The following is a 121,896-nucleotide window of genomic DNA, read 5'->3' on the forward strand; positions in this document are numbered from 1 at the left end:
GACAGAGACAGAGAGAAAAACTGAGAAGCATAAAATCACAACCCTGGAACTGAAAGGTCCTGTAGAGATCACCCATATCATGACTGCCTAATCTGAGAAAACTGAGATTTGGGGTACATAGACAGGGCCAGAAACCAGGGTGGTGTGTGCGGGGGTTGCTCCCTAAACATCTCTCTGTTCCGTTCTTTCCTTGCGTCTTCCCCCACTCCAGTCCATGGGGAGACCACAATACCTACTAGCTGATCTCTCAACCCAGAGAAGGCCCTGTGAGCTAAGTTGAAACATTTGGACTTCATTTTGGGGCAGTGAGAAACCGTGGAAGGATTTTAGACAGGAGACCAATGGGGTCAGACCTGAATTTCAGTTGGTAGTGTTTGTTTTTAAATTTTAGTTACCACCAAGAATGTGTGGTAGTAGTATTGTGAGTTTCATTTGCATTTCCCCAATAATTAATAATACAGTACATCTTTCCACTTTCTTATTGGCTATTCATATAAACTAGAAAACAATTTTAGCCAGATTACAGGCACAGTCCTGTAATCCCAGCGGCTCGGGAGGCTAGGCAGGAGAATCACAAGTTCAAAGCCATCCTCAGCAACTTAAGTGAGACCCTGTCTCTAAATAAAAAATACAAAAAAAAGGGCTGGGGATGTGGTTCAGTGGTTAGGTGCCCCTGGGTTCAGTCCCCAGTACCAAGAAAACAAAAAACAAAACCCCCCAAACCAAAACTAGACATAGTTTTAAGGCAATCCTTTCTGCTGTTTGAAATTTCTAAGATGTTTATTGGTTCATTCAGTTTAAAAATATTCCATGATCCCTTACTCTGTGTCAATCACTGTGAGATCTGATGTACTTAAGACGATGAAGAGCCAGCCCTGGCCTTGATTTGTCTGCAGTATAGTTGCAGGTGATGGATACTTAAAAGAGAAAATTTTCTCTCTCAAGGAGTTGGTGCTCAATAGAACTAAGCTCAAGGTACAGAGAGAAATAAGGAAGAGCACCCTCCCCAGCAGGGTGACAGTAGCTGGTGGAGGTTTGGGAGTGTTCAGAGCCACCTGGCTCTGACTGCGACATCACGGAGATGTGGGCATGTGGTCCCTCATTCTTCACACACTCACTGAGCTCTTTCTGTGGACCAGACACGTGCTGACCTGGAGGGCGACCATGAACCCACATGGGAACCCTTGTCCCTGTCTAAAGGACATTATTGAAGGCTACAAGTTCACTTCCTTGCCTCATGGTAACTTGTGTTTTAAAAAAAAAAAAAATCTACATATCAAATAATGGCTAAGTGATTAGAGACCATCAAAACAGATTTATGCTAATTGTAATTTTCCATTTATGCTTGGTTATGATGCCTTCATTTGACACATATGTATTTACTGTGCATTCCATTCTTCTTTCAAAATATTTCTAGTTGTGGGTGGACACAATAACTTTATTTTTCTTTTTATGTGGTGCTGAGGATCGAACCCAGTGCCTCACACAGACTAGGCGAGCACTCTACCACTGAGCCACAATCCCAGCCCCAATTCTTTATGCAGTGGTTACCTCATTAGTCCCCACGATCTGTGAGAGTGGTCAGGCTTGCTACTGTCTTTAAAAGCAGAATCAGCTTAAAGGAAATTTTTGAACTAGAAAACTGGCCCAAAACAGTTTAACAGTAGAACCAGTCTTTGAATCTCTATCTTGGGACTCTACTTTGAATAGAATTTGAGTACCATTGGCATATTTTAGTATAATTTAAGATTAAAGTACTAACTATAATCAGTTAAATTAAGGTCCCGGGGATTTATGGTTTGCAGTATTTTCTAGGCTTTTCCAAATATTTTCCCAAATCCCTCATTCAGCCTTGGAGGCTATCCTGAGGCCAGTGGGATGGGTTGCACAGTGAGGCAGAACCCAGTCCAGGTTTCCGGCCTTGGCACTGTTGCTTGGTGAGAATGCTGCCTCTGGGTGCTCACTGACTTGCTCGATCATTCCCTGTCCACCTGTTTAGTCCACAAACATTTGGTATGGTGAGTACTGTTGTAGGCAAAGGTGTGAGGGATTCTGGGAGGTGACACTCAAGAGCTCCAATCTCAGCTTGCCTCTTCCCAACTGAATGACTTGGGCAAGCAGCTTAAACACTTCAAGTGTCAGTTTCCTCATCTGTGAAATGGAGCTAATGACAGCATTGACATTGTAAAATGGTTGGAAGCATGGAAGAACAAATGCATGGAAAACCCACCCTCCAGCTCTGGATTTTGCTATTTATTTTTCTATTTTTATTTTTATTTATTAATTTTTTAACAGACTGCATTTTGATTCATTGTACACAAATGGGGTACAACTTTTCATTTCTATGGTTGTACACAATGTAGATTCACACCATTCGTGTAATCATACATGTACATAGGTAGTACTGTCTGTCTCAGTCCACTATCTTTCCTTCCCCCATCCCCTCCCACTCCATTTCCCTCCACACAATCCAAATTTCCTCCATTCTTCTCTTACCCCGCCCCCGCCCTGCTATTTATTGAATAAAGGAAGGAATGTAAACACTTAGTTCCCTGCTGGGGCTCATAATAGCACCGGACAAATTATACAATGACCAGTTTTTCTATTTAATAATTGCACTTAAATTATTTTTATGAATATCAATTAAAGGAAATTTTGGTAGAGAACATTTTCTCTAAAATCTGAACTCAAATACTGTCTTCACCTCTTTATTCCCATTTGGAAATTGCATGAAGATGATTCCTTATTAAGAGCTGAAGCAACTTTAATTTACCTAAAGGTAAATTCTTTTATAAAGTTCATCACTCAAACACACTGATAGTTTTCATTTCTTCACAATGCTTTGCAACATTTATCCAGACTTTTTACACTGTTGGAATCAGAATGACTCTTTTCCTGTTACTTTTTTTTTTTTTTTTTTTTTTTTTTTTTTTGGTACTGGGGATAGACCTGAGGGATACTTTTATCACTGAGCTACATCTCCAGCCCTTTTGACTTTTTATTTCGAGACAGTGTCTTGCTAAGTTGCTTAGAGCCCCACTAAGTTACTGAGGCTGGCCTCAAATTTGTAATCCTCATGCCTCAGCCTCCCTAGTCCCAGGTATTACAAGCAGGTGCCACTATGCCCAACTTGTGTTACTCTTTTTAAAAAAAAAAAATTAAGTTTACTTTAATTATTTAGTAAATTAAGTTGCTGCATTAACACTATGCTTGTGATTTATAATGGTGCCTAAGATTCTACTTAGTGAAATCCATCAGTAACATGGGAACTTAACTCAAGAAGGGAATCATGACACATTATCATCCATCCCTCAGTATGCTCAGGCTATTGGTTCCGGGGCCCATTGAGGATATCAAAATCAAGGATGCTCATATCTTTTTATAAAATGGCATCGTATTTGCACATAACCTAGGCACATCTTCTCATATACTTTAATTCACATCTTGATTACTTACTATACTCAGTACAATGTTAAACCTATGTAAGTGTTGTCGTACTGTATGGTCAAGGGAACAATAACAAGAAAAAAAGTCTGTATGTGTTCAGCACAGGCACAATTTTTCCTCTGAATATTTCCTGACTATTTTCAATCCATGTTTGGTTAAATCCCTGGAAGTTTGAATCTGGGAATGGGGAACCTGTGGATATAGAACCTGTAGATACCGAGGTCTAGCTTTAGCTTATATAATCCACAAATCACTAAATGTTTACTATATTGCCTTTGAGAAACACTATAATCCTATAAGGTAAGGACTAAAATTATCCTGTTTTACAGATGAAGCAACAGGGGCTCAAATTACTCTATTGACTTGCCAAAATTCATACAGCCAGTGCTTTAGTGCTTTTTCTATAGTCATTGGCCCCTGAAACAGTGACTTAAAGCTTCAACGACCACTGACTTCTTCATGATTCTGCAATTTGGACAGACTTGGTGGAGCTGGCTTGTCTCTGCTGCTGTGGTTCCAACCTGGATACTTGTAAGGTGGCTGGAGAATCCAAGACGGGCTCCCTCGGATGCCTGGTGCCTCAGCAGAGGAGGCTGAAATGGCTAGGGGCTGGCTGGGTGTCTGTGCCTGTGGTTTCTCATCTTCCAGGGCTTCTTTTTCTCCTTCCACGTGCTCTGTACAGCAGATTAGCTGGATTTCTTTCCATGGTGGCTGACTTCCTAGAGAGCAAAATCAGAAGCTCCCAGGAATCCTAAAAACCATCCCAAGAGTTGGCCCAACACCTTTTCTGCTTATCCTCTTGGTCAAAGCAAGTCACAAAGCCAGGTCCAGAGGGAAACAGACCTTACCCTTGGTGCCTGGAGGAGCAGCATGCAGGAGGATGGACGGGACTGGAGGCTGCCACCTTTCCAGTGGCAGAACAGGCTTCCCACACCTGCTCGACTCCCGGCTCCAAACTCAGTCCTCATGCCTGCTCCACCTCAGTAAACATTTTTGCCTAGCTAGCTTTTTTCTCTTACTTTCACTAATTTTTTAGGGTGAATTCCTAAGAACAGGGAGACTTGGCCAAGGGACAGGGACACTGTTGGGCTGATGCTGAGATAAGGCCAATTCTGCAGAGCAAAATCTCTTAAGTACTGTGTTACTTATGTCTTTTTTTTCACCTCCTCCTTTCTCTTTACAAAGGAGACCTAGGTTTTAATTTTATTCATTCTATTGGTGCATCTGCTTTAGTGGAGGAGATCTTGGCTCCTGCTATGAAAAGCCTCCTCACGGCTTCTGGGCAACAATAAAGTCAGCAAAAAGGCGTGATGTTCAGCTGCTCCAGGGCTGTGCAGGACAGTGTTCCCTGTGGATCAGGGGCACGTGGGGAAAGTAATTTGCTGAACTTGACTTTTTACAGAACTCAGGAGGTAATGGAAGGAACACAGTGGCTTAGACTTACCAGTGTTCAGTCCTCCCTCTTGAGCATAAGCATATGTCTTTGCTTGTTGTCCCTGTTTATCTTGTCAGCCCATGTCTTATCCAGTTAGAATTTGTACAGAGCAAAATCCTCCCCATGTAGATAATAATTACTGATCTGCCTCCTTGTCACTGGCACTTGGGACAAGTTATTTCTCCTAGAGTCTCAGTTTCCTCATCTGTACAATGGACCTGGCTATCTGTTTCACAGCGATGTGGATGACTCTTCTTTAACAGCATCTTCAATGAGGCAGGAACTGTCTTGTCTTACAAATAAATAACCAAGATAATTTGAGAGATTTAATTTATATCAGGTTGTCAGGGATGGTCTCTATGAAATGAGGTTTAAAAAAGGCATAGGATGAAAGCAGGTTAGAGGGGAGTGAGGGAAGAGCATTTGAGGTCAAGGGAACAGCAGGTGCAAAGGCCATGAGGCAGCAGAAAATTCACTGTAGGAAAAAGAATGGAGTTTATGAATAGGGTCATGCTCTTTAACAGTGAAGAAACCAGCCCAATGGTAATTATCCTACTAGAGGATTTTAAAATGCTTGCACGTCCTTTACCTTAAATGATACTCCAAATAATTGCAGAAAGATTGGGGACATAGAGCAAATAAGTATATTAATCTGCTTATGGAACAAAAAAAAAAAAAATTTTTTTTTTTTTTTTTGGTACCCAGAATTGAACCCAGGGATACTCACCACTGAGCAAAATCCCCAGCCCTTTTCTTATTTTATTTAGAGACAGAGTCTCACTAAATTGCTTAGGGCCTTGCTAAGTTGCTAAGACTGGCTTGAACTAGAGATCCTCCTGCCTCAGCCTCCCAAGCCACTGGGATTACAGGCATGTGTCACGATGCCTGGCTAGAACAAAAAATCTTATGAATTGTCTATGCATATTTTTTTCAAATGGTCCCACTATACTTTATACTTAAATTTAATTTGATATATCTCCATGTATCTTTTATTGCATTTGGTGATTGGACTCTCTTGGGAACCAGAGACATCTTTATATATATCTTCTATTATGATATTTATGCTGCGGTTAAGTTCTCATGTGTATTGCTTTTGGATTCATATTTGAAGATATATTGGTTTATAGTTCTTTTCTCTTTTTTTGTCTAGTTTTGATAACAGAATAATACTGCCTTCAGAGGACAAGGTAGAGAATAAGGTAGCAAGTGTTCCCTTGTTTTCTATTTTTGGATGAGGTTGTAAAGAGTTGGTATTAATCCTGTGAATGTTTGATGGAATTCCCAGTTGGAGTCATCTGGGTCTGGGTTTTTCTTTGTGGTAGTGTTCTGATTACTAGTTCAAGCTCTTGTTTAAGGCCTATTGAGAGGTTCCATCTCTATTTGAATGAGTTATAATAGTTTGTATTTTTCTAAGAATTTGTTCATTTTTTCTGGATTTTCTAGATTATTGCTATGAACCTTTCTATTTCAGTAAGATCGGGAGTAATGTCCCCTCTCCTATTTCTTATTCTTTCTTCTTCATTGAGGTTTTGTTTATGGTGCTGAAGATTGAACCCAGGAGAATTTTACTAGTAAGCTATATCCCCAGCCTTTAAAAATATTTTTGTTTTTTAAATTTTGATATAGGGTCTTGCTAAGTTGCGTAGGGCCTTGCCAAATTGCTGAGCTGGCCTCCAACTTGCCAACCTCTTGCCTCTGCCTCCCAAGTTGCTGGAATTATAGGTATGTGCCACCAACCCCCCATGCTGACTAAGTTTTATTAATCTGGTTAATCTGTTCAAAGGAGCAATTATTGGTTAATGTCGGCTCAAATTTTATTATTTCCTTCCTTGCTTTAGTTTGAGTTTGTTCTCTTTTTTTTTCTTTTCTAGTGTCCTAAGATGGAGGGTTACATTATGAACCTGAAATCTTTCTTTTTTTTAATAAAGCATTCAGGCTATAAATTTTCTTCTATCATGTATACTTTTAGAGTAGGGGGTATCTTACTATACCCTCTCCATTCTCCCTGAAAAGGTTGGAGTAAAACAGCCAGGTCCAGACACAGGGAGCCTTGTTTGGTCCTGGTACTGCTACTTGCTGAATGGCCTCTGGTGAGTCTCAGCCCCCTTCAGTCGTAGTTGTGTCTTATCTATAGAATGAACAGGCTGTACTGCAGCATCTCCAGGAGGTTTGCAGTCAAGATGGTTTGGAGGGAACTCCTGTCCAGCTCATCTCTATCTTTGGATGGGACATCTGCTGTTTCTTCCTCCCTCTCTGGCAAAGGCACCTGCTTTCTCTTTGGGAGGACACCCTCTCCTATATTATATTCAAACTTTTTTTTTTTTTGCCCTCTGATTCTTCTGGTTAATTTATTTTTTATTTGTTCTTTTTAGTTATACATGAAGTAGAGTGTATTTTGACATATCATACATACATGGAGTATAACTTCCTACTGTTTGAGGTTGTACATAATGTGGAGTTACACTGGTCGTGTATTCCTATATGAACATAGGAAAGTTATGTCCAATTTATTCTACTATCTTCCCTTCTTGTAGTTTATGAGAATCTATGGACGCTCTTTAGATCGATTTTTTTTTTCTTTTTGGTACTGGGGATTGAACTCAGGGGCACTGAGCCACATCCCCAGTCCTATTTTGTATTTTGTTTAGAGACAGGGTCTCAGTGAGTTGCTTAGCACCTCGCTTTTGCTGAGCCTGGCTTTGAACTCGTGATCCTGCCTCAGTCTCCCTAGTTGCTGCGATTATAGGCGTACACCACCGTGCTCAGCTAGATTGATGTTTTTAAAGGTATAATATATATGCATGGGGTCTAAATCATTAGCTATCAATTCTTAGTCATCAATCATAAGAAAAACATTTGTGTTTTAAAATGTATGTAATTCTTTACTAACACATTAAATAACAGGATCTAGTTGGTCTAACGATGCAAATGATATTTTGACATGTCTGTACAACAACTGCAATGCAATATGAAATATCTGTGATTTCTATTGATGACAAAGTTAGATGTACTTTTAGGCTTCTTTCTTTGGTGTTAGGGATCAAACTCAGGGCCTTGCATGTGTTAAGCACACACTCAAATACTGAGTTATATCCCAGACCACAGATTTTTAATACTATTGTAACTTTTGACTACATTCTATTATAACTTATATTTTTAATGCTTTTGAACTTGTTGACTACATTCATAACAGAAGGAAATGCAAGTTTAAGTCAGAGATTAGTAAAAAAGAGATTAACTTTTTTGTCTCATCCAAATTAATGGTACTTTAAGAGACCCTGGCTTAAGGGATGTACAGGAAACTGTTCCACTCCTGCATTCTGAAGTAGGCACATAACCCAATATTAGCCAATCAGAGCACAAACTGGCCAAGGGATGGGCATATGTACCAAATGGATGCAGAGTGAACTGAGACTTTGCTGGACATCCTTGTGGGTTCTTGCGGAGAGGGTTGGCGTGGGTCGGGAACACATCACCTTGCCATCACCAGGGAGAGAATCTCTGCCTCCTGATGAAAGCTGGCACAGAGGACAGCAGAGCTGGGAAATGAGCATCCACATTTTCCTGACAACACTCCTCCCTTTTCATGTGTTCACTATGGGAGCCAATATGTTATCTGTGAGAGCCAGTTTGAGCAGAGGTTTCTGTTTATGCAATCAAAAGAGTCGCAATTAATATAGTCCCACAAAACTCAGCAGAGTGCCTGGCACAAAGTAGGCTGCTCATGAAGGAATGATGAATGAATTTCAAACAAGGCAACAACATGATTATGTTCTTCACTGAACACGTACATGCAGATCTGGCTTTGTTGTGTATTATAAGCTGAAGACTCAAAGCAAGTTTTTCCAAAGACTTTTGGTGGCTGAATGAACAAAGAAGTCCATCCATTGTCACTATTTTCTAAATAAAATCTGCATATTTTTCTTTTTTTCACATAATTATCTCTCAATTTGTCCTTCTTAGATATACATGACAGTAGAGTATATGTTTGACATATTATATATACATGAAGTATAACTTATTCTGATTAGGATCCCAGGTTGTGGTTGTACATGATGTGGAGATTCACTGTGGTGTACTCTTTCCTACATGAACATAGGAAAGTTATGTCTGACTCATTCCACTGTCTTTCCTATTCCATCTGCTCCCTTCCCTTCATTCAGCTTTAAAAAAAATTTTTTTTATAGTTGTAGATGGACACAATACCTTTATTTTATTTATTTTTCTGTGGTGCTGAGGATCGAACCCAGTGCCTCACATGTGCCAGGCAGGTGCTCTACCACTGAGCCACAACCCCAGCCCTGTTTCATTTCCCTTTGTCTAATCCACTGAACTTCTATTCTTCCCTGCCCCTGTGCATATTTTTCACTGATGTAACCAGGACCTCATGGCCATCTAGAGAATGCAAGTCTAGAATCATGATGGACCCACAGTTACAAAGCAAGTCCATGCTACACTCACATGGGGGAAATAGCAGCAGTCATTTAAAGGACAAAATACAAGAAACTAAGAGTAGATTTCTGAAAGTTTCATCTAGAGAAATGATAAGGTATGTTTAGCCTGATCTGAACATTACACAATGTAATCATGTATTGAAACATCATGAGGTGCTCCATTAATATGTATCTTTTTTTTTTTTTTTGTAACCCACAGGTGCTGAACCACTGAGCCACAGGTGCTGAACCACTGAGCCACATCCCTAACCCTTTTATTTTGAGACAGGGTTCCACTAAATTGCTGAGGCTGGCCTAGAACTTGCATTCCTCCTGCCTCTCCCTCCTGAGTCGCTGGGATACGGGCATGCACAACCATACCTATCTAATATGTAAAATTTTTATGTTTTAGTACCAGTTAAAAATAATGTAAGTTAAAATAAAGAAAGAAATAAGGTAGATCTGTATATGCTAAATGGAAAGACTTCTAAAACACACTATGAAGGAAATTTCAAGATACTAATTACTGTAAGATTCCATTTTTGTAAAAACAAAACTTTGAGTGTTCTCTATAAACATGAATGAGTCTAAATTGAAGAAAAAGGTCTAGAAGGCCACTTGTGAAACATTAATAGTAGGCATCTCTTATGAGAGAGTGGTCATAGACACTTAAGCTTTCTCTGTTTCTAATATGAGGATAATATATTGTGTCACCTGCATAATTTAAAATAATTTGTAATCTTAAAATGAAATAATAAAACAACTCTGACAAAGTGGAATAGTCTCTCTCAACTTTTTTTTGTTTGTTCATTGGTTTGGTACTGGGGATGGAACCCAGGGCCTCATGCAGGCTAGAAGCACCCTACCACTGAGCTACACCCCGACCCTCCACTTGTTTTTTTTTCCTGAAGTGTGCCATCAGGATTTCTGGGGAAGCTGTTGAGAGCAGGACTGAACCCATGATGCTCCACTCCACCCTTGATCTGACCTGCTTGTTGGTGATGCTGTGCCCATGATGTTATGCCATGCCTGTAAGGCCACGCCCTTTTCTCTGGATTCTGCAGTCCTCCTGACTGCTCTAAGAGCTGAGGCGATTACTCCCCATGTAAAAAAACTCCTGGAGTGGCCTAGTGACCTGGATTCTCCTCTCAGTATCCTGACTCCAACCGCCTCTGCTGCCAAACTACACATGGTCCAGATGACTTTCCTGCAAATGAGAGAGGGAATCAGAACATCTCACAGTCCAGGCAGAGACCCAGGGGAGATGTGCACCTGCAGCAGGTTTGGGATGGGCTGATTCGGTTCAAACCCATTGTTGTATAAAGGGAGAATATGAGTCTCAGAGTGGAACAGAGATTTGTCCTTCACCCTCTCCAGTTCTGGTCCCCCAACTTTCTCCATTGCACCCTACCAAACTGCACAGCAACTCTCCTCTCCTCTGTACATTGTGGAGACCAGAGCTGAGCTACATGAGAAGAAAGACTGCATCATGCTCACTGTGAGCATGGTGCCTGGTACCCCAGAATTAAAAGTGTTTGTTGAATCAAAGTATGTATACACATCATGCTTTCCCATGTCTGAACTGAACTCTTAAGAAACACTCCCCCAAAGGAGCATTGTTGATGCTTTAGAATAATGAATATCAAGTTCCAAAGACTTATGTAAAGTGAACTTGATCACACAAAATTCTGGGTCAGGGTAAAACAGATAAGATGATTTTCCCCAAGAAGAGTTTTTTTCCAAAGATCCCAAAGCCATAAATGACAATGAACTAAGGTATTAGTTCCATCTACTTGTCTTATTTGATAGGTCTACTAAATTTTATCTAGTAGAAACTACATGTTATTTTGTTGTCCTTTAATATTAAGTGATTGTCTTTTTAAAATGTTGCCATTCTGGGTTTACATATATGTCATATATCATTCTAATAACAGATATAGGGAAGGCAGTATATGTTCAACAACAAACTGGTGGAATTTGTCTCTCTATTAGAAAAAAAATACATCTCTGGGTCTCTTCTCTCCATTTATTTAATGAGTGTGAGAAGAGCCTATTTAGGATTTGTTTTTGCCCTGTAAGAGATAAGAAAAAAGTGGATGTTTTTCTTCTCCTGACTGACATGTCCCATGCTTTGTGCAGTCACCTAGAGGCTGAGGAGGGTAAATTAGGGAACGTCCTTACAGAACTCGAAACAGTCCTGGCTGACTCAAGATCACTTGTGCCCCTCACCCTGTGGATTTGGAAACCCTTTAATCATTTGTAGCATGTGATAGAGAAAGCGAGCAGTTAAATGTTTCCCCAAATTTATTGTGAATTCAAAGATTACCCCTATAGGAAGAAGAAAGGCATACCTTATTTATGATAGGCTTTCAAGAGTTTCCTAACTGTGAAACCCTTACATGACCTACCTAGGTGATATCTTTCCAAAGGATCATCCCTGAAAGAGAAATTTGTCCTATGGAAGCTGCCTGAGCACTACACATATAATCTGGAGTCCTGGCTTCCAGTTTTTTTTTTTCTTTCTCAGGGGTGCTTGACCACTGAGCCAACATTCCCAGCCCTATTTTGTATTTTATTAGAGACAGGGTTTTACTGATTTGCTTAGCACCTTGCTTTTGCTGAAGCTGGGCTTTGAACTCGCGATCCTTCTGCTCAGCCTCCTGAGCCACTGGAATTATAGACATGCACATCGTGCCCCGCATGGAAGCCTGTCTTGTTCTGTCACTGAGGGTCCATGTGGCTGGGTCACCTTCCTCTACCTTTATGGTGAAGCAGGCAGATAGCATGCTTTCCGTTGCTCTTTGACAGTTCCCAAGTTTCTGTCACTCAATGGAAGGTTGGAGATGGCTTTCAGAGTGAACAATGAAAAGTAGGTGCCCTTTTAGTTTCTCTTGACCAGAGTCCCTGCCTCATGGACAGAAGTTGGGAAATGAATGAATGCCTGACAATCTGGCCTGGGCCACAGAATCACAGAGTCATGGGTCACTGGCAGGAAACCTCAGTGACTATCAAGACCCATGTCTTCGCTTTCCTCATTTAACAAAGTTTACTAAGTAGTTATGTTGAATAGAAACACAGGAAGGGATGGTGGCTGTTGAGTTATTTATCTGTGACACCTAGTGCTGTGGCTGGCACATAGCTGGTGCTCATTAAAATCCATTGAACGATGGGTATCTTCTGCAAAAGAGTCATCTAGGGGAGCCTGTTAAGTCCTGAATTAGAATCTCTGGTAACAGGGTCCAGGAAACTGTCATGCCCTCCAGAGTTTGAGAACCACAGCCATAGTATCTGAATAAAGCATCTTTCTATTATCAGAAGGTAGAAAATGGTGATGTTTTCACATTTGAGCATTTGTTGGTAGAGACTAAAATAGTCCAGTCCAAACACTGTAGGTTGATTTTCCCCTAGCCATTGCTGTGGAACTGGAGAGCTCTGGGCTTGTGCAGAGTGTGCTCAGGGCTCACTTCACTACTCTCCCGGGAGGCAAGGCCAATAAAAAGGCAGAGAAGGTAGAAGTGGAGCCACACAAAGTCCAAGTTTGGCATTAATATGCCCTTCACTTGGAAGTCATAAAATAAGAAATGTGCCACCGTTCCAGTCTCCCTGGGGCAGTTAGCTGCACAGATCTCAGTTCAAATCTCAGCTGCGTCTCTAGCTGCGTGCACTGGAGCTAATCACTTTAACCCGTTTAAAAGCTTTTGTTTCCTCAGTCATAAACTGGACATCATGATTCACCTTGCTGAGGGATGTTGAAAGGATTAGAGAAATAGTGAGCTCAGGTGTCTGCACACACTCAGTTCGGAAGGGCTGCAAAGATCTGGCTGTAAACTGCCAGCACATCTGGACTGGGAGGTCTGCAGAGTCTCCTGCAGCCTAGCTCTTTCATTTCCCAGGAAGAACAGTCCAGCGAGGGCAGAGCACAGGCCAAACGGCTCAAGATTGTAGTACCTGAGGTTTCTTGAGGGTCTTTTCTTTTGCGGTGCTGGGGATCGAACCCAGGGCCTTATGCTTACAAGGCAAGCACTCTACCAACTGAGCTATCTCCCCAGCCCTCTTGAGGGTCGTGAATCTCAAAGAAGAACTTCGGATTCCTGCATGGACTGGAGAAGTGACTGGCTGAGACTGAGGGTGGCCTGGGAGGAAGGAATTCCTGGAACAAGATGCTTTTGAAAGGGAAGCTGGATAGCTCAGGTGAGGTACTTTCTCCCTTAAGTTTCTTGCCAGTCAGAAGCCTGTTCCAAGGATGCAGAGACTGTGAGAAAATTCCAGACGCTGGGCATTTTGTGACTTTTCTGTCAACACTGCTGTTTAAAAACAAAACAAAAGCCTCTGGGCAAAGTGGTGTTGAGGGCCTTCCCTGGCGAGGCTCTGAAGAGTGCAGCAGCTCTGCAAGGCTGTGACTGGAGATGTGCCTGGGCCTGCGGGACTCTCCAAGTTTGGTCTTCTGGATTATAAAGGCACAACACCCATCAAGAGCCAGCTGAATAGGGATGCCTCTGGAGACTGTCCTCACGGGACTCGGATTCTGGTGTCCAGCAGCAAGAGCAAAAGAGGGCTTGGGAGAGTTCAAGTCCTTGGTGCTCATGGTGATGATGATGATAGTGATGATGGGCACTTCTTATCTGCCAGATGCAAGGCCAAGCAATTTAGTTGACACGCATTGTTTCATTCAATCTTTTCATTTTTTAAAATTTTTTTGCTTTTTAGTTATACATGATAGTAGAATGTATTTTGACATATTATACATACATGGCATAACTTTCCAATCTTGTGGTGGTACATCATGTGGAGTTACACTGGTCCGCCTATTCATATAGGTTTCAGTCAATGTTTACAAGATCCCTAAGGGGAGCAACACCATTGCTGGAATTTCTCACTAATCTCTGTGTCCTTGGGACAGGCTTCTGGCTGGCAAGGAACTTAGGTGAGAAGGCACCTCACCTGACTTATCCAATTTCCTTTACAAAAGATCCTTGTACCAGGGATTCCTTCCTCATGGGCCACCAGAGTAACCATTTTACAGATGAGGAAATTCAGACTCTGAGAGATTAAGTAAATGACACTTTTAGTTTTATGTGAAAGAATAACTTCTACTAGTTCACACCAAGATTCAAGTCCAAGATAAGTCAGCAGGCTCTAAGCTCTGGGAGAAAGGCAAGCAAGTAACATCAGTGGTGCCTTCAAGGGATTATATTTATCCCCATTTTTACAGATGAGGAAACAAGACCAGAGAGCTTAGCATTTTTCCTCCTAGATCAGTCACTGTGCCAAGCACTTTACATATATTATCTCGTTGATCATCATAACATCTCTATGAAGTAAGTATTTTATGATCCCCATTGTATAAAATGAGGAAACCAACGTCTGAGACCAAATGACTCGTTGGGGTTCAAAACCAGGCAATTTGACTCCATTGCTTATGCACTTAACTTCCTGAGTGACCAATACTGCAAACAAGATGTGGCGGGGACTGGGGAGTGTTGGACCAGAAACCCAGGACTCCTGACTCCCAGTCCAGTGCTCCTAGGCTAGATGTAGGCTTTCAGTTGGCATGCATTGTTCCTTAAAAGCATGCTGGCCGGAAGCCCAAAGAGTGAAATCACACCCTGCAGTTCTGGGAACCTCAGCCTGGAGAAGGAAGCTCTGGCTCTGCTGTTCAAGTCTGAGCAGTTGTGCTGGGTGGACTGTGTGTTTCTCCTCGGGCTGGACAAGGAGGCCTTGCTAGCTGGGCAAGGTGGAGCAGTCCTTATGAGTATAGGGCGGGAGTAGGGCAGGAGGCAGGCGGCCCAATAAACAGGCCTCCATCATTCCCGCCTTCACAGGTGGTACCTTACCTTCTGCCTGGCAGACTGCAGATTTGATGACAGAGCTCCAGGCTGGAGTGAGGAGGCCTGAGTTCTGGATCTGGCTCAGGTACTCACCCACCGTAAACCCGCCACTGTCGTTTCCTCTTCCGTGTGCATGGTGGTGGGAACATCAGTGTCCTCCAGCTTTTTCAGAGCACACATTATTTATAAACACCACTATGAAGAACACCAAACTGCTATGGAGATATACCAAATGCAGAAGCAGACTTGAGGCCTGCTTTCTTGGGTCTCAGAGTCTAGTAAGGAGAAACTCAAGATCCGATATTTTCACTGAAACAAACCGAAAAGTGGAAACTGACCAGTATTCAAGGAAAGGCCTCTAGAGCTAAGGGAGCCCATGATGATGGGAGTGGGAGGAGAGAGTTTGGTTTGATAGTCTGAAGGGTGGCAGGGAAAGATGCCCTGAAGATGCCTTACTAGGTGAATGACTGCTGGGTGTAGAGGCCCATTGTGAGAGGTTTCATCCAGGAACTGGAAGGTCAATGGGTCTGGGGAAGTTGGTGGGAGTCCAATCAATTCAAGACATTGTTGGCTATAGTAAGACAAGTCATCAATTTTTTGTTTGTTTGTTTTTTGGTGGTGGTGGGGAAGGGTGGTCATTGAGTGACACTGGAAGAGAGAGATATGATCTGGTTTAGCAGACTACGGGTCAATGCATTCTTCAAAAGATAAAAATGCCACCTCCTCCGCGGAGCCTTCTCTGATTTCTCTGCCTTTGACTTGTGGTATCTCCTTCCCCCTCTGGCCTTGCAGCCTGGGTAGAGAATCTCCACGTCTCCGGAGCTTCCCCCCGACCCTGAGATTGAAGCACATTGTGGTTTCAAAGAAGATTCTACGCCTCCTTGAGCCTCAGTTTCCCCCAGCTGTGCAGAAGCAGGTTGTCTCTCAGTGCCCGCCCAGCGCTAACGCAACGTGATTCGCTCTGGCAGGAGTGGGGGGCTGCCCGCATTGCTGCGCAGGCATCCGGCTGCTGGCTGGGGCACCGCCACCTGGCTGCGGGTGCTTTCCTCCCTGCTGGGGGCTGCGGGACCAGGTCGTGGCGCCAGACCGCTGCGCAGGAAAGTCGGGGTGCGACCCCTGGCTCGCGCGGCCGCGGTGCGGCCCCGCCCCCGCAGCTAAAGGCCCTGCGGCAGTCGGGACCCGAGCTCCGCCCTCCGCCTCCCGCCGGCCTCGCTGCCTCCTCCCTCGCTCGCTCGCTCCCTCCCCCCGGGCCGGCTCGGCGCTGACCTCCGCCGCACGCTGCAGCCGCGGCTGGAAGATGGCGGGGAACGACTGCGGCGCGCTGCTGGACGAAGAGCTCTCCTCCTTCTTCCTCAACTATCTCGCCGACACGCAGGTACGGGCGGCCAGGGCCGCAAGCCGGGGCCGGAGTGCTGAGCTGCAGGGGCTGCAGCCGCAGCGGTGGAGGCCGGCATGCAGCGGTGGGTGCACTGGGGAGATCGGGGGTTCCAGGCTGCAGAGCCCCCCTTCTACGGTCTTGCGATGCGCACCGTTACTGGGGTAGGGAACTGGAAGTCTCCCGGCGCGTGCTGGAGCACTGGGGGCGCTCGACTGCTGAGAGGGTCTAGCCTGGGCCACCTGGAGTCTGCCCCCCCACCCGGGGCAGACTTGGGGGCACCGCGCTTCCTTGGGGAGGTGGAGCCGCGCCAAGGTGTGGGGGACCCTCAGGCTGGCGCCGGGTGCCGTAGGCGCGCCCTCAGCGCCGGCACTTGCTGCCGTACTTTCACGTGGACTTGTGGCCCCGGCACAGGCGCTTACCCCTCACCCCCGGAGACTCCTTGTCTACCAGCCACCGGTCCCTAAGTGCTGCTCTTGGACCCCCATAGCTCCCCACCCGCGCCAGCAGCTCGGAGTTTTTCTGCCAGTTGCCGGCTAAGGGCTTAGGGGGTCTGCGGGGCACGTGGACATGCGGGCGGAGATAGCGCCTTCCTGGTTTCGCTATCCCGCGGAGCCCCCCGGGGGCAAAGCAGGCAGGATGGGGAGGAAGGACTGTCTGGGGGCGCCTGGGTTCCCCCTGCGGCGCGCGGCCCCGGCGCGCGCTCCACGATGCAGGGGGAAGGGAATTCGAGGCGGCGTCCGGGCTTTGGGTGAGCCCGGGAGCCCCACTGGCGACACGCGCGTGACAGGAGAGGTGCTCTGTTGTGCCGGGGGAGGGCGAGTAAGCTGGTGTTTTGGAGACCCGGGGGAGGGTACTGCTGGACAAGCAGTTACCGAAAATATCTGCATGAGGCGTGCGCGCCCCTCACCCTTTCCCCCCTTTTCCCCACTCCATGCCTGTTGCAAGCATAAAGTTTGGCTCCAGAGTTGGGGCTTTTTCTGCGGGCGCCCGACTGCGGGTCACCGGGAGTCTGGAGATGCTGTGGATCCTTGGAGGAGACCCCGGATGCGGGGACACGCCTGGGAGCGGCGAGGGGCTGCCCGGCGGAACCGGGCGCGGCTTGCGGGGGCTGGTTTGGTACCTGGAGTGGGAACGCTGGTGCCGGCCCGTTTTGCATAACACGGGAAGGGAGGGGGAAGACGGAGGGGGGCCGGGAGGTGGGAGGAGAGAGGGAAACTTTGCTTCTTGTTATAATCTGCCAGTCTTTGGGCGGTAGCAGCTGTCATGGGACCGGGTGGGCGGGGGAGAGGCTTGCAAGCTGACTCCTTGCGGTGAGACGGGACTTGGAGGGGAGACGCAGTCGCGGAGACGTTCAGCTCCCGGTAGACTCCGGGTGGCGACTTCGGGCTGGTGGCTAGGATGGCGCGGCGTCGCGGGGTGTAGCGGAGAAGAAGCCCGCCACGCGCGGGAAAAGGCCGGTCTTGGCCCTCTGCGGACACCGCTGCGTCCGGGATCTGCGGGGCCGTGTGGTCGGTGGCAGGCGCTATCGGTTGGGTTCTTGGCAGAGGCCGAAGGGGCTGGTGGCGTGTGATCGCGCTTGTCCAGGTCGGGGGCAGTGTTTGATGAGCGGGCTGTGCGCGCGGGTGTGTGTGTGTGTGTGCACACGCTGCGCGCGCCAGGCGCGTACCTTTACCTCTGACGAAACTGCGGTGGAGCTCCCGCCGCCGTCGCCCGGCTCCGTCACACGCCCCGCGCCGGTGTCTGCTCTGAAGGCGGGTCCCAGCCTTCGGACCTCCGGAGATGTTAGTCTGGGACCATAAGGACTGGTTTGGGGACGGTGACGGTGGGGAATGGCTCCTGGGAAAATGCCGTCCCCAGATCTCGCACTTGCGTGGGGTCGTTTCCAAACCTCTACATTAAGACGCGGGTGAGGGAGGCCTGAAATAGACCGAGAAGACAGGTTCTGGGATTCGCCGCAAGAATTGCCCGCTCTGGACCGTGGGTTTTAACTCCATCCTCATTGGCTCACCAATAATTAATTATTTGCCCTTTTAGCTGCCAGTTAGACTGCCCCGCAGGGCTATTTCACCCGAGGAAACTAGAAAATTGGGTGATTAGTTGTCAGCAGAAGCAGTGCAGTGAAAGTTAATCTGGGACGTTTGCTTTTTTTTTTTTTTTCAAACCACGTGACAGGCCGAGGATCTTATGATGATCTTTGCCGGCCCAACTTGGGAATGTAATTGATAGGACGAGCTTTGCTATCACCCCTAGAAGGCTCAGAGAGCCCTGCCGGAAGAGGACCTGGGCGGACCATCGGGGCCTCCTCATTTTACAGTTGGGGAAAGAGGCTGTGGGGAGTGAGCGGTTTGTACAGGACCACTCAGCCAGCGGGTGACAGAGCCACCCAGGACTCCTGACTCCAGGTCCTGTGTGTTACCTCGAAATAGCACTGGACCTTGGAGTCAGAAGGCCTGAGTGGAGTCACCTTCCCCACTCTCTGGCTGGGTGACCCCCGGAGCAAGCCATTGTAAACTCTCGGAGCCTCCGTTCCTCCCTCTGTCAAATGGGGCTGGTGGTGCCTGCAAGAGAATCCAATGGCTGGTGGTGGGGGTGAGCAATGTCTGTATGTGGGATGTCTGGTTGTTGCTGTTGTCCCCTCTTCCCCTAACCCTTCTCAAACCTTTCCTTTCTTGTCTCTTGCCTTGGGAGGGTTGGGGAAAGTGCATAAAAGGTAAATTCATTCATTGTCCTGTCCAAAAGATTTTTGTTGTCTTTGGTGTCTAATCTAGGGCTACATTAGAGGGAGAACTTGTTTAGGAGACTCAACTTTTACCCATTGAGGCCAAAGCACAGAAATTTAGCAGAACAAGGATTGTGAAAGTTTCTTGGAAAAGTTTTAAAAACGTATCTCAAAGAACTTTGGACTGGTTTCACCTTTGTTCAGGCTATGCCCCTTGCCCACCTACCCTGCATGGCCTTCTCCTCTAGTGGGCCTTCCCTGCCCTGCTTTCTCGCCTGGTTTTTATAATCTGTTTTTACAACCAAGTTCTTTATTGTATGAGTTCTGTGTCCAGTAAGTTATAGATGGCTAGAATTAGGCCCTTTTATTTCTTTGTGCAGGCATGACACCTGTCAGCATGCTGAGCCCTGTTCTTTGCTCAGCTCTTGGCTAGGCACATGGATTACACACAGAGGCACAGCTGGGCCTTGCCAAAAAGAAGCTCCCAGGCTGGGCAGGGGAGACAGCTGGGCAGTGAGTGTAGGGAGAAGGAATGCAGAGGACTGCAGCTGTGGGCAAAAGCCTACACTAAATATAGGTTGTTGAAGTCACTTGGGGATCAGTCATGGAAGCCCAAAACGTCAGAGATGGCAAGGACTTTATAAATCATCTAGTCCAACACCTTATTTAAAAATAATTATGGAATTGGTTAGAAAATTTTACTGCCAAGGATATAAGAAAAAAATAGAAATATGTAATCACTGTTAGTTTTCATTATATTTCCGGACTTTTTTCTTTCTTACGCATATTGACCACTTTTTTTTTTTGAAGTCATTCATTCTGTGTATACCAATTTGTAACTTGGACTCACACTGTATTATAACTTGCTTTTTTCTCCTTTAAATAGTGTGCTTGAACATTTGTCCAATAAATATTTTACTTAATATCTTAATATTTTAATGGCTATATGGTATTTCATTGATTTTGTTGAGGGTTGAACCAAAATATATCAACTAATCCTTTATTTTTGCTTATTTTAAGTTGTTTGCAATTTTAGTTTATTTTTTGCTATTGTAAGCGATGCTATATGAGTATCTTTGTGTGTATGCCTTCTTTCCTTTGTCTAAATTCCTAGAAGTGAAATTACTACATCAAGGGAACTATGCAGGCATTTGGTAAACACAATCTGATTGCCTTCTAGAGAGTGTACTAATTTACACACTCCCCATCAGTGTGTGGGAATGCTGTTTATCCATACCCAGATAAATCTGGTATTTGTATTTTTACCAGTCTGGTTCATCAAATAAATTGGCATCCTTCTTGTTTTAATGTGTGTTTTCTTGGATACTTTGTGATACTGAGCTTTCCCCCATAGGATCATGGGACACTTGTGTTCTGTCACATGCAAAGCTGTGTTTGTGAACTTGGTGCATTTTGCAATTGGTATTTGTCCCTGAGTTCTAAAGCTGGAACTGAACACTCAGAAGGGGCCCTTGCCTCTTGAAGACTTGGGAAAACGACTTGATGTCCTAGTGCCTCCTTGCCAGATCTGGAATATCACTGCCTCCACGGCCCTTGAAGCCAGGGGCCAAGCTGCCAGGTCAGAGTCTCTTGCCATGTATAGCAGCAGGTTGAAGTGTAGCCCTGGCTGGCTGCCTTCGCCAAACCCTTCGTCTGCATGAGACCAGAGGAAGTAATTTCTTCACCTGAGCTCAGCTAGGAACACATTCCCCAGAGACCTCCGCTCTACTTTCACTGGGCTCCCAGGCTGGTGCTAATGATCAGGGTGCCTAAGAAACCCAGGAAAGGCAAAGGCCCAGCAGCTGGGCCTAGGGGGCTCATATTTCCTCTTCACCTTGGGGCCTTCCTCTCTCCAGCTGGTGCAGGCCAGCCCTGAGCTCCACTAGGCCATGGTATGAGTCACCTTTTTTCTTCCCCCTCTGAAATAATAGAAGGAATACTGACTTGAGTCAGAAGCAGCCTTGCCATTGGGCCTTGGGCTTGGAAGTGAGGTCGTGACAAGAACATTGCAGCATTCACGGCTGTCTTCTTCATCCTCATCATCATCGACAGCTGAGCTCCTCGAGATCACTGCATTCTGCTGAGCCTTTTGTTTGCACTATTATATTTAATTCTCACAAAGATGCTGTCTAGTGTAGGTGCTTCTTTACAGTTTTACAAGATTTCACAGTTTGCAAGACTCACTGAGTTGCTGAAGAGTACCCGCCAACACTGCCTTGGAGTAAGTCGAAGAGCTAAGATTAGTGGGTGATGACCCTACTTGACCCCAGATTCCCAGAAGACAGGGATTGCTCTCTGCTTTTTTTTTTTTTTTTTTTTTTTTAATCATTGTTTTTCTAGCACTTGGGCAAATAAAGGCACATTTTATTAGAGAAGAAGGCAGAACTCTGAAGTCCCTCTGCTTCTCTAGGCCTCAGTTTTGTAATCTATGGAATGGGTATAATAGGCCTTTGCTCTCAGGGCTGGGAATAAAATACTATAATGTATATAAATGAGCATTGACCCTGTTGCCTTTAAAACTTGGAATTCTCTCTTTGAAACACTTTAGAAGGACTACTATGCCTGCAATCTTTTTTTTTTTTTTTTTTTTAATAAATGTAAATGAGAAAATTTTTTTAATTTGTAAGAGCAATGGAACCCAAATAAAGTTACTTGGAAGAGAATGTACAGGGTCAGTTTTGTCTGTTTTTCCTCCAGGGTAGTCGAATGGATGCTTCAGATCCATCCCTTGGACATTCGATTGATGTAGAATTATTAGGATTGGATTGATCTTTCTGTTCTCTCCCCTTCTTATGGTCTAGGTCCTGTCCCATTCATAAGTGAATTCTTATAATTACTATTAGACAGATCTTTGCTATATTAGACTTTGCCTTCTCCCATCTGTCTTTGGACCTGATAGCAGATCAGTCCTCTTAGAGTACATGACTAATGTCACTATTTAAAAAAAAAAAAAAAAAAAAAAAAAAAAGTTAAAATTTTTAAATTAAATTTTATTTTGGTACTGGGGAATGAACCCAAGGTGCTTAACCACTGAGCCACATCCCCAGCCCTTTTATTTTGAGACAGGGTCTTGCTGAGTTGCTTAGGGCCTCACTAAGTTGCTGAGACTGAACTCCTTTGATCTTCCTGCCTCAGCCTCCTGAGCTGCTGGGATTACAGGTGTGTGCCACTGTGTCCAGCATTATTATTGTCTTTTTGTTGTTGTTGTTTTTTTTGTTTTTTTTTTTAAAGAGAAGCTTTAAAATTGAGAGGAAGGTACAGAGATTTCTCATATATCCCTGCCCACAGCACACAGTCCACTTCCCCCACCAGAGCTGGCCACTTGTTACGGTTAATGACCCTATGTGGACACATTGTTATCATCCAGAGCCCACGGTTTCTGGTTGTGTTCACTCTTGGCGTGCATTCTGTGGGTTTGGACAGGTGTATCAGGACCCATATCCCTCACTGTAGTAACACACACAGTGGTTTCACTGCCCTAAAAATCCTCTGGGCTCCACCTGTTCCTACTTCCCTTCATTCCTGGCAACCACGGATCTTTTTTACTCTCTCTATGGTTTTGCCTTTTCCGGAATGTCATATAGTTGGAATTGTCCAATATGGAGCCTTTCAGATTGACTTTTTTTCTTACTAATTTGCATGAAACCTTCTTCATGTCTTTTCATGGCTTGATAGCTTAGCTCTCCAGTACTTTTAAATTGAAGCCCAAACTTTTAAACCTGGTTTTCAAGGGCCTTCAGGTTGAAAAGTATCCTTTAATCCTGAGTTGTCTAATTTCCTTACGTTTTAAATCAGGACTTTACCACTTACTAGCAGTGTGACTTTGAGCAAGTGACTTAACTCCTCTGATCCAGTTGGTTTATATACAAAACTGGAGATAACAACAGCATATTCTTTGAGGCCCACCCCAGAATAGGCCCTGGATTTTCCTCCAGGGAGCAGGGGGATTGACTCACACTGTTCTTTGTTGCCTCCTGTGTCTGCATTTCCACACTTTTGCACTCATCCTGTAAGACCCAGCTGCCCCGCGCTGAGGGGTTCCTTCTCTCGCTCCACCCCAGCTGCTCTGGCCCAGCACAGCAGTGCGCAGGCTGGTGGAGTGCTCTGGAGCCACCTGATGTGGTTGAGTCTTGCTTTTGCACCTTGCTGGCTGTGAGCCTTCAGTGGATCAGCTTCCTTGTCCTCATCTGGGAAGATAATGAGAAAACAGTGCTTGTTGGATGAGGTTGTTGGGAGGAGTGGGTGAAAATCAAGTGACACCCTGCGTCTCAGGTCACCTCACACATATCTGACATACACGACACAGCTCGTGTGCATCCCGTTGTGTCCTTTAGGAAACCTCTCCAGAATATTGAACTCTGACGGATTTTGTGGGATGCGTCCACCATTTGCCCACATTGAGCAGGCAAGTTCCTGAACACAGCAAGCGTAGAATATGTCCTCCCCAAGTGAGCGAATGTGCTAGATGGAGCCTCTTCAAGGCACACAGTCCTTCTCACATCTTCAGTCTAAGTGCCTGCGGAGAGATGGACTGATAAGTGCCAGGAAGTGAACTGGAATTTCCTCTGGCCTCCGCCCTCCTGTCACGTTAATGCATTCAGATCCTACCTGAACTTTAAGCCCGGCTTGAAAGCTTGTCCTCTGAGATGCCCTTCCAGCCAACAGTCCTGGTCTCTCATCCATCCACCACGCTGTGCCTCTCCCTGCCCTGTGGCTTCTGGACCAGCACTCAACCAAGGCTCTGGAGGGTGAGAAACAAGTGTTTCCATTCCAGATCCACATGGTGGTTGCCCATTGAATAGATGAGTTTTAGCGGCAGAGGAGCATTGTATGTTTAGGCATCATGTTGCTCTGAAAAGAACTTTTTCTTGTATACATTCACCTTGGAGAATGTCACCTGTCCCAGAGTAAACATGGTGAGACAGCATAGTGCACCCCCAGGCCCTGCCATTGAACTCTGACCATTACAGACTCTTGGCCACGCTGATTTCAGCTGCCCACATGTCAAGTCTCATCCCTGAGAGTGCCGTATATCTATAGACTTCTTTTTTTTTTAAGTATTGAGGATTGAACCTAGGGGAACTTAAAAATTGAGCCACATCCCAAGCCTTTTTCATATTTTGTTTAGAGACTGGGTTTTCTCTGAGTTGCTTAGTGCCTCGCTAACTTGCTGAGACTGACTTTGAACTCCAGAATCCTCCTGCCTCAGCCTCTTGAGCCTCTGGGATCACAGGTGTGTACCACTGGTGCCCGGCTATAAAGAGACTTTTTAAAATTTAATTGTTTGTTCTATTTAGTTATACATGAGAGCAGGGATGCATTTTGATTCATTGTTCACAAATGGAGTACAACTTTCATTCCTCTGGTTGTACCGATGTAGAGTCACACCATTCGGGTAATCATACATGTACATAGGGTAATGATGTCTGTGTCATTCCACCATCTTTCCTTCCCACTCCTTCTCCTCCCCTCATTTCCCTCTACACACCCATTCTTCCTCCATTCTTTCCTTAACCCTCACCCGCCCAAGTTACATATCAGCATCCACTTATCAGAGAAAACATTCGGCCTTTGGTTTTTTTGGGATTGGCTTATTCACTTAGCATGATATTCTCCAGCTCCATTCATTTACCTGCAAATGCATAATTTGTAAAAAGACTTTTGATGCTGTGTCATGGGCTTCCCCCAGTAACCCCAGAAGGTTGGTTTTTTCCCCATTTTGTGAGTGATGAAATCGAGATACAAAGAGGTTGGATCAGTTGCACTGGGTCTCATAACTGGTGAGTGGTTGACCTGGACTTGAAGCCCCTCTCTGGCTTGGGAGGGCCCTTGAACAGCAACAGATTCAGCTTGCCTTTCTCAGCAGAGGGGGCACCGAGGTGCCCAGGGAGGCCCCAAGCCTCTGACTCCCCAGCCAGTTTCCTGCTCAGCGTCAGGACATGGCTTTGAGGGAGGGGCAAAGGTGGGCTAGCCCTGTGAGAGACACTGGGTGGCCACTGGGATAAGGTCCACTAGCATCCCTGGACAGGCCACATTCCTCTTGCTCTTATTGTTACTGAATCCCAAAGGCCCCACCTGCACCTCTTGCAGGTGACTGGATTGTCTCTTTAGATGCTCAGGACTACTCAGTAAAAGAAGCAGGACCCAGGAAGGGGGCAGGGTGGTCAACAGACTGGTTCACAGAGCTCAGAGAGGAAGGGCCTGTCCTAAGGCCACACAGCTGGGCTGGGCATAGTTTGCAGGGTCATCGTGGCAGCTAGACTCCCCACGTTGCTCTTTTCTAGGACAGAGACTGAGATGCCACCTGGTCTAGAGTAGACTGTAGAGACTTACAAATGGGAGGAAAAAATCATTGATTAAATATCCCCAAAGCCTTAATTACTGCTCTGTGTTTAAGGTAAGAAAAACAAGCATTTGGCCTAATCATTTAGGTGACGGAGAGGGCTTTGAGTTCTAGAGTCGGGCTTTGTTTAGGCTAAGTCAGTCCTGTGGCCTTGGCACAGGATTTCTTTGTGTCTTAGTGTTCTCATCTAAAAAATGGGGCTGATATTATTTATTTATTTGGTGCTGGATTTGAACCCAGGGCCTTGTGCCTGCAAGGCAAGCTGTCTACCAACTGAGCTATCTCCCCAGCCCTGGGGCTGATATTTTATAGTACACATTTTAAAGGATTTTGGTGAAGACTAATTGAGTCAGTGCCTGTGTAAGGTATTTAGAGATGTTCAAACAACAGTAGCCCGTAGTATCGAATGAAGGAGATGAATATAATATGGACCCTGCTATTTATGTATTTGTGGGACTAGGGTTTTGAACCCAGGGCTGCTCTGCCACTAAACTACAACCTCAGCCCTTTTCTTTTTTTTTTTTTTTTATTTTTATTTTGAGACAGGGTCTTGCTAAGTTGCCAAGGCTAGCCTCAAATTTGTGATCCTCCTATCTCAGCCTCCCAAGAAGCTGGGATTATAGGCGAAGACTACTTCACCTGGATGATAAATATATTTCTTTCATTCGTCTTCTTCTTCTTCTTTTTTTTTTTTTTTGGTGCTGGGAGTCAAACTCAGGGCCTTGCACATGCTGGGCAAGCACTCTGTCTCTGAGCTGCATTCCCAATCCTACTACTTGTTTTTTTGACTTTGAACTCTAGGTCCTTGATCCTGTTGAGGCTCTGAGGTTCCTGTAGAGTATTTTATTTTCTTCCCCTGTACTTTTAGGGGAACTGAAAAGGAGTCCCATCTCGCCTTAGCAAATTTTGCAATACTGACTTCTAGGAAACTGAATCTAGTTAGATGCCACTTGAAGAGGTGAAGAAATACAGGTAGTGGTGAAGAATTCTGAACTTTGGAGTTTGCCTAAGTTTTCTCAATCAGGGCTGTTCCACTTCCTAGCTGTGTGACTTTAAGCAAATGTCTTAATCTCTCTGACCCTGTTGCTTCATGTACACAATTGGGGATAATAATAGTGTGCTTTTCTTAGGATCACCTTTTATTTTGGTTTTGTATTGCTTTTTGGTATTGGGGATTTAACCCAGGGGTGCTTAACCATTCAGCTACATCTCCAGGCTTTTATTTTTTAATTTTTTTTATTTTGAGACAGGGTCTCACTAAGTTGCTTAGGGATTTTGCTAAGTTGCTGAGGCTGGCTTTGAACTTGCAATGCTCCTGCCTTCAGCTCTTGACTTGCTGGGATTACAGGCTTCTTAGGATAATTTAAAGTAATTGCAGAGGGCACAGAAAGGTCACAGCACTGCCTGACATATAGTAAGCACTCAATAAATGAAGATGACAGTGACAATGACTTATAAAATATGAAATACACAAACGTCAACTTGAGCTTTCGGGGAATTGAAAGTGCCTTAGAGACCATCTTGCTTATGTTCTTACCTTTAAGTGAGCATGCAGACTGGAGACAGATGAGGGGATGCCTCCAGGGCCCCCGTCAGAGGCAGAATATGACCCCCTGCTGCTGTCTGTGGGCCAGGACTGGCTCTGTGTAGCAGGGACTCAAGTGTCTGGGACCCGCTGTCTGGAAACTCAGCCGGGCGAGCCTTGCTTGGCTGAGATGGATGCTCCCGGACAGCTCTGCAGTCGTATTTTGTCCCTGTATTGCCTGGCAGAACACAGTCATTTAGCAGAGGGAGAGCGAGGAGACTTAGAAACAGGCCCTGAGCAGTTGCAGCAGCCGGCCCACGAGTCGCTCCCTGATGTTGCCATGGCAAACAGCCTTGGCAACGTGGCTGCTCACGCCTTTATTTCTGGTTGCAGGCTCCTTCCGGGGAAGTGTGGTACCCAGAACACTGGGGAGGGCCCTGCCCTGGATTCTTGGCACTGAGGGTGGCCTGGCCTTCATGCTGCTAGCGACCCCACACAGCAGCACCTGCTCCAAGCATCTGCAACCCACCCTGCATGGCTTGCAGAAGCAGACTCCTGGGTAGGGCAGTGGGGATTCCAAATGTCCTTCCATCCAAGTATCCTTCTATTTGTCAAAGCTTAAGTGTGTGTGTGACCATTCCACTGTACCCCCACGGCAAGAGCAGAACAACATAAGCTGGACTCTGGCCTTATCTTCAATGATATCCTTCAACAACAATGGTGAGCAGGAGGAGGACAGTTATAAACTGCTCACTAACACTTTGAAGAAGCCACTCTTCCAGGCCCTGTGCTAAATTCTTCACATGTATAATCACTTTTAATCTCAGTGGGATAATCTCTATTATCCCATTTCACAGCTGGAAAGACTGAGGCTGCTCCCAGAGTTTGTGGCACTGATGCTGTTCTGCATGTCCTCTCCTAGACCAGGCAGATCCTGGAGCTCCTCCCATGAAGTATCTGCTCTCCTCACTCCTGTCATTTCCAGCCGTATAATTCAAGGCCAAGCTCTAGTGCCACCTTCTCTGATTCTCCCCTCTCAGAAGTGCCCTGTTCTTTGCTCTGTGACTTTACGCTGTTACGGACTCGTTGCATTCTTTGCCTTTTGCCCTGTCCTGTCACTCTGGTGAGGGATTTTTTCCTCTGTGGTTTTTGGTGCTGTGGATCACACCCAGGGCTTCCTTCACGCTAAGCACCTGCTCTGTGAGCTGCTCCCCTTCCTGTCCTGGTGAGGAGTTTGACTTGGCAGGCAACAAGGACTGTGCAGCGCTTTTTACCACCACTCTCATCATCGTTAAGAGTAATCATGCAAAACAACCAGCAGTTAGAGACTCCCTGGTATGTGCCGGGACTTAAGCAAGGACCTTTAGGTGCATTGTCCTGTTGAACCTCATCCAGCCAGTGAGGTCAGTATTGTGATGCATTAGGAAACAGAGGCTTAGAGAATTTCAGTAATTTTTTCCAAATCACCTGAGCAGGCAATGGGGGATGGCAGTGCTGGGATTTCAACCTAGGTCTGCCTGTCTCCAAAGCATATGGTACTGACACTGCAGTGTGGCTAATCTGGCTGAGAAAGGACCGTAATGGGGAAGGGGGTGACTAGAGGCATCCAATGGTGGCGGTGTGCGTGCGAGCCTCTGTGGTAGGGCTCATGGAAGTGAGTTGGATGTGGGAGAGGAGGCCAGCCAAGATGGGTGCATTGTTTGAGTTGGGGGGGTTCATATTGGGAGGGTATCCATTTACTCAGGACCCAGCGTGCACAGTTCTGTCCCCACCCCTGGTCTTCTGAGTGTGGTTAAGTGCAACACTGCGGTCTCTATAACAACCTTTGTTTCTGTTTATCCTTGACTTTCTCTCTTCTCTACCCAGTCAGCCCTGGAGTACCCTAAGGAAATGGGACCTCAGCAAGAGGGCTCCCCATGAAGTCCCTCAGGACCTTAACAGTTCCAGGCACACCAGAGACCCTCAACCGATACTTGTTGAATGACTCAATGAATGAACAAACGCTGTTTGATTTTTCAGAAAGTTCACCTACCATTTGCCTGGCCCCGTAGGCTCCTTCTTTGTACTTGGAGCCCTGCTATGATAAGTGGGTGAGAGGAGTGTGGGGACATTGTACAAGGGGCACTCTACCCTTGTCACCAGAGATAAGCCTTGCACACAGAGGACTCTAAGGCAAACACTTTGTGGAGCCTCTAGAAACCCCTATCAGAATACCCCTGCAGAGGGCAGGGCTTTGTGGAATGTCAAACCCTGTCAGAAATCCAGCCAGTGACTCTGGCCCCACTGGGGAGGGGCTCAGAGCTTCAGGAATCTCAAAAGTGCAGGGAGGTGCTTGGTCAAATGTCCCCATGTTCTAGGGAGATTGAAACCAGCACCTTACACGGAGCCTTATGCCCATGGCCCAGCTGCTTACTCCAGAGGAAGTGGCCTCAGAAGAAAGAGGAGTCCTGGGAGATGAAGGGGTGAGAGAGAACTCAGGGACCAGTGATCACAGTCTCCAGCCCAAGAGGGCTAGCTCTACACTGTGTTGACCTGTCCTTGCTTCCAGGAGTTCCCTTGTACGTGCCGCCCCTTAGCCGTCCTACTCTCACAGGCTTGGCAGTCATGTCCAGGCCTCATGACAGGAGAGGCAGCTAATCTGTTCTGCTAGCATGATTCCGTAGGCCTGGGGGAAGGAATGAGGTGTTACCTATGGACGGCTGCCCTGGTGACTTTAAGGGCCTCACTTAGTGATGGGGCAGAGGAGCCCAATACCACCCCCTGATTTCTGAATGTTTTACCATATGAAAGTACAAAGTTAATTGGCCATAAAAGCAGTGTCTCATGCCTGAGGAAAGCTCTGTTCTGCTCAGTGTTCTCTGAGGGAGTGAGGATTGTGCAGTATATTTTAATATTACTATAAAAAAAAGGGAAGTCTATCCAAAGCAGAAAAAAGTTAGCCTTTGGAGTTACTTATAAACTTTGCTTACTGTGAGCACTTATCCCTTCATAATGCCAGATGAATGAGGAATTAGACCTCATAAGCTTTCTTTGAAAGTTAACACAGTCCTGAAAACGAGGTATTGTCTCTCAGATTTCTAAGGCTGCATGGGGGAGGACAGTGTGCGGCTGGGCGTTGGGTCCACTGATTGGCCTCAGAAGACAGGGTAGCTTAGTGATTAATGGAGCTTGGCTTCAGAGTCCACCTGTCTGGTTCAAACTTTAGCTTTATGACTTTTTTAGCTGTGTGATCTACAGAGTTAGGTAACTGCTCTGTGCTCTAGTTAGCCGGCTCCAAATGAGAGTAATAATAGGACTTACCTTCCAGGCTTGGAAGAGCTAATCAGTAGCTCTCAACCACAAGTGCACATCAGAATCGGCTATGTAGTTAAAACACTCATAATTACACATCTGGGGCTATCCCAGACTTTTCGAATGAGATCTTTGTGTACAGGCCCTTGAACTTCTGTTTTAAAAAGCTCCCTCCAATGACACCCCTGCTCTGGTCCTAAAAGCCAGATACTATTTGTAGAGTGTCTGGCACTAACTCTGTTGGTTGCCTCCTCTCCTTGTTTTTTCCACTTTAGTTCAGAGCACAGGATAGCATTTAGTTGATGAATGACCAGGGGACAGATGGAAGCCACGTTACAGTACCTGAGTAAAGCAGGGTAACTTCCTTATCCGCTGGCATTTCTATTTGATTTTCACATCAGTCCCGTGTGGTAGGTAAAAGGTAGTGTTCTCATTTTACAGATAGGAAAATGGAATCCCACAAGGTGACTCGATAGGAAACTACAGCTAATTCATTTTCAGATATTTATCTTTATCCCATATCTACCTTCCTCAATCCCCAGCCACAGACCCACATGTGGGGCAACCTATCTGAAGAGGGATTACTTTAAGAGGTGGGTGGGGTGAAAGAGGGGGGAAAAGAGGGAGCCAGAGGAATGTATACCGTCTACAGACCCTTAGACTCTAGTCATTTGATTTATCAGGACCCTTAGGGATTAGAGGTGCTGGTCAATGTCCCAGGCCAGATAGTAGTTTAAGGGGAGCAACAGACTGGAGACCACTTCTGATGCTCAGATCACAGCCCTCAGCCACTTGTGTGACTGTGCAGAGCAGGTTGGTGGGGTCACGGGTCTGCCCGCTGGTACACAGAGAGCCCTTTGGCTATTCTCTCTGCCCTAAGGCTCTTGCTGAAATGCCCCCTCCCCTTCTTTAGGTCCTTCAGTGCCACCTCCTCAGGAGGCCTTCCCTGACCCTGCTCCTCCCACCACCATCCATTCCAGGACCAAGTTGTCTTTTCTTTGAGGCATGTCACACTGTGGGACATGCAAGGAGATTCCATAAGGGGCAGTGCTGCCTGTGTGGCTCCCACTGCGTCCATAGGACATAGATGGGGGTCCTGTACCTGCTGGGCACTCACCCCATGTTTTCTTTTCCTTCCTTCCTTTGCCCTCAACTGATTTTTTTTTTTTTCATTGTGGCAAAATATGTAACAGAAGATTCACAATTTTAACTATTTTAAGGGCACAGTTCAATGATATTAAATATTCATGATATTGTACAATTGTCACCTCTATTCATCTCCACAACTCTTTTCACCTTATAAAACTGAAACTTTGTATCCATTAAATAATAACTCCCCAACAGGGATAACCCCCTTCACACTCCCTGTCTGCTCTGACACCTTTAGGTGTCTCATGCAAATGGACTCATACAATATTTGTCTTTTTATTTTTATTTGAAATAGCTTGTTTCACTTAGTATAATGTCCTCAAAGTCCATCCATGTGGTAGCATGTGTCAAAAATGTTTTCCTTTTTAAAGTGGAAGAATGTTCCTTTGAGTACAAGGACCCACATTTTGTTTCTTGTTCATGGGTGGGCCTTTGGTTTTCCTGTTTTAGCTATTATGAATGGTGGCGCCGTGAACATGAGTATAAAATCTACTTTGAGACTCTGCTTTCAGTTCTTTTGGGTACATACCCAGAGGTAGAACTGCTGGACCCTATGGCTTATGCTATTTTAAGCTGTCTGAGGAACTGCCATACTGTTTTCCATTGGCCACATAGTTTCATGTTCCCATCCTCCATGCCCTAGGCTTCCAGTTTCTCTACCTGCTTCCCAATACTTGTTACTTTCTGTTTTTTTTTTTTTGACACTAGCCATTCTAATGGGTCTGAGGTGGTCTCTTATTATAGTTTTGATTTGCAGTTCCCTCATGATTGAGCAGTTTTTCTTGCACTTATTGGCCATTTGCAGATCTTCTTTGGAAAAATATTCAAGTCCTTTGCCCATTCTTGAATCAGGTCTTTTGGGCTTCTGTTGTTGAGTTTGAGTTCTTTATGTATTCAGGATATTAATCCCTTATCAGGTGTGTGATTTGCAAATCTTTTCTCCATTTGGTGAGTTGCCTTTTTAACCTGTGAATGGGGTCTTTTGATTCATAAAGTTTTAAAGTTTTCATGAAGTCCAGTTTATCAATTTTCTCTTTTGTTGACTATGCCTTTGATGTTGTTGTCCAAGAAAATGATTTAATCCAGTGCCATGAATCTTTTGCCCTCTGTTTTCTCCTAAGTATTTTATAGTTTTAGGTCTTTCATTAGGTCTTTGAAACCATTTTGCACTAAGTTTTGCTTATGCCATTAGGTAAGGGTTGAGTTCATTCTGGTGTCCCACTGAATGTTCCTTGAATGAATGAATGAATGAGCTCATCCCTTAAGCTGTACTAGCCACTGTGCTGAGCTCATTTAACCCTTCTAGCAATGCCAGGAGATTAATACTCTCACCCTGTTTTTCACATGAGGGACCTAGGCTCAGAGGGAGTGTGGCAGTGCTGGGGGATATGACTCCTTTGTTGACCAAACCATGCAGAGATCCCCAGGGGCCCAGCAGGCAGGAGTGATCAGGGTCCTGCCTCAGAAGTCCTGCCCCAGTGCCCAGTGACCTCACACCACTTTCTCCCTGGGTTGGGCAACAGCTCCTCCCTGTCCTGTGGGTGTGAACCAGGGTACCTGTCCTGCAGAGCCCTGGGCCTCCAGTCCTCTCCAGCTTTTGCTCTTTGTCCTAGTGGCTGAGGAGAGGCTGCCTGGCTTGTACTTTCTGGTCTGTTCCCTGAACCCCTCTGCAGGAATGTGGCAACCTTTTCCTGTAGTCTGTAGCCTCGCCTTCCTGGGGGTGGTAGGGGCAGTTTTGGTAGTCCTTGGCCAGGCACTGTAGCTAGAAAGCCCAGAAGACATTTAGGGTATCTTGGGTGGAGGCTGCTTTGCCAGAGTACGTTTCCTTAGAACCAGAGTAGAGCCAGATTGGGCCTGATCAGAGTAGCCACACTGGTCACTAAAGTCTTGGGAAGATCAGGGTGGTCTCCAGGATGAAGAGCTCAAGGTCCAGGGATGTCAAAGTGACAGAAACAAAGGAGAAGGGAGAGGGACCTTAGAGTCCACCACCCCAGAAGAAGAAAGCCTTCCTTTGCTCAGAATACCCAAATGTAGATGTTTGATGATCCAGTTGTGAGACGGCCACGGGAGAACTGTGTTCACTAGTTCCAGGTGATGAGCCCAGCCTGGTTTGGAGGGCCAGAGTAGGTAGACTAGAACAGTGGCCGAGAACAGCCCTGAGTCAGATGACAACAGGGTCTACCACTAGCAGCTGAGTGACGTAGAGCATGTCACATACTCTGCCTCAGCCTCAATTTCCTCACCTGTGAAATGGGGTAAGAATATCCATCTCAAAAAGAGGTTGAAAAATGAGCAGATACAGTCTCTGAAGAGCTTAGCATGACATCTGGGTGTTGTTATTATCATTAATAATGACTAATTATCAGTGACTGGATGGTCTGATGACAGCTTGTGGAGGGAACTGGTAGATCCCATGACTTCCAGAACTGTGGACAAGTATTTCATTCCTTATTCTTTTTCTAGCCATGAAGCACTCACTCACTCGCTCTGCAGAAAACTGGGGTTGCAGATCTGAGCAAGCCTTGCTCCTTGCCCTAGAAACGGATCTGCAGAAGGCCCTGGAGGGTGGCCAGTGTAGAGTGTCCAGACAGCTTTTGTAGCAGAAGGGTGTTGAAGGATGAGCAGGAGCTGGCTGACATGGTGGGGAGGGAAGGCGCAGCCCGTGTGGCTGGTGCATGAGCAGTGGGTGACAGGGGTGGGTGGCGAAGCTGGAAGAGCTGAGCTTCCTGGAGGACTCCAGGGAGGGTGCAGGGCAGGATGAACCAAGTGTCTGGAAGAATCACGAGTAGTGACACTAAGCTTTCCAGCTCGAGTCCCAGCTGGAGGCTGCTCTGGAGAAGTCTTGGGAGGGTTTCAGAAGGAGGGTGACTTTGAGAGTGACTAGTTTTCCCCGGGCCTCACAGGCGGGTGAAATGAGTGGTGTCACCTGTGATCTGCACAGTTCAGTGCAGGTCCTAAGCTGAGTGGAAGTCATGCAGGGATTTGCACTAGGATGGACCTGAAGGGTGGGGCACAAGTTCTCTTAGGTAGTCCTGACTGAAGTCCTTGTCCAATAGCACAATACTCTCCATCGTTGGTACCCGATGGAGAGGGAGAAGGCTAGTTTATGGAGTAAAGCCCTCAGCAAATTTAATGATGATGATAATTATTGCCATAATAATTATGACCACTACTGTTAACCTCATAGCACAGTGCTGTGAAATTCACACGGCACTTGCACATCCATGATTCATACCCCTGTGAGGCTTTTCATTTCCATGGCAGGTGAAGAGCTCAAGGTTCAGGGATGTCAAAGTGACTTGCTCAGTAAGGTCACTATTGCAGGAACTTACCAGGAATGTGGGGCTTTTGACCCTCAAGTCTGCCTGGTGGAGGAGGGATGGTGTTTGAAAGGAGCCCCTGAGCCATTCCTGTCCAGGCCTTGCCTGTGCTGAGTTCCCCAGATTATCTCAAATTCTCCTTGGAGCAATCATCGCCAGTCTTTCTGGAGTTGCAACATCCTACCATTGTGTGATTTTGTAACAGTTGCAACTGTGAAACTCCCCCAGAAAAATGTAACTTCCATTGATTCCTCCTGATTGTGAGTTGGGGAAGGACAAATAGAATGTTGCAGCTGCTCTGGAGATTAGCACTGGTCCGGGAGAACACTGCGCCTGGGAGTCTGGAGGGAGCCTCCCCGCCCCACTGTCCCTCTTTGCCGTGTGACCTTGGACAAATCTTGCCCCTTCTCTGGGCCTGAGTCCCCTCTCTCCCATCTCTGCCATCTGTGTCTCATCTTTCTATATGGCAGCTGTTTTAGTGTCACAAGCCTGAGATTATGAATCACCCGGCTGTGTGTCTTTGGTCAGTGCTTCCTGAGCAGGACTGCCAGGTACTAGAGAGGGAGATGACTTTCTGCAGGCAGATGGAGCCCGGGAACAAGCCCATCTAGGATGGGTGATGTGTTTCCCCCACATGCAGTGGCAAAGACAGTTGCAGGTGCTTAACTGCCCAGATTGGATCCCCTTTCCTGGTGACAGGTGCTCACGTCTCTCTGAACTGCTCTTTGGAAAAAATTTGTCAAGGGATCATGTGCCAAAAACAGTGGGTTGGAAGGAGGAGATAGCAGAGGAGGAACTCCAGGCAAGAGAATCCCCGATTCCCAACCTCCCCAGTGAATCATGGAACATTGGATAAGTCATTAACGGGGGTGGCAAGATTGGGTGAAAATTGGGAACTTTGGGCCAGATTTTTTTTTTTTTAAACAGCGAGTCATTCAAAATCCTCCACTGACAGATTATATTTAAAATGATTTCTTCCTTTTTTCCCATAGTACTATTTTGTCTCTATTGAAAAATTATTTTAATCTATAAAGCCAATTGCCTTATAACTCTACTGTCTGTTTTAGTTAAAGAAGTATTTTTATAGGGGAGGGAAGGTGTTCGTGAACTCTCAGATATCCTGGGTGGGGAGGGGTCTCGACTTGGCTGTGGGTGCTCTTTGAGGCTCAGGATGGCCATTCTTTGGACCATGTTTCTGGTGCCTTTCACACAGAGTTGCTTGCTCAAGTATGAGGTCTGTAATTATTTAAAGAAGGCTCACATCAAGTGGAAAAAGAGTGACCACAGTTACCGTACTGTGTGGCCAAGAGGCAATCCAACCCCAGAGGTACCCAGTTCCGCCCGGCCCTTGCCAGCTACGGGACTGTGCAGCCGGGTGAGTTAGGTGACTGTGAGCTGACAGGCAGGTCCAAGTGCACCCAGTGGGTGCCGTGCGGGCAGCCTGGCCCCACTTCAGCCTGGAAGGTGAGATCTGCCCATGTCCAGGGGAGTCTGCACTCTGTGCTGAACAAAACAAGTTAATGTACAGGCAATTTTATCTAGGAAATGGAAGCTAAAAATTATGAAATTTAAAACAAAAAAATTTACATCCATAAAACTCAGACAATTTGTTTAATTGTGCCGTAGTTTATCATCAAGCCCAGAGTGTTTTGGAGACATTACTTCTTGCCTGAGATTTTTATTTTATATTTTGGTTGTTTTGTTCAATGAGTGGAACATATATTTTTAAAAACTAAAAATTAATATTTCAAAACATTTTTTAAAGTGATATTTTAAACATTTCCAATGGTAGGAACTAATTTGTCAGAGAAAACGAGGCTGTCCCTACCCCACTGTGCCTTCTCTTTAGGAAACAGTCACTCTTAGCAGTTGGTGTGTTTCAACTTTCTTTTCTTTTGGTAGAAATTATGTGTGTGTGCGTGTCTATAAGTATATAATGTATTTATTTTTGTTACTGGGAATCGAACCCAGGACCCCACATGTGATAAGCAAATGAGTTTCACCTCCAGCCCCTGAACTGTAATTTTTCTTGTTAAGAAAGATAGGAATGCTAATTATTGGAAGTTGAGAGTATACAAATAGGCAAAAGAAACAAAATAAAAATAAACCAGCACCAGAAGCAACCAGTTATAAGCAGTGCTTAAAAAAAAAAAAAAAAAAAAAAAGTAACTTTGTAGGTTCTGTATCTAGTCAAACTTCTTCACTCCTTGAGCATACTCTTCCTGCTTCCCAGCCCTCATTTATGGACTGATTTTCTGCCCAAGACCTTGAGATGGAAAGAATAAGACTGTAGCCCTAGTTTATTACACACCATGTGACCTCTTTGAATCTCTATCTCCTCCTTCATAAAATGGGAACAGTCCCTGCTTGTTGTGAGAACACAGTCATCGTGGATCTGGAAGCTCATTCTTAGACGGGGTTATAAGCAGAGGTGCGGATGGGCTGTACCTTCAGCAGCCTGTGCACACCAAGGCCTCTGCTGCTGTTGCCTGTTGTTAACTCTGATAATACCTTGCTTAGACAATATCAGATCACCTCCAAGTCTTTCACATGACCGCTAGCCATTTACCTCAGGCTTCAGGTACCCTCAAGGTGCAGCTTTGAGTCCACACTGTATACTGCATCTGTCTCCGCATACTTTTGTTGATGGGTACAGATCAAGATAAACAGCCTTGCTGGGAGGGAAGGCATTCAAACGCAGGCTTCCTGATTTAGAATCTGTTACTCACCCGGGCTGTTGGAAGTGTTAACTGATCTACCTTGTGATGCAGGCTGCAATTGGAGCAGACCCAAGGGGAAAGAAACTGGTGAGGGTCGGTTGCTGGGGAGGGGGGCAGGCCCTCTCCCCCAGGAAGAACCAGCTGCCTGATCAGCTAATTTTCATGCCATTTTAGCATACACATGGTTCAGTGGGAACAAGACAAATGGACTTGCTTGTATATTTATTTTGAAAATGTAATAAAGGCCCCGGTTTAAAAAATTATAAAAGTACAAATGGAAATCATGCCTTGTGTTCCCATTCCTGTGTTTCTATCCCCAGAGCAATTCTGCACCAATTTCTAAGGTGTTCTTCCAGAGATAAGCCACACAAGCAGATAGATGGTCTGACTTCCTGCCTCCATTTTTTTTTTTTTATTTTAATAGCAACAGGAGCAAACTAAGAACAGCTTGGTTTGTGCAGCTTGCATTTTTCCATTTGCTATTTTGCAAAGATCTTCTCATATCAATATGTAAAACTCCACCTCATTTTTTGGCCTGAGTGTTGGTTTAGTCCTCTGTTGGCCTGTCAGGTTAGTCCTAATTTTGTGCTGCTGGTCTGCAGTGATATCTTGTAGGGCGTCATTTTGCACACATGTGACTTTATAAATACTTGAGAGGGGAACTGCCCAGTCCAAGGTTGTGTGCATTTTAAATTTTGATGAATATTGTCATATTCCTCTAGAATTCCTCAGAAGATTCCATCAGTTTGTTTCCGGAGAAATGAATGACAGATTTTGTTTCTTCACATCATCCCCAACCTGTTATGTTATGCAACTTTTTTGATCTCTGTCAATCTGGCATCCCTCTGGAGTTTTGATTTGCAGTCTTTCCGCATGGTGAAGGCTCACTTGTGTTTGCTTTCCTATGAACTGCCTGTCAGGCGGTTGATTCTAACTTTATTGATTTGTGCTGGTGAGCTTGTTTTACCCCACATAACCTAATATGACCCTGTGCCCTTTTTGGTGCCCCTTTTCCCTCTGGCAGCTCTGTTTGGAGTAGAAAGTTCTCTGGACTGGGCCTAGGGTCTCGTCTCTGGTTCACTACCTAGCTGCTGTGGGAGTGTGACTGTCACTTAAGCAGAGCCCTTCTTTCTTGCTGTATAAAGTGAGTATGTTAGTTCGACAGCAGAGTTGTTGGATTAGATGAGATACTGCATGTAAAAGTGTTTTTGTAAACTGTAGAAAGCTGTCACAATATAATATCACGTTAATATTTGCTTGATTCTGAGTGATTTGATTTTAGATACCCAACACCTTAGAGCTGAGTCATCTGGTTAAACAGATAGAGAGATGGAGGCCAAGAGAAAGAAGGTCCTTTCAGAGTTCACGAGGTAATGAGGCCCTGATCTATCTTGCTCTCGTAGGAGCCAGGGGCAATGTGTAGTTTCTTCAAGAGCATCCTTATTTTCACAGTAAAGTATCCCACCTTCCATGACAGCATTGCCGTTTCCTGGCTGACCTTTGGAGCTAAAAAATGCCCTGTTCAGCCAGCTGTTAGCTGCAGACCCTGCTCGGGTGGTTTAACTTTTGTGGGCCTTGGTTGTCTTCTTTGTGGAGGGCACAGAGCTGTGGGGAGGGTCATTGAGGCCATAGTACCAAAGTCTTGCCCATCTAGCACCTGCTGGGGGCTTGGTAGATGGTGTCCTTAGTATTGCTTGGCTTTGCAGGAGGTTGTGGCAGCCTGACTGGCAGAGTTCAAGGCCTTGCTGGTTGTTTGACCATGGGCATGTTACTTCCCCTCTCTGAGGTAGTAGTAACAGGAGTCCTGTTTGAAGAATCAGTGGGTTTTGAATATTGAGTACTTATCACACTGGGGCTACTTAGTATTTTTAAAAGTGCTTACTGATGTGCCTGTTATGTGCCAATACTGTCTAGATATTGGGGGTTTAACAGAAAAGAAGCAGCACCGCTGGCCTTGGGGCCCAATATGACTTCTGCTGTAGATTCTGTGGGGCCCTTCCTAGAAGCTATAAGGCACATGCCCTGAGGAAATTTGAGAATTCTTCCTGTCCTAGTAGGCTCTACAGACCACTTCCTATGAGATGCTGTTTTTGTTTAACTCTAGGAAACTTGACTCAGCCTCCATCCCGTCCCCTCCCCTGCCACAAGTGGCTGGGCCTTCCTGGCTGGCCTGTGAGCAGAGGCCACCTGAGATTCCTTGCCTGCAGATTATAACCCTGTGATCTGGGGGCTTGGTGGGTGCTGCCTAGGCAGGGTCTGGCTTCTGGACCTCTAGACCTGGGTTTCCTGGTTATTAATTGTCCTGCTGAGGGAAGCATGCTGCCCATCCTATCTGTTCTTAATACCTGCTTTCTGGGCCCCAACCACTGTGCTTGGACCTGGGGACACAATACTAGCTCACTCCCAGGACTCTTGTTGAGCTGCCATGGGGCGGGGTAGGGGGCAGAGAATTTGCAAGAGGATTTCAGCTAGGGTCAATCCTTTGAAGACAATAAAAAGTCAAGGACATGTGATGGAGAGGGACTGCCCTAGAGAAGGGTGTCCAGGGGCCTCTCTGTGGTGATGCTTATGCCGAAGGCTGAAAAATCAAAAAGGAAGCAGTCTTTGGGGAAAAAAGCATTCTGGGCAGGGGGAAAGCAAGTGCAAAGGCCCTGAGCTTTGGAGTTTGTCATTCTTCACAATAGGAGGCTACAGAAAGAGCCCTGATGTGTTTGGAATATTTGTTCAGAGCAGGTGATGTGCTAGGTATAAATGTATGCGGGCCCTACCTGAGAGGATGGCGGAGTCAGCCGAGAAGTGAGTGCATAAATACATTTTGGGCCATCACTCGAGTTCCATTATTTACTTGACATGAACAGGCCTCTGTAAGTTGCAGAATTGAGGTCTTCCTGGAGTCAGAGTGGCCCTGGCAGGCTGTTCTGACGGATGCGGGCCTCCTTGCTGGCCCTCCATCTAATGGTGTCAACGTCTGCAGCCACCGTAGACACAAAGTCAATTTCCACTCTTGGATCTGCGATTTAATGCCCGGCTGCTCAGAGAGCTGTGCAGAGTGGAGGTCAGAGGGGCTAATTGGGTAGCTTAATAAAAGGGAGGTTCCTAGAGCTGGAAAAGCTGGGTGCAAGGCAGGGTCACCACACAGAGAAACCTGTATAACCAGACCAAGGGCCATTCTCACCATCACAGCCAGACAGGCACAGGCCAGAGTGTGTGCCTTGGGTGCCACTGACCTGGGAGGGGGTCTTCAGATCCCCAGGAATCTGGGTTCTAGAGAAATGCTAGGTGGGCAGCTTGGGACATTTTCTGGCCTGGATTAATCTTTCCCTCTCACAGTCTGAGGAGTGGCCTCCTTTCTCCTCGTCTCCCCTAGTACCATGACCCTTGCTCCGGAAGCTGCACACACAGCAGTGTCTGTGGTTAATGCTAGTGGGTGCTGGGATAGGTCTACAGTGTGATGTCCATGTGAGGGTCCAGCTCACTGTGGTAAGGCCAAAGGTCACTCACTTTGTGGGTGGACTTGGGCTGGGTTAACCCTGTCCTGGGACAAGTCCAGTCATTCACTTCCTTGTAGATCAGAATTCACTCATTCACCCATTCTTTCACTTTTCCCTTGTCTTATCCATCCTACCTACATACATACTTAGTTTGTTCTTTCATTTAACACGTACTTACAGAATTACAGTCCACGAAGGGCTCCATGGGTGCTGGAGGAAGATCATCCCTGCACTGAGTCTAAGTAAGTCTACTGGGGAGAGGAAGAAGCAACCCTGTGAACTGCACTTTTGGTAGAATTAGGATTATATTCCTAACTGACTCTGCACATAACAGCTCATATTGGGAGACATACCTTCAAAGACACATACCGGGACCAGGCTGACAGATGAACATCCACGTGGAATCTCCTGTGTGGTCCTGCGCCCAGGCAGTGCCATCTTTTGGGCAGAGGGGCAGTTAGATGTGCTTCCCAGTAGTTCATCAGCTGGGGATTCAGAGATGACGCAGGCCAACCCTGCCCATGTTTCTAGAGCTTTCCTTCCAGGCTCCATGGTGTCCTGCATCTCTGTTGTAGGGTTGTATCCTGCTTTGAGTTTAATTTGACAAATACTTAATAATTGTTCATTTTTCATGTTTTAGAAGACGTAATTAAAGAAATGGCCATTATTTTATACATTCACAATTCTTATGTCTCATTCGAGTCATTTCCTGTTTTGTTTTTGAAATTTAAAAACACAAACTTACTTTTAAAATTTTATTCCAAAGGAATTAAATCTTCATTGAAGAAAATGAAAGAAGTACAGATCCATCCATTCCTCCAAAGTAGAAACCGCTCATGGTTTCATTGTGAGGAAGTGACCACTATGAGCATTTCTTTCTTCCCATATACATTTTTCCTTTTAAAAAAAATCCACTTATGCTGTCTTTGAGACTTTTTCATTTCACATTGTGTTGTATAATCTGTCCTTATTAAAGTCTTGTTAATCTTCATTAAGGTTTTTAGAAGGTTCTCTTATGGCCTTCAATTTTTTAACTTGCCCTTTTGATGACAGCAGGCTAGGGCTTGAGACTCTGTTTTGTAGTCTTTTTCTCTCTTCTTGGGAGCCAGTTAAGTTTTACTCATGACCTCAGTAATTTTACTCATGACCTCAGGCGAGTAATTGGTGCTTGTTGGCCTCTTTATTTATTTGGAAAAGGGGCAGTTTCTGTCTTGGAGGTGAAGTTGAGCCCACAGTGGGGCTGGCGCCTGCCTGCTGCCATGGAGCAGGAGGGAGGAGGTGCTGTCATTTCCTATTCAGTGGCCAGAGCCAGAGGCTGAGGGTTAAGTCACCTGCCTCACTGGCTGTTGACCAGTGTTGGACCTGAGCCGCATACAAATGGAGGTTGAACTGAGCCCTGGATGGGGTGGGTCCGTTTCATTGCAAAGAAGGGGCTCCTCCTGCCCCCACCTCCCTCCTCACAAACCAGAGGAAGTGAAATTTGGTTAAGAATGACCCATATCCTCACCAGGCATGCTTCCAGCAGTGTGGGGCAGCTGCAGAGCTGGGCCTTGGGGTTTGGGGGTGGGCAGACCTGGCCTCCAAGAGACCACCCACACCTGCCTTGGATCTTGAGCCTCAGTGAGTGAGGCTATGCCACTTCCCTGTCAGGCAGCTTGTTAGTGGCAGAGCTGGGATTTGAACACAGGGCTTTTCTGCTACATGTCTCCTGTTAGGCTCATTTGTCCGGCTGGTTGAAGTGTTATTTTGGGAAGAAAACTGTGGGGGGTGTGGAAGAAGCAGGAGGGCCATCCACAGATTCCTTCCTTCAGAGCAGTCATTCTTGGCCTGGGCTCAGCCCCACGGACACAGCTTGAGCCAGTGGCCCTCAGCAAAGCAGCAAATAGCAAACTGTTGGAGCATCGAGACTGTCCAGCCAGGCAGAAAACGCCACTCACACTCCTGGAAAGAATTGCTGGGGTGGGGACAAAGATGGGGCTACCCTGCTGCAGTGCCCCTGAACCAGGGACACAGTCTTGATATTAGCAGTCTGCTCTTTAACAAGCTGTGTGACCTTGGGAAAGTAGCTAGGCTTTTCTGAGTTTACTCCCTATTTATTTTTATTTAAAAAATTTTTTTTCAATACTGGAGACTGAGCTAGGTGGGGGAGCATTCTATCACTGAGCCATATACCCAGCACCCTCAGCCCCCTTTATGTTTTGAGACAAGGTCTCCCTAAGTTTTCCCACGCTGGTCTTGAACTTGGCCATCCTCCTGCCTCTGCTTCCCTAGTTGCTGGATTGTAGGCTTCTGGCCTAGCTGCTTCCTCCCCATTTAAAGAGGATGCAACTCAGGGTAGTTTCAAGAATTAAATGAGAAGTAGCAGCCATGGCATTATCATCATGATTACCACCGTCCCTCATGGGGGTGTCGGCAGGTGTGGAGAAGCCTGGGACAGGCTTGGGTTTGAGGTTGTGTACATTGTAAAGAGTGCAGCTCAAATGCTATGCAAATGTGGCACATTGTCCTCCTAAGAACTCATGCACCTGCCACCAATTACAAAAGCCACCATGGGCTGTGCAGGGCTTTCCCTGAGAGGGAAGGAGTGCAGTTTTTCTGGGATTTGGCTCAATATGTGGCACAATGCCATCAACCTGGCCCACTGAGCAGTCAAGAACAGCCTTGCCCATCTTTTATTTTATTTATTTATTTTCGCGGTGCTGGGGATTGAACCCAGGGCCTTGTGCTTGACAGGCAGTCATTCTACAAACTGAGCTATATCCCCAACTCCTTGCCCATCTTTGAAGTAAGTAAAAGAGGTTTTGTGGGTCCTGAAGACAGACTGCTTGGGATCCAATCCTGACTCTGTGATTATGTTTATTCTTTTTCCAACTTTAGTGAGGCGCTTGACAATAAAAAATTGTCATTCTGTTGGGCACAGTGGAGCACACCTATAATCCCATCAGCTTGGGAGGCTAAGGCAAGAGGATCACAAGTTCAAAGTCAGCCTCAGCAACATAGCAAGGCCCTAAGCAACTTAGTAAGACCTGTCTCTAAATAAAAAAAAATAAAGGGGTTAGGGATTGGCTCAGTGGTTAAGCATCCTGGGTTCATCCATGGCACCAAAAAAAAAAAAAAAGTCCATTCTGAAGATGAACAATGTGATTGATACATCTATACGTTGTGAAATGATCCCTAATCAAACTAATGAACATAGCCACCACCATTGCAGGTTACGCTGTGTGCGTGCGTGCTAAGAGAACATTTACAATCTACTCTTGGTAATTTCAAGTATACAGTATAGTGTTAACTATAGTCACATTGCTTTATTGTAGATCCCCGGAACTTATTCATCCTGTATAATGGAAACATTGGATCCTTCGACTAACAGCTCTCATTTCCCCACCCCCAGCCCTGCTCATCACCATTCCTTTCTCTGTGTATCTTCTGGGTGTACATCCAAAGGAATGAACAAAGCAGGTTCTTGAAGAAATAGCTGCACATCAGGGCCATTGCAGCATTATTTACAATAGCTAAGATAAGGAGTAGCCCACACAGCCACCAGTAGATGAATAAAGAAAATTTGGTACCCAATGGTACCAAAAAAGGAAAAAGGAAACCTTGTCATTTGCAGCAACACAAACGGAGGACCTTCTGCCAAGTGAATAAGCCAGTGTAGAAAGACCAATACTTTGATTTACAGGTAGACTGTGGGAAAGCTTGTGTCGTATTAACTTGAAAGAGGGGCAGTTTCTGGTGTCCTCAGTCTCCCCATGCATCACTGGCAAGCACTATGTTATCTCATGGACACGGCGCATGCCTAGTTGACAGTAGTTCCAACTTCATTATGATCTTGTGAAGGAGAAGCAAGATCAAGAGTGTTTAAAGAAGTTAGCACGGTGCTAAGCACTCAGTTTTCGTTCTCATGACTCGAATTCTGCTTCTCCATTCCAGAGAAGCTCAAGCTGCTTCCCAGCCTCTTCTCTGGCCAGACACTGGGTCCTTGTGTAGACCTATGAGAGATGATGGGTGTCAGGTGCAAGGCAGTGACAAGCAGAGAGCAGTTGGTGACCTAGGTCAGGAGTCACACAGATGTGTCTCCTGTGCAGCATCCTCATGCCTCTCTGGGGATCCTGGCCTGCTCCACCAGCCCTCTAAGACCCTGACCTTTTCTTTGTCCAGAGGGAGAATTCCAAGGCTCTCAGGAATGAAAAAGAGGCATTACCCAGCATCCTCTGGGCACTGTGGATTATCCACCTGCTGATTGCACACACAGAAGGACAGAAATGCTTGCTGTCTGCAGAGGCAGCCTGTGTTGTTCTGGGGACTGTGTTGGCAATTTGGGTGCTGAATTGAATCCAGCTTCCCTCTTCCGTTTCTCACTCTGGGTATGAAGGCCCCTGAGCCTCCTTAGATTCCTGAGAAAGAAGAACTGTCGTCCTCCACACCCCTCCCTGACCCTTCTCTGCCCTGCACCCTCCTGCCTTCAGCTCTGGTCCTGCAGGTCCTATTTGAATTCCTCAAGGTAGCTCCACCCTGGCCCCAGGTCCCTGGGTGACTCTTAAACCTTTCTTCTTCTAATTAAAGATACAGCTCATGTTGGGTCTTTAGTTGAATGGAAGAATTCAGACACTAGGTGTGTTTTTCTTTCTTTTCTTGTTGTCAGGGATGTTGGGGGATAAGGGTGGCGTTACGGGACAGGGAGGGTATTTAAATTCTTTACAGAGTTCTGTACCTGCTGGTCCTGGGCATGGCTGAGTGGAATGTGTGGGTCAGGAGGAGTCAGAGCAGGAGCACAGAGGGCCTTCAGGGGCAGTTCCTCCTGGTGCTTTACTTTTCTTTGGTCATGGATCCTGATTGAAGACTGGAGATAAATGGACTCTCTGTGTAAGAATGATACCACACACAAGTTTGCATGTGATTTTGGACTCCCTGAAAGTCATGCACCAGCCCAGAGTAAGTTCTATTTGAGTCCTACACCTTTCTTTGCAGACAATGAAACTGAGGCCCAGAGAAGCACCCACAGTTCATTGCTAGGAGGGCAGTGGGGCCCTGGAATGACTCGGCCAGAGGCAGGGCTGGGCCCTGTGTGGATGAACAGGAGATGAGCAAGGAGGAATACTCTGGCCAGGGTAAATTGGCCTCCAGGCCTGCAGAAAAGATGGGATCCAAACATGGAGGCTGGGGTGGCGTGGTGAGGGGAGATTAAATTTGTGGAATCTGTCAATTAGTGGTGGACACATCACAGACTGTAGTATGGGGATTGTGTGATCCTTAGCTATTTAAGTTAAAAGACCTAGGCAGGCCAGATGTTGAGTTGAAAGACCCAGATGCTACTGTTAAAGAATTCAACAGGAGAAACAGGCCCAGCAGGGCAGGGGAGTGGGATGGGGCAGTGCATGTGGATGAGTTAACTCAGTCTCAAAGCATGGCATGGGTGCTCTGCTTGGTGATCTGGGCTGGCAAACAATCTGGATTATTTTGTTCTAGAAACTAAGTTTTATTTAAGTGCATATTTGAGATAATATAACTATATCTAACTTATTGCTAAGGACAAGTCAAAGAGGAAAAAAATGAGTGAATTTAAAGACATATTAAGTAAAATATAGTAGAGGAGTATAAGCTATGTTAACAGTCAGGAAGTTGGCACAAGACCCTATTGTATTGGATTGACAGCTTTGACCTATCAGGTCCCTGAACTCCTGGCTCTTCTTAGGGCAGAAAGTGGCAACTCAATACCTATGTTCTCTACTGCCTTTCTGGGATGGGCTTCTTCCCAGAAATAGTGCAGAGAAGACCGGCCCTGGGTGGGGCTGAGGTGGTGTTACCGACCCTGGGGGTGGGACCCTGAGCGCAGGCTTCCTCCAACCCAACAGAAAGCCATCTCTAACCAGAGTTCAGAGACAGGGCTGGGGTCAAGCTTAGGCCACTCCTATCTCTGTGACTGAGGAAGTGGGAGGGTCAGTGCCACCTCCCCTGATCTGCAAGGGGAAAAGCCTGCCCTGGGCTCAACCCAGGTCTCAGGTCACAGGCAGGGAACTTTCTACCCAGTCCGGCCTTCAGTTCCTTACTTCCAAAATGGGGGATAATGAAACACCGATCTTTGAGGTTGGTTTTAGGATTAAATGAGTTAATGTTTTTAACATTACCTTACACATAGTAATTGCTCAATTTATTTAAGATTGCTATTTGGGCTGGGGAGATAGCTCAGCTGGTAGAGTGCTTGCCTCGCAAGCACAAGACCCTGAGTTCGATCCCCAGTACCAGCAAAAAAAAAAAAAAAAAAGAAAAAAAAAAGATTGCTATTTTACTAGATCTTTTATTTTTAAAAAAGAGAATACATATGGAAATTTCTTTGTGACGTGAGCAGATCTATTACCTCTGAATTCTCATGCAAATGTTGGACCTTACAATTAACTTTGCCATCAAGAAGTCTGCCACTGGGTAGGTGGCAACCTATCCAAATTGCAAGTTTAGGGATTTTCTTTTATAATTCTTTTTAATTTGTTATGCTCATTATTATTATTATTATTATTTTAATAGAAATTGAGTAGTCCAAATGAAGGAAGTCAATTAGAAAGTTTAAAGTTATGTGGTTACAGAGCATTGAGGAAAAACAGACTAAAATAATGTATTTTTATCAAGTTTACAGAATATCAGGCCTAGCGGAAGCCCTGATGATCAACTAATCCATATATTTAAAGGTACCACCTATACAGTACTTTCTGTAAGCCAGACCAATCTGATTAACATGTTGCATCTATCCTTCCTAGTCCATCCTCCATAACACGAGCAATAGCATTAGCATCATGTTTCAAAGAGGGAACTGAGAAGTTACAAACTTGCCTGACAACACACAACTCATTTAGGGCAGAGCTAAATTTGAACCAGGCACTGTGATTCAACTAGTAAGTAAATAATCTCAACCATACCAGGCCAGTAATCTGTCCTGATGCTGGAGCCCGTAGGGTTTAAGGGCTGTGCCCTTGGATTCAGCCCTAGGGGCTGGGATCCTCCCAACAGCCCTGCTACTTGATTTCACTGGATCCCACCAAAGGCAAATGTGGGATGATTATCTGTCTCCCACCCAATCAGGTAGGTGGCCTCTTTGGGGAAAGTAGACGTTCTCTGAGTGGCTCTGAGAGAAGCCAGGTTCCTGCTTGCACTTTGAGAACCTGAGACTGGAACCAGCCCACATCGTGGGAGGGTCACAGGGGTGTGAGCAGGAGGCAGAACCAGCTTCTTCCTTTCCAAGTCAGTTTGGCTGGTGGTACTGGCCTAGTGTGACTGTCATGGAAACGGGGACCGGGTCCCCTCAGTCGGGAGAGAGCTGTCCTAGCAACTCCCTGGCCCCTGGCAGTGTTGTTCTCCTAAGGTCAGGGAAGGAGGTCTGAAGGAGGTCTGCGCTGTACTGGAGAACATAGTTCTTTCTGGAAAGCTGGACGTATAGGGCCACTTCCACACTGGCTTTGCTGGGAGGGGAGAGTGTGGGTTGGGGTGTTAGGTTTAGGGAGGTGAGCTCTGGGACCTGTGGGGGTGTTTGTACGGGGAGTTCCAGAGCCCACACGTGTGTTCTTGTGCCTCTAGCTCTTTACTCTGCTCCAGGGAATGTGGTCTGGGTGAGGCAGGGAAAGATTCTTTGATAATAAAATAATTGTTTAAAAGTAATGGTTTATTCAGGGCTTGCAGGGGAGGTCTTCTTCCTGGTTTTTCTTCTGAGACTGTGGGAAGCCTGGAGGGTGTGGTGAGATGAGCTCAGGTCTCCGTATCAGTGGAGTCAGATCACAGAATTATAGGGGAGGCTTGAACCTCATTCCCAATATAGCAGAATTCCAGAAATCTAGAACCTTCTCAAATCATGGATGCATGGCTATCTGTTGCTATATTTTTTTTTCCCCCAGGTAAGGAAGCTTCTCATGGCTTCCTTGGACAGTGCTGGGTCTGCTCCTCTGAGCAGCTGCAGGGGTGGGACATTCTCCCTGGAGCGCCATGTCCCCTTTGGACACCTGACAATCTAGGCTCTTTCGCTTCAGGGTGCAGGAATAAGCCTTTCCTTTCCTTTGGTCTTTCTCTACATTTGCGGGACCCCCAGGCCACCCCCTTTCTCTGGGATTTAGTTTTTTCACTCACACATTGAATGAGGTTTGTATTAGCTTCCTACTTCTGCTGTAACAAATCATCACAAACTTAGTGGCCTAACACAGATTTATTATCTTGTTTGTTGTGTTGGATGGCAAAAGTCCAAAATGGGATCACTGGACTAGTGAAGATGTTAGCAGGGCCATATTCCTTCCGTAGGGCTCTGGGACAGAATTCATTTCCTTACCTTTTCCAGCTTCTCAGGGCTGCCCTCTGTCCTTGGTCACATTGCTCCAACCTCTGCTTCCGTCATCACATCTCTCTTTCTGACTTGGGCCCTGCTGCCTCCCTCTTAAAAAGACCCACCCAGGTAATCCAGGATAATCTCCCCGTCTCAAGATTCTTATATTTATCACATTTGAAAGTTCAGTTTGCCCTGAAAGGTAGTATATGCTCAGGTCTGGGGGATTGGGTGGTGGACATCTTTGGGGAATGTGCTTCTGCTTGTGAGGGGTGGCCCTCTCATCCCGCTGCAGCCAACCTGTCTCCACAGCAGCACCTCAGCCACTTTCCTCAGGGTCACAGGTGCCCCTGCCTTCCTGCTGACCCTGGCTTCTGCGTGGGGAGCCGGGCGGGAGGTGGCCACGTCATCGTCTCAGGGTTAGGGCCTCCGCGTGGATTCCAGGAGGGGCCTGCACAGGCTGCAGGGCCCTGGTGGTGTGTTGGAATTTGACGGGAAAGTGACTGTGTGAAGATACTGTGACTGTATCCTGTGTCAGTGGTCAGATGGTGACCCTGCCTAGTGAGCAAGGTGTGGCTTGGGCTGTGCTGCTGTCACAGGAGGGTGTCTGGGGTGATGGTCTTTGTGGCAGTGGTGTTTTCTACCAAAGCATGGTGCTTGGCGTTCGCTGGCTGTGTCCAGGCTTGGCGTTTGAGTTGACACGTTCTTGGTATCTGAGATGATCACACAGGCTGTCACTGGCTTGTGGGGCAGGGATCCCTGTGGTGGTGGCTCGAATAGACAGGTGAGAGCTACATGTCTTTGATTCATCAAGTCCCTCTGCAGAGGAAGCACAGCTGTGCCTCTCGAAGCCTGTGGGAGGCAGTCTGTGCCCCTGGCTTCCCGTTGGCAGCTGCCCACAGCAAGTTTTGTGGAGTTGGTGTGCAATATCCCCTGGCCACTGACCTTCCTCAGCCATCACTGCCCATGGAAGGGAAGACACTTCTGGCTCCTGCTCTGGGCAAGGGTGGGGCAAGCCAGCTTCTTTTCTCAGAGGTTGTGTCCCAGCCTGGTCCCTGACCAGCTGCTTTCTTCTAGCCTGACCCTCCCCATGGGAAGAAGCTGCACCTCTGCCTAGTGAGAGCTTCTATTCTTCAAATGACTGTCAAACTCTTTTCCACCCATCAAAACCTAGCTCCTCTTCTAGAAAACCTACCCTGCCTCCTTCTCCACTACCTGTCTGAGCCCTGAATCTCTGCCTGTTTGGGCTTCTGCTGGCCCTTGCTGTTGGGACCACTCACTACCCAACTTCCTGTGCATTTTGTCTCCCCACTGGTTTTGCTCCTTTCTTGAATAAGCAGTTTGATTGCCCATCGTTTTCCAGCCCTGAGCAAATGAACAAGGCACACAACACAGCATCCCTGCCTTCTGGAAGGGGAGGGGGTGGGGCAAGGACAGACAGTAATCATGTGTCCAAAGCTGTGTGAATATGCACTGAGAGTGTTGTGAAGCTAACAGGTGTGGTGGAGAGAGGTAGAACAGCCAGGGAGAAGGACCAAGGTGGGGTGGGCTGGAAATTGGAGCCTGGGGAGGAAGCCTTGGAGGAGTAGGGAGAGGCCTTTGGTTGTGGGAGCATAGTGTGCTTCTGCAGGAAGGACAGGACTGCCTGGCCGGATGGTGACCTACAGAACTGAGTGACTGCTGGCAGGGCTCAGCATGCCTAGCCCCTCCTGCCAGGCTGCACTGCGCTGGGCTCCATGGCAGACGGTACACCTGTCAGGCGGCAAGGAAGGTTCTGGCAGTGTGCCTCAGGACTTCAGCCCAAGCTATGCCTGTTTGGCCATTTTAGCTCAGTTAGGAGAGCAGATGAGGTATTTGTCCTGGTTCCCCTCTCAGCTCTGACCTGAATGTCCTTCTGGGAGAGTCATGATGACATGGGCATCTGAGCCCCCACGGGAAATCTGGGGGTGGCACAGTGCAGCAGCCATGAAGGAACACCACAGTAGAGAAGTTCAAAGCATGGGCCTGGGGGGCCCACAATATTACATACCCTGGAAGCTAGCAAAGTTGAAATGAGACGATAGAAGGAAACTCTTAGCAATGGGCCTAGCACGTAGAAAGGACCCAGCAAAGATGTGCTGTTTCTGTTATCCTTCTGTATCCGTGATGACCCACCTGACCAGTTACCTGCATGTCAGCATTATGGGGGGTGGGTTGGGATGATCTCGCTTGGTTTTGATCCTGGTGATTGAACCCAGAGGTGCTTAAGCACTGAGTGACATCCTCAATCCTTTTTGTATTTTATTTTAGAGTCTTAGGGCCTCACTAAGTTGCTGAGGCTGGCTTTGAACTTGCCATCCTCCTGCCTCAGCTTCCTGAGCCACAGGGATTATAGGCATGTGCCACCGTGCCTGGAGTTTGGGATAATCTCTGCTCCCAGCTTTGACATTCATTCATTCATTCATTCATTCATTCTGCATGCAGGCCACATATATAAGAATCAGGCTCTTTTGAGGGCATCGGGCCTGCACGGATGATCATTTGTAATCTGGTTGCTGGGCAAGGCCTGAGCCTCATCCCTTCTCCCTCCTGCCCCTGCCCCTGCACTGGCCTTAGACATGCCATTGCAGCCAGGCCCTCTCAGCCTTCTCAGAAAGTGACTGGCATTCTTCAGGACCCACTCAAGGGAGTCATGGAGATGAGGCTGCTAGTTTGGGAGCTGCGTGCTCAGTGGCTGGGTCCTATCCTGTTCACACTTCCCAGGTTCTAGACTGGCTTCTCCAGGGTTCAGCTAGCAACATGTCCCCTGCTGGAGAGCAGGGAGAGCTACACAGGTACTGGCGGCTCTAGGGTAGATGCCAAGGATGGAACTGGTTACACAGCTCTGCCTTGATTGCCCCTGCCCTGCCTTGATGAATGTGCTCATGGGCAGTTGAGGGGTGTGTGAAGGGTGTGTAGGGCCTGGGCAGGGCATTCCCTGAACGGGGACTCAACAGCCTCCTGACAGACCACGTGGCTGAACTCTCGCCCCTTGTTGGCTTTTACTGCAGAAACTGTAACTGCAGCTGTGAAAATGCGCTTCTGAGTCACCAGGAGCCGTGAGGTCCCGGCTTCTCACTCCCATCGCCATCATGGACTTATGTGACCTTGCACCGTTTCCCTCTGAAGGGGCTCGAGAAAGCCCCTGCCCTGCCCACTGCCCAGGTTGCTTGGAGGATGCAGCAGGGCCAGGCACTTGGTGGCTTTGTGGACAGAATAAAGGTCATGACTGAGATGGCACAGGGGCTGAAATGCCACTGCCAGCACCCATGGCAAATCAGTCACTGCACTTTTACCCCTGAGCATGGCTGGGCCTCAGATGCCTCTGAATGAGATGCTGTGGGCAGCCCTCTGGTCACCTGGAGTGGACTTGAGGAACATTTTCTAAGGAATCTAGAAAGGACCATAGAGTGGGCTGCTGGGCACCCCTTGTGGTGAGGTCTTTGGCTAGTGACAGCCGCTCCTTTGTCCTAGGAGGGGAAGCAGGAAACCCTCTGGACTCTGATCTCTGGCTTTCTGATCTGCAGCCATGTTTGGATCTCTTTCTCCAATTCTCTCCCTTTCTCTCCCTCTCCCTCTCCCTTTCCCTCTTTCCTCCAAACCTCCCTCCCCAGGCAACACCAGAGGGAGTTGTGGCAATAGACTCACTGGACTGTCTGTAAGGAAAGTAAATCAAGTGAAATAGAAATCAATATTTAATGGAGTCCTTTCATTTTTCCCCTGGCTGGCCTCCTTTTGTTAACATTCTTCCAACACAACCAAGCTGTCTGAGGCCAACACTGCCCCCTAGTGCCTAGCATCAGGAGCACAGACTGCCCGCCCCTCTTTCCCACCATGACCTTTGTTCTCTGATGTTCCTCACCCCGCACCCCTTGTCCTCTGTGCTTATTAAGTTCCCCATACAAGTATATATCTTGTGGTCCCTTTCTGCACTGCTTTAATTATAATATGGACCATAGAAAAGGCAACAGCATGGTTGGTGAAGGTGATGGAAGAACACTGCCTTATTTCCATTACTAGCTTGCTGTGTGATTGTGAGAAAATTGCTTTGCCTCCCTGGGCTTTGGTGTCTCTCTCTGTACTAGAAAAAGTGTTTCCCCAAAAGGGATGACATAAGTTTTTTTAGACTGGACCATTTTTCATTGTGTGGGACTGTTCCATGCATTTAGGACACTTATCCTAAGCCCCTGAGTCAAACCGCTGTGCCGAGGTGGAACCCAAATGCTCCCTGGCAGTGCTGCCACCTGTGGTTGGCACCTGTTGACCCCAGAGGATCTTGAAATTATGTGTGAGGTAGATGCTGGCCTGGGGAGGGTTGGGGGTGCTGTGGGTGCCAGCTGCTGCTAGGATGCGATGAAGACATTCAGGGGGTGACCTACCAGAGGCCCGATGAAGAGTGACTGAGGAGCTAGTGTCAGCAACTGGCTCTGAGTTCCAGTCCCTGCTCAGCACTGGTTAGTGAGGGCTTTGGGCGCGTTTGAACAGTGTGTGGTTCTTAATTTATGAGGGAAACAGCCCAGTAACCTTTTCCCTTTGGCAGCCGAGAGGGCGAGGCAGGCCAGGCCCCTGAACTCTGTGCACACACGTGTGCACACACCCTGCTCTGGCCACCCAGCGCCTGCCCCGCCCTCGGCCTAGCGTCCGTGGTAGTAGCAATCCTTCCCTGGCGGGCAACTCTTTTCAGTCTGCAGAGGGAGGTTGGCCTTTCACTTTGCAGCTGCAGGGCCTACAGCTCAGAAAGGGACTGTGGCTTGTCTCTGGTGGCAAGACCAGGGCTGGAGTCAGCTGGGACGGATCTGTTGTTGTTACTGTTTCTGAGGCAGCTTCGTGGTTTGTTTCATTTACCAAGCACTTAGCATGTGCCCGGGCCTTAGAGCCGTTCTCTCAATCACCCCAAGACACGCATGCACAGGCACATGCATGGACATGTGCTCCCATGTGCTTCGCCCACTTTGCAGATGTGGAAACTGCTCTTCAGCTAGAAGTGCAGAGACATGTACCCCTATTGCCCCTCTCCTCTGTCTCCAGAGCCTATTTCTCTTCTGCCCACCCCTCCTTTCACGAGCCACCACCCCCTGGGCCTTGGGCTGCCCCTGCCTGGTAGTAAGGCCTGGCCTGAGTTGTGCTGACAGCCAGGGGTGGGAGGGGGCCGTTTGGCTGGAAGCCCAGGAATGTGTTGGGAAATTCCACTCCCCTCCCACGCTGGGCTGGGCGGAAGAGTTAAGTGGCTGCCTCGTCCCCCATGGATCACAGAGGCCTCTTCTCTCCTTTTACAGCCTGGGTCTCCTCAGGAAACTGCCAGGCAGCCTCCCTCCCCCTGCATCCTAACTTCTTGCCTTCTTTGGTCCTCTCTCCCCATGAGAGCTGCACCACCCCATCCTCCCCGCAGGGCCTCCAGCCTCCCAAGAGGGGAGCACTTGGAAGCAGGGATTTTAGAGCTCTCTTCTTAAAACACACACACGGGATCTGGCTGCCCACATGTGCGAGCCCGTATCAGGACTCGGCACGTGCCTGTTTGTAGGGCAGGACAGAAGAGAGGCAGCCCCCTGAGCCAAGAGTGTGAGAAGAGGGCCATGATCCTGGCCAGAAGGCTTCAGCTTTTTTGAACTTGCCAAGAGGCAAAAAGGTCTGTGGGTTTCCCTGAGTTGCCCTAGACCTCTAGTGGTCAGAGAGACGCTGGAGGCAGCAAGAAAGACCAGGGCAGAAGCTTGACTCTCGAAGTCAAGGCTGTCTCATCAGACTGCTGGCCACTGGTGCTTGCATCCTGCCCTCCTCCTCGGCAGCCATGTTTGCACATGCCCAGTCAGAGAGGCCTTGCCACTTCATAAGGCTGCCTGTGACCATCTTTGGGCAGCTCTAACTGTCACAGGCTTCCTTAGGAGGCAGGCACAAGTAATAACTTCAGCTTCCACCCAAGGCCCCAGCGCAGCTTCCTGGGAGCTCACAGAACAAGGCTTGCCCCTCCTGCAAGCCCTTCATGCCCCTTCTTTCTGGGTTCCCCCACCAGTACCCCAGACAAGATGGTTTGGATCTGACACTGCCTGACTGGAGAGCTGGGTGACATCAGGCAAAATCTGGCCCTCGTGGCCTCAGTTTCCTCGTTGAAAAAACAAAGTGTGACAGCCTCCCAGTTTCCAGAATTCAGTGGAAAGATCATCCAGAAAATTTTAGAAATATCTCTCGGGCGTGATGACCTGGGCCTCGCATCTGTGTTTGTCAGGGAGTCTTACTCTCAGACCAGTCTTCTAGGGAGTAAATCCCCTAGAAAGCTGTCACTCCCAATAAGACTTGGTTTTCAGAAGGGTCTTCCTGGGGTTTGCATTAGCTTCTGGATAAAGTCCAGACTCCTCCTCAGGACAATCTGGGGGCAGCCCGAGGGAGAGTTGTGAATTTTGAATCCCTTCACTGCCACATCTTGCCTGCGCCATTTCAGACAGATCCTAACCTTTCTGAACTTGTCTTCCCAGTGTTAAGATAGGCGAAGGGGCTGGGTGTGGGGCTCAGTGCGCTTGCCTAGCGTGTGTGAGGCCCTGGGTTCCACCCCACCACACACAGAGGCCCTGAGCATTCAGTGGGTGAAGGTGCACCTTGCCTGCATGTTCTCAGTAACTGGAAAGCGTCTCCTGTGTCTGGGGAGGGGCTGCCTCTTCCTCCCTCAAGATCAAGTTTTAGCACCCCCACCCCGAAGTTTCACTGCACCACCTCAGGCACCACTGCCACATCTGTGCCTTCAGGGGGCTTGTATTGAGTGTCTACTGCATACTAGGCCCAGAGGAGCCAACTGTGACCAACAGACTGCTGCTTCTGTGGGACTATCGAGAGACACAGAAACATGGTGACAAATCAGACAGCTGTGGGGAGACAAGGGAGGGAAGAAAGTGTGGGGGCATGAGGAAAGGCTTGTTCCAGGAGTGACTTTTGAGACCTCTTGGCAAGAAGAGCATTTGACTCTTTCTTGAGTAACCTAATGTTAGAATATCATTCGGAAAGAGCCCAGAGGGAACTCTGGAGGAGGCTACGTGGCGAGACCACAGGAAGACACAAGAATAGGACAGTGCTGACCCCGTGTGTCCAGGTGTGTTGGCCCTGGGTATATCTAGATGGGGGTGGGATTGGTCCCTGTGACATTTGATAAAGGAGGAGATGGAGCCCCTTCCCAGTCCCTCCGCGTGGACTTAGCTGGCCCAGATGTCTCCCATTTCATGGTGGTGTTTCCTAACACCCTCTGCCTGGCAGCTAATGATTGCCCCTAGCTGGAGAAGCTGAAAAGAGATCTGGGTGAAAGGGTTTTCCATGCTGGGCAGGATGCAAAGATGGACTCCTTAGGCCCACAGGAACAAAGCCAGTGCTACAGAACGGCAGAGTGGGGGCAGGCAGGAGTTGGGGAGCAGAGGTCGTCAGGGTAGAGCACACCCAAAGCATGACTTCCAGCTCCTTCTGGGCTGTATGGGGAGGGCAGCAGGAGTGTGTGGCCAAGACATGTTCTGGGCTGTAGGGTTCACGTTCCCACCCTCCCTGGTCACCCGCCCACAGTGGGACCCTCCTTACCTGGCATAGGGTGCAGAGTTTCGAGGTGAGCATTACCTGGTATCTGTTGGGTAGAGTCCTAGTCTGGGGAAGATCCCTGGGGTCTGACCCTCTACTGTCCTCATCAGACCTGAAACAGGGCCGGGGAATGTGAGGCCTAGAGAGGTTTAGATGAGGGTCTCTAAGGCCTTCTGGCTTTGTTGGCTGTTATTCCTCTTGTTTTGCAGATCCTTGGCAGAGGAGGGTTTTTTTGTGTGGAGGTAGGAGGATGGATAGTGTGAAACAGGATGAATTTCAAACAAGTACTGATAGTTCTAACATTAGGTTACATCAATAGCAGTCTGTGCCTAGAACCAGGGGGATGATTCCATCACCACAGTGGGCAAACAGAGGTGCTCTCAGAGAACGGCGAATAAAAAGCAAGAGGACTGAGAGCCAGGTCTTCCAAGTGGGCAATTAGGTGGAGGACACCAGCTTCCGAGGAGGGTGACAGCCTCCTGCGGATATTCGCTACAGGAGAGGGGTGCCCCTGGTGAGTGGAGGTCAAAAGGAAAGGCTCCATTATGGGCTGAGGAGGAGCTTCCCAGGTGGCTGGAGTACCCTAGTTGAATGAGCTGGCCTGCTGTGGAGGGTAGGGGGTTTCCTGCCGTGGGAGGCATGACAGGGCACATGGGGTGGTCACCTGACAGGTTGACTGTCCTTTGTCCTTTGGGACACTGACCTGGATGATTTTTGTTGATTCTGGGTGGCTGCCATTCTGGGATCTGGGTCCAGGCCCAGGCCTGTTGAATGACCTCGGAACAGTCATTTAACCTCAGTTTCCTCTTGTGAAAAGGAGACAGAGTGCTTGTCTCTAGGCACATTGCTGATTAGCAGAGGTGCCGGCTTTGGAGTCCTTTGTGTTTTGCATGTCCTGAGGCCAGCAGGGGATCGCTGTGGTTTCCCCAGTCCCAGTCCCCCAGTTGTGTTTACTACCATGTTGGCCTTTGGGTGGGGGGCAGGGAGGGGGAAACCCTATTGTCACAGCCCAAGCTGGCTAGTCTAGATAGCTAAATTCTGCTTTAGGGATTTTAGTCTTGGGGGCAGCAAGGTGGCGGGTCAGTACCGAGGCAGGCATAATAAAACCTGGCACGCGTGCTGATGGCGCTGCCGGTGGAGACGGATGCCACCCCCATCCCCACGCTCTTCCTCTGATTTTTACCCATACAGTGACAGCTACTATGGATAGGACTTGACCTATGAGGTGGGTTTATTTGCCATTCTTAAAGAAAGGAAAATAACCATTAATGTCATTCTGGGCCAGTGCCGAGCAAGTGACTCAGTGCATTAAGGGGAGCGTGTGTCGGCGGGTAGTGAGTGGGGTTGGGGCAGCTGTGAGCTAAGTTAAATGAGACTGGAACATCGCTACTGGAGGTGGTCCTGAGCTAAGCCTAAGAAGGGGCCAGGGGAGGATTAAGAGAAGAGAGAAGTAAGGGGGGAATGCTGGTCTACTAGCATGGCCGAGGCAGAAGCTTAAGTGGTGGGCTGGGTAGGACTCGTGGTCAGCCTGGGGTGGGCAAGCCCGGCCCAGGAGTCCGAACCCTTCTCTGCTCCCTTGTGCTCTATGATCTTCGAAAAGGTGTAAAACAGTTGATTTTATTTATTTTTTTATTTATTGCAAAGATCAGTGTTCACAATACACATGTGCCTATGCCTACCCTCCCTTCTCCCCAGATCCAGTTCCCAATGAATGCCTGGTTGGTGGCAGCCTATTAAAGTGAGATGCAAATGACTCAGAAATCTGGGGGCTGAAAGCAGTAGCTACACCAAGATAGTTGCTGGGGGAAGAAGCAAAGACGTGGGCTGAGCAGGGCTGGATGACCGACAGATTGCTGGTTTTCTAGAAAATGGAGTATTTGCCTTGAGGTCAGAAGAGGGTTTGGGCCCAGAGCAGCTGAGCTGAGCATCTAGGCCTCTGCAGCATTTCACGGTGCCCTTCTGTTCTTGCCAAGAGGGAGGGGAGAGGGATATGGGCAGGGGGGCTGACAGGTTCTCATCTATTTATAGCTGAGATTTAGGGTCATGTGGTCCTGGGTGTTGAGGCCACTGGGTGCCTGGCCTTGCCAGCCAATCACAGGGCTGCCGGCCCCAGGGTCTCACACATTAGCAGGTGCCCTAATGTGAACCCACAGGGCTGGTCTGAGCTCTGGCCAGATGCTCAGCATTCCCTTCTGACTCCCAGCGGGCCTCTGAGGAGCTGCCAAGTGTCCACTGGGGCAGAGGTGGGGGGCACAAGGGAAGAAAGAAAGAAAGGGCTTATGTGCAGGCAGCCAGTGGGGCCACGCAGCCAATGGTTCTGAGCTTGCAGAGAGACAGAAGGTCAGGGCACATGGGGCAGAGGTCCCTGGAGCAGGCACTGGAACTCCTGGACCCTGGGTATTGATGTCACACTGGGATAAGAGAGAAAGAGATCATTGGCCTGCTCAGGCTGTCCTCACCCCTGGGGCACATCTGTTCCTCCCCTGCCACACTCAACACCCCAGAAGCCATTTAGTTAATTTCCTCTCAGACCTGCAACCACAAATGAGACTAGAGAAGGAGTCTGCCCCCACCCTCTAGCACTCGTGTCCCATGCTCTGTTTTGCCCTGTTGGAACTCAGCTAAGACCAAGCAGAGTTTTTCAGTTAAGAGTAGGTGTCAGGATAAAAGGGATCAAGTGACCTTAACCACAGCTGCCTAGGACCTGAGAGACAAAAAAATGTGGGCTGGACTTACGACCTTACAGGACTCAACTGATCTCTTTGGGTCTTGGGCTCTCTTCTGTGAAATGGGGAAGCAGTCAGCCTCACAGGGATGTTTTGAGGATCAGAGGAGAGAGCACGTGCCTCTGCCTTGTAGCTTTATGTAAAAAGGAGTGTGGCATTTGCCGTCTTAACACTCTGCCTGCCCTGTCCCGCCCCCTCACAGTGCTTGCACACTTGCACGTGTTCAGCCTGGGCCAGGTGAGCGTGAGAGACCCCCTGACTTGAGGCAGATGGCTCTGCTCACCTGCTTTCAGCTACTTCTAACTTGGCACATTCAAGATGGAGCTCCTCACTGCACCCCTGCATTCCCATTCTGCCCCTCTTCTACCCAGGTACAGAGGCCCTATGCCAAGGAGCCCGCCTTAATTCTCCTTCCTTACGCCCCCGGCTTGCTCAACACTGAGTCTCATCAATCCTACCCAGAATATAGACCACAGAGTCCAACCCACCCATTTCTTTTCCCTTCCACCTGGAGCCCACTGTCACTAATTGTCCTAGGGAGCAGCCATGGAAGATGTCCCAGGGGCAGGCGCCAAGATAAAGAGGCAGGCATCTGTGCAGATGTTTTCCTTGACACCTTGTCACAGGGGTGGCCTCTTGTCTAGCCCCTGCTGCATGCATGTTGCAGACTGTCTGCAGAACTGAAGTTTGGGAGGTCAAGAGGAGGATTATCTTTCATAGTAGAAAAGGTGGAGAATCCACAGGGTTAGAGTGGAAACTAGCAAACAGCAGTAAGGTTGGGAAATGAATGAATGAATGAATGAACAAACATCTTCCAATAAAAACAGAATCCTCCCAGGCCTGAGCATTAATTGAGGTCTTACCACTTTTATTAGGTGCCCAGAGTCACTAGTAAACAAAAGACATCAGAATAAAACCACTGGGTTAAGGTCAGTGATTCTCAAAACTTTTTTTCCCCTGTGACAACATGCATGTTAGAGAACACAGGCCTGCTTGCCTGTGCACGCCCAGATTACCACCCTCCGTGGCACAGGTTAAAGAAGCTGCAGGTGCCATATGCCCAGTGGGTTTCTTTCCCACTCACATCAGAATGTATTTAAGTGTCAGGTCTCTTGTTATAGGTGACAGAGAGCTGATTAAAAGTCATGCCTCCAGTGGGCTGGGGTTGTGACTCAGTGGTAGAGCACTTGTCTGGCATGTGTGAGGCACCGGGTTCGATTCTCAGCACCACATATAAATGAATGAATGAATTAATTAATTAAATAAAATCCAGGTCCAAAAAATAATTAAAAAAAAATGTCATCCCTCCATAACCAAAAATGTGGGGTTTTGGTTTGGTTGGGTCCAGGAACTCCATCATTCACCTCCGCTTTCTTCGATGGAGGCTCCATTTTTTTTCCAGGCTCTTCCAGTCAAAGGAAGAAATGATTACAGGGTTCTTGTGAATTGGTTTAGCAATGACAACAGGAGAGTACTTCTTTCCCAATAGCACCAACTAGTCCATGGAATGGCCGTCACTGTCTGGATTGCCGGTGTGCAATCCGCCCTGAGTGACTGGAGCAAGAGGACTTATGTGGGCTGAGCCTCACTGACCCATGAGACCTGGGGCGGGAGCTCTTGTTCCTCAGAGAGGTGATGGAGGGACAAAAATATACCTGTCAAACCACCTCACTTTTATATCAAACACCAAATTATTTTCCAGATTAGGATTTTAAAATGTGACTAGTAACAGATTGCCTGTCACACATTTCACCAGTGTCCACAGTCATGCCGTGGAGACCTGCTGATGCGGAATGCAAGACCATCTGCAGATGTGAGTCAGCAGTCATGATGTGAGCTGTGGGGACAGCTCTAAGCGAGGTGTAAGATGGATGTGGCTGTGATCACGTTCTGCCCACGGGGACACAATAATTTATGAGTGGGAACTGCAGAAAGGTTGACATGTGTAGGAACGTGGACTAACGGGGCTGTGAGATCCTGTCTCCCAGTCTTGAGTCGATTTAGAAATAACCTGAGTTTGGATGGAAAATTCTGAACATACAATAGAAAGGTTGGGTCTGGTTGTCTTGTATCTGTGATCAACTGATAATGTCTGTCAAGAGTTGTGTGTTGGAGAGTCCAGAGCTTTGCTGTGGCTCAGGGGGAGAGAAGCTTGAGATTGATCGGTAATGTCTGCCATGGGGAAGGACATTGAAATTCTCGGCAAGTTCGTTGTGTATTGGCCATTCATGTACTTCCTTTCAGCTCTTTGACATTAGACATGAATCAACAGAACAAATTAGGGCAATCTCCCAGCTCAAAAGATACCAGTGCAAGGTAGGGGCTTGCCTGGGAAGTGACCTGAAAATTCAGAGACTTACACCCCTGGTTGTGTGTTCTTGTGGATGTCATTTCCCTTCCTAAAGCTCACTTTCCTCATCGGCAAGGTGGGACAGACCCTTCAGCCTTGTGAACTAAGCAGGGTTGTTGGTGAGGATTGAATGAAGTAATAAGTGTGAGATCATTTTGTCCTACCTAAAATAGCAGCAAGCAGTTAAGTGACACTTTTCACATGCCAGAGGCTGTTCTGAGTGCTTTGTGTATAGCCTCACTCAATCCTCAGAACAATCCTGTGAAGTAGTTCCTATCGTTGTCCTTGCTTCATAGAAAATATTACTTGGGCACAAATGTCAGGTCACATGCCCAAGATCATACAGCTGCAGAGCAGATTCAAACCCAGACTCTGATGTCACTACTCTGAATTCTTTTGTTAAGGTGCTTCTCCTGGTAGACTGTAAAGTGCTGTGCACATGAAGGGGATTACCCAAAGCAGCACCTCTGAGTCCTTCCTTGCTCAGGCAATGCCTCATTAATCCAACCCTCGTTATCCTCATGGAGGTGGAATGAGTCTGCTCTGGTCTGTGTATCACCTTGCAGGACTCAGAGATACCTTTCCCAGACCTCATGGAAGGTGAGCAAGGGGAAGCAGTAGAACCTAAGGATCTGCCCACCCGCACCGCCACCCCCATCAAACTGCCTGGGTTACTTCCTGGCTCTACTACTTCTTAGCTGGGTGACCTGGGGCAAGTTACCTAACGTCTCTGAGCCTTGGTTTCCTCATCTATAAATAGAGAAGGTAATCCTACTTACTGTGTAGGATTACTATAGAGAATAAATGGGATAACATATAGGGGATATGCTTGGTAACATGAAATACTCAGTATGGGGGGGCTGGAGGGTGACAGTGCAGAGATCAAAGGGACCTGAAATGGTAGGCAGGGCTGCCCTTCTCACAACCAGGACCTTCTGCAGCATCATCTATAATGATGCCCTGGTCTGCTGGTCAGCTTCAAGCAGATTCTCCCTGGGTGGGTGGAAGCCATCACTCTCCCACCCCCAGAATGTGGGACGCACTAACCCCGTGGGCTGTGCATTGGCCTTCACCCCTGCTCACGGCATCTGCCCTCCCTGCCCAGGCAGCGCTGCAGCCAGCAGCTGGAGCCAGTCTTCCTGTCCAAGCATCCACAGCCCCAAACCAGCCAGTTCCAGAGTGAGCTGGTCTATAGCCTGCCTCCTGGAGGCCTTTGCTGCTTAACAGATGACAGCAGAAACACAACTGGGCTGGTGGTGGAGGGTGTGCAGGTGCCTACGTTTGGAATCCTGGTGAAATAGCAAAGAGTGAGTAGGAAGCTCGTTGGTGATGAGCTTTCCATCAGTCACTCTGAGCGCATCCCTTCTGGTGGGTGCCACTCAGAGAGCCTAGCTGTGCAGGGGAGCCCACCATCCATGGGGTTGTGAGATACACAGATTGTTGGCCTCAGGAACCTGGGCTGTGGGCAGAAATGCTTAGTTCAGTTGGGAGATGGGTTAAAATTCCTGGTCTCCCCATGGATCCAGGACCTCTGGGGGAGGGCCCAGGACACTGCATTTTTATAAGCTTCCCCAGAAAGATTCTGCAGCAGTTGGTTAGAGCCAAACCTGGAGGAACACTGAGTCTCTTTTTTATTTTTGGTACTGGATATTGAACTCAAGGGCACTAAAGCACTGTGCTATATCCCCAACCAATCCTTTTTTCTTTTTAATTTTATATTTTGAAACAGGGTCTCTGCTAAGTTGCTGAGACTGTCCTCCAACTTGCCATCCTCCTGCCTCAGCCTCCTGAATTGCTGGGATTGCAGATGTGCACTACTATACCTTGCCTGAGTCTCATCAAAGAGTATTCTTTGATGGGTTTGATTCCCAGCACCATAAAACAATCAAACTTTGATTCCTTTGTGTTTTCTTGGGCTCCATTCTCTTGAGGCTGCAGAAAGACCCTGCAAAGCTCTAAGCCCAAGCCCCTGCTTGAGTTTCTGGAGAAGCGCCTGCCTCTCTGAGCTCCCTGTCCCTGGAGGTGTGCAGGGAGCTTCACTGTGGCTGATCTGGGTGGTGGGTGGCAAGCTGGCCATGTCCTCACCTTTGGCGCTGTAGTGCTGGGGTTTGCTTTCGCAGCAAAAGTCCACTTCTGCAGAATGGGTGGCAGGGACTGTTTGAGCTGGAAGGAGTTTCTCCCTGAGGGACTTCCCTTGCAGTCTGGAATGAAGGCCCAGTGAGGAAAGAGACAGTGAGTGGAGTTTACTCAGGTTGGTCTGGTGTTCCCTGGTACCCTTGCTTTCTTTTTATAGCTTTTTACAGATTAAGATAACAAGGGCTATATCCCAGTGCTGGCTGGTTTTCCGTGTATATATAAAAGGATGTGTCTATAAAATTCACTCACTCGACAAACATGGAATGAACGAGCACTTGCCAGGCCCAGGGGATCCCTAGTTACATGGTGACTCCCTGCCTGAGATGCTGAAGCCATGGGGTGCGTGTCAGCAGGGCAGAGGGACCCTGGGCAGGGGGTTGAAGAAGGGCAGAGAACAGCTTCACCTGGCAGGGCGCGGTGGCACAAGGTGGAAGGGCGTGTGCAGAGGCACAGAGGTGGTGCGGGTGCTGTTCTGGCTCTTTGGAATAAGGGGTGGGGAGGGGCAGGACAGGAGGCTGTAAAACAGGAATTAGCAAATAGACTTTGCATCCACAGTGCTCAGGGCTCTTCCGGATCTCCCACGGAGACTGAAGGAGTAGAACGGAGAAGTGGGAGGTGGGCAGAGATCTTTGAGATATGGGGTCCCCAGTCCTTGCTCCTCATGGCAGCTTCCCAGCAGGAAGAGGGACCAAAGAAAACCTAAGACTTTTTTCCAGAACAAACTCATTCCACCTGTGGGATGGGAGTGGTGCAGGGTTGGGGAAGAGAGGACTGGAATGGGGGTGGGGCTGGTATTCCTGGATTTCTTTGAGGAGTGTGAATTTAATTTTTAATTTTTATTTATTTATTTTTTGCACTGGGATTTAACCCAGAGACATTCTACTACTGAACCACTGAGCTACATTCCCCAGTCCTATTTATTTTTTATTTTGAGACAGGGTCTTGCTGAATTGCTGAGGCTGGCCTCAAACTTGCCATCCTCCTGCCTCAGCCTCCAGAGTAGCTGGGATTACAAGCATGTACCACTATGCCTGGCTCAGGAGGGTGATTTTGTGTAGACGCTGGCACTGGGGAGCTGGGATGTAATTCTGACTGGCTGCACTAGTGTTGCCTCTCTATTATAACATATTGGTGCCTGAGTCTTCCCATCTACAGGGTGGGCTAACATTAATTTCTACCTTGAGGTAGGTGCTGCTGAGGATGAGAGCCAGGATGGAGTATAACCTCGTTACTAGTTGTGTTAATTCATTAAAGCCATCCACGACGCTCGGGTCCCCTTGGCAGTCAGCAATGCCAACCTCTGTAAATCCCAGCAAAGGGAGGCATCGCCGCCTTCATTTGAACACTTCCTTGTGTGGAAAAATGACTCCCACCCACTGGTGTCGTGCATCTGCCCTCGAGGCCCCACAAAAGAGGTCTGTGGCTCTTCTCCTTGAAGACTCAGAGGTGTCGTGGCCAGACATCCTCCACAGTTCCCTTCTGTTCACCAGGGCAGGTGTGGGTGTATTCTCTGCCCTTGGTGCTGCTGGTCAGGGGACCCCTCACTGGTCCTGGGGGTGGCTGCTGCTGCTTTTTCCTCTTTGCCTTCCTGAGAACAGGGTGGAGGCACCGGGGCAGCTCCTCGTGGGCCAGGGAGTGGCTCTGCCTGGCAGGAGGAGCCCCTGACTCAGAGGAGACGTTTTTCCTGCCAGAAGGGAGAAGTGGTTGTACCACTAAGTCCCAGGGGGAAACAGGAGGAAGTTGGTTCATTAGAGCATCCTCTGTCTTCTGGAAAATCCCAGAGCCCCACACTGCCTCACCTCATGCTGCCAGCGTGGGTAGGGAGGACAGGTCATCTGTGGTCTCCCCCCGCCTCCTGACACATCTCATCTAGCAGCCTCCATCTTTGGAATCCAGCACAGAACATTGGGGAAGCCAGGTAGACCATCAGGTAGACCAGGCTGTGGTTCAGACATGATTCTTGACCGGCCATTGCAGGCTGGAAATAGTATATAAGCAGAGAGGGCTGGAACTCCCCAGGACGGGACAGCAGTTCATAGCAGGGAGATAGTTTGTGGTGAGCGTGTGTCTGCAGGGGCGGGTAGCACTCAGCCTGAGTGGCTGGGCAGAGATCTGCTCTCAAGACCTCAGTGCCCTGAGGCAGCATGGTCTCAAAGAAAAGAATCACTCTGTGTGTGTGTGTGTGTGTGTGTGTGTGTGTGTGTGTAAGGGGGAAGGCGGGCAATGATGATTCTGAAACTGTGGTCAGCTCCATGGACCAAATCCAGTCTGCTGCCCATTTTTATAAATAAAGTTTTATTGGAACCTGGCCCTGCTCATTTGGATGGATGGTCTGTGACTGCTTTTACACAGTAGAATGGATGGTTGTAAAGAGAATTAAGGCTCGAAAATCGAAACTATTCACTGTCTGGCCCATTACAGAAAAAGTTTGCCAGCCCTTGACAATTTGAGCTACTGCAGAAGGGTTAAAATCACCTTGGGTTAGAGAAAGGCCAAAGGGGGTTGAAATCTCTAGGGGAAGGTCTTTCCCGAAGACTGACTGATGTTGTCACCCACCGTTGATGCTTCAGGGCATGGGAAGTTTCAGGTTGTCTGGGATCCATAGAATTATTGGAGATTCATGCCAGGAAGGGTGTTGCTATCTAATTTGACTCTTTTGCATCTATGTGGGCAAACCAAGGCCCTCAGAGGCAAGGGGCCTTGCTTGGGAGACTGTGGTGGTGGAACTCAGTCTCAGAAACCCAAGCTGGAGCACTTTGTTCTGATTTGCTTTGTTGTGTGCACGCTCGTGCATACCCACACACACAAGCAAAATGCACTAGGCAGTAAGACGGCACAGGGATGTGTTTGCCTCTAAAGGGCAGAGGCTTATTTTGTCTTTTCTGTGCCCAATGCCTTTGAATTGGAAGGATTCCCGCCTTGCCCTATATAAGGAGGCCGTTGTCCTGGCCAAGCCCATCCCATGGCAACAGGGCTAAAATGGTCACAGGGAGTTCTGTTCAGGGCAGGCTCCGCACAGCAGCTGCTTCTCAGCCGCTGTGATGGGCGCTGTCTGCCCAGCACCTGCCCTGCCTGCTGTAACCACATTGGAATGCAGGCCCTCGTAGCACTGGACCTGCGGTCCTGGGCTGGGTCCTTCGTGGGGGCTGGTGCCCCATGCATGTGCCTTCCCTGTGTGCCCTACCCTGAGTCCTGGGTCATGGGGACACACAAGGCAGCTCGATGCAGTCAGAGGGCCGACCAGATCCTCCGTAAGAGACTCCCCACCCTAGGCCTCAGTGCCCCCCGTGAACAGCAGGAGCATCGCACCCATCTTGGCCCAGGTTCCCTCTCACTCTGCTTTTCTGTGTTTCTGCCACCTGGGTCTCCCTTTGAGCAGCTCTGAACCCAAAAGGCTTTTGTTCTTATTCAAGCATAATGGTTAAATGTCAGGGTTTAGGGCATCAGATTTCCTGGGTTCCAAACCCAGCTTAGCTACCTACTTAGCTGGGTGTCTCCCAGGGAAGTTAGCAAACCTCTCTGGGCCTCAGGTTTCCTTGCCTGTAAAGGGAGATGAGCCAGGACCTCCCCCATGAGGCACCTGCAGCCATGGCTTCAGGTGGAGGTTGAACTAAGTGGCTTCCAAGGTCTGCTCCTGCCGAGAGGGCGGGAGGGTGGGGGGGTGTTTGCGGCTCCACATTCCGGCCCTCCAGCTTCTCAGGCAGGTCTCCCTGGGGAATTTCCTAAGCAGAGGACACAACACAGCCCTGGAAACCTGATCTGGAGGTTGGAGGCCCTGAAAGGGCACTGAGAAGAAGGCAGCAGGGGCAGCTTCCAGGGCGCCACCCGTGCATCTGAGGCCTGGTGTGGCGCTGTAGCCGGCCAGCCTGCTGCCCCTGATGTAGGGTCCAGGGGGCTGCAGCTTCTAAGCATGATGCGGTTACACGTCAGGGGACCTGGGATGCAGCCGTCACAGCCCCGCCTCTCCCTGTTTTTCTGTGGACTCCTTCCCATGTCTTCTGTGTGGAATTGATGTAGGTAGCGGTGGGATGCGTGATTTTTTTTTTTTTTTTTTTAAAGCAGTATGATACCAGAAAATAAGAACCTGACTTTGGACTCAGACATCCTTCAACCAGCTAGGGAACCCCATGGGTCCCCCTCAGTTTCCTCCTGTGTAAAACAGGAATGATGCCCATTGGTGATTAAATGACATAACGCTTGCCAAGAGCTCAGCTCATTTTCCCACACAAAGTATGCCCACTCCATACGATCTGAAGAATGCCTACTATGTGCTGAGGTCCAGTGGGAAGCAAGACAGCATTCAGGAGCTTTCAATCTTGTGGGGTGGATGAACAACACACGTGGAAACAGACTGGATGTGCTCATTCCGGACAGTGATGTGGATCATGAAGACGTTTAGACCCCGCCATGGGAGGGAGAGTGTGAAGGAGGGGGTGGGAGCAGCCACTCTGAAGTGGCCGTCAGGGAGGACCTCTGGGAAGGGGTGACATTTGATCTAAACATCAGGAAGGAGCCAACTATGCAAAAATGGCTTATGCCAAGGCCAGGGGGCAGTGACCAACTACAAATGTACAGAATGCCAGGAGGCCTGGGGCTGGTAAACGAGAGCAGCAGGAGAGGAGCTGGCGTGGTCAGCCAGCGCCCTGTGAGCCGGGCGCATTTGGATTTCTCTGTGCAGTAGGACAGTCTTTGGAGAATTCTGATCAGAGTGGGAGGACATTGTCTGATTTCCATGTTTTAAAGATGACTTTGGCGCCTCTGGGAGAGGCCAGCATGGGGTGGGGTGACCAGGGTAGGGGAGGAACACTAGTTCAGCATCTGTTCTACAAAAATCTGAGTTTTTGTAGGACAGGATGATGGCATGGGCAGGGATGGTGACCCGAGATGGAGATAAGAGTGTGGGTTTTGGAAAGGGAGGGTAGACAGGACTGGCGGAGGGGTTGCAGGTGAGGGCGAGGGGAAGGGTGAGTCCTGAAGTCTGCTTGTGAGCAGCCAGGTGAAGGTTGACCAGTTACCCCGTGGGAAGAGCAGTCCATGGGCAAACCCCACGGGAGGTGCCGATTGGGCAGGATGCGAGGGGGCTCCTTTCTCCTTCCCAGGTGGAGCCGACCTCATGGTTGCTGCCTGGAGGGACGCCGCTTGTTCTGGGCTGAGACAGCCCATGTGCGTGTTTGGCGGGGGCTTAACCCTCTTCCAGCCTAAGCTCTGGATTAGCCGGGAGGACCTCCCTCACTCCCCAGCAGCCTCGCCTGACCCACTTCCTATCCTGAGTCTCGGAAGGGCTCAGAGCCACCCCTGTCAGCACACCTGAAGGGGCCTCTAGCCCTGTTGTATCTGGGGACAGAGCCTGGCCTAGCCAGCCAGGTCTGGGAACTGAATGGGAAGACAAAATTGTGTCTTCATTTGCATTCACCTCTAACTGAAATCTAGCGCATTTCCTTGAATGTAGGCGACAAAAAAAAAAAAAAAGTACCATTGGTGCCGATGACTGTCACCATTGGAAGTCAGATATTTTCATATCACATTACAATTGTTGCAGTTTTCTAGAAATATTTAGGCTCATTGCTACTTTGAAATTATAGGTAATAATTAGACTTGCCACTAGCTCTCATTACTTAATATGTTAATAAGTAAACATAACAGAGAAATTCACTCTTTTAATATTTTATTAGTGTATTGTTATATTATTGGTTTCCTTTCTAATCCTAATTCTATGCATTTAAAAACATTTGTTTTTATTTTATGTATTCATAAACATTCTGAGAAGTTTATAGGTTTTAGCATTGCAGAGAGACCCTTGGCTCAAAAAGAGACAAGGCCACTTACTATACAACCATGATCTTACCATTTATTCTCACTTTGCAATTAAAGGAGCTAGGACTCAGAGAGGTTGAGTATCTAGGTCATGGTCACACAGCTGGTTGAATGATTAAGCCAAAAATTAGTGTAGCTCTTTTTGATTCCAAAGTCAATGTTCTTAACAGTCTGTCACTGCTCCTATCAGCTAAATCTATAGCTGGTTTAAACAGAGCTCACACTGCAAAAAACATTTAATATCTTATCTGTAAAAACAGTAATGCAGCCTTTACAGTGTAGTCACTAATGTGCTGTTGTTTTTTTATAACAGGAAATGTTTTCCTTACCAGTGAAATGATCTAACTTTCCATCGTGGCCAATCTTGGGGGTAAATGGAATTCTGAGTAGGGTTATATCTTGTCCTATGCCCCCAGAATTTCTCAGAGCCCCCTGCCTGCCCCAGGGTGTGTGTGATCAGAGACAGAGAAGCATGGCATGCGCTCCTTAAGAGCAGGCATCCACTGAGCCAGGGCAGAGGGCTATGGGCATGTAGCCTGGCTGATGGAGTTAGCGCTGGCCCTTCCCCTGCTGGACCTTGGTATGGCCCAGAAGACAGCAGACCTTGGTCCAGCTCCGACTACCACTGCTTTAGCTCTGTGATCTCCAGCACGTTACTTCCCATTCCTGGGACTCAGTTTCCTTATCCATAAAATGGCCTGGATGGCACATCTGCCTGCCTTTACTTGGTTGTTGGACAGTAAAGTACTTGGCACAAAGGAGAGGCTCAACAGTTATGGACCAGCTTGCCCAACTCTCCGATGGCCTCAGGAGGGGCCTGCTGCTGAGGACAGACCCTTCCCTGCCATCTGGGGGGAGATGGGACACATGCTAAGCTCCAACTAAAACCAAGAGCCAAACCTGAGCAACCTCGGCCACGGCTGAAAGCATAGCATCCTCCATGAGCAACTGGGGAGGGAGGATGGAGACAGATTCCCCGTCTGTCCCTGCTCAGTACGAGAAGTGGTGGCTTTATCTCATGCACCTCTGTATTTAATAAGAAGGGCCATGATGAGGTTTGGTGACCTCAGGGCCCAAATGGACTGTCTGCTGGCACAAGTGGAGCTTGAGTCATTTCCCAGGGACAAGCACTGGGCAGGCTGCCAGGAGCGGAATTTACCCTGATTCTCTGCTTTCCTCTCTCCTCCCCACCCCCAAGCTCCCTTTGAGTTTCTGACTTCTTTGGCTTCAGGAGACCCTGGACCAAGATAGAAAGCAGTTATTGATTTACTTACTCATCAGGACTCTGGGGCCCGCTCCCATCCCTGTATCCTGCAGAGGCCCAGCCCGGCGTGGAGGGAGACCCTGGGCCCTCTGCCTTCCTGAGGCCTCTACTGTGTCTGCACATGGAGGACACAGACCCACTGGCCTAAATGCCCAGAGAGACCCTGAGGGGAGGGACAAGCTGGGGCCATCAGGGAACCCTCCATGGGGACAGGAGTTGGGTTTTGAAGGTAGGGTTGAAGCCTGTATATAGTAAATAAAAACCTTCCAAGAGTAAAGGACATTAAATAGGAAGTAAATGTTTTCTGCCCATCTCCATCCCAATCAGCTCCTCATTCCTGTTCCCTCAAACTCTTTTTTGGGGGTAGGTATGCTGGGGATTAAACTCAGGGCTGCTTAACCGCTAAGCCACATCCCCAGTCCTATTTTTTATTTTATTTTATTTATTTATTTTTTGCAGTGCTGGGGATCGAACGCAGGGCCTTGTGTTCTATTCACTCTATTGGCCGAGCTATCTCCCCAGCCCTTTGTATTTTATTTAGAGTCAGGGCCTCACTGAGTTACTTAGCACCTCGCTTTGAACTTGCGATCCTCCTGCCTCATCTTCCTGAGCCGCTGGGATTGCAGGCATGTGCCACGGCGCCCGGTTCAAACGCTTCCTTGTTTGCTGTGTGTCCAGCGATGACGGCTAGATGGCCCACTCGTCCGTCCCTGGTTTGAATGACAAGCGGATCACTCGTGTCACCTGCCCCTTCCACTCAGCCAGGGCCCACTCAGCTGCAGCTGTGCGCATGGTGATGGCACTTTTTCCCTAGTGGTGCGACCACACTGGTGGCCACTGCATGTGGTGACAGAGGTGCCACCAAGAACTCAGAGATGAGGAACCCAGGGGACACATGGGGAGCTTTGACAGGAGCATGAGGGAGGCAGTCTTGGGGAGCCTGGCCTTTGGATGTGGGAGATTTGGGCTCAGATGCCAGCCTTAGCACTTTCTAACTGCGTGACCCAGGACCAGTTTCTTCACCTCTCTGAGGTTCAATTTCCCTACTTCTCAAATGGCGCTAATAATACCCCCCTTTGGGACTGGTGGGGACTTCTCAGTGAAAGCACTTACTACTCACAGAGGCACCTGATGAATGAGAACAGACAGCACTGTTTTGGCTGTTGATGTAGTCCTGTGACGGATGGATGGGGTGGGGTAGCTGAGCCTGCCAGGTGGGGCCAGGTGCACGTAGGGTGTTTCGGGAGCAATTATTTGGAGGGAGGAGGGACCCACTGATCGATTTGAAGCTCAAAATAGCCTGGAAGTGCAAGAACAACAATAAATAAATGGGTTCCGGATGCTTTTAAATCTTGGCATGTCCTGGTCTTGGCTCAGCCGGGCCAGACAGCTTCATCTGCGCTCACTCCGAGGCCGGCGGCACACGCCTTCCCTGGCTGTGACCCAAAGCTGCTTTCAAGAAAATCAGATCTAGAAACATTTGGACCTCTGGTGCCAGGCCTGGGGGTCATGGGCATAGGTTGAGGATCAGGCACCATCAGGGTTTGTCCCATGTGGAGGGAACCTAGTGGGTGAGGTGGGAGGGATGTTCTGAAGTTGTAGGACGCATAGGTGAAGTGGTGGTCAGAGAACATACGGGCTTCTAATCATTTGCTCCCCAAGTGTTTACTGAACACTTACTATGTGCCAAGAGCCAGGGATACAATAGAGGGCATTACTAAAAATTTAATCACCACTGTGTTCAGCTCTAGAAGGTGCAGGGACCCTCGTGGGGTCTGCAGGTTCACAGAAAGCAGGACCAGACCCTTCAGGGCCTTGCAGACTACAGAGGGATCTGGTCTTTTCCTGGGAAGGAATGGAGGGGACAGTGGTGTCAGAGCTGCATCTTAGATCTGTGGCTGTGGCTGCTCTATGTCCAGCAGCTTGGAAGGGGCCCAAGCAGAGGCAGGAGGCCATGGCTACATCAGGGTATGAGTTGCTGGGGGTGTGGACTGGGCCAGACTCAGAGTTTAAGGGTCTGCTCAGTGATTGGATGGTGAGGAAGCTGCCAAAAGGCTCGTCTGCCCAGAGAAGCTGCCGCTGTTCCAGCTGTTGCTTCAGGACCCACTAATGGCCACCGCCTTTTGAGCCCTTGGCACTATGTACTCAGCAAAGCTCTGCTCATTAATTCCTCATAAGAACTCCCAGGGGATAGAGGGGGCTATTCTTATTCTCTGTTTTACCAGGATTACACAGCCTGGCCCCATTGTCTAGCGTCTCTGATTGACAGTTCCTTGGAGAATATTCTCCAGTCCGACCCTTCTCTGGGTGAGGCCCACCGCCCGGCTTCTGTCTGGTTCCTGCAGCAGCTCTCAGTGCTGTGTCTGCCCTGGCTGTGGGGTCCTCACTTCTCCATCCCTCCTGGCCTGCTGGCTTCTGGCGGCTCCTCGGTGAGCATGTGAGCTGACCTGCCGCGATGGGGGCTTCTCATGTCGCCCGCCTCCTGGGATCTGCATGGGTCCTGCAGTAGTTTTTATTTTTTATTGCCAACTTCCTTCCCTTTCCTCTTTGCTCTGTGTTCCCACCCTGTCCACATCTGTTGCTATCCCTATAGGCTCTTTTCCTGGCCTCCCAGATACACAGGCAAGGCTTGAAATGAATGTGGAGGTCTCCTTCCCTCTGGCCACTAGGGAAGGAGAGAAACAGGCAACTTGGGTTCCTTTCCCCTGGCCTGTTGGCCTTTGGTGTCATAGGGAGTTCTCCGCAGTGCTGTGAGCTGTACAGGGTGCTCTCTCCTCCACAGATGGGGAGAGCAGGCTGGAGGGACTTGGGGTGGCACCCCATCACTTGCTAGAATTGCACTCCTGATTTTGAAATTCTTGCCTTGGAATGTGCATGTGTTCCAGGGGATCTTGTTAAGTGGATTCTGATTCCGAGGTGAGGTCTGGGATTCAGCATGAGAGGCCGTGGTATTTAACAAGCTGCAGGTGAGGCTGCTGCCGCTGCCCCGGGGACCACACTCTGAGTCGCACAGTAGGAGCAGCAGGTCTCCACACACCCGCCCACGGTGCTGGTCCAGGCACGCACCACTGTGCTCCATCCCTTTGTCTCTCCACCACCTCCTGTGTCTCTCTTCCTTGCGAGGAATTGCTGATGGGTCACATGAGGCTTTCCACCATGCCCAGGATGTCACGTGCTGACCCCTCCATGTCCCAGGGCCCCATTTGACTGATCATGGTCTCCAAGTCCAGCCAGTATTGGAATACAGGGAACTGAGGTTCAGAAATGTAGAGGGACCTGTCCGAAATCCCATGCCATTAGCACAGCTAATTCAGTGTTGTGACTCCCAAATCAGTGTTTTCTGTTACCGCTTCAACTAGGAGCCAGAGGTCTTAAGATTCTAGTCCCATGCTTCCTTTTAATTTAGCTGTGTGACTTTGGGCAAGTCACTTCTCTTTGAACCTCAGTTTTCCTATTGGAAAAATGACTTAACCTTGGTCTTGTTGTGAGAAACAAATGGGAGAATGTCTACTTTAGAACTCAAAGGATTTTTATAAGTCCCAGGACCCCAGTCCCAGTGGGGCAGGAGAATCCTAGTAGGGCAGGAAGGTAGTTTCAGGTGGCACAGTCACGCAGGGACTGGGGGCCTCCATCGCACTGTTCTGTGTTTGAGGACTCCTGACTTCCTGCCTGTGGCCTGTCAGGCTTGGGTGGAGTCAGGGTTGTGTCTGTCTGTCTTAGTCCAGGTGCTTCTGTTCCCCCATCAGTGTGCAGTGAGGAATCAGGTGCGGGGGCGTGTGGGAACACCAGCTCCACCCTGAGACACCGTCTCCCTTTAGAAGGCACCAGACCCAAGTTGCTGGACACAGGCTTCCTGGTGTGCTCAGTTCTCATTCCACACAAGTGGGCTCCACAATGGCCAGAAGCAGCCAGTGCCTTGGGCTGCAGGGCCTGCTAAACGGCCTCCCTGGCCTCTGGCCCTCCCTGGCCACATGACTGAGGAGGGCCTGCTGGGCCAGAAACTGTTTCCCACCAGCTTTATCCGGGAGCTTGTGGGTCTGCATTTCTCATCATCTGGCATGCTGGAAAAGGAAAACAGGAATTTCCATGGGGACAACACAGATGCAGAAGGACCCTCCCCCACACTATACAGGGGCAAGCGAGTGGGAGACCCAGGTCCACAGCAGTGTGAGGCAAAGATGCCAGACTGACCTGGGAGTGGCCCACCTCATCCCATGCTGGTTCAGGGAGCACCTGCTCCTGGGTGCTGGGGTTCGGGGGAGGATGGGGTGAGGCCCTCCCCTCACAGTGTGCATTCTGGAGGGGAGACTGTCACCGAATTGGTGCTGTAGCTAAAACACAGACATAGAATCCATAATGAGGGGGATTTGGGTGTTGGGACGGCCTCTCTGGGTGGGACTGAATGGCTAATGAATGGGCAGGCCCAGGCCCTGTGAGGCCTAAACTTGGCTTTGTAGGCCTCATGAAGACTTATGATTTTGTAAACTAAGGGGAGTATTCTCAGCAGGAGGGTGAACCCCTGGCAGCCCTGCCTCTGTCTGGTACTGGGGTGGTGGACAAGCCCTACCCGCGTCTTCCTTGGGTGTACCTTGGGTGTACCATGGGTCTGTGACCTGAGCTCCCTGAACCCATGAAGACACCCAGAGGTACAAACAGGCCTTGAAGACTTTGTCCCCTCTCCATTGTTTCTAAGTCTACTGAACGTGAACTTGCATAGAACAAGGGTATGGATTTCTCCTGCAGTGTCATTAACGGCTGGGGTCAATCTGAGTAGGAGGCACCAAAACAGATTTGGGATTTATGTCTGGATTCACATTCTAGCTCAGCAAAGCCATGATATCCCTCCCCGCGTGCCCCACCTTAGCTTCTCCATCTGTAGAATGGGGGGGGCACCAACTTTGCTGGGCTCTTAAGAGCTGCCCAGAAACTCTGAGTGGTGGAAACCATGTACTTGAGAAGTGGTTGCTTAGTTTGGGGTTTTGGTCAAATTAACCTCATAAAGCTCTGAAATTGCCCATGAAATAGTATGTATGAATAATAGGTCTGTGCATGTGAGTATGTGCAAATATAGAATTCAAATGCAAAATGTATTGCCTTATTTCTCCCGTGTATGAGGGAAATAGAAATTCGGCTTTTGCCAAGCACATACTATTGAATTCACTGAGGCTAAATAGGAATAAGATGGGTTTCTGCTGTATGGCTCTTGGTTAATAAAAATGGAAAACCTAATTAACTCCCTCCTGATCCCGCCCTCTTCAAAGCCCAGGGCCTTGGCCGGGCTGTGGGGGAGGAGAACAGGCAAGGGGTTCCCCAGGGAGCCCAGCATGGGAACCAGAGAGCAGATGGGGCTGTGGGTCTCCTGCAGTCCTCGTGCTGGGCAGCAGCAGGGGCAGTGGTGGGTGAGTACTGCTGAGTCATCTCTCTCTGGGGAGGTCACAATGTGTGTTGGCTGACAAGCCCAGGCTAGTGTGGGGCCCTGGCCTGGGCTCTGCCTGCCCAGGTCCCAGCCCACTGGGAAGGGGGACTCCTCAGGTACCTATTGTCCCTCCCTGCTTGGAACCCCCAGAAGCTGCCAAGGCGTGCTTCCCAAGGGCTCTGGCCCCACAGCAGGGTTACGTCAGCCTGGGCAGCACACTGACCCGAAGATGGGAGCTTGCACTTTACTGGCCTGTGGAGCGTGACATTTCCTCAGATGCTACAAAGGGGCTGCTGACCTTCACTCTCCTGCCAGGACCCCCTTCTCGCCTCTGTCTATGTTATTTATAACAGTGCTAACAGGCAAAAGGCTTTTCAGCCCAGCCCTGGCCCAGCTCCCTCAGTCTCTCTCCTGCCAGTCAGGGCAGGAGACACATAAACAGAACCAGAGAACAGGGACATGGCAGGACCCTGGAGAAGGTCTCTGGGTGGAATCTGCTAGCTTATTTCTTCTTTTTCTTTTCTTTCTTTCTTTTTTTTTTTTTTTCCCCTTTTTTTCTGGCACTACTGGGGATCGAACCCAGGGTTGCTTTACCACTGAGCTACATCTCCAGTCTTTTGATTCTTCATTTTGAGACAGAGTCTCACTAAGTTGCTGAGGCTGGCCCCAAACTGCTGCCTCAGCCTCCTTGGTAGCTGGGATTGCAGGTGTGCCCCACCGTGCCTGACAGTGCGGGCAATATTTTAGGTCTCTGAGACCTTTTAAAATTTATTTTGTTTTACCATGGTAAAATACATATAATATTCACTATTTTTAAGTTATATGTGACAGGGACACTAAGTACATTCCCCATGCTGTGTGGTCATCTCCACTCTCCATTTCCAGAACTCTATCATCAACTCAAACCAGGTCCTTTTCATCCACCTAACACAGGAGGAGGGCTGGCTTCCACGCCTGCACACTCCAAGTTTGAGGAAACCCCACAAATCATTGCAGGAAGGAAAGCAGCTGCTGGTGTGTGATTGGAACGGTGGTGACCGCCCTTTGCTTGTGGGGTGGGTGGAACGGCACTTTTCCCGGGGCTAGACGAAACTGCTTTTCTTTTTCTTTTTCTTTTTCCCCCTTGGTATTGGGGATTGAACCCAGCTCCACTTAACCACTGAGCCACATCCCCAGCCCTTTTTTTTTTTTTTTTTTTGTATTTCATTTAGAGACAGGGGTCTCACTGAGTTGCTTAGGGTCTAGCTAAGTTGCTGAGGCTGGCTTTGAACTCATGATCCTCCTGCCTCAGCCTCCTGAGCTGCTGGGATTATAGGCGTGCACCACCTATCTGGCTCTGCTTTCCTTCTTATTCAGGAAGCAGGTGGGAGTGGGAGAGGATGTCCTGATTTGGAGGAGAACCAGGGATCTGCTGTCATTTCTCACTGTCCTTAAGCAAACTGTTCATTTAGCAATCTTCATTGTAAATAGGGCAAGTGTTCTGCAGCTCAGCTCAAAACCATCAGTACCCGCGGCTCTAAGAGTCCATTCAGTGTCCTCGAGAAGGATTCAACGACAGTTCCTCACTTACCGACAGCACTTTATAGTTGTCCGAACACTCTCCTACCTAAAACACCTCTCTAGACCAGGCTGGGACAATCTCACAGCGAGTCCAGGCTCATAGGTCCTGCTGTAGAGCTACTGAATCTGAGGCCCAAGTGTCATGACCAAGGGTGCACTTTCATTTTAGTCCCCTGCTTAAACAGTGCCTCCTTCCCCAGGTGGAGAATGGGCAGAGGAGCACTTGGCTCTGCAGGGCAAGTTAAGGGAATGTCAAAAAAGTCAGCAATCAAAATAAATTATATTTTAACTCAAGCGTTTGAAAAACATAACTGGAGAGAAAATGTACACACCGAACAAAATATAAAAATTTTAAAGGTGGAAACAGTACAAGGGCCACGCATAGCCATACTGGAACTTGTAGCAAAAGGAAACATGGGTACTGCTGATGCTGTCTTTATTTAGGATGTAAGTATTTTTTATTAGTTATGGATGGAATTCTTGCTTTCCTATTTTTTAACTATTGCATTTAAATATTGATTACTGAAATTTTGGGTGCCCAAGGCACCCTGTTCTCAACTCTGGTTCCACCGTCCGATCCCTGTGCATTACTGTGACAGATGACATGCCCCCCCACCTTCACCGACCCCAGGTCCCCAGGCCTCCAAGGCCTTTCGACCACTGCTGAGTGTCCAGAGAGCAGCTGAGGGTGGCATCTGATCCCTGCAGTCTATTTTTGTGTCCGCCCTTCAGCCACTGATAAAATGCTGCCTTGGGTAGAGCTGGGTGTTGAAATGGCGACTGTTGATGTCAGGTGGCTCCTGTGATCGTATGTCTTCATTCTTGACCTCGCAGAGGGGTCCAGAACCAGGAGAGAAAAGGAGCTCTCAGCGGTTTTGTCTTTGTAGAGTTTGACAAGACATGAAATTGTTATCTGGAAGCTGAGGTTGCCAGGCAATTGACCTCGTCTTGGGGCTGTATGGAAACTGTTTCCATGTTGTACTCTTTTGCTTCTGTGTAACTCCCTTGACAGTTTACGTGGCACTCATTAGGTTTATTGAGCACATCTTTATTGAGCACCTACTGTGTGCCAGGCACTGGGGATATGGCAGGGGACAAGATAGACACAGCCTCTGGTCAAAAGGAGCTGCTAGTTGAGAATAAACAATAAACAAACAATAAACAAGTAGATAAATTTAAAATGGGGGAAGGTTCTGGAGGGGGTGGTGGTGATGGGTGCACAGCAGTGTAGATGTACTTACTGCCAAAAATTAATACTTAATGCTTAAAAACAACTAAAGTTGTATGTATTTATTGCCCACAATTTTTTTTTTTTTTTTTTGTACCAGGGATTGAACCCAGGGGCACTTGACCACTGAGCCACATCTCTAGCCCTATTTTTTATTTTATTTAGGGAAAGGGTTTCACTGAGTTGCTTAGCACCTTGCCATTGCTGAGGCTGGCTTTGAACTTGTGACCCTCCAGCCTCAGCCTCCCAAGTTGTTGGGATTACAGGCATGCGTCATGGCGCCTGGCTCTTTCCCACAGTTAAAAAGCATAGTGAGAGGACAGGGTGGAGGGAATCTCAGGGAAGTGTAGGTGCAAATTGAGGGAACTGCAGCAGGGTGCTACTAAGCCAGTGCTGGGGCTGCCACCCTAGGATCCAGTGGCACCCTAGCATCTAGGAGGCCCAGGTGGGAGCCATACTTCACTGGGGATGATGATGAGGAGAGCCTGCGGAGGCGAGGGCCTGGCCAGTGCTGAGGCTGAGGCCCCACGTGCCGGGAGGCTTGTCTGCAGACGCAGAGCCTGAGCACCTGCGACTAGCTAGCGTGAGAGCCAGGGCCAGTCCTGCCTGCACTGGTCTGGCCCACTATACCTGCCCATCACTTGGCAGCTATAGTGCCTTTCCTGCCACTCGCCTTTGAATTCAAGAGGCCCTTGAGTTCAAGTGCCTAAAATTGACTATAAGTGCAGACAAACACAATGTGTGCATAGCACGCAGGCTCCCAAATGCCCTGTGCTCATGTCACAGAATATAATCCAACCTTTATTTGTTTAAAAACACCATGGCCTTCCTGGGCCTGGCCAGGTGCCAGGATCCACACTGCCAAAGGTGGAGAGGGGCTGCCGTCTGAGACTTCAGTGCCAGAGGAGAGCACTCTGGTCTCAGGGCTCTGGCAGGCCATGTGGGAACTGCCCCACTGCCAGGTAACCCCACCCTGTACAGTAGCCTCAGACCCCTGTGGGGTAGGGGCTGCTTGGGGGCAATGGGGACAGGGAAGGAGAGGACTAAGGAGATAACACTACCCCAGGACTCTTCCTTTTCAATCTTTCCCTCACCTTTTAAGGCGGGGTAGTGGGGGCGTGGGAGTCTAATGTTGGTGTATGGGCCACAGCTGTTGAGGGAGTGGATTGTCATTTTGGAAAGAGCTTTTTGTTTTGGTACCAGGGTTTGAACCCAGTGGTGCTTCAGCAGTGAGCCACATCCTCAGCCCTTTTAAAAATATTTTATTTAGAGACAGGGTCTCTCTGAGTTGCTTTAGGACCTTGTTAGATTGCTGAGGCTGACTTTGAACTCACGATCATCCGCCTCAGGTTTGAGCCATGATTACAGAAGTGTGCTACTGCACCTGGCCTTGGAAAGAGCTTTGGACAGGGGACATGGGAGATCCTAGTTTGTCCTAACCCTGCCAGGAGCTGGCTGTGTGGATCTTGGGTGACTCCTCCTTCCCTTTCTCTGAACCTCCATTTCATCATCTGCAAAATAAGATACTGGTCTCTAAAAATGGGACTGTGGACTATTCTAGTGCCCACCCCCCACTGGGTCCCGGGAGTCCAGCCTGAGGCCTTATTTCCTGTGCAGTGGAGGCTGGAATCCTCGTCCAGTCCTTCAGTGGACACCTTCTTATCTGATGAGAGGGAAACTACTTGGCAGTCGAGGGGGACGCTGGGGAGAGGAATTCCTGGGAAAAGGTTAGGTAAAGCACTGAATCATGGAACTTAATGCCTAACGTCATCTTAATGAAGCCACGTGACCTGCCTGTTCATTTTTTGCCAATCTTTTGGTTCAGGACTGTTTGTGGTGCCAGGATTGAAATTCTAAAGTCATTTTTCCTGCACGATCTGCACCCACAGTGCCAGGGCTTCAATTTCCAGTTGGAGTATTTATACCAATGCACCAAGAACTTACCAGACTTTAGTCAAGCTGTCTGAGTGCAGAATCCTTCTAGATGACTATATATCTCTTCTCATCTTTTACCGTGATCTCGTCCACACAGAATTTGACGGCAGTGTTTTGTGTTAGCAAATCAAGTTTATGGAATCCTTCCACAGCCTTCAACTTAGTTTTCATTGAGAACTCTTCTTTTGTCCTCACATTTTCTGTTTATGGACAATTTAATTGAATTTCATAATTGTAGTAACAAATGGGTACTGGCTCCCAGTACACAGATGTCTCAGCTGGTGAGAACGGGCCAGTTGGTGGGTGCCATAAATATTGAAGGTTGTGGATGGGAGGACGGAGAGCATTGGGAAACCTGACCGGCTGGTCAGGTAGAAGATGGTAAGCATTGTACCAAAGTCTGAGGGGGCCTGGATAGGATTAGGTTTGGTTGTAAGTAACAGAAAACTCCCAACATGGCAAGGTGCTGGGTGAGTGCCAAGTTGAGTCCTCTGGACTCTCAAGGCAGATAGATACCAAGGGCAGTGTCCAGGACCCAGACTTCTTCCTTCCTCTTGCTGCGCCTACCATGAAGAGCTGTACACTGGTAACTGCGCTCCTTCACAGTTGGCCAGGTCAGGCATAGCTCAGTGGCCCTGTTTTGAGCACTGCTCATCTCTGAGCAGGAGGATCCACTTTTGCCTGGGCACCTTTTCTTGGGTCACCTTATACCAAGCCCTGATCAGGCACCTGCTTGGCTAGGGCTTGGGGTCTGCTGAAAGTTCTGACTATCACCAGGTTTGGTAGGCCCAAGGCCAGATGCTTCCATGGGAAAGGGGTCTTGAGTACCAGGTTGAGGGTTTTAGCCTTGAGTGTTTTTGTGGTGGGGGAGGGGATACCCTTCCAATGACCTAGTTTATTTCTGAATTCAGGGCGTTGGGTCCTTTTGGACTGGGCTCAGAGCCCCTCCTTTCATCTACTTTTTTTTAGGGGGGAGTGTACCAGGGATTGAACATAGGGGCACTCGATCACTTAAACTACATCTCCAGCCCTATTTTGTATTTTTTTTAGAGACAGAGTCTCACTGAGTTGCATAGGGCCTCGCTAAGTTGCTGAGACTGGCTTTGAACTCGAGATCCTCCTGCCTCAGCCTCCCAAGCCGCTGGAATGACAAAAGTGCACCACCACACCTGGCCTTTCATCTACTTTTCCTGGAGTTCAACTTTGTGTGCATGGTTTGAGTCTTATTTCATATGATGCTGTTAAGTGTTTCTCTGGGGACGAAGATCAGCTACTGTTCTTCTGGAGGCTTAAGACTGTTGTATTAATTTGGAAGACAGTGGGAATCTTGTTTTTTTTCTAACGTGAGAGATGAAGTAGTCATCACATTTTCATTGATAGGTGATAGAAATTCCCACTGGGATGTAATCTAGAAAGGGAATTTATTCACTCACATAATGGCAGAGTACAGAGAATTGCTGGCTTCAGGCACAACTGGATCCAAGTGTGACAAGTGACAAATTATTTTGTCAGAAGCCCCTCTCTCCCTATTTCCCTGTTGCCTGTGCTGGCTTCCTCCTCAAGGAGGCTCATTACAAGTAGTGGCAAAGGTGGTGCCAGCCTCTGCCTTCTAGAGTGGAACTCAACCAACTGAGCCCCCTTGTCCCAACACTCCAGCAATTCCTGGTGTTTATTTGGACCCACTTAGCCAGGCTGTGCCTACCTTGACCACCCACCTCCCAAAGGCCCCACCTCTTGTTACCATCACCATGGGGATGTATTTTGTGGTGACACATTCAGACCCTAGCAATCTGTGACTACCACTCATGGAGTGTCTGACACATGCTGGGCTCCCAACCTGTTTCTTTACCTTTGTAAGAGCCCTGGGAGGTATGATAAAAAAAAAAAAAAAAAAAAAAAAAAAAAAAAAAAAAAAAAAAAATCCCCACTTTGTCTTTAGAAACTGAGGCAGTGGTCAGGTGCATGGCTCATGCATAATCCCAGTGACTCAGGAGGCTGACGCAGGAGGATCCCAAGTTCAAAGCCAGTCTCAGCAACTTAGTGAGGTGCTAAGCAACTCAGTGAGACCCTGTCTCTAAATAAAATACAAAATAGGGCTGGGGATGTGGCTCAGTGGTTAAGTGAGTGCCCCTGGATTCAATCCCTGGTACCAAAAAAAAAAAAAAAAAAAGAAGGAAGAAAGAAACCTTGGCAGTTAAAGCTAATGTTTTGCTCTTGATCTCAAATTCTTAGTGTCAATATCTGAACCAGGGCCTGCCCTTCTGCCCACCTTGTCTAGGCTTCTTCCCATTTCAAGACCTTCTTTCTGCACTTTTATCTCCCCTCTGGAAATTTACTTATTAATTCATTCATTGATCTGTTCATTAAATGCTGAGTTCTGCCAAAATATTTCCCCAAAGCCTCCATGGATCTCAGAAATGAGATGAATTATATGAAAGATGTGTGCAGGCAGGGTCCGGAGGGTCTGTCTAGTTTCAAGTTCTCTATTCCAGAGGGACAGTGAGAACCAGAGGGAAGGTGACCTGCTGAAGGACACTTGGTGAGTACTGGACAGGTCTGGAACCCAAGCTGCCACTGTAACTGCCCTCCCACCCCTGCTTCCTTCCACCAGTAATTCTGAGAATCTGTCCTGGACCAGGCACTAAGCAAGGCAATTTGCTGATTGCAGCCAGGAAAGTGGAGCCACCAATTTTTCCTGAAGATGCATTCTTTCTTAAGCAGGGAATCGATTTCCAACAAGATACACAAGCTTCCAATGAAGCCACTTATGTGAGAGTCTGGATGAAACCCCATTAATCCCCTGCCAGGGTCATTTATCTCTCTGGCTTGAGGAGGCTTCAGCCCTTTCAAATAGGGGGTGTGGTGTTGCTGAAGGCAAGGCTCCAGGAGAGGGGACCCCTAGCAGGGGGATGAGCAGATGCGGTGAGGCCAGAGGGGGCCGGGCACAGTGCAGTGCCTTTGGCCCTAGACTCATCTTTGCTCATCCACGAGCTAGAGCTAGCCGTGTGCCTTGGGCTGTTCCCAGCTCTTGTCCAAAGCTTTACTCCCCCATCTGTAGTTGGGAATAAACGGCCTTGAGTGTTGCTTCTCAATTTCAGAAACAGGATGCCTGGTGATGGCCTTGTAGGGAGAGGAAAGACTTGGGTTTGAATCCCAGTCTCACCTTTCTGGTCTCCAGGGTGCTGTGAGTCGAGTTGTCTTCCAAAAAAAGACATTGAAGTCCCAATGCCCAGGACTTCAGAATGTAACTTTATTTGGAGACAGGATCTTTACAGTGATAATCAGGTTAAAATGAGGTCTTTAGGGTGGACTGGACCCTGATCCAGTATGGCTTATCAAAGGGGAAATTTGGGTAAACACAGATTCCAACAGGGAAAAGACAGTGTGAGAAGACAGGAGAAGATGGCCTTCAAAAAGCCCAGAAGAGCTGGATGAGGTGGCACATGCCTGTAATCCCAGCCACTCAGGAGGCTGAGGCAGGATCGTGAGTTCAAAGCCAGCCTTAGCAACAGAGAGGCGCTAAGCAACTCAGTGAGAGCCTGTCTCTAAATTAAAAAATACAAAATAGGACTGGGGATTGACTCAGTGGCTACTCCCCCTACCCTCCACCCCCTAAGAAGGCCCAGGGAGACCTGGAACAGACCCTTCCCTGGGTTCTCAGAAGGAGCCATGCCTTCTGACGGCTTGGTCTCTGGTTTTGGCCTCCAAATTGTGACACAAGACATTTTTTAATTACGTGGTGCTTTGTTTCGGCAGCCCTAGCAAACGAACACAAGTGACTCCATCTTGGAGTTTCTCGACTAGTAGCATGGGGACAGCAGCACCTGCCCTGCATGGTTGTGTTACAACTGATGAGAGCAAGTACACATGGGGCCGAGCACAGCCCCTGGCAGACAGTGAGCACGAGGCTATTAGTCCTGCACTTGTCCTCTCAGCTCCACTAGCAGAGGCTGTGGAAAGAAAGCAGCCGGGATGAACAAGAAGGCCTCAGTGCAGACTGAAGAACTGGGTCACTCAAGGCACCCCTTCAAAAGCCTCTCCAGGACAAAGAAAGCCAAGGAATCACCATTAATGCAGTGCTTGATGCTTTTTAGCCAGAGTGGTCTTAGGCCTAATTGACAAGGCCTTGAAGCTGAGGTTTCTCTATTTTTATATGCTGGTTACACTTGGAGCATGTTGAGCGCCTATGGGTGATCACTAAGTGCAGTTGTCTTGGCCATTTATGGGCATTTTGTAAAGGAGGCATGGCATGTTTTCCAGGGAAGGACAGTCACTAATGACCCCGAGCAAATCCATTTTCCTCCTTGGACCTCAGTTTCCATATCTGGAGAGTGAAGGAGCTCAGCCAGGCCAGGAGTTCTTACACCGAATCTGTGAAGGCCTGAAAGTTGTGTATAAATTTTGTGTGTGCACATGCATCTTGGGAGAGAGTGCCTGGAGCTTCAACTGGTTCCTGGAGGGTGTCTACGTCCCAAATTGCTCACCATGATCCCCACCCCCGACCTTGTCACCTCTCAGAGCTGCTGCCACCTGGATGGTCTGACTCTGCTTCTCAGGTTCTTCTTAGGAAACAGATCAGCAGAGGTGGCCACTCTGAGTTACTGGGATGAGAGAGGAACCAGGGACACAGTATGTTGAAAGAGTTCCCCAGAGAGCTTATCAACAGGGGCTTTGTTGACCAGGGAGATCCCCGCTGCCCAGCACCCCTGTATCTCTGCTTTTGGCCCTCCCTCCTGTCCCACAGGCCATAGGTGATGACCAGCCCCTGCCTAACTTGTCTTGGATGGCTCCAGTGGCCTCACCCATTTCCTGCCTCTGCACTATCCCTACCTCCATCTCATTTGGAATAATACCCAAATCCCTCTGGGTGTGGTGGTGCATGCCTGTAATTCCAGGAGCTTGGGAAGCTGAGGTAGGAGGATCATGAGTTCAAAGTCAGCCTCTGCAATTTAGCGAGACCCTGTCTCTAATAAAACATAAAAAAAGGGCTGGAGATGTGGCTCAGTGGTCAATCACCCCTGGATTCAATCCCCGGTACAAAAAACCCAAATCCCTTACAATCCCTGCCTGATCCCACCTCCTCCTGCCTCTCCCCTCACTGAGCTGCTGCCTCGCTCACACCTTCAGCTCAGTCCCCATTGTCTTTGCCCTTGCAGATCCCTCTACTGGAACGCTGCTCCCCCTCCTACACGGTTTGGCTTCTCCTCCTTCACCGAGGTGTCTGCTCCTCACAAAGCCTTCCCTGACACCCATCTAAGATAGAGATTACTCCCGAGACCCTCCACCAGGGCACCTGCTTTGTTTCTAACCTAATTGGTCATGAAACACTGATGTGTTTTCCCCCCACTAAGATGGCATCAAACAAAGGAAGGGATTGAGACTTGTACATCACAGTGCCTCGCTCATAGTCCCACTGAATAAATGTTTAAAATTAAAATGACTGACAATACCAGGTCTTGGTGAGGGTATGGAACCGTTGGGCTCTCATATAGCCGATGTCAGGGTTCAGTGCTACAACATTTTGGAGAACAGTTTGTCATTTTTATAAAGTTACACATCAGCTTACCAAATAACCCAGCAATTCCATTCGTGGATATTTACCCAAGAGAAACAGACATATGTCTACACAAAGACTTGTACGCCAATATTGAAGACTTATTCATAATGACCCAAAATTAGAAACAAATTAAATGTCTGCCTAGAACAGGCAAAAGCTGCTGCATCCCCCAGTCTGATTAGGTGCAAAGGAGACGGAAGCTTCCAGGAGGAGATGAGGGGATCTGCCTGTCTCCTGGGGTGGGGGCAACTGTTGAGTGATGGTGCTTTATAGCTGAAGTGGGTGACAGACAGACAGGGGCTTGTGTGGGCTGGGGTTACCTTGGGGACCCACAGCGTAAGGCAACACCAGTTCCCTCTCATCTTCAGGTTCTCAACCAGGTTCAGAAGTGTTCAGCTATTCCTTTGGGAGTTGCAATTTGTAAAGCAGTTTCCCCTTATCCTCAGGGGCACATTCCAAGCGGGCGCCTGAAACCACAGATAGTACCAAGCCCTATATGGACTGTTTTTTTTTTTTTTTTTTCCCCAGTGCATACATACACAAATGTAATGCCTTTTCCATCTTAACTAAGCATTTACCATGTACTGTGATCATCATTTTTGCAGTTTAGGTACAATTGCAAAATTGGCATGAGTTTCTTTTGCCTTCCTCACAAATTCGTGGATAGAAGATTCATTCTTATTGCAGATCTTAGCAACATCAGCATGATTTTTTTTCCCCTTTCCTCATTAAGTCACCTAAAGGAAGCCCTTTATGGCTTCTCTTTGGCATATCTGAGTTGCCAGCATCACTACTCTTGCACTTTGGGACCATTAGTCAGTAAAATAAGTTACTTGAACTTGAAACATGCCCTGCACTCTGATAGTGTATCTGATAATTAGGATGGCTACTAAGTGACTAATGGGTGGGTAATGTATACAGCATGGATACAATGGACAAAGGGATGACTCATGTCCTGGGGGGACAGAGCAGAACTACCCAAGATTTTATCATGCTACTCAGAATGGCACCCCATCTAAAACTTAATGAATTGCTTATTCTGGAAATTTCTATTGAATATTTCCAGACTACAGGGGACCACGGGCAACTGAAAACACAGATAAGGGGTGACAACTGTAATTGCATTTTATTTGAGTGATTATTTGTTAATGTCACCCTCTTGTCCCCCCAACATGTGAGCTCCAAGAGGACAGTGGTGTCTGTTGCATTCCTGGCTACAGCTTCTGGCACGGGCCCAGCTCAGAGTGACTCAGAGCTTAATATTTAGGACTGCTGAATATGTGTGGATTGGAGAAAGAAGGAGCAGGTGGGGCGGCACAGGGGTGGGGGTATGGTCCTGTAGATAGAGACTCGCTGGGCGCATTGCTGCCCAGCTTGAGAGCCAGAGACTGGCTGCTTGTGAGGACCTGGCTGTGATGTTGTCGGCACAGGCAGGACTCTTGCAAAATGCCAATTAAAACATTTGACCCAAATTTGGATAAAAGCCTTTTTCCTGTGTCAAGTTGAGCTAATAATATACATTTATTCATAATTTATGAAGCCTTGTAAGTGGGAACAATTAAGGAAAAGGCCTGAGCAGAACCTATTTCTTAAGTGTCACCCATTTGCCTTTTTGGTTGCAGCAGGTCCCACCCTCTCTGCCTGCCATGAAATGCTGTTTTTTTCATCATCGTCGTCACCATTATTTGGTGTCATTACTGTTCGCTGACTTACTGAGCTCCTATCAGAGCAGGCTGTCAGTTGCTCTTGACCCCATCAGGCAGGTGCTGTTTCTGTCCCCATTCTACAGATGGGGCAGTTGGGTTTTAGAGGGGTGAAGGGTCCTGACCAAAGTCTCACAGCTGTTGAGTGGGAATCTCCACTCAGATCTGTCAGGTCCCAGGCAGGCCTGTTTGTCCCTGTGGTGTTCCGCTGCTGTGTCAGCCTCCCAGCACAGCCCTTCTGTCGGTGACAGTTAAACTTGGGAGACTGGAGGAGAAAGTGATTGCCTCCTGATTCAGTCGGGTTGGGACTGGCCTGAGAATCTGCATTATTTCTGACATGGCAAGTTCCCAGGTGATACTGATGTGGGTGGTCCTGGGACCACACTTGGGGAATCATGGTTCAGAGGGTGCTATTAGCAGAGTCCTGCTGACTCCCTTCTCCCCCACCCCCTACTGTCAGCCAGGTGTGTTTGCACATTGATTATGCTACATAGAGAAATCTGTAGCTTGATTGTTGCTTCATTCTGTGAATACACATGGGTTTATATTCGTGTGGCTATTCTACAACTTAGTCTTTTATTTGACGTATCTTGGAGATGATCCATCGATCTGCTTTATTCACTTCAAAAGCACTGCAGTATATCGTGACACAGGTGTACTGTGGTTTTATTTGCCTCTTATCTTCTGATGGGTGGCCTTCAATGTTTTAGACGTCACAAATAACCCTCTAAAATCCCCGAGAACATGAATGTTTCTCTAAAATCTGGTAATCACTCAGTAATGTCAGCTATTATTGTCTCTGTATTTTGTTTCCTTGTTAATATGGAGGGCCTGTTAGCTTTAAGAAGTTTTCTTACAGGTGGGGGCAGTTGTATAAAGGAGTAACTGTAACAGGTGCTGGTAGAGTTTTCAAGAAAGCAGTTTTAGTATAAGGAAAGTGATGGCTTGTGGGCAGGGCTTTGAGGGATGTGTAGGAGTGCAGAGCAGGAGGGGTGAGAGCAATGTGGGGTGGGGGGGTCTGTGCTGCCAGGCTGGCTTAGCTCCTGGTAGATTTGATGACTGTGAGGGGTGGGGCGGATCTTTATAGTTTGGGGTCATTTGGCAAAATCTGGCCATGGCCGAGGGTCCGGTTGGCAGCATCATGAGTGGGAGGGCCCTGCTTGGATCAAGCCACACTCAGCTCTGATCTGTCTGCTTCTTCCTGTCTCCTCAGGGTGGCGGTTCTGGGGAGGAGCAACTCTGCGCTGACTTTCCTGAGCTCGACCTCTCCCAGCTGGACGCCAGCGACTTTGACTCTGCCACCTGCTTTGGGGAGCTGCAGTGGTGCCCTGAGACGTCTGAGACTGAGCCCAGCCAGTACAGCCCCGATGACTCTGAGCTTTTCCAGGTAGGACCTCTCAGCCTCACCTGCTCATCACCGCGCCAGCACCTCTGTCTGCCCCCAAAGGCCCTTTGCCCTGTTCCACCATCTTCTGTGCTTTCTCATGCCAAGAGTCTCATGCCCAACCAGTCTCTCTGGACCTTGTTTCCTGTCCTGGATCTACACTTGACTTGGGACAGGTCTCACCCACTCATTTGGCCTGTGTTGTGTCTTCCAGAAAGTAAGGGCTGGAGCCAGGCACCATGGTACACGCCTGTAATCCTAGTGGCTTGGGAAGCTGAGGCAGGAGGATCATGAGTTCAAAGTCAGCCTTAGCAACTTAGTGAAGCCCTAATCAACTTAGCAAGATCCTGTCTCTAAATAAAATATTTAAAAGGGCTGGGATGTGGCTCAGAGGTTAAGCATCTCTGGGTTCAATCCCTGGTACCAAAAAAGGGAAAAACCAGAAAGTAACGACTGGGATGAGCTTCCCCTCTGTGCCTCCCAGGTAGAGCCACGCCCTCTGGGGGTCCCCAAGTCTGTTCCCTACATTGTCTCATGGAACCCCCATGAAGCAGGGCCATTATTTCCCCATTTTACAGATTAGGAAACCGAGGCTTGGAGAGTTCAGTCTCATGCCTCATGCAAATACCTAGCTGGTAGCTGAACTAGACTAAACCCAGTCTGTAGCCTTCTGAGCCAGGACTTTCTGAGAAGGACTCACATATATTGAGCACCTGTTCTGTGGTAGGACTACCCCATCTGTGTACATTAACTCTTTTAATTCTCCTGACAATTTTCAGTTGTAAATACAGTGGTTCCCTCTTTCAGGTGGGGCCTCCAATGCACTGGCACTGCCTACACTTAACAAAGGCAGCGAAGAACCTGTACACATAGACCTCTCAACCCTGCGTGCCGCGGGCCCGTGATGGCCCATTTCTTAGGTGGTGGGATATGGGGCTTGGGATTTGCATGAGGACAAATAAACTCTGTGTGCATTTGCACATATGCATGTGGGTGTGAGGCGTGGAGGGCAGATGGAATCAGATGGGCCCTGTTGAAGCTGGGTGCTTGCTACTTTCTGACCTATTCTTTTCTTTTTCTTTTTATTTATTTGATTTTTATTTTTTACAGACTGCATTTTGATTCATTGTACACAAATGGGGTTCAACTTTTTGTTTCTATGGCTGTGCACGATGTAGATTCACACCATTCGTGTCCTTTCTTTAAATTTTCTCCCCCATAAAGACTGGGGGAGGAAGATGTGGCTCTCTGTGCCTGTGTGGCAACCTGACCACGCCGTGTGTCACGTGCCACACCTGGGTGCCACACGCCATCTCAAGCCGTTCTCCTGATGGATTTTATCAGTCCTTCTAGAAAGGATCACGCAACTCCCTGTGCGTCACACGCTGTGTCCATCTGTGGACTTCACAAGCTGGTGAAGACCTGTCGCCAGACCAGGAAACAGAGGCCAGCAGCAGTCTCTTGTGACAGGGAATAAGAGGAAATGAGCCCAGGAATAGAAAAGGGTCAGCAGGCTGGTGGTCAGGAAGGACCTCCCAAGGAAGAGAAGGCAGCAGCCACGTGAAGATCAAAGGGCAGGAACCAAGCCTTCTGGGCAGAAGCAGCCGTAAGGGTAGAGCTGGGAAGCAGGAAGGGCCTACAATGGTGGGGAACAGAAAGGCCAAGGGGAAGGTACTAGGAATAAGATCAGAGAGGTAGACAGGGCCTGAGGATGCAGTCTTGTGCACCATGGCCAAGAGTTGGGATTTTCCTTGACACTATTTTAACCTATAAGTTTGCATACTATTAATATCCCATTTCACAGGTGAGAAAAGTAAAGTTCAGAGACATGAAGTAACGAGCTCGAAGTCACACAGTAGGAAGGGTCAGGGAGAAGACAAAAGAGCCCATACCCATCACTGCCACACTGAACCCCTTTGTCAAGCCTGTGAGGAGTCAGCAGGATTGAGCCATGGTCCTGGCTGCGTCCAGGGGCCTCTATTTTCTTTTATGAAAACAGGGACGAGACCCTCACTGTGTTGCTCCTTCCCTCTTAGGGAGCCAACTTCTGAAAATGCCTTCAGGTTGTGCGGAGCTGATGCACAGAGAGGTTGGGTTATGCCTGGAGACTGTCCCCACCTAGACAGCACCAGCCCCCACCTGCTCCTCCTGGCCAGGCCCCCAGCAGGCCTCTGCTGCAGCCCCACTATTGCATGAAATGGTTTCAGACTTGGGTGAGCCTGGTGCAGCCCCCGGGCCCCAGCTCACCGAGGAAGCTGGTCCTCACCGCTGCAGAGCTCTGCCCAAGGCTGGCTCCATCCATTCCTCACCCATGCACCTACTGTGTGTGATTGTGTGGTTAGGGTCTGCCCCCTCCCCTCACCCCGCCCTCGTGCTCTGTGGCGCCTGTGTCCACACTGTGCGTTATGTCCCCGGGCTTTGCACACTGACAGCGGCTTCCTTTTGTGGGCTCCCATCTCGTGTGCAGGTGTCCTCAGACCGTGCGACAACGTGATCTTCATCTGGGGCCCGAACACACTGTAAGGACTCGATTCATGTGTGTTAAGAACTGGATTGTAATATTTTCTTTCCCGCCACAGGGTCAGACATGACCCATGTCAAAACCTTGAGCTGGGATCCAGGGGCCCCAGGTTCTAGCCCTCCTCCTCCCACTGCCGGGACAGTCCCCTCCTGAGACCAGTGGGAATCACCGCGCCTGGCTGCCTGCGTCCGAGCTGTGTTCTAACAATTGAATGGCACTATTGCTATGGAAACAGTCTGGGAGGGTGAGGAACAAGCTACAGTTATAAGGATTGACAACCTTTGGGGGCAGGGACATTGTGTTCCATTTCCCTGTGTGCCTCAGGGTTCTTGGGGCCGGGGCATGAGGGCACTTGGTAACTGCTTGTAGACGAAGCAGGCGTTGGGCTGTTCTGTGTTGTGTCACCTTGGCAGGTCGCCCCCTTTGGTGGGCCTCTGTTTTCCCATGTGAGCATGAAGAGGGAACATGGACTACATCAGTGGCTTTTAATCTGTTGGGGACAAAGGAGAATCACTGGGTTCTCTTAGACTGATGAAATCATGGACCTTCCGCCAGAAAAATGGGGGAGAGGTGATTCTGAGTTTCTTGGCCTCAGTGAAATCCCCTGGACAATGGAGGGCCTCCCAGTGTTCTTTGGGCCCAGACAGCCCAAGGGCTATTGTGAGCCATTCCTTCAAGCCACGCTAGTCCCCCAGTGAAGCATTTCCCTCAGATGTCTCGAAGGCTCCTTTTCCTCCAGCTTGAGATCAGCTCAGGAAGGCTGGGGGTGGGGCCGAGTCTATTAATATCCTCCCTCAGCTGATTAACTCTCCATTAATTTGCACTCCGTTTCTAAGCTGAGCAGGGGGAGCCGAGTTAATGGGCCCAGGGAAAAAGATGAGGGTGGCCGGCTCCCTGGGATGCGTTATCCTAGGGTGCCTATGGGATGGCCTGGAGGGAGCCAGGCTGGCCTGGGCAGGCGTGGCCTTTCTTCCCAGCTGGTCTGCGCCTCCAGCCCCATCAGGCTGCTGCTGAGCTGAGCAGTCTTGGGGAGCGGGCTTTCATGAGTCATTTTTATTTTCACCCAACCTGACTGGTGCTCCTTGAGGCCTCTGCCGTTTTGTACTGCTTTCAACCTGGGCCTGGTGCTTGGAAAACCATTGTTAGCACTCAAAGTCCCAGGTTCTCATCCTTGACCCCACGTGCTGACTTGCTGTATGACCTTGACAGATCTCTTTCCTGGGGCCTCAGGTCCCTCCTGCCCAAAGAGGAGCACCAACCACAAGTGCTGGGTAGTTGTAACCCAGAGCCCTGTGTCAAGAGAGAAGCTGGTGCGGGAGAAACCAGCACCACAGTCAGCTAGTGATGTGGTGCCATGTGTTTGACATGCCTGGTCACTCCATGACCCTGAGCCCTGCCAGCTCTGATATTTGTGATAATTCACAATAACTCTGGGTCATTTGCTACAGTCCCTGGGAAAGAGTGGGAATTCTCATCCCATCCAGCACTGATGATGTCATTTCTGGATGGCTTCCCTCTAGACGCTGGCCTCAGAGACACTGAACCCAGTCTCCCCCATTGTTCATTGTTTGGTTCATTCATTCCTTCATTCAACGTCGCGGCTGTTCCCACACGCTGCTAGGCCACAGAGCTCCGTGCTCTGGTCACCACTCCAGGCTTGGCCTGCCTGGAGCCTTGCAGGGCCAGGGGCCATGTCTTGCCCTTTAGTGGGAAAGCGAGTGAGGTTTAGATGAGGGGAACAAATTGCCCAGGGTTACCCTGTAAGTGGCAGAGCCCTGTGTGACTAGCCCTAAGAATGGCCCCTGGGCCCCAAGTTCCCAGATCTGAACTCGCCATCAGGTTGGACAAATCGTCTGGGAACCCAACACTGGGAATGTGGCCCGAGTGCCAGGGAGACTGTCAGGTAGGGGATGGGGGCAGCCAGGTGAGCCTCAGTTACATTCCAGAGCCAGAGTCTCCAGGCCCCCAGCCCCAGGCCCTGAGCCAGGCGGGCCACGTTAAGATCTTCTTTTGACCTTTCTTTTATTCTTAGCTCTGTTCTAAAAATTACAAATGCGTTTGTTCTCCTCTCCCCGTGTCCCCCCTTCGAGTTACTCAGCTGCTGCTCCGGCTGCAAGGCTTGGAACAGATTCAGTGCAGCCAAAAGGCCGTCACGAGATGTGTATTTCAGATGAACTTCCTGAAGAAGGGATAAACAGCCTGACCTGGGGTGGGAACGTGCTGCGGGAGGCATCATGTGACAGCACGTGCGTCTGCCAGAACAGGCCTGGGAAGCAGGGTTCCCAACTGAGGCCTCTGCGGCTTACCTGGGAGCAATGTAATCTCTACTCCCGCCTCTCGCACAGGGCTGGCTGCGCATGCTCACCCTCGTAGATCATAGCAGAAAAGGAAGAGCCTCGGTTCACCTGTGTGGGGCCCTTGGTCCAGGACCTGGCTCTGCCCCACATTTGTTGGGTCGCCTTTGACAGGTTTCTTAAGCTCCAGGAACCTCAGTTTCCTCACCTGGAAAATGGAGACTAGAAAGTACTCCCCTCATTGGCGTTGTAAGGATGACTGAGGCATTACTGACAAAGCCTTTCCACCCGTCTCAGTCAGGCCTCGGCACTGGGTTTCCCCTCTGCCCAGGTCTTCTTTCCTTAGCCCATTGCCTGTCTTTTGAGCCTAAATTTGTTAGCTGTACAGAGAAGACTCCTGTAGCCAGCCTAAATAGCCTGCGATCTCCACCATTTTCTTCGTTCCCATTAAGAGTCCTTTTATTTTCTGAACAGCTTTTCTCATGTTCCGAAATGATCTTGCTTGTCTTCTTGTTCTCCTCCACTCTCCACTGGAGGGTAAGCTCCAGGAGGGCGTGCTGTGTAGCAGTGTCCAGTACAAAACTGGGTGCACAGTAGCCATGTGGTAGGGGAGCCCAAGGAGGAGAGGGGAGGCGGGGAAATTGCCACCACCACCACCACCATCATGGCCATAGACATGGGAGCATGGTGCTGTTGTCATCATGGCAGCCGTAGTGATAGCAAGTGCTTGTTTTTGCCAAGAACTGATTTCTAAGTATCTTACCTATATTAACTCTTCTAGTCCCCAATAAGAACCTCATGGAGTAGGTACCATTTCCCCATGGACAGATGAGGAAACTGACTTGGCTGGGGACTCACTGTTGTTAAGTGTGGACCCTGGGATTCACCCAGAGCTCCTGACCACCACACCCACCACCTCATCCAGTGTGAGCGAGGACAGCAAGCCCTGGGATCCCACAGGTTAAGAAATGGTAGCTGCTGTATTATTGATCTGGTTATTATTATAACTATTGAACCCTGAACTTCACCCTGCCTGTGCCCCAGAGTCCTGCGGGCTAGGGCCTGCAATGGGCTCCGACTCCCCTTGTTTAGAGCAGCCTCCGATATCTCAGGTGGACAGACTTCTGCCCCACGTCTCATGCTCCAGAGCACTCCCTTTCTGTTACCACCTACTGCCTGCTCACAAAATTCTGTGATTCTTGGAGCTGGCAACACCTTTATTGGGCATCTGCTGTCCCAGGAATCCTGAGCAGATCTGATGGGGCACAGGGAGGAGAGGGCTTGGCAGGAGGAGGGTGTTGGTCCAGCAGGGCGAGCAGCTATGTCCCAGGTGGTGACTGACCCTCTCTGCTACCTCCCTTCAGATCGACAGTGAGAATGAGGCCCTCCTGGCCGCGCTCACCAAGACCCTGGATGACATCCCTGAAGATGACGTGGGGCTGGCCGCCTTCCCAGCCCTGGATGGAGGAGATGCACCATGCTGCACCTCAGCTTCGCCTGCCCCCTTGTCTGCGCCCCCCAGCCCTGCCAGGGAGAGGCCTCCGGCCCCAGCCTCGGAGGTGGATGAGCTCTCACTGGTGAGGACCTATTTCCAGCTGAGGCAGTGGTGGAGGCTGGCATTAAGATCTGTCTGCAGGGGTGGGGGTGCAGCGTCATCAAGGCCAGCCCCACCTGGGTCCCTGTGCATCACGGCAACGTGGTTTCCAGAGGAGAGCCTGGTCTGGAGGTGGGAAGCCTCTCCGGGCCTCACCTTTCCCTCCTGCACAGTGGGACAAGGCTTCATCTACATTCCGTAGGCTCCTTGGGATTTCAAAGACTGACCTTAGTCCTGTGTTAAATCCTTGAAATTACATGCAAACATTTTCCTAAAGATTATGTACACACGGTAAACATCCAGGCAGGAAATGTGGACAGTTAAAAGCAAAAGCTCCTCAGCCCTCTCACAATCGCTTTGTCCTTCCCTAGAGGTAACCATGGTTACTGATCTGTTATGTGACTTACTTCTTCACCTATTTCTTTTTTTTTTTTTTTTTTTTTTTTTTTACTACAAAAGGAAGCCTGCCCTATCCCCCGTTCTGCACCTTACTTTCTCACTTAACATGTGCCTTGGAAACTCTTCTAAATGAATGTATGGAGCTGTGCTGTTCCTCTTGTGGCTGTGTAGAGTCCTGGTGGAAGATGTGTCTTATTTGTTTAACCACGTCCCTGCTGATGGATATTTATTTTGCTTCACCTCCACCATTGTCCCCAACAGTGCTGCAGTCATGTACAGGCCTTTGCCCCATGTAAATGGATAAATTCCCAGAAACAGAACCCCTAGGTCTATGGATATGTGATTTTTCAGGTTAGACAGATCTTCACATTACCCTTCAAAGAGATCACGCCTGCTTACATTTCTACCGGCACACGTTAAATGCCTTCTGTGAGAGTGTCTGAGGAGTGTCTGAGGAGTGCTTGGAAGAGCAGCTTTCTAGGGAGAAGATGTCAGCTTTGATCAGATTTTCAAAGCGTCTGGACCTTGTGGGTTACTGCAGGGTCTGCCCTCCATTCAGGTTGAGTCACACGGCCTGTCTTTGGCTCCTCCCTCACGTTGGAACTGTGACTTCTAGGGGCCAGTGAGGCACAGTTGGAAAATCAGAGCCTGCCAGAGCTGAGAGGGTTCCTAGGTCATAGGGAGTAGGAGCTGGAAAGGTCCTTGATGACCACCAAGCCCAACTCTGGGGAAACTGAGGAGGGTCTCACTCAAAGTCAAGCAGAAAGTTGGTGCACCATTGAAGACTAGAATCCTGGTCTTCTGACTTGTGGTTGAAGGCACTTTGTCTTCTCTTCCACTGCCTTCAAGGTCCCCAAAGCTGTGGGGAAACATTTAGTAAGCACCTACTATGTGCTGGCACAGAATATGTCTAGTCTCACACCGTGGCTTCTGCTGATAGGACCCTGCTTCCTTCAAGAATGAAGTTAGACTGCCTGAGTGTGAATCCCTACCAATTAGTGCTCGTGGTTCCCTTTGGCACACAGCCTCCCTAGACCTCTTCCAGTCAGCTTCCTGACCCATGCAGGTTGGATAATAGTTCCATCTCAAAGGCTATTAGGAGGCTATACAGCAGGCACTACATGGGAAGCACTTAGAACAGTATTTGGCTTATGTGCTTGCTCAATAGTCATTAGCTAATTCATAGTCCTGGCACAACCCTTGGAAGTAACAAGAATACTCAGTACCTCTCTAAGAAATGGCAAAGAGCGACCCCTGGTGGTCGGAGGTGGTTTCCTGGCCAAGTCTGCCTTCACTCCACACAACCTGAGCACCTGCTTCAGACACTTCCTACTAGGCTCACAGGAAGCAGACTCATTGCCTAGGCTCCCAGAGTACCAACAGTTCTAGAAAGGCCCTGCAAAGTCATCCAGATCCCAGGTCTTGTCCTGGATCCCAGAATATCCACCCATGGACTTCAAAGGATCCATGAACCTCTACATTTTTCTGAGGTCAGCAGCTTCTGTTGTAATCTGAGAGTCAAAAAGAAGGCTCAGGTCCAGTCATTTCGCCCCCCTGTCCCTTGTTATACCATGGGTCTTTTCCAACCCAAAGTCAGAGAGTCACAAGCATGTGTGTGGTTTGGGGTGTAGGTGAGGTCATGGGATCCTTCACCTCCTCAGGAGGCCTGGCCTTTGTTGTTTGCTGGGTGCTTGAGGGAGTGGGGCGTGTCCCCCAGGATGTAAAATTCCATTGCATTTCTCACCTTGTTCTTGGCTTTGATGGATCCTGGGCAGAACCTGCAGATGTGTTTAGCCTGTGTTCTCTCAGTGTGGATGCATTGTGCACCTGCCCACGGGGCTCAGAAGCAGGGGAGTTCTACAGTTTTTATAGAAAAAATACCTGGAACAAAGTCTAACAAGCTAAATGTAGCATTCTTCCACCTGTGTAAAATATCTGAGTGGGTTGGAGGTGACATATCCATGTGTATACTTGTATGATCAATGCCACCACCTTCATGATAGGGTCACAAAGAAGTAGTGGCACTTGCCTCTGAGAAGGAGAAAAGGATCTGGGGCAGGAGGAAGATTTTTTTATGTGTATGCACGTGTATGCAGAGCCCAGGGGTGCTCTACCACGGAGCCACTACCCCAGTCCTTTTTTTGTGTGTGTGGTTTATTTTTTTGGTACTGGTGATTGAACTCAGGGACACTTAGCCACTGAGCCACATCCCCAGCCCCATTTTGTATTTTATTAGAGACAGGGTCTCACTGAGTTGCTTAGCTCCTTACCATTTTTTTTTTTTTTTTTGGGGTGCTAGGGATCAAACCCAGGGCCTTGTGCTTACAAGGCAAGCACTCTACCGACTGAGCTATCTCCCCAGCTCCAGCTCCTTACCATTGCTGAGGTTGCCTTTGAACTCTCGATCCTCCTGCCTCAGACCCCCGAGCCGCTGGGATTACAAGAGTGCGCCACCTCACCTGGCCCTTCTTATTTTTTATTTTGAGACAGGATCTCAGTAAATTGCTGAGTCTGGCTTCCAAATTGTGATCCTCCTGCCTTAGCCTCCTGAGTCACTGGGATTTCAGGGATGCGTCACTGTATCCTGCTAGGAGGAAGTCTTTCTTTTAATTTTCTACCTTTTAGTGTTTGTGGGGTGTGTGTGTGTGTGTGTGTGTGTATGTGTGTGTGTGATATTTACAGGTATTACTTGTGTAATTGAAGAAATTAATTTTTTAAAGGTAATATGAATAAACAGAGGGGAAATCAGCTGGAATCTCACATCGGAAAATTTTTTGGTTCCTAACCTCCTGGATTGTGTGTGTGTGTGTGTGTGTGTGTGTGTGTGTGTTGCAAGCATATACAGATTGTTTGGAACTGTTTTAACAGCAGGATGGGTAGACATTACCCACAACCTGTTTGGGTTTCTCAAAGTTATAGCTAAGTTCTTGGGTTGTTGACTTTGAAAGGACTTACATTTTAGTGGGATATTTGTGTGTGTTTAGGATCACCAGACACATCAACTTCCTGTACTTACCATATTGGGAATATCATTCTAGACTGTTATATGCTCTCCTCATGATCCATTGATGCTGGGTCAGGTCGTGGTCAGCCTCAGGGTTGACTGTCTGTTCCTCTGAACCTCTGGCTGTGGCTGGGCCCCAGCACCACTCCCTCTGCTTCTCCCCTAGTTGCAGAAGCTCCTCCTGGCTACGTCTTCCCCGACCTCAAGCTCTGACACCCAGAAGGAGGGGACCACCTGGCGCCAGGCCAGCCTCAGGTCCAGAAGTCAGCGGCCTTGTGTCAAGGTATTTCTACACCTGCCTGGAAGTCTGCTTGAGCTCCCAGGCGACCTCTTGGGGCATCATCGTCATCTCTGACTGGGGACAGCAGGTTCAGGCCGTGGCAGCTTCTCTTGCTGCTCCTCACATAGCCCTTTCGGAGCATGCGTCCTGGCTCTGGAAGGAGTGCTGGACTTCTCCACACCTCCATGCTTCAGGCACTGGTAGACATTAACACAGGTTAGAGCTGACTGAGGAAGATGGGGCCCACCCTGGGGCTTAAGTTCTAATGGGGTGAGAGACCACAACAGGATCATCATCAGATGTGAAGGCCACAGTCAATAAAGAGCTGGGATTTCTTTCCTGGGAAGCCATGGGAGAGTTTGATGCTTCGAACCCCAAGGGCCGAAACCTGTCCCCTTTCCTTCTTGGTCCCTATTTTCCCAGCCTAAGGAAGAGGGGTTCCTGCTCCTCAAAGCTGCATTCACTCTTCCCCCTCCTGTCCCTGCACACTCCTCCAGGGGACAGCTGCACACAGTTCTGCACCCTGGAAGCAGAATCAGGTGTCTGCCTGACAGGGGCTCAGTGCGGGAGCCTCTCCCTTCTGGGGTCCTCAGGGTGCAGGCCCCAGTCCCTGTGCTATCTCCCAAAGGCCCACCCTCTTGTGCTTCATTTTATCAAGGGGCAGAACCAAGCCCCTCCATGAACCAGTGCTGCCCTCTGCAAGGCTAGGAGGCCCAGGAGAAAGGGAGCCAGCTGACAGGCGTTTTCAGAAAGCCCCAGCAAAACCACCTGGGAGAGAAGTGGACGGTGAGGTGGGCAGAGGGCTCGAGAGATGTCGGCTGGTGCCAGATTACAGGGGACCTCGGTTGCCTGCCCATGGAGACTCCCCATATCCTCTGGGCCCTGGGAAGCTACTGAGTGATTTTCTTTTTATAACAATGTTATTCAAGTACCATTTGTATATCAAAAAAGCCCCTTGTTTTTTTGTGTTTGTTTTGGTTTTGAGCATGAATCACACTTTTGCCCAGGCTGGGCTCAAGTGATGATCCCACCTCAGCCCCTCAGAGTGTTGGGATCATAGGTGTGTGCCACCTACTTAAAAAGTATGATTCTATGACTTTTAGTAATTTCTTAGGCTTGGGCAATCATGACCACCATCCAGTTTTGGAACATACCCATCATCCCAGAAAGATCCCCGATGTCCCTATTTATTGTGAATCCTTCCCACAGCCAGCCCCAGGCAGCCAGCAACCCACTTCCTGACCCTGTTGTTGATGGGTGTGGGGTGGGGATGTGGGATGGTCACAGCAGGCGTTGGCTACATCTGACAGGGTCAGCAGGGGCCAAATTCCATGGCTGGGAGACATGGTAGGAGGCTGGTATTCTTTCATTCTTCACCAACTGAGTATGTCTGTGCTGGAAGCTGGAAGCTGGGGATGGAGTGAAGGAAACCTAGCTATTCTCTTGATGCAGTGGGACACGTTGGGTCGCCGCTGGCCACAAGGATGGGTGGGGCAGAGGGAGCAGTGTGTCCCTCTCTGCTCACTCTGTCCTCTTTCTTTTTCTAGACGGATGGCATCCAGGACAAGAAGGCCCCCATGCTGCGGTCTCCGAACCGGAGTTGTGCAGAACTGCATAAGCACCTCACCTCCGTGGCATCCTGCCCCCAGGCAAAAGCCTGCTCCCCCGAGACGGGACTGCAGCCTCCATTGCCCCCAAGTCCCCAGCTCCTTGCCAAGAAGGAGGAGGAGCCGGGGGAGGACTGCCTGAGTCCCCAGCCAGCTCCAGCTTCTCCCCGGAACTCCCTGGCACCAGGCAGGGCGAGCCCCAGTGCCCAGGTTCCCCAGGAGGACATGCAGGCCATGGTGCAGCTCATTCGATACATGCACACCTACTGCCTCCCCGAGAGGAAGCTGCCCCCACAGGCCCCAGAGCCACCCCCCCAGCCCTGCAGCAGCCCCTCCAGGATCAGGCCCCGGCACCCCTCCAAAGCCTCCTGGGCTGAGTTCTCCATCCTGAGGGAACTTTTGGCTCAAGATGTCCTCTGTGATGTCAGCAAACCCTACCGCCTGGCCACACCTGTCTATGCCTCCCTCACACCCCGGCCGAGGCCCAGGCCCCCCAAGGACAGCCAGGCCTCGCCTGCTCACCCTTCCCCAGTGGAGGAGGTGAGGGTTGCAGCTTCCCCCAAGAACACTGGGCCCAGGCCAAGCCTGCGCCCACTGCGCCTGGAGGTGAAGGGGGAGGTTAGCCAGTCTACCGGTCTGCAGCAGGAGGAGGAAGATGACGAGGAGGAGGAGGAGGAGGAGGAAGAAGAAAAAGAAGAGGAGGAGGAAGAGGAGGAAGAGGAGGAAGAGGAGGAGGAGGAGGAGGAGTGGGGCAGAAAGAGGCCAGGCCGAGGCCTGCCGTGGACCAGGCTGGGGAAGAAGCTGGAGAGTTCCGTGTGCCCGGTGCGCCGTTCGCGGAGACTGAACCCCGAGCTGGGTTCCTGGCTGACGTTCACTGATGAGTTGCTGGTCTCCTCAGAGCCGCAAGATACTCTGCCCTCGCTGTGCCTGGCTCCCAAGGCCTACGACATGGCGGGGGAGCTGGGCAGCCCCACGGACGAGGATAGTGGCCAAGACCAGCAGCTCCTACGGGGATCCCAGATCTCTACCCTGGAGAGCCCCTGTGAGAGTGGGTGTGGGGACACGGATGAGGACCCCAGCTGCCCACGCCTCCCTTCCAGAGGTGGTAAGCATCAGTGGTCTGCAAAGAGAGGGCAGGGATGGGTATAGCCATGGAGCCCCACGTTCAAGTCCCCAACCCCATGTGGCAGGTCCCTTTCCCTCTCTGGCTTTCTTCCCACTCTCTTGTCTGTACAGTGGGTTGTTCAAGCCGATTTTCAGGAAGATACCAGTACACTTCTGAGTTTTTCATCATGCGTGGTTAAGGTACTGCTTAAAGAACAGGGTGCAAGATGCCGGCCTTCAGGGGGCTAATGTTTCAGTGAGCGGGCCAGGTAATCCAAAAGTAAACCAAAAGGAGGATAATTCCAAATCATGGTAGGTGCCCTGAAGAAGACTGACTGGGGCCGGTGAGGCAGAGGTGTGAGCCTGTAAGTTCAGCTCCACAATGGAGTTGAACTTTAAATGCTAGTGACAGTGGTGACAGTGATAGTTATCTGTTGTGTACTTCCCGTGCCAGGCACTGGTCTGAAACATAACAGAGTATCCCCTTTGATTTCTCCAAGCAACCTGTGTGGTAGACACGGTGATCATTTCCATTTTAAAGCACAGAGACGGGGCTGGGGCTGCGGCTCAGTGATAGAGCACTTGCCTAGCATTGTGAGGCACTGGGTTCGATTCCTAGCACCACATAGAAATAAATGAATAAAGTAAAGGTCCATCAACATCTTAAAAAAAAAATACACACAGAAACTGAGGCCTCAAGCCCTTTAGTGATCTATCCTGTGCAGGACTGTCCAAAATCCACATGGGGGCATGGCAGTCTGAGCTCTTGGCCACTGTGCCACTCAGTGGCCAGAAGGGGTTGTCCTTGTGCCCATCTGCTCTGCACAGTTGAGGAGATCAGCCTGCCGAGACCCCAGGATGGAGGTGGATTTGAGCTGTTCCTGTCCTTCCTTAAACATGGCCACGGTGTTTGGGTCACCTGCCCAAAGGGCTTTTGTGCTTGGCACCCCTGGAAGTTTGAGTTCTCTGAAGGGAAACATCTGCTTGTGATGCCGTATTAGGGAAGCTCATTTTTCTTTTTTTGTCTTGTTTTCAGACTCTCCCAGGTGCCTCATGCTGGCCTTGTCACAAAGGTAGATTTTTAGAAATTATTGGTATATTATTCTGTGATTTTTTTTTTTTTTTTTTTTTTTTTTTTTTTTTGTCTTGCTGGATTTGTGTGTTGGGGAGGGGTTCATCAGGCCATTTCATAAGCTGCCCTCCCCAGGACACTGAAAAGAATTCTTTCCCTCCACGGGGAAAAGCTGATAATGCTGTGTGATTTGGGGCAAGTTCCATTCCCCCTCTGGGCCTCAGTTGCCCCATCTGTAAAATAAGGAGGCCGACCATGATTGTCCTCTCCTTACCCTCCAGCAAACCTTGCCTATGTTTCCTAAAAGCGGTGCAACTTGAATTTCCTCCAACAGCCAGGGTAGGGTCCCCAGCAAATTCTCCCAGGGCCTGCCTTTCTGTGGCAGCAGAACCAGGATCCATCTTAGTATCTCCTCACCCCTCTCAAATGCTCAGGGTAGTGGAAGCCTGCTACTGACTGGCTCTTTCCTTTCTGTCCTCCCTGCCCCCACCAGCGACCCTCCTTTTGGCAAGAAGAGTTTTGAGCAGACCTTGACAGTGGAGCTTTGTGGCACGGCAGGTGAGCAGCGGGGCACCTCTGGTGGAGCGTCTCTGGGGCGCTGGCAGGGCTCCTGGCCACACGCCCCCCACATCCTCCTCCTTCCCTGGAGGAGCCTGTGAGGGACAGACTCACACCCTGTTGAGCACTGTTTGAAATATCTTTATTTCATAAAAGCTGTGACAGCACCCAAGGTTCAGGGCTGGGCAGAGTGCAGGCTGAGGGGCATGAGTTGGCTCTAAGGATGAAGGGACATTGGAAAGACAAAGGGGAAGGGTGTGCCGGGCAGAGGTGTGGAGGTGTGGAGCATGGGATGTCCAGGGCGCATTGGAGATTCCGGTCACCTGGTCTTTCTCAGTGGTAGAATTAGGGGAGGTCAGGAAAGAGCAGTCGCTAAGGGCTAAAGGCAGAGGTGTCTGGTCTTTGCCCTGTAAAACTTCAGGAGCTCCGGAGAGGAAGAGCTGGGCATTTTAGCAAGTTCCTGTGGTACACTGGGGAGACTAGAGGCCAGGGTCAGGTGCAGGAGCATCAGGAGCACCATGGTAGTCAGATCCAGGGGGCGCAGTTTTGCTGGTGAAGGCTGCCCTGCTCCACGCTGGGAGGCACCTGAAGCAGGCCCCTTGGGCTGAAGGGAGTTGAGACAGGAAAAGCTCTCTCTGATGACTTGAGGGCTTTAGCTGCCATTTCCAACCCACGGAAGGGATGGCACTCTCATTTTGTCACATGCCAACTCCAAAGAATTGAAGCAGCAATGCAGCCTGCCATCTGTCTGTTGTTGGGAGGCGGGGTGGTGGCATGTAGCCACTTCTTTGCCATCCCAAATTTGTTCCTTGGAGAAGGAAGCTGCCTTCACCTCACGTGTTTCTCCTTTTGCCTGGGCAGGACTCACCCCACCCACCACACCCCCTTACAAGCCCACAGAGGAGGACCCCTTCAAGCCCGACATCAAGCACAGCCTGGGCCAAGACATAACCCCCAGCACTCCCGCCCCTGAGGCTCTCCAGCTCATGGCCACCACAGGGCCTGCCCACAAGCTGCCCAAGAAGCACCCAGAGCGCAGCGAGCTTCTTTCCCACCTGCGGCATGCCACAGCCCAGCCGGCCTCCCAGGCTGGCCAGAAGCGCCCCTTCTCCTGTTCCTTTGGAGACCATGATTACTGCCAGGTTCTCAGGCCGGAGGGTGCCCTGCAGAGGAAGGTGCTGCGGTCCTGGGAGCCATCTGGGGTCCACCTTGAGGACTGGCCCCAGCAAGGTGCCTCCTCAAAGGCTGAAATGCAGGCCTCTGCGGGGGAGGAAGACAGAAGCTGTGATGCCAGCACCCCACCCAAGGACAGCACGCAGCTGAGAGACCACGAGATCCGCGCCAGCCTCACCAAGCACTTTGGGCTACTGGAGACTGCTCTGGAGGATGAAGACTTGGCTTCATGCAAGAGTCCTGAATACGACACTGTCTTTGAGGACAGCAGCAGCAGCAGTGGTGAGAGCAGCTTCCTCCTGGAGGAGGAAGATGAGGAGAGGGAGGAGGAGGAAGAGGATGATGAAGAAGAGGACTCAGGGGTCAGCCCCCCTCGCTCTGACCACTGCCCCTACCAGAGCCCACCCAGCAAGGCCAGTCGGCAGCTCTGTTCCCGCAGCCGCTCCAGCTCCGGCTCTTCGTCCTGCCGCTCCTGGTCACCAGCCACCCGAAGGAACTTCAGGTATGGTTGGGTGACCTCAGGAGAGGCAGTGGGCAGCTGAGGGCTCCCTTCCCCAGGGTGCCAGAGGAGGAAGGAGATCTGGAAACTTCTTTTGAAACTAGGGCTGCATCTTTGGTGTGGCTGTGTCCTGGTCAGAGAGGCCCTGAAGGTAGCCTCTCCTTGGGGGAGTTGTGGCATATGGCACTCAGGTGTATTACAAATCTCCTGGCCATTTGAAGCCTTGTCTCAATGAACTTGCTCCTATTCTGTTTTTCTGCTTCTGTATTTGTCAAATGGATAGGTTTTATGCAAATGTTCACAGACTCACCTAGTTTTAAAACCTATGCAACATTAACATGTGAAGGAAGGGTTAGTGTAGCTATTGCTGGGTGTGATGGCACACACACAATCCCAGTGGCTCAGGAGGCTGAGGCAAGAAGATTGGAAGTTCAAAGCCAGCCTGGGTAACTTAACAAGAGCCTGTCTCAAAAAATAAAAAGGACTAGGGATGTAGCTTAGTGGTGGAGTGCTCTTGGACTCAATCCTCAGTATCACAAGGAAAAAAATACTTAGTGTTCTGAAAAATACCTGAATTAAAGCAGTGATGAGCTTTATTTCCATTTCTTGGTCCTGCTAAACTGTGCATTGCTCCTGACTTCAGCCTGAGCTGCCAGTGAAGGGACCATGCGTCATGAGCTTGTTTGCTCATACCATCTTTGCGCACTGAACCAGATGAGAGAGGGAGCCAGTCCAAAAGTCAGCTGGGGAGCTAGGCGGAAAGCGTGGAGGCTTGGCAGATTTGGGGGAACTGGCTGCTCTTTGATCACTGCAGGGCCTGATTCATCTTGTGCAGGGGTGGAGGTGGGTGGGTGCCCTTCTCGCCCTGTGCCTGAGTGGCCACTAGGTGGCGTTCCTGGGTCCAGAGCTGCAGAATCAACTGGGGGTTTAAGGCACTGCTTTGGAAGCTCCACCCAGAGTATCTGAGTCTGTGGGGGAGGAGAATTTGCATTTTTAACCAATTCCCCAGTGATGATGATGTTGCCAAAGTGCCATCCTCTGAAACCAGAATTCAGGTCAGATAGACATAGCTTTTCTTAGAAAAAGTCAGCTTTATATTTGCACATTTATACCCATAACTCTTAACTGTTTGAACATCCTGTGAAAGCAAATGCCCTTATCCCCATTAAATTGTGCATAAACATCAATTTTAGGGATTCGTGGACTCCCCACAAAACCAATGTTTAGAAACCCTAAATTATCTGTTACTCAAAATGAGTTCCCCGGCAATTTCTCTAATCAGCCCCTTTCCATACTAAGCTGGAAGACTTCTCTGAGGCTGTCTTCTGGACCTGTCTTTATGGCTATGTTCTGCTCTTCAGGGGCAGCTTCGGCCTTTAAAACCTCCATTGTCAAGATTCAGTTCTAGCCTTGCTTTGCTGTGAGATAAGCTTGATTTCCACATAAGACTGTGTATCCTTTGTGAAGGTTTGCTTACAACTTTCAAGTTCTCTTGACCTTGAAGCCCCCACCCCCTGCACCAGAGCCGGAGCTCCCTGACCTCTTTCTGTCCCACTTGGCTCAGGTTTAGAGCTGAGATCCTCTCTAGAAACTCCCACCGGTTCTTTTTCTCATCTTGCTTTTGAGTCAAGTGGAAGCTGACTTTGTCTACTCACTAGAAGAGTGAATTGGTTATCTCAGTCCCTGCTCTGCTGCTGGGCAGGGCTGGATACCTGACAAGTGTGGCAAACTAGTACTTGGCCTTCTCCTGACCCGCTTTCTTCATCATTACAAGCCTCAGGCAATAGGCAGCATGTTGCGGCTAGTTTAACAGCACAAACTGAACTCCACAACACCTTCTAGACATTTTCAGCCCTTTAGGTAGGGAATGTTGACCAGTTCTATTGCAAATGAGCGATGACCAGTTATTCTATAGTGCTTTAAAATTTGCAAGTCACCTACCTATCTGTTACCCCATTTGAGCTCACAGACATATGTGGAGGGCCCAGCTGCTTCTTATCCTTACTTTATAGATGAGGTGGCCAATGCTCATAGAGGTCTATTGTAGTTCCTGGGCCAAGTATTTATGTGCATTTTCTGATTTAATCCTCACAAATGGCCAAGGAGGGGGTGGATGCAATTGATTATCCCTATTTTATAGATGAAGAAGTAGAAGTGAGAGAGCCTAAGTGACTGGTCCACAGTCATCCAACAGGAGCTGATGGAGCCAGGACCCAACACTGGCTATTTGTACCATGTTCTTACCTTGAGCTATATTCTCAAGGACTCACACTGGAGGAGGGAAGAATGGGGAGGGCTGCAATATGTGGATGATAAGCCCCAGAGCAGGACCAGCCATAGGGAGCTGGGAAGGGCCCGTGGAGAGCTGTTCCTGACTGGGACACCAACCAGTTAGAGCAGTGGTCTGGAGCCAGAAGATCTGCTTCTCACTCTAACCTCTCCTGTTTCTAGTGTTAGACAAATCCCATCTTGAACCTGAGGCTCAGGTGTTTCATCTGGAAAACGTGCTTTCATAGGATTTTTTAGCCCTTTTCACCCCTAATGGTAGAGAAAGGCATGGCACTGAGGGTGGGGTCATAATTAGCACCCCGTGGTTCCAGGTGTCTGGGTCTGGAGGCCAGCACAGGGCTTCTATCCCAGATCTACACAGCCCTGGACTGTCTCACCCAGGGAAGCTGGACATCTGCAGGAGAGAGACCTGAGTTCTTTCACCCCAGAGAAGCCCTAGCCTGGCCCCAGAAGCTCTGCCCCACCCCTGCGGCTCTGTGCCCACCCGCCCACCTCCTTCCTGAGAGTGAGTGCCTCTGCTTTGCTTTTCACTGACAGATGTGAGAGCAGAGGGCCCTGTTCAGACGGAACTCCAAGCATCCGGCACGCAGGAAGCGGCGGGGAAAAGGCCATTGTAAGTGATCTGGGGCCCCGGAGCCCTGAGCAAATGAGGCAGGCCAGCAGGGGTGTCGGAGCATTGAGCTAGTCAGCCTTCAATCCCTGCCTTCGGACTAAGGGACTGTGGCCTGGCAGAACACAGTTTTATCTTTCTCATTTGAATATCACTAGGGTTACCTAAGGCTATCAAAGTGGCAACAAGGCAGAGTTCAGCCAATAGGCTGGACATGAGGTACATGGTGGCAATTTAGAGCTCAGCCTCAAGGACCTTGAGAAAGCCAAAAGGGGAGGTGGTGTAGTGGGGAACAGAACAGGCTGACCATGTCACAAGCACCACCCTCTGTGTGACCTTGGGCAGGTCCCCAGCATCCTTGAGCCTCAGTTTAGTCATTCGCACATGAGGAAAACTGGGCTTTGTGCTTCCTAAAGTTTCTCCTGACTTAATCAGAGCTAAAAGACCAAGACCTGTTTCCCCCTCTCCACCCACTTCCCTGATGCTCCCCCAGAGTTCATTCCCAGGCTCGGGCCTTGCAGCTGCCTGCAGGGCTGCCACAGAGAAGGATCCATCAGGGGCCTGCAGTGGGGAACTGTAGCCAGCCAGCTGCGTGGTGCCCCTAGAAAGGAGGGAGGGAAAGTAGGACAGAAACACAAAAGGGCAGATGCTTCCCACTAGATGTCGTGCTTCCGGGAGCAGGGTATGTGTGAAGGTGCATGCCCCAGAGGTGTACAGTGTCTGCAAACAGTACTTAAAACCAGACTGAGCACAGCATCTTCTCTGAGCCTATTATTGACAAGCCTTCTGTGATTGAGAAGCCTAGTGCCAGCCTAGGCTTTGGACAATAACAATATATAAGATAGACAAGGCCCCCCTCCCGCTCCATGGTTGGGCAGAGAGGAAAGGATGATGGAATAAGGATTGGAATAAGCACTGTGAAATTAACGTCCTGTCTAAAATGTCTGAAATTTGCAGTCCCGTTTGGACTGTTGAGAGGTGTATTTGCATGGGTGGCTGGGGAGAAGGTGTCTCAAGGAGGTGGGCCTAGGAGTGTGAAGAGGAGCAACCAGTAAAAACTCAGGAGCATGATGTTTGGGTGGGGGCAGGGAAAGTGTTTTAAGAATGCAAGCAGCTTCCAGAAGGTGGGGAGGAGGGGCTTTCTCCAGGGAGCTGAATGCAGATGTGTCATGGTTGTAGGACTTACAGACTTACACGGTTTCTGTGACCATTGTCACTGTCCTGCTGTGGAGCCTGGGCCTGGTGTCTTTCTTGTCATCTGTGGTTCCCAGGTGGGGTGGCTGGAGAAGCGCTGGAGTATGGCCTGTTCCCACAGAAATACAGTGTCCAAACCACACTCTGCTCTTTTGCCCACAGGAGCACAGGTGTCCATGCAGTGACTTCAACCAGATCAAATCACAGATCTTGAGGGGAAGAGGGAGGTTGCATCCTGGACTTCCCTCATCCCCTCCCTCTGCCAGGCTGTTCTGGGCACCCACTGGCATAGCACCAACCTCTCCTAGAGGTGACTCTCTGTCCCAGTGTCTGCACTGCGGCTTCACCTTACCTGGGAAAATCAAAGACAGTGGTGTCTCTCATAGCCTCAGTGCCCCCTTCCTGCCAGCACTCTCTGACACCTGCAGACCATCTGGCTCCCAATCATCCTTAGTGCCTTGTGGTTCTACCCAGTGCCTCTCCCTCTCACACTCAAAACACAAAGTGAGAAGCTCCCGACATGTAGCTGGATTGAGGGTGATAAACCCCCTTCAGCCGCTTCCAGCCAGCCTCTGCTGGGTATCTTCACGTAACCAGTTCCTTCCTCTGGTATGGAATTGCCATTGTCCTCTCTCTGACTCTAGCCCGGTGTTGCTGCTCAGCCAGACATGGACAGGGATGAGGACACTATGGGAGCAATGACCAGGTCCCTCTCTGTCCCCCTTCGTGAGCAGGGCGAAGGCCGTGTGGTGTATGTTCGAAATCTCTCCAGTGACATGAGCTCCCGAGAGCTGAAGAGGCGTTTTGAGGTGTTTGGCGAAATTGTAGAGTGTCAGGTGCTGACAAGAAGTAAGAGGTGAGTGAAGACAAGCTCAGGTCCCCATCCAGGGCCAGGGGCATAGAAGGTACCCGAGATGGTCTGTGTGTAACAGATGCAACCTCTCCAGCACCTTAGCCTGGAGAGCCAGGCCCAGGAGAAGGGCCTGGAGCAGTGGTCATGCAGCCAGAATTGGTAGCAAACACGTGCTAAGGATTACTACATGCCAGGCAGTCCCTGTCTTCCACTGTCTTCTAACACTGTGACAGGCATGCTTATTCTTTCTGTTGCTCTCCTTTCTGGGGGCGCTCTGGAGCAGCACCTTCATGGAAGAGCCAGAGCTGGAGCCCATGTGTCCATTTCAGGGCCTTTTCCCTAGAAGATAGTACGGTGCAGCAAACGGTCTTTGGCACCTAGAAGACACACTTGCACTGGGGCCTTGCCCAGCCTTGTCCCATGCCACTCACATCCCTCCCTTCCTCTGCAGCAGAAGTACTGGGCCTCCCTTCTGCAGGCAGCCCTGGTTTTTCCTCTGGAAGAAAACACTGCTGGGAAGCAGTGTTTCATCTGTCAGGGAAACTACAGAAAGGACAGGCTGCCTATGAATGTATACTCGAGATGTTGAAACTATAGTTCTGAAATATTCTTAAACTATCTCCCATTACGCCTGCAAACTAAGTTATTAGTGTTTTCAAATTGTGATTCAAAATAATAATGAGTGCCTGGTGTGGTGACAAATAACTGTCACACCAACAATTTGGGAGGCCAAGGCAGGAGGATTGCAAGTGGAGACCAGTCTCGGCAACTTAGTGAGACCCTGTCTCAGAATAAAAAATAAAAGAGGGCTGGGGGAAATAGCTCAGTTGGTTCAAACCCCAGCACTGCAAAAAATAAAATAAAAAATAAAAGGAGCTGGAATGTGCCTCACTGGAGTGAATCCCTGGTGCCAACAAATAAAATAATAAAGAGCTTCAGTAAGAAAATAGTTTCTTACTGACATGGTGGCACATACCTGTAATCCCAGCAACTCTGGAATATGAGGCAGGAAGATTTCAAGTTCCAGGTTAGCTTCAGTAATTTAGCAAGACCCTGCTTCAAAATTAAACCAAACAAAGAGGGCTGGGGATGTAAGTCCGTGGGAAAGCACCCCAAGAAAATAGTTTCTTGGATAACAGTCAATCACATGTTTCATGCCCATTAGAATGACTTTTTTTTTCCAGTTGTAGGTGGACACACTACCTTCATTTATTTATTTTTATGTGGTGCTAAGGGTCGAACCCAGTGCCTCACACGTGCTACGTGGGTGCTCTACCACTGAGCTACAATCCCAGCCCTAGAATGGCTTTTATCAAAAAATAGAAAATAAGTCCTAGTGAGGATATGGAGAAATCGGGGCCCTTCTTTGGCGTGGGTGGGAATGGCTTAGTAGAATGGTACCGATCAGGGCAGGGACAGCAAGAGCGGGAGGTGCAGGGAGTGCTGGGAGTGCCAACCTTAACATCGGGAGGCCTGCGCTGAATCCCTGCTCTGTCGCTGACTCTCGGGTAGTTCCCTGAACTCCAGCGAGCTGTTTCTTCATGGTGAGGTGCAGATGACATGCCTTACAGGGTCATCTGAAGAGCCTCCCATGTGCCACCCACGGAACCTGGCAAGTGTTCAACAAATGACCTGCTCTTACCATGATCGCGTTGCAGACGTCAGCCCAGTGAGCATCATCATCTGACTGGGGGGCCAGGTGACATGAGTGCCAGAGCATCGTGGCTTTCTGTTCCTCTTGTGATGGTTGCTGTGACAGTGTTCACCAGGCCAGCCTGGAACACGCTCCCCTTGCCTTTTCCCCCCAGAGGCGAGAAGTATGGCTTCATCACCTACCGGTGTTCTGAGCATGCGGCCCTCTCCCTGAGGAACGGCGCTGCCCTGAGCAAGCGCAATGAGCCCTCCTTCCAGCTGAGCTCCGGGGGGTTCCGGCACTTCTGCTGGTCCAGATACACTGATTACGGTAAGTACCAGCCACATCTGGTAAGACTCAGAACATTGGGGGCAACGACTTCCTTGAATGACACCCAGACCTAAGGCCCCTTCTGCATGTGCCGAACCCCATGTGCTGATTGGTATTACTGCAGCCCTTTGCCTAGAGGCTACCATGTTTTTCTTCTGGTTTTTGGCCCATTGGGTCCTTTCCTGTGACTGGCACTAAGGACTGTCAAGTCTCCTCTGGCCTCTCTACAGCCAGCTGGTAGAACCTTGGTTCCACTGGCTGTCTTACCTCACAGGGCCAATGACTGCCCTGGCCTCGGAAAGGGTATTCCATGGTGACCTCTGACAAGGCTGTGGCTTTGCCCTTTAGTGGACTATAACAATATCATCATGATGCCCTCGCCACATGAGGACAGGTTGGTGAAGAAGGACAAAGAAGTGCACTATAGGAATGAATTATTTGTACGGGAGAGCCCGAGGTGGGCTTCATAGTACAGGACGTGGTGTCAGGAGACCTGGGTGGGGCCAGACCAGGCTGCAATTCACTTGGCTGCATACCCCCTTGTGGAACTCAGTTTTCCTATCTGTACAAGGTAGAGATTCCAACTTTATTGACCTTCCCTTGTGTGACTCAACAACAGGTAACTAAAGGGCAGGAGGCTTTTAGATAGGAGGACTCTAGGGTATTATAGCTGAAAAGGAGCTCTGGAATGTTCTAGTTCAGGGACCCTGTACTCTACAATGGGGCCATGGAGGCTCTGCGATGTTGACAGCCTAGCAGAGACGCCATAGCACAGTGGCATCCATGCTCACTGCCCAGGACTTGTCCTGCTCTCTGATGCCCAGGGCTACATCCACTCCATAAGGCATGGACATGCATGGATTTGCTGGTCATCCCACCTTTCCATGGTGCTCATGCCTTCCCTTCTCCCTGACTCCCAGATTGCAATCCAGAAGAGGCCCTTCCCGCATCCGGGAAAAGCAAGTACGAAGCCATGGATTTCGACAGCTTACTGAAAGAGGCCCAGCAGAGCCTGCATTGATAACAGCCTTAACCTTCGAGGAATACCGCAATACCTCAGACAAGGCCCTTCCAATATGTTTACGTTTTCAAAGAATAAGTATACAGAAGGAGAGCGAGCGAGCGAGCGTGAGAGACTTGAAACTGCTGTCCTTTTAAAAAAAAAACAGATCAATGTTTACATTGCACAAAGCTGCTTCTGTCTGTGAGTTTCCATGGTGTTGACGTTCCACTGCCACATTAGTGTCCCCGCTTCCGACGGGTGTCCTGGGTGCGCCTCGAAGTGCCGGGTCAGTCACCCTCTGCCCCTCTTGCCCGACTGACTTCCTCTCGTAGACCTGCAGCTGTGTTCACCATAACATCTCTTGTCTGTAGTGTGTGATGATGAAATTGTCACTTGTGAATAGAATCAGGATTATAAACTCATTTTAATTGAAGAAAAAAAAAGTATATCCTTAAAATAATGTATTTATGGCTCAGATGTACTGTGCCTGGGATTATTGTATCGCTTCCTTGATTTTTAACTATGCACTGTCATGAGGTGTTTGCCACTGAGCTGCTCTGCTCCCCTGGCCAGATTGCCCTGGAGGTGCTGGGTGACCAATAGGACCGATCCCCAGGAGCACCGGCCTGCAGCCACGACTCGGCGCTATGGAGAGAGGGTTCTCGATCTTTTCTACCAAGGTTTGACCTGTTTTGAGCAATTCGGGTCAAATTACAATGAGATCCTCTGTAGTATCCAACTCACACTTGAAGAGTGTGCCTGCCTGTTAGTGCTGAGACCCTCAGCGCCTTGAGAGGAAGGCAGAGCGAACCGCCTTGTGCCTGCTCTCTGGGAGAAGCAGGCTGTGTGCCATGAGAGGCAAAGTGACTTGCCTGAGGTCCTGGAGCCAGAGAGAAGGCAGAGTAGTAGTGACCCACACCAGCCTTCTGATTCTGGGTCCCAGGCTGCTGCAGTAGCTGGTAAGGACACAAAGTGCAGGCACTGGTAGAGGCGAGTTCAGCTCAATGGGGCAGCAGACCCGAGGTCTAGGACTCCTTTCGGGCCAACTCAGCATCACCAGCCCTGGGTGAACTCCAGCTCCAGCATGTGCTTGGGCATGCCATTGGCTTTGATCCTGAGCAGGCCCGTGGCTTGCCTCAGCCTGTGGACACACCATCAGGGCCTTGAGATGTACCTGGTGGTGGTGTAGACAGATAGGCTGGGAGCAGTCATCCTTTGGGGGCCAGCTGCCAGCCCATCCTCCCACCTTTGCCTTCCCTCATCTGTGACATTGTTTGGTGGGATAGGGTGGGGGAGCAGGAGAAGGCAGCAAAGATGGGGGATCAACAAGCAATCTCCAAGCTTGCTTCAAACTTTGTGTTCTTGAGTGATGTCAAAGCCATGTCAAGCTTGACATTCTAAGGGTGCCTTGGGGCCATCATGAGGGAGAGTGTGGCCACGCAGTATATGAGTGCACTGCTGCTTCATACAGAGTGACTCCTCCTTGAACTCTTGCATGCGTCAGGATTCATTGGGACATTTTTGTATCTGGAAGAGGAAGATAAGGTCCTGCCACTCTAAAAAGTTTGAAAGTGATTTGTAAGCTAAACTAGCCAAATCAATCTTTTGCTAATGCCAGGCCCAGTCTTTTGAGATTGGTAGTTGATTTTTTTTTTAAATACCTCAGTAGGTAACTGAGCCTACTATCTTGTCCTGGGTAGTGAACTTATTTCCTACCCATGGACAAGGCTGGAGGAGATGGGCTGTTGCAGACATATGGAATTTGAGCTCTTGCGTGTCAAGTAACTTGGTCTCTTTAGGCCCCAGTTTCCTTCTCTGTAAGATAGACTAAGGGGGAGAATTAGGCACAGTCTAACAGTCTTAACTTCTATGGCAGTGTCTAGCTCAAGATGGGAAATACCCAGCACATGTGAAATTATTCCCATGTCCTTGGTCAATGCAGACATAATTAATCGATCATAACAGTGATTCTTTGAACCATAGATGTGCTATTAGTCCACAACATAGCACTTTGGGCAGTTATTACAAATTGATCAGAGTTTAATCTATTTGACATCCTGGTCTAATCTTTGGAGATTTTTCATCAGTCATACAGAGCATATGTTGACTAGGGTTCATGCTGGCCCATACCTGTCTGTCACATCCTGATCTATGAGAGAAAACTCTCCTAAAGCCATTCCTTGGCACCAGGCTCTCAATTCTACTGTGACACACAGGGAAGGCAGGGAGTGCAGTAGCAGACAGGAACATATTTCGGGAAGGCAGAGCTCATAAGGATGGACCAAAATAGGGACTTTCTACAGATCATTCTAAATTCCTTCATAGCCATTCACTGCATAACACATGGAAGGCACATAATCGATGGTTATGGAATGGAGCAGAATTAAAATCCTTCTGTTGCTTCCACTAAAACCTGATTGGCATGCATCAAGGAAGAAACTGAGACTTCACCCTGTGGATGGAAAGATGCTAGACTCAGATCTGGAGAACTGACTGAGTCCCAATACCACCAAGAATTTCCTTTGTAACTTTGCTCAGTCCCTTTCTCCCCTGGGCCTCGGAGTTCTGGAAAGGTAGTCCAGATGGTCTCAAAGCCACATGTCTGCTTCTTCCTCCATTGCACTAGGCCATAGTTTCTACTTTGGGCCAGTGGTTCCTGGGCTTAAAGAAATGCAAATTTTTAGCAAAAGATGAGCCTCTCCCCTGCTTCAGGGTCAGCTGAAGCTGCCCCTTTACATCAGTTCAATCCAGGGCACTTGAAGTCACTTAGACATTGTCCTTGAGCCGAGCAGGGACCTGAGTGTGGCTGGTGTGAGGCCCTGAGGTGCCTAAGGTCAGAGCTGGGGGCTGCTGATGGGAGGATGCCTGCCAAGGGCGTCCAGTAGTCTCTGCTTGCCATCCCATAGAACAAAGGCAGCAAGTTCTAAAATTGATCAACCCTGAAGACAACCTCTATCTGGAAGACCCATTCGGTGCTGTGTATTATTTACCAAGGAGACTCCAAGGTTTCTCCCGGACGAGGCAACCTTGGTCTCTTTCCCACCAAATTAAGGAGTAACCCAGAGGGAGCAGCTGCCATTGGCAACCATCTCATCATAGCTCTGTCCTAGTGTTTGCTCTCAATGATGTTTACATGTGATGCCATAACAACTTCCTGTAGACTGTGTCGACAGCTGCCCCAGCAGGGCAAGCTGTACTGTCCATCTCTGTGCCGTGCTGGTGTTTTCCAGAAATGTTCGATCCAACCGCTAAGTGGAATTCTTCCATCTCCTTCCTCAGTCGGTACAAGGCTGAATCAGAATCCTCACTCTAGGGGGCTCTGGTTACTGAAGGAAATGCATCAAAGAGGAAAAGGATATGAGTGGATAGCGTGCAGATCAGGCCCCCACTCCCTCCCCCCGACACCCTGCCCCACCCCAACCAGAAAACTGCTCTGAGTATCTACATCTGCCTGGACACTTTGTAGCTTGGAGTATGGAGCACTCAGGAAAGCGGCAGGGTTCCGAGAGTGGGACACGGGAAGGGGGAATGCTCGGAGTTTCAAGGACTGAGTACCCAAGTTCTGGTATCTTTCATGGTCTAAAGCCATGCTTGTCGGGTTTTCAAGTGTGACTTTTCCTAGACATGCGGGAGGTGAGTGGAGGGGCAGGACAGGCATTGAAACCCATCCTTCTGCTTGGACAGCTCAGGCTACAGTCCATCCAGGCCTTGAGTTCAGCTGTACTGTCAGCTGAGCCTGCATTTTGAGAGATGGGTCAACATGAAGGAGAATCAACCTAGAGATGTGTCAATCTGACTTACTCATGTCAAAATTCAGTATTTTTCTTAGCATTTGAGATTTAGTAATTGCCCTCAGTTTGCGGGAATTCCATATTCCAGTGTCAGATATGACAAAGGAAAGAAATTGGTTGTATGATAGCAAAATAAAGTGAACCTGTTTCATTGGCCAAAGAAGGACCCTCTCACCTTTTCCAAATGGGGCAGAAGGACACCAACCAGTATCTATGTGCAATATGTTAAAGCTAGTCCCAAAGTTCCTGAGGTGTTTGCACACAGAGATGGGCTCCAGGACTGTTTGCAGAGTCCGGAGGTACAGGGTAAATGGAGGGAGAGCCTGGGAGCTGGAAAAAGTCAACCTGCACAGGGGTGCCCTTGGCCCAGAATAGATGTGGGGTACAGGGGAACCCTGGGTGCCAGCTGCAGGGCACCCAGGAAGTAGGCAGAAGCTGACTTTGCATTAACCAATAAAAGCACTTTGAGAAAACCCCAACACTTCAGCCTGGCTCCATGTTTCTGCACTGGCAAATATGGGTCTCCTGTGGCTGTGTGAGGTCCTGTCCTCGGCATTGGGACAGAGTGGCAGGTGTGAGGGAGGAGAAAGCAGAGGGACCTTCCAAGATGGCAACCCTAGCAGGGAACCAGTGGAAGGCGCAGCCTTTGCTGGCCTCCTTGTTGGAGGCCCTAGAAACAGGGAATGATGAGTTTAGGTCTTCGTACCTACTTTGTAGAAAGATTAGAAATAGCCCAATTGATTAAAAGGGGTTCATGGAGGAAATCATTTAACTATAAGCCATCTGAAAATAAGAACCCCAAGGTATGGCCTTAGGCCCATGTTTCTTCATTCAGCAAACAAGACTGTTCAGTGATCTGCGCATTCCCATACTGCAGCATGAGTTCACCCCTCCCTTGTGAAACCAATTCCATTCTCTGGCCGAGCCCAGATCCGGTTCGGGGTGAGGGCTGTCTGCACAGTCCACCAGCCCACAGCGGGCCCCACATGGTCCTGGCCGAGTTGCCTTATGTGAGAAGGCCAGCTCCCCAGGACAGATCTAAGCCATAGTTTCTAGTGGGACAGTGAGAAACTTTTAGTTGCCCCCAGTGTGGCTAGGTGGTGATGTCCAATCTCACATTAACCTTGTCATTGTCCCCACCGAACAGCTTTTAATCTGAATGTTTGTTGTGACCACTGGCTGTTTCTCTCTTGCTCTCAGACAATACTAGCAATACACTATTTTTCCCCCCAACAGCTTAATTAGGCACTGTTCACACATTTCTTTCAAATGATTGCAAAACATATGGGGCAACAGGAGGCACGGATCACACTGCATATGTTTAGGGCAGCTTTGTTTTTTTGTTTCTAATGGTATAGCAGCAGTGACTGAGGCTTCAGGTTGGGGGGGACAGATTTTCATAAATTTTTTCATCAGAATGCCTTGGATATCCAGGAGTACAGAAATCCAGCTGCCTAGATTGTGGACTTGGAAAATATGATTTTGTCGGTTATCAGTGCCTAGGCTGTGCCACAGTTCCTCAAAGAGGTGTTCATATGGCTAGAACCCCCTCCACCCTGTAATTTTTGATCAAAGCTTTCCCCAAGAGCCTCCTTTTCCACTTTGCCAGCCCTGCTCAGTGGGTACTTGTGAAGGGAACAGGTCAGCTTCCACCTCAGCACTTTGCCTTATCAACACGTGTTCGCCATCTAGCGGCCAAGACTGTATCCATCAGCTACTCAGACAGAAGGCAAATAAATCCCTTGGGCTGGCCGTGTTGTGGTCCAGCTCCAACTCTGGGAATGAGAAACAATGGCATGAGCAAACTGTCTGTGTGTGTTCAGAGCCCAGTGTGACACCAGGGTCAGAAGATTCTAGAAGCAGGCGCTTACTCATGCAATCTGAGAAGTGTGCTAGGTATCCTGTGGGTAGAGAAGACAGGAGTGAACCCTACATCCAGGTGCCCGGGAGGGGTTTACTATAACTGCAATACTGGCAGCCCAGCTGCTGACCTTGTTAAGTGAACCTCTGCTAGGTGGCCCACATTACACCTTCAGGACAAGCAAAGAGGTTGGGTGTGAGGATTGGGGGTGGTGTGGGGGGGGGCGTGCTGGCCATGACCTTTGATATGGTCCACCAAATAGCCAAACAGGTTTTTTTGTTTATTTGTTTTTGTATTTTGTATTTAAAAATCTTGTCAAATGTATTTGTGTTAGGAATACAAAGTCATAAACTATTCCCAACTTTGTTTCTTGAGGGATGTTCTGATTCTGATTGAAACTGGTTGGAAATCTCAAGGGTGAGCGTGGTCCGGTGGTATGTGGAACAGGGCAATGGACCACTGGATTTCCAGATGGTTTCTGGGGGAAGGTGACCATCCGGAAGTCCAGGTCAGTGCAATCTGCTCCAGAAATTCACGCCCACCCCCTCACCTCCTTGTGCCATGTTGTTAACTTTGGCTTGGAGAGTCTGCTTCTTCCTGAGGCAGCTGCTAATGTTGAAACCAACATAAGCTCCCTCTCCCAACCCCAGGTGTCTAGAGACAGTGTCTGTAGCTAGCCTTAATCGATGGGGCAAGGTGGTCCCTATGGTCCCTTCCAGCATTTCCAAATCTTGGACTCAAATCCTTTTCTCTTGGTGTGACCATGCAGCCTAGAGAATTCTGAGCAATAGGGAGCCAGGGCTTTCCCTGGCTCTGCGACAGGGTCAAACCAGGGAGTGGCTAAACTTGTGAGGTTTTGTCATCCCCAGGGGTACTACTGTAGGGGGCATTATTTATTAGGAAGCTCAACAAAGGTAACTACAGCCTGGGGTGTGTGAGCGTAAGGCTGTGTTTGTGGAGTGTGTGTGTGTGTGTGTATGTGTGCGTGCACGCACGCGAGTGCGTGTGCTTGTGCACTTACGTATGCATGTGGACACACGTCTGTGCCTGTGTGTGTGTGTGTGTGTGTGTGTGTGTAAATTACATTGATGCATTTCTTGAGAAAGGTGCAAGAATTTCACCTACACAGAGGGACACATCTGCTTTGTTATTTATAATAGAAAGCTAAATTTAATTTTTTAAAGGACACTGCTAATGATTGAGAATCGAGTTTTAGTTTTGCTATTTTTTTAATTGGTAGAGGATTTTTTATATATTTTTTCCATTTTGTTGGGTTGTGTCCTTATTTATATAAGACTTTATCCGTAAGAGGCAAGGAAGAAACCTTCTTTGCTTTTAATTACTGTGGTTGTCATCGTCCCTATTTTATTCTGGTGTGATTATCTGTCTTACCTTCTAAATGAGAAAATGTTTTCCTGTATTTGTACATTGTCAGATTCTATAGTTTCATAGATAATTTAACCAAATTGCTCTATGTATTATTATTCTGTGAGTATAAAGTTCTATTTTAACGTCTGTAAATACTTCGGAACTGGCTTCTTTTCTCAAGCTCCCACGGTGGAGTTATTGTTTACATCACAAAAACTGTAGAATCTCTATGCTCATGTACTGTAAATAGTGAAGTGATCTGCTTATAAATAAACTTAACAAATACACTATGGAGATTAAAAAGAAATACCACCCACAGCCCTGCCCAGATGTGTCTTTCTTTATTGGTCCTGCGAAGTCACTGGGGGACACTCTGGCCACTAAATGGAGAAGACATTCCAGTTCCAGTATCACCTTTTCAGAGGACACTCTCCCAACACACCTCGCCAAAACTCTTAATTATTCTTCCTTTCTCTATGACTTCTTCATGGTTCAAAATAACCACACAGTCTCATCTCATGTGGTCTATCAACTTTTCCACCCAAGCACCCAAAATAAATGTGTACTGAGAGATATTTTGACGTTATAGTTCAGCAAAAACACTCATCAGTTCACAATTACCAAAGTTTGAGTCAGAGAATCTCATGGAGAGCAGATCTGAACCATGCACCATGTTTGAGCAAGGTGCACCTTCCAAGAGTCAGTCTGGTGCATGTGTGTTATTTCCTCATTAAAGAATTTAACTTTTATTTGCCCTAAAGTTGTTTTTTTGTACTTAAACTTGATTTTTAATTCAGTCTGTAGATAAGATGCCCATGATCCCCCCAAAAATAAAAACATCAGCG

General features: G+C 48.9%; 1 protein-coding gene across 1 annotated transcript; it reads left to right on the plus strand.

Moving 5' to 3' along the window:
• The first annotated feature begins 16,241 nt into the window (after nt 1-16,241).
• Ppargc1b (PPARG coactivator 1 beta) lies at nt 16,242-121,629 on the plus strand. Its single transcript, XM_047555667.1, has 12 exons — nt 16,242-16,518; nt 89,844-90,017; nt 96,194-96,406; nt 99,993-100,109; nt 101,654-102,818; nt 103,854-103,890; nt 104,383-104,447; nt 105,309-106,122; nt 108,946-109,021; nt 110,947-111,068; nt 112,874-113,028; nt 113,949-121,629. Exons 1-12 carry the CDS (start codon nt 16,441-16,443, stop codon nt 114,047-114,049), a joined length of 3,117 nt encoding a protein of 1,038 aa, XP_047411623.1. The 5' UTR covers nt 16,242-16,440; the 3' UTR covers nt 114,050-121,629.
• The last annotated feature ends 267 nt before the right edge of the window (nt 121,630-121,896 follow it).

The sequence above is a fragment of the Sciurus carolinensis genome, chromosome 6, assembly GCF_902686445.1.
Source record: "Sciurus carolinensis chromosome 6, mSciCar1.2, whole genome shotgun sequence".
NCBI lineage: Eukaryota > Metazoa > Chordata > Mammalia > Rodentia > Sciuridae > Sciurus > Sciurus carolinensis.

Bases quoted from the DNA above. Each gene is read 5' to 3' on its own strand.
- Ppargc1b (XM_047555667.1), top strand. From the start codon at position 16,441: ATGGCGGGGAACGACTGCGGCGCGCTGCTGGACGAAGAGCTCTCCTCC. The intron at 90,018-96,193 runs GTAGGACCTCTC...ACCTCCCTTCAG, and splicing joins ATGACTCTGAGCTTTTCCAG to ATCGACAGTGAGAATGAGGC. The intron at 113,029-113,948 runs GTAAGTACCAGC...CCTGACTCCCAG, and splicing joins GTCCAGATACACTGATTACG to ATTGCAATCCAGAAGAGGCC.